Below are 130,504 nucleotides of genomic sequence, written 5' to 3' on the forward strand. Positions count from 1 at the left end.
GTAGTGCAGCATGGTAATGGAGACAGCACCTCCAAACCCCGCATCTGTAAGAAACCCACACCTGAGCAGATAGGACGTACAACCACTGAGAATGTCCTTTATCGTTACTGTCCCTGTTCAGCATGCAAGTTTACAAAGCCACTCCCATGCACAAGGGAAGATGAAAGCAGACAAGAGGGTACCATGACAGGAGACAACTGCTGGGAAATAATAGTGCTGTCAGCATCCAGCTGCTCACCTGTTTGTTTATGACAAGAATAATGCATGTGGAGCGAAAATAGCATGGCCAAAAAGAAATAGATTTGGAATAGCTGAAGAGAGAGAGACAGAGAAAAAACCTCTTGAAGAGAAATACCAATTCAGAGCTGAAAAAATTTAGAAACTGCAGCAGTGGAGGAGAAACAGCAGAACCTGAGGTAAAGTGGAAGAGTTCTCTTTTAATCACTACTTTGACATTTGATGGAACAGGGTGGTGCAGATTCTTAGGATCAAGCAACTGCAGGCTGGAGAGGCTCAGGCATGAAGCTCTTGGCTTTACCCCAGCAGAGCAGCACCAGCACCCAGAACACACCCAGCACAGGCCAGGGCTGGGGCAACTAAGGTAGGAAAACCTCTCAGAAAAACAGGGAAGGCAAAAGGCGCTTGTGAAAAGGTCCTCATTATGGCCAGACCCTGTCATCTGTAAAAACACAAGCAGGAGTTCAGGTGAGCCTAATGCAAACAACAAGCAAAGGTGCTCCTGCCATGGAGGTAAGATACCTGCCCACATGGGCTAAACCACCCCAGCTAGCGACTCCTTTTCCAGGCAGCTGCCAGCACAGCTCACTTCTCACATCTGCGTAATGTGGGTCTCTGCTTTCACACATTGACACAGAGGTAGGGCCAGATTTCCAGCTCCCTCCAACACAGGAATAAAGAGGGTGTCAAGATCTAGGACAGAACCTTTTCCAAAAAAACTCAGAGCTGCCTGTTTCAACACAGCTGAAGTGACTCCAGAGACACTCCGGGGACACGCTGCTTTCAAGGCAGCCTCCGTTCTTTCTGTGTGAAAACTAAGACAAGGCAGTGAGACTGAGAATCTTTTCCTGAGCCTAAAGAGTTAAAGTCCTCCACGTTAACTCATGTGCTCTCCTAGTTGCATAAATGGGGAAAACCTAGTAATTTGAGACAGAGAATGAAGTAAAACTCTCTCAGGCACCTCTACTAGGTACATAAATTTACTCTCTGAAAGCAACACATTGTTTTACAGCCATTTTCATTGGATCTGACTGAACCGGTTTCTTCCCCCCTTATTCCAACAGCAATACAGCAGCCACCCATCAGCCAGAACTCAGCCCGAAACCTCCAGCCACCACTGCTGCCACCTGAAGACAGTCGTGCTGGCATAGAAAGGGTAAGGAAAGGGGTTTCTTTCCCTGCTCCCTTCTCGGAGCTACTTAAGACAGCAAAAACTCTTTAAGTTATTTCTCTTTCAGCTAGTTGTGCTTGTTTCACACCCCTTCCCTAAGAGGAGGGAGGGAGGACACCCTACGTGTCTGGAGATGAAAGCTACAGCAGTGGTCTGATAACATCTTTTCATACAAAACATTCTCTGACGTACCTAATGCAGGTACAGGATATTATCTCCACAGTAGGATTTATTTAGGGATAACTAATATAAAGAGATATTAACCATTACATGCAGCCAGCCCAGAAAAAGCAATTCAGACTAAAAGAGCTAGGAAAGCTACATATCTGTATCTGCTTTTTTCTTAACAAGGCAAAACAACAAGGAGGAACACCCAGTTCTCAAGGCACACTCCTTGTCAGGTGCATTACGTATGCTGGCACAGTGTGGGAAGCCAAGTCTGGCGTCTGCCTGATAAAATTTAGGTTGCAAACTCAAATACACCTGCAGGTTAGTCACCTTGAGGTTTACTGCAACATGAACACGACTGGAGGAGATGTGAGCCAGAAAGCCCCCAGTGCTCCATCTGCTATTTGCATACCCTCTGCGCTTACTTTACATGTATAACAAGCTTTTGAACACAGGTCAGCCCCAGCTCTGCTCACAGTGATTTATTTTCTTGTCTCTGGTGATATGGAAATGGTAACACATATAGCTGTAGGAGGTGTCTTGTCAGGAAGATTAATATCAAGCCCAGCTTTATTTCAGGTCTTCAGAAGCAGGGCAGCAGTAGGTACCACCGCTATGAAATTCAGTGTGTTTTGGGCTCACACATGACAGAGCTCAGTGCTGGTGACTCGTACCTTGTCTCCTCTAACTCCAGCTGCAGTTATCAGTGGGTTGATACTGATAAGACTGAGTCATAAGTGCTGGCCACAGCACTGGATGGGTCTACTCTGGGCAGGATGAGACAGTCAGCCAGCCTGCTACACAAGCACTGCTGGGAATCACAGGAAGAGCAATAAAAAGCCCTGGACTTTTATACACACACAGTGCAAGAGGAAACTCAAAAAATTATCTGTAAGTCTCATAAGTGACAGATAGAAGAGGTTGTGGTGGGAGGCTGCACCCTTACCAAGCACAAGGTGCAGCTCTGGCACACTCCTTTCCCCCACAGACTGCTGCTACCCCCCGCCAACCGGGAGAGCTTTCAGTGCAGCTGTCAGTGGAGGGGCTGCTGCAGGGCTGCGGCTGAAACCGATGTTTCTCGGTGAGGGATGCCTCTCATCCCCAGCAAGTCAGGCTCTCCCTGCTCCTCGCCCTCCCAGAGGCTCCAGAGAGCTGACAGAGCCCCGGCGGGCACCCAGCTCTCCAGCTCTGTCCGCAAGATCCTCTGCCTACGGCTCCTGGCTGCAGGGACGGGAGAGGTGTGGGTTTACTCTCACTGCTGCCAAACTGGGGAGACCTGCTCACAGGCAGGGAAAGGCAGATCAGCCCCAGCTTCTAGCTGGTTTGTGCTCAGAAGTGCCTTGCAATCAGGAGGCAGCCAAAATGTAAGTTTTCCATAAAAAAAGAAAATCCTCAGGACCCTTCATTTGGCAGAGACAGTACTTCAAAATAGGCATATACATATATAATGTCTGTTTATGAAATCAGACAATAACACCATGGAAATTTGAGGGTGCATAAATAGGAAAGCAGACTATGAGAGAAGAAAATGCTGAACATTTGGAGGCATCAGCATTCCCCAAGTCAGCTTTGCCTCAAAGAAGAGTCAAGTTCTTTGCACCTAATCAGCAGAAAAGTATTTATCAATTAGCTGGTGTCGAAAGAACAGTAAAAAAAAAACCAAAACAACACAACTATTTGGAGACTGAAGGTCTGTAATTATTAGGAAGGATTGAGTTTTATTACATAGCTTGATTAATGATCACTATGAAAAGGAACTAAGCTGCAAACGTTATTGTGCAAGTAACTAGGTGGGGTTGGGATTACTTAAAGTTACTGATGAGCACCAATAATATGATAAAATTTAAGGAAAAAAAGCCAGAACACATCAGGGCCTTAATGTTTAGGTGGATTTCCTGATTTTATTCGTCCATGCCTTAGCCTCACCAGGGAGGAGATGGCAACTCTACAGGGTAGGATATTAAATCTAGATTTCCCTTTATAAATGAATAAAAGGACTGGGAAAATTGTCTAGGAGGAAGATGAGCTACTACAGGATTTGAAGCAACAAACCTTTCTCTTCTGTTTACTTAAAAAACAAGCTAGTTTGTTAGCTAGTTTGTATCACTGGAATCTTAGAAAGTTTCCCCTTGACATGCACAGATGAGGCACATTTTTACACTCTAGGTAAGATTTTTTTTTTCTTTATATCGATGTCAGTAGCAATACATTTTTAGCCTTGAGACCTCAGTACATGGAATGCCCCAAAATATCTGCTTTGTTGATGAAACAGAGGAATAATGGACTGTGAGCAAGAGAGTGCTGCCAGCAGTACTTTTCTTGCCCACATAATGTTCAAGCTTCCATGGCAGCACAACTGGTGAAGGGAAGGTATGTGCCTACCCACCACAAACACAGGACTATCCAGAATCAAAGGTTTGCCAGGAAGGATTCCTATTGGGAATCACAGCTCTGCTTTGGTTTTAGGAGTACAGGAAAAGCAACTGCTTTACTGCTGAAGTATTAAATAAAAGCCCACTAGTACCAACGTGGCTTCAGACGCTTGGCTCTGCCAGGAGTTCAGGAGATGCCCAACCCTATAAATACTTCTAATGTCTAACACCTCGAGTTGCTAGCAGTGGAAGTGTGCCAGCTTGGGGCCAGCAGAGCCCAGGAGCTGGGACACCAGCCTCACCTGTTTGCTGGGATCTTTTACTGGGGAGTTGCAGTAAACTGAGTGTAGATAGGGACACCAACTCCTTAACCTCTTCAATCAGCATTTTCCGAGTGCCTGTGCTCGGCTGAGACTATAAAGTCAGTTTGTTTGTCTCCAGTACATCCTGGGATAGTACATGAGACAGAAGCACACCTGCAGAGAGGCATACTGAACCGATGCATGTGTCTAACATTCCTCCTTGATTTACCAGGCCTCTCAGGGCAGCCAGCGTAGCACTCAGCTTCGCCACTAGCCTGTGGTATCAAAGTCCATGCCTCTAGGGACACAAGTAGAGCGGCACAGCCCCAGTGAAACATGATTCACAAAGGCTGGGCTCCTACCTCTCAGTTCCACCGATTGTGTTTTTTTTTTCTCCTGGGTTTTTTGTTTGGTGTTTTGTTGGTTTTTTCTCCCTGGCACTTACTAAGGATCCAGTTGAATGTTTCCCTTTTTCTAAGTTGGCTGTTGTGTACTTAATGAATACCAACTGGCTGTTAGGAATATAAGAAAAAGTTAACCTCTTTCTAATGGGATCACCTTTACCACACACATAACACGCCCATCTTTTACAGTGATAATTCAAAGCAAAGTTGCTGGTTGCTCAGAACCAGGAGGACACAGCCACCCACAGATATTGCTCTTAAACTTATAAAATCATCACTACAAAGACAAGAACCCTCTCCAAGCAACCACATTGCAAACAACACTTGTCATATCTGATGGCTTACTGATATGTTTCAAACACACGTAGCCAACAGTTTAACTGCCCAGACAAAGTCATCTTGAGTCATACTATGGTGCAGTGCAGCAGCTTTGTGTTACCACAGTTTGATGCCAGACAGACACAAACCAGCAGAGAGGTCTAAACAAACTCCTTCCCTGCTTCCCTACTGAATGACATCCCACTCTTCTTTTTCCCTTTGCATTTCTTCCCTCTCATATGGTATTTGCATATGTGCATTAAGAAGCAATATAATAGACATTCCTATTTGCAAATCTTTGTTCCTGCTCCTTTTTTCCTCCATTTAAGTGACTTGCCAGCCTTCTTTCTTCCCCTTCTCAGTACATGTCACAGCTCAATTAAGAAACTGTCTAAGGGAGCTTTCTATTCATGGGGATCCACTCTGAAGTTTTTGTTTCATCAGGAGAGGCACAGGATGGCTAAAGCATAGTAGGTACTGTATGCAAAACACAAGTTATGCATCTCAATTAATTAACTTTTATTTTCCTGCAGCAGTGCTGTCAATGCCTGCTAGGCATTCTTTCCTTTGTAAATGCCCTCACCTACTTTGTGTATAATTGCATTAGCATAGAAAAAAGGAAACAAAATAAATCAAACCTGAATTCCTATGCTACATCCTGTCTATAGATGCAAATAGTATTTGGGTAGACAGTGGCATTGATGTCATGAAAATCAGAGAAGAGGCTAAGTCAATTTGGCCTAAATAAGCCAAGGATTTAAATTTTGGTTTAAATAAGCTGAGGCTTAAATAAGGGAAGCAAAGGATACTGCTCCTCTTTGACAGCTTCTTAACTAGAAAAAAGAGCAGAAAGTTGCTCAGGACTGACTCAAAGCACACACCCATCAGCACTCCGGGATGCAAGAAGCAGTGTCACTACAGGAGAAAGCAAATTTCAGCAGCTCTAGTGTATTAGCACTTCTTCCCTGTGCGATGCACATGTCAGCAGCTCCACTGCACTAGCTTTTATTCCCCGTCTAACAGGGGAGATGGGTATTTTTGTCACACTAGCAATATTTCTTCACTTACAGTAAGACCTGCAGTCATCACCTGGCTGAGAAACAAAGCTACTGCTCTTGCAGTATATTCAAAGTTTAGCTTGTGCTCAAGTGCTGCAATGGAAAGCTTCTGCAAGTCAGTCTGCCGAGCTCGGGCAGCAAGGGATCTGAGCGGGGCAGCAGTCCCAGCAATCCCAGCTGAAACACGCCCTCCCAGCTTCCCAGTCCTCACAGCACCCTCAGCCAGGATCTTAAGGCGGGTCTGCTTATTTATCCAGAATTATGTTGTTTGAGGGGAAAAGCAGATGTAATCAGACCCACGTGTTCTAGCAAAAACCAAAAAGTCCTCTAAAACCCCAGAAACTGGGGGAGCATGGTAAGAATATGATGTTGGTGATGCCACACACAGAACCAGCTCAGCAAGTTTAAACAGAGGCACAATTATCACCTGATGGAGACCCCTGTGCAATACAAAGGTATACAGAGGAAACAGCATTTTTTCTGTCTGCAAATACACATCAGGCCATTTTAAGTGGCAGCTTGAGAAACATCTGAATGTCTGAGTTCCCTTGGTCAGGTAAGGGTTAAACCAGGGTGCTCTCTCCTTCCCTCCGGAGGGCTGGGGTAAAGCAGTTCTGCTATCACCCAGGTGAGGCTCTGCATAGGACACCCTGTGCGCAGGTTTCCATGCTCACCATCTGACCAGTGAGGCGACCAGCCAAGGGAACTGGCCAGTGCTGGGCCAGGCCACTGGGACCACAGCTTGTGAAACGCTGAGGGAAAGCAAACTGGAGAGCTGAAGGGACTCGTGGCGAGTTGGTTCTCTTACTTTGGTTGTAAAATAACGTAAGACCCCCACCCCACTCCAAAGCAAACCACCCTGACTTCTCAGCGTTGCACTGATAGAGCAGGCTGCTTCTGAAGCAGTCTGGACCTGCACTTCACTGGGGGTTTAAGCCCTGAAACAGCACTAGCACTGGTTCGGCAATGGAAACCCCTTCCTGGAAAGCGGTGGGTATACTGCTCACAATGTTAGCACCCACTGCCTCCCAGCCACTGCCCCTGGGTGCAGCTGGTGGCAGGGCCAGGGCCCCACCGAGGGGAGGTCAGGGCAGGGCCCCCGCGCTTACCATAGTCCATGAGGGACTCGCAGTTCCAGTTGGGGTCCTCCTGGCCCCGCGTGCAGCTCTCCCACAGCGACGCTTGATGAACATAGGGCTCCGACTCAGACTCCAGCCAGCCCCTGCCCGCCAGGGCGATGATGCCCATGATGATGGCCAGGCCCAGGAGCAGGGGCAGGAGCCACCTGCACCTCCAGCAGGCGAGGCCGCACACCACCATCCTGCCCGGCCGGCGGGGACACCCGGCGAGCCCGAGCGTCACGGGTGCGGCAGGCTGGGGTGCGGCGGGGACGCTCCGCCGGGACGGGGAACTGCGTGCGTGTCGGTCCGAGCGGGTTTTTAAGGTGCCGGGGCAGGCGGGAGTCCCACCCACATTCCTCTGACTAAGCCTGGCGGCCGCAACCGGTGGGGCCGGCGGAGCGGCGCGGCGCGGCGCGGGGGGAGCGCCGGGCTGGGCCCCGCTCCTCGCTCTGCCCCGGCGCCCTCCCTGCCCCGCGAACCGCCCGTCCCGTCACTCGTCCTCCTCCGACTCGGGCTTGCGTTTAACCCCTTACTGTCTGCCACCCTCGCAGCTCTGCACCCGCTCCTCCGTCGTGTCCCCGCCACCGCAAAACGTGTCCCCAGCAGAAGGTGGAGGTTCTCGCTGGGTTTCACAAGCCCTGCCCTCCGCCCGGGCGTCGGAGCTCTCCCTTCTCCGCTCTGTGCGCTAGGTAGGCAGACGGGTGTCACCCAGCGTCGGTGGTACTGACCGTGGTTGCCACTTCAGGTGCCAAAAGCTGGCAATCGGTTGCTCTGTGTGTGGCAGCGGTCAACTTCTTGTCCAGTTTCTGGACAATTTTAATGCAAGGGTGAAGAAGAAAGACAGGTGCTATTTGGGGGTGGGGATGTGACTTTATAATGAGGAAACCATCGCTTCTCTGGCGTCAGGCTCAGCATTTCACAAATGCTTGTTTCCTACAGGCCACCGAATGAGTGCGGGATGGCAGCTGTGCTCTGGCCTCCAACCAGGCTGTGCCAGGCACAGTGCAGGACTGGTACTCAGGACACACATCCATGTCTGGAAATGCACCCTTGAGAGGACCAAAATGAAGACTTCCCTGTCACATGGCATGCATCAACACCCAAAATTTTTCTCATGGGAGAAACACCTCTCCATGATAAGATCTAGACACATCCCATCATGTCATCCATCACATTGCTCAGCACCAATGCAAACTCTTCTCATATAAGCAGATAGGAGCCTGTCACAGGGCTAGGGGTGCGTGAGCTTTGGGCATGTAACTCACACGCGTTTGGTTGAGTCTTGGAGCAGCTTCAAGGCCTCAACAACGAGGTCAGTAGGAGAACAAATCTTCGACGCTAAAGAGCTGAAAAAGAATAGCATGTAGGGGAGGTTACATGGGTTTTATGGAGGATGGGGGTTGTATGAGTTTTTACTGGACTGCCTTCAATGGGATTTTGTCACAGCTGTGTCAAACATGATTAAACTGTGCCCAGTCAGTTCCTCAAAGGATACTCTGAGGAGGTGTCCCATGAGGAGGGATGGTGAACCTCATCTGTGTGCCAATTGCTGGCAAATTCCAAGGAATGGATTGTGATGCTGAAACCAGAACAATAAGATGAAACCACCATATGCAAGTTGCAAAAATCTCAGGCAGGTTACCTCCAGCCATGCAGAGTTTCACCAGACACCTCTTAACATCCTCTTCAAAGTTCCCACCAAAAGCAAGATGCTATATGTATCTAGAAAGTATGTACTCATTGATACAATCTGAGTGAAAAAAAAGGAGTATGAGAAGTATTAATTCTGTCAATAATAATGAAAGCATACAGTTTCTGTTGAAAACTACATTTAAAAGTTTATTTGCATATTTGTTGCATAGCATATGGCTTTTCAAAGAGTGCAGATGACAAGCTATAGCTATGAATTATGGGAACTTTTCTTAAAAACTGAAAAAAGGGTCTTTTTTAATTGATGCTTTTAAGAGTTTCCATTTTTTAATACTGTTGAGGAACTGCTTACTGCTTAACTGTCTCAAGGAGTTTTACTGGCAAGTACATATTGACTGGCAAAATAATGAAGGGCTGGTTTTAAGATCTAATCTGGTTTTAAATTACGTATCTGGAAAAATTAATGGCCTGAATACTCCTGCATAGTAAGTTGTATTGTGACGACGTACCAATTTACTATTTACTAATCTATACACATATTCACATACACACATTCATACACTTTTATACACAAATACTTTTTGTTCATGACTCCTATCCATCAGTTCTCGTCTGTGTTTCCTTCCAACACCAATCCAAAATGTATCTAGCTTCTTATTATTGTTGAAGACTTAATTATTTTTTAAGATACAACCAAATCATCAATACCAGACTACAATCAAAATAATCTTCCTCCCTCATTCCTCACCATCAGTGCTCAAGTCACCTCAGAAGGAGACACAGAAGGTATTTTCTTCAGCACAGAAAGGGAGAGCTGTTGGAAGAGAAGGGAGGTTAAATTTCATCCATTTTGAGAGAAATAAGAGTAGGAACGCACCACTCGGAGAAGTCAGAAGCTAGAGTTCCCCCCAATTCAGACAAGCATGTAGAGCTGGCTGACATTTTTAGTGCTTGAATTATTTGCTTTCCCAAAGCTGTGCCTGCATGTGGAGTGTCTCAGCGCCGGGGCGCTGGGTTGGCTGGGGGAAGCATGACAAGGAGCACCAAGGGTAGCTCAGCCCTGCTCTGCCACATCACTCCTGAACCCCTCCAAGCCCACCTCGGGCATTAGCAGTGCTTGTGGCCCACCCTGCTGCTCCCAGTGACCCCACTAAGAGAGAAATGCCATCTTCTCCTTTGTTTTTAAACAACTGGGAAATGTAGTTGAAGTTAAAAGGTAATATACCAAAGATTTCACTCTGCATGACCAAGGGGCAGCAGCACTGTCCATGAAGTTACCTGCCTTTAGCCCTTATGTTACTTGGATTTAGTAGTGAGGAAATCTAGCAAACTAACAAACCAGTGTCTCCTGCAGCAAAATAGGCAGCTGCAGCAGCATATGTAGTTTTCCTCACCTCTGGGCTGCATAGCCCTCATCTTCACAGAGGCCAGATGGTAGGAATCAGCTCTGTGTGTACCAAAAACATGTAGTGCAATGATCACGCGGAAGAGATGCCCTAATATGTAACAAAATAAACCAGAAGTTTGCTGAACTTAACAGTCAAAACTGCCCAAACCTACCCAGGTGTCCTGGACTGAGCTGCCCTGTCATAAGTACATTATCTTCTGCTGTGAACATGGCTACAAGTTCTCCAGTTATTCTCAAAATCTGGACCCTTTTCCCAAATTTTTCTTTACCATGGAAAAAAGGAATCATAAGCTTCTTTCACCAGCACTATCCTTACCTTTAAATATTTATTATATAAGTATTAAGATACTTCCATAATCTTTGGGGCTCTACAGCAACATTTTTTTCCAGCGTAACAAGGGATGTGCCCCTTAAGTAGATGGTGCTTTACATGGAGTAAATCATTTACCACTTCTGGCAATCATTAACCTATCTACCAGAGGAAAATCATGGGTGCTGAGTGAAGGTCAGGGATCAGCTCCAGATGAGGTGGTCATGGCTGGGCTCTCATGAGTATGGATTGAAATGAGTTGGTGGGAATCCTCAGGCTGGTTCTCAAGAGTTGATCTGTGGGAAGGGTGAGCGATGCTGGGGGGGGGAACATGGTGGGCAGCACAGTGCCAGGGACTCCCCTCTGACTTGCAGCAGGCAGCTGTGGGGCAGGACTGTGGGGGGGGTCCCCTGAGGTCTAGGGTTCCTCTCCTTTTTTCATTTAATCTGAATGCATTTTCTAGCCTGTTTACCTTTCAGCTAAAACCATTAGGAAAAAAAGCAATGCCTGCACACTGAATAGCTGTTGTAAATCCAATTATTTTATAATACATGGGTGTTGTCCTTCAACAGCGTCTTATGCTCACTTTCCTCCAAGTCCAAGTGCCCTAATTCTCCTTAATCTCTCTTCAGGCATCACAGCTATAATACCTAATTATCATCATCAAAACAAAGTAGTCATTCAACCCATAAAGCAGGATAGGCATGGGAGGTACTTGGTACATAACCTTCAACAACCACTTCATCAGTACTTCCAGATCAAACTCCAATTTCCTCACACGTGCTGAAAAACCGCCATTATCTGAATTTAAAAGAAAGCCATTTTTCTGACCAGCTCTTGTCAGTGGCCCTTGGTTGAACTCAGCTGACGGTAGACTTGTCTGGGGCTGGCACAGCTGAAATAATCTGGCTCTGTGCAATTGCTGTGCTGTTGAGCTTGCTTCAAAAGCCTTGTGAAAAATACTAGGACAACAGAGTGGCCCGCAGAGGTGTGACTAACTCTTTCTCATTCCAGATGGAGACACCTTATGTGACTCCATCAGCCTGAGATGACCTAAAATCTCAGGAAATAAAAGGATGGCAAAGAGCCCTCCTCCTCCTGTGCACACTGTGCCTATGATTGCCAAACGGGCAGTCAGCAAGGTGCGCATGAGCTCACTACCTCAGCAACTCCCGTTTTCAACACTTGGGCTGTGCAGAGGCCTCTGTACTGTTCATCTGGATGAAATCCTGTCTCTGTTAAAGGAAATGGCAGAATCATTGGTGGGTGGGATTTTACCCCAGAGCTCTCTAGACACCTCAGGCTCGCTTAGATCATGCCCACACAAGATCCAGGGTCTTCACACAATTAAGGGTTTGTTGTTGCACCTTCGCCTTCTTTATCTTATCCTCTTGTTTGCATTTGCGAAGTGTAAGAAAGGAAAGGATCAAATAAAGAGCTGTGCCATCTTTGACCTCCATATTAACCCCAGGTTGGCCCGCAAGTCCTTTTCCAAAGCTTGCAAACCGACCATCCTCATCCACGATGTCCCAGAGCGGTAACAAAGCACCGGCGGTTGCCTAGCTAACACCAAAACTGTTCCTGCAGGAGTGGGACTGGTGTGACACGGGGACATTACTTCCTAGACTTGCTGGTGTTCCTTGAACCACACCTCCAAGAAGACCCGAGGCACGGTGTCTACTTGGGCGGGAGGGTTTGGGGGATTTCGCTGGGTTGGCAGTTTTGATGCTGCCTCTGCTCAGAGGTGCAGGGAAGGTTTACTTACTCCTGCGGAGCAGCGTGCTTGTATTCATTCCGAATGGTGCACTCGGAGGACGTGTGTTGGAAAACACCATACCTACGCAACACCAGACACACAGCTGGAAACGCCAGCACTGTAACTCTGATCTACGGGGAGGCTGCTAGCTTTTCACGCCCTGCTGATGGCCTACGGGTGTGCCGTACAAAAGGCGGCTGGAGCGCGACCCGAGGTTTTCCCCGCGATAGCACCGTTTTAATTTAGAAGAGCGTGAGACGCAGGCCCCCCACTCGCCCCTGGCCGCTCAGCCGGCAGGCAGCCTGCCGGCACCGGGCCGCGCCGCGGCCTTCCGGGACCAGCGGCGGCCGGGCGGGGAGCCATCGGCTGCGGCCGCGAGGCGGGGCCGGGCGGGTGGCAGGCCCTCACCGCCAGGGGGCAGGACACGCCGCCAAAGAGGCTGGGTCCGTGGCCGGGAGGTGCCTCCCGCCACCATCACTCGGCGGGGTGCCGCGGGCGCGCCGGGAGGCTTGGCCGGGCTCGATGGGGCCCTTTCATGGGCGCCACGGCTCTCCGTGTTCCTTCTCCTCTGGCAACGAGGAATTTAGGTGCTTAACCGCACCCTGAAGCTGCAGGCAGGGAACACTAAGTGGAATTCCTCTCACACAGCTGTTTTAGACTGCGGCTGAAGTGTCTCCCTGCCTGCTGACGGAGAGTCATCCAATCTGTGGGGTCATCACCTGTCCTCGCACCCCGCTGCTGAGGTGTGCAAGCTAATGCCTTTGTGCCTTCCAGCCGGGGCCTGGCACTGCCTTCCATTTGTGGCTTTGAGTTCACTGGGGGAGCCAGAAGCTGCTGCCCTGCTGTCTGTTTGTAGCAGTGCGATTGTTTTTGCGTATCTCTCTCTCTACACACACACACACATGCACACATTTTTACTCCGTATCCTTGAGGAAAGAGTCAAATCTAGAAAGAGTTTTTCATTCTCTTAAAACAGAGGAAGTTCTGCACCAATATGCAGAAGAACTTCCCAGTGAGCCTGGTGAGGTTGTGGAGTCTCCTTCCCTGGAGATATTCAAGACCCGTCTGGACACCTATCTGAGTGATATGTCCTAGGGAGCTGCTTTGGCAGGGGGGTTGGACCCGATGATCTCTAGAGGTCCCTTCCAAACCCTACAAGTCTGTGATCCACACATCTTTAGGAAAAGATAGTTGGCTTGATAGATTGACAGCAGCTTTCCTTTCCACTGAAAGCCGCGTTTCCTTGTCTTAATCTGTATTTGCTGTCTCATTTCCTTCTTCCTGGTTGTACATTTTTACCCTAGCATAAACAGCCCTTGTAAAATGATGTGTTGGTTCCCGGTGGCGGCATTGGGAGCTTTTGGGATAAGTTTAATCTCCACGTGCATGTCCAGAAGCAGACAGGCTACATCTCATTGCACAGCTCCATATTAAAGACCCTACTTAGTTTTCATAAATGACTCACCCAATAGCTCCGTCCACTGAGGCCTGATTTCCATGAGACAGTCTGGTCTTTAAACACACACTTGAATGAGGGATCACACCACCGAATTAGCAGTGGACGCGACACTGGATTCACGCAGCATGCATGAACGTCATTACTTTGAGTCATTATTTTCAGGGGCAGATGGGGGGTGCTGCTTCTTATGCAACCTCTACCAAGCCTTGTTATAGCAGGAAGCTGTCTCTGTGTTCCTCCCTGGCAATGACCCACTTTTCTCTATTATTATGAAAAGCAATAGTTATAAATAGTTATGAATAGTTATAATGCTGATTCTTCTCTCCCATAGTGTTGGACAGATAGGAGAAATTTCATCTATTTGTCCTGCTGCAAAAGACTCACCTTCTTCAAATCAGCTTGATCACACTTAAAGGTTTGGCTTCCCCTTGCAGAAACAGTACTGTACCTCTGATTTTATAAGCATGTCTTTCTTGATCACCTTGCTCTGATAGACTAAGGTCTTTGCAGAAGAAAGGATCTGTAAATGCCTACAAAAAAAATGGGAGAAAAAGTAATTTTAAAACTACACACAGATTAACACAACCTCGCATGACCGAGAGTAAATGTTGGGAGAAGTAGGAAAGGATTGGGAGATGGAGGAGGGAGAACGGGGAAACACTGTGCTTGGGGGGAGAAATTTCCATTTTGGCAAGGGTGCTGCAGGGAAGTGTTGCTTCGGCTCATGAAGTGTGATGATATCTACTTGTTCTTCTCAAGTGTTGGTGAGCTTCTTCTGTAAATACTTTTGGGCTTTGAAGTAGTAAACAGTGAGATGGAAGCATCGTATTCATGTAGAAAAGAGTGGAGATGAGGGATTTAGTTTAAATGCTGTCACTGATAACAAGTAAGCACTGAAGATATGTGCTTACATAGAAAGAGAGGAATGATAGGCAGGGGAAAAATATCCTCATCTTTTTGCTCCTCTCTTTTCAGTTTACACATCATACAGTAGATAGCAATTAAATTGAAATATAACCTGTGGTATAGCATGATCAGTCGGAAAAGTGAGACCACGAGAGACTACAACTGATCACACAATAACAGATGGGGTAATAAAACCTGGGACAATAAGGAATATTTGCGGAACAAATGAAAGATCAACTTCCCTTCTGTTGCAGAAGCAAGAAAATAGGCAAGTGTTAAAGAACAATCTAAAAGGCAAATTGATGAGGGAAAGAACATATGGCAAAGATGGAAACTGTTAAATACACACAGAGGAAAATGTATGCTTTTAAACCGTCTTTACAGCACGCCTGTTTCTAGCCTTTGCATGCTTTTTTTTGCTACCATTTGTGAAGAAATAATTCCTTGGATCTCAGTAGTAAAAACATGAAGGAACTAGGTACAAAATACAGGTTCAGCAAAAGTTTAAAGAAAAGCACAGTAGGCAGAGGAAAGAGAAAACGGGACTTGGTCACAGTTGATCTCAGTAAAAATGCTATCAAGAGGTTTTTTTTCCCCCCCACATACTGCTGTAAAGGCAATTGTGCCATGTTTAGAAAGCAAATGCAATTGGAAATGGAATGGGCATCAGGTCTGTCTGAGCACTGACATGATGCTTTTCAGTGTAGTATCCAACAGCAACTCCTAGTGTATCCCATAATCCATTCTTCTGGGGAAGGAAAAAACCCAAATAGGCATGAGAAACATCAGTAACTACTCAAATACTGGAATCTCCTGCAACTATTCAGTCATTTTGCACACTGTGCTGCAGGACTGGAGGAGCCCAGTGGGTGACACATGGTGCCTGTGAAGGGATCCAGCCAACAAGGACAGTTTCTGGCACAGCCAGAGCTCGCTTGCTCTCCGTGGGACACGCAGGACCTCATATGTCTGACACCTCAGCAGCCCCAAATGGTCTTCATCTTCTGCGTGAGGCAGATGTGCAGATCAGGGCTCGCTGCCATCCTTAGCACGGCGTGTTCAGAGCAGCCTGGATGTGGTCAGCAGTCCTCATCCAGCAGTGACCACTCCAGGGCCCATCCGTGAAAAGTTCACTGTAGGCTCAGCACCGAGCAATCAAGCTCCTAACCCGGGCAGGAAGGCTGCCTTCAAGCAATTCCTGAACCGTGGATTTCAGCGGTGGCATCAGGCCCTGTGGCTCCCTTGCTCTGTGCCCAGCTCTGAGGTAGGAAGGTCCCACAAAGTGCACCGGGAGTGTCCTATATTAAAAGAAAGATCTGCCAGTTGCAGGGGTGACAGAGGGTGACAGGGTTGTGGCTCACTCATGGGCACCGTGCACTTGTGTAGCGGGATAAGCAGCAGAGACGTATAAACCTTCCCTGGGCCCCATTGCAGGATCTAGCCTTGTGCAATTCTTTGCAAGGTCAAAAGTATGGATGAACAGAATTGAGGTCAAATCCCTGGATTTAGAAGTAACACCTTTTTTCCCCCTCTATTTTTATGTTTGTTCTAAACAAGTAGTTATTTTTCTTTATGCTGCAATTCCCCTTTCTTATGGTAGCATGAAAAAGATGAAACATAAGAAAATGAAATGGAGAAGTCTCTTCCTGTCCCTATCTACAGCCCCATTTGAATACATCACAGTAAATCTTGTAATTCATGGTAACATGAGGCAGAGAACATGGAGACAACAGCAACGCTGATGCTCATCATTTGGGCTGTGCTGCAGAGCAGTGAGAGCTGTATTCTCAGCAGAGCTTTTTCTGGGTTATGACTCACGCAGAGCCCTGCTTTTCTGCTCCTCTCCCACCTGCTCTGACAAACAAGAGAGTCACAGCTAAATAAATACATTAACAGCTATTGTTATCAACCAGAATTCAATAAAGAAATTTGATACACTGCTACATCTTCTGCATGCAGGTGCCTCTGGATCCTGAATCCAACATCACACCTGTGCCTTGTCCCCTCCCACTCCGAAGCCTCAGTCAAAGCTCTCTCGTTGCTGGACGCCTTCTCATTTATGGTCATTTACCTAGAGCAGTAGGCCAGCAAAGAAGAGAGGCTTCTGAGGACTCTGCAGCTGGGAAAAAGCAGGTGAAGAAGCTGGGAGGAAGAGATGAAAAGGCGAGAAGATGCAAGCAGTAGGGTAACGGAGAAGCAAGTCTGGGAAGTCAGTGAGAGTTTGTGGACAGCATCTCTGTCACCCTGTTTAATATCTTTCCAAAGGTGTAGGTAGGGTTTGGGGTTTATTTGTAAGGGTTTGTTTTCTTTCTTTTTTAAGGGTCGGCATGTTTGTATGTCTCAGCACAGTTAAAGGAAACCAGGTGGAAGTTACAGGAGTGAGCCAGAGTTTATCAGAGGTTGGTGGAGAGCCCTCTTCACGCTACGCACAGTAACAAAGCTGAGCCTACAAAGCTTTCAGAAGCTGAACTTGTCAGCCCAGCAGTCTTTCACAGTCTGGGTAACTTTGACGAAGTGAATTAACACAGGGGGCATTCAGAAATCCAGATGAGAGAGGGTATGTGCTCAGTAGACTATTTTGCTTATGCTTTCTTTCATTGTTTTGCCAGCTTAATGAAAGGACAAAATCTTGATGTAATGGTAAACTCTTGACTACCTGAAACCAGGGTAAACTCTTGACTACCTTTATAAAGCTCACAAAAAAAATTTACCTCACTGTCACAACCAGAATTTAAAGGGTAAAAATAATATTAGGATATATATATAAAAATAATATTAGGATACAGTCAGGATGCACCGCCAAGTTCCCTTCTATGAAGATACTTTTATTTGGAACCTATTAAAAAGTTGGTATAAATTCATTCTTTTGTCTGAACTGGCATAAGCACCTCAAAACGTAGGAACAGCTTTCCGGTTCCTTAAGTGTTAGGCTTTGGGCTCACCTTTCTGAAACAATTAGCAGGTTCCTCTCCTCCAGCTATTTTACCTTACTTTTTTTCTTTTTTTTTCTTTAAAGTGGTTGGGAAGAGATATTTTTTTTGTGTGTTAATACTCCAACAGTAAAGCTCTTCTCTGAGTCTGGTTTTATTTTGTGGACATCTGAAACATTTGGGATCAGATTACATACTGACAAGTAGGACAATGGCATCGCCATAATGAGCTGGAGGCTAATTTATAGGCTTTGCAGATGTGAATGCATTAGCATGCAAATCATGAGCAGCCCCTGCCTATAAATAAAAGAATTTACCTTGCCAAGAGATGGCTGTCCCAAAAATATAATGAGTATTATAAATTATAGGCAGGTGTCAGATTTCAGCTTCCTTTGTATTCTTGTTTGTGCTTCTCTAAAGGAGCATTTAAAGATGAAATGTATAACACAATGCATGGCATAGGCAGTTCTAATCTTTCCTTCCCCATGCTATTATTACCTTTTGCCAACTGCCACTCCTTCATTTGTTAGAGAGAGCGCTATTCAGACTTGTCAGCAACTTTGAATAATATGTTACTACATGGTAGTGCTCTGCAAATGAATGATGAACCGTGGTGAATGCACTGAACTGTGTCTCAGGTGAAGTTTTCTGCTCACATAGCTCTGCCTCAGACACTGTGAGGGGCTTTGGGCAAATGGTTTAAGCAGTCCATGCCATCATTTCTTTAGCTAAGAAATAAGCAAAATTAAAGTTTGCTTTACCTGTGTTTTCTGATTGTAGAATCATAGAATTGCAGATATTTTTTGGTTGGAAAAGACTTTTAATATCAAGTCCAACCATTAACCTAGCACTGCCAAGTCTACCATTAAACCATGTCCCTCAGCACCACATCTAAAGGTCTTTTAAATACCTCCAGGGATGGTGACTCAACTGCTTCCCTGGGCAGCCTGTTCCAATGACTGACAACCGTTTTGGTGAAGATATTTTTCCTAATAACCAATCTAAACATTCCCTGGTGCAACTTGAGGCCATTTCCTCTTGTCCTATCGCTTGTTACTTGGGAGAAGAGACCAATCCCCAACTGGCTGCAACCTCCTTTCCCATAAGGGTAGAGACAGCCCTTTTCTTCAGGCTAAACAACCCCAGTTCCCACAGCTGCTCCTCACAGGACTTGTGCTTCAGACCCTTCACCAGCTTTGTTGCCCTTCTTTGGACACGCTCCAGCACCTCAATGTCCTTCTTGTAGTGAGGGTCCCAAAACTAACACAGTACTCGAGGTGTGGCCTCACCAGCACCAAGTGCAGGGGGACAGTCACTTCCCTAGTCCTGCTGGCCACGCTGTTCCTGACACAGGCCAGGATGCTCTTGGCCACCTGGGCACACTGCTGGCTCATGTTTAGCTTGCTGTCAACTGACAGCCTCAGGTCCTATTTCTGCCAGGCAGCTTTCCAGCCTCTCTTCCCCAAGCCTGTAGTGTTGCCTGGGATTGTTGTGAACCAAGTGCAGGACCAGATAGTGTTTTGGGGTAAAACCCGTCTTCCCTGTCTATCTGTAAAGTGTGGTATATGTTGGCATGCAGTGGACATTCCTGGTAACAGAAAGAACAGCAGGAAGAGCTTCTGAAGTTACAATTTCAGAATTACAACTTTAGGAATTAGCTCGAATCCTGTGGGAGCAATCTAAGGTGGGGGGGGGGGGGGGGGGAGGGGCGGGGGGTGTGTGTGTTTGTTTTTTCTTTAGGAACCTGATGAAAAGAACTTGATGAGACTGCATTTACTGATGTGATTGACGTTATCAAACCATGGGCACATACAGTGCTGATGTCTCTATGCCTTTGCCAGTTACCTTCCACTTGCTGCACCCTAGAATACCTTGTAATGACAGAAGAGCAGAAGCAGCAGGACTCAGGAAATCCTACAAGTTTTGTCAAAACACATTGCCTTATGGAGAAGAGAACACAAAAAGTATCTCCTTCTTTCCCTAAAGGAGAAGGTCTGCAGTGAGCTCAGAGACAACTACAGAACTATTATCTTTTGCTCTTTTGCTGCTCATAGAGCTACTCATTTCTTCCTAATGTCCTTGGGTTTGTTTTTTTTTTAGGTTCATTCCAGTGAAAGGAAAATCCTTCTGAAAGTGAAATAGGCCTGCTGGAGAGAAGGCTTGCTGACAGCTTTGCTTGTTTTATGGACACGTTACATCAAGCTAAGCATTTGCCATCTGCTCTGCCCCCAATTGTAAATGGAAAAAAACCACCCAACAGGAACCCAACCAAACCAAAGGAACAAATCATGAGAGCGTCAAGGAGATAAAAATGATTTAAGTGACTGTATATGCTCCACCAACAATAGTGCAGCTTGCACTGAAGATGTTCTTCCTCATGATCCAGACACAAATCACAAGGAAAACAGTTCACACATGACACAATAAATTTCCTGCTGGGATGGAGTTTTCTTGAAGCAAACCTGACTCTATAAGAGGGTTCAACTGTACAAATACGAAATTTTGTGAACTTTACAGTAAAGTTATATATTTTTATATTGTTTGCAGCTCAGGCAGTAAGGCACAATGGGGTGTGAATATTTTAAGGGATAATGCCCATGGTGGAGGAAAGCATGAGGCAGTAAATGGCTTTTGTAGGTAACTGAACACCACAGCAAGGCTGGGAGATATCTGAGAAGCGTACAAAGCATTTGTTGAAAATAGGTCCTGGTGCCACATTCAACAAGGGAGAAGTTAAACAAACACAAATGTGCAGATTGTGGGTTTCTGTCCATGAGAGAATTTGGGAAATCTATGCAGCTGGTTTCCTAGAGAACAACCACCAGAAAGCATTGAAGTGAAGGGATTAATGGGGAAAATAATTGGGGGGGGAGGAGGGGGCAGAGTGAAGAGATTCAGCACACGCAGGTGTCAATAAAGATCTGTCATCCCTGGGAAGCTTACACTGGGCACTCAGTGACAAATCCTCCCATCCACATGCAGCTTGTTACATGGTATTCTTGCTGCATTGTTAAGCACAAAGACAAAAGACAACAACCATACATACAACACATCACTGTAATGCCCATTTAAGGCTTTTCTCTTAAGAAATTAAATTATAATATCTAATGTGTTGTATTCACCTGTGGAGTGCAAATTCCTGTAGAACTGGATTAATTGAGAGCATAATGGGGAAAGATCATTAATGAAAACATTAACCAGCAGTATATCTATTCTTTGAATTTCTCCTTAAGTTAATTAAGTTAATAAACTTTAATTAGCATCCAGACATTTGATTTTCTATTCGGATTATGAAACTAGAGACTCTAAATTCTGGTATGTACATATAGATATGCTCCAGCATAAAAAATACAGACCTACCGGTTCTGCTGGCGTAACCCTACTGAACTGTCTTCTGTGGCATTGAAGGACCTGTGTCAGCTCACAAATACCTACCGTGGGTAACCTCTGTTGCCAGCAACAGCCTTTGAGAATGAAGGCAGAGAACACAGGACCTGCTGCTGCCCTCCTCAGAGGGTACAGGGCATACACGTACACTGCATGATGTATGGGAGGCGTGTTGACTTGTATTATTGGGAAGGATTGCAGTAGCTACAGGACTTGCTTCCACTTCTGAAGGGGAACCCTGCAACAGGGACTGAGCCTTGCTGCAGGAAGGGGTTTCTTCATTCAGTGGCCAGTAACAGTAAATTTGTTTACAACACTTTGTGTATGGCTAAACAGAAACAAATGAAACTTCAGAGTTTAATTAGAAAAAAAACCCAACCAAACAACAAAGCAACAATGATTTATATTTCATATACTTTGTATATACATATCATTAGGCAACATGACTAAATGCTCTTATCCTGATACCTGCACTGCTATTCATTAATGAGTCAATGATGCTGCACCGTAAAGATCAGTTTACCCTTGACATGAGCAGCTATTGGGCTAATTTGTTCCCAAGTGAAGAAATTATTCAAGTTAAGCTCCTGGTATTTAAGAAGATAAGGTTTTCATCTTCCACACAGATCAAGCTCAACATGAGCTGGCAGTTTGCGCTAGCAGCCCAGAAGGCCAATTGTGTCCTGGGCTGCATCAAGAACAGTGTGACCAGCAGGTCGACGGAGGTGATTCTGCCCCTTTACTCTGCTCTGGTGAGACCTCAATTGGAGTACTGTGTCCAGCTTTGGAGCCCTCAACACAAGAAGGACATGGACCTGTTGGAGCTAGTCCAGAGGAGGGCCACAAAAATGATCAAAGGGCTGGAGCACATCTCCTATGAAGATAAGCTGAGAGAGTTGGACTTGTTCAGCCTGGAGAAGAGAAGGCTCTGAGGAGACCTAATTGCAGCGTACCAATACTTAAAGGGGTCCTACAGGAAAGTGGAGAGGGACTGTTCATCAGGGAGTGTAGTGATAGCACAAGGGGAAATGGCTTTAAGCTGAAAGAGGGCAGGTTTAGGTTAGACGTTAGGAAGAAATTCTTTATTATGAGGTTAGTGAGCCCCTGGCACAGGTTAGCCAGAGAGGTTGTGGAAGCCCCATTCCTGATGGCATTTAAGGCCAGGCTGGATGGAGCTTTGGGCAACCTGGTCTAGTGAGGGTGTCCCTGCCCATGGCAAAAATGTTGGAACTAGATGATCTTTGAGGTCCCTTCCAACCCAAAGCATTCTATGATTAGAAAAGTCACAGTAAATGAAATTAAATATATCCTCATTACTAGTGACATGTGACTACATGAAATAAATATTGTGTCTGTAATATATATGTAATTTATGAAGTTGGCTAGCATTATAGGTGGGACTACCCAAAGGTTACCTGGCAGCTGCCACAGTACAATCTCATTTTCACTCACTTTGCCAAATATGAACTGCGGCTGAAATCTTCCATCTGGATGGGGCCAGGGGTGATTGCTTTCCATTTTGATCAGATTAGTGTCACTATTTCTGCACAAAAGAGAGAAGATAGTATTTTGCCAATGTTAATACAACCTTTCCTTGAGAAAATGTACTGTCCTTGTTTGTTGTCATGAAGAATTAAAATGTGTGAGTGGCTTATACATCAGGGTTATGCTTTTTGCTACATTGTTGAAAACCTGCCAAATCTGTCCAAATTTCAGAAAATCAGCCTACACATGGTGTTCAGTAAGGTCACTAGTTTTTATCATCTAAAATCTCAAGAGAATTCCACCCTAGTTACATGCTAATACTCTTCAAGGTAAGGGACTAAAGCTGAGCTTTCTCACATTTGCAAACCTGCAGGTGGTCATTAGCATGTGACTGAGGAGCTGAGAGCAAACAGACTTGCTTATCTTGTACCATAATGGTGTCTGTGTGATTTAGCAGTGCCCAACCTAGACATAAACTGGTTACTTGTGTCCTAAACTGTGAGTACTGCAGTAACAGATAGCTCAAGCCAAGTTTCTCTAAGGTAATTCAGACTAGAACTGTCCCACATAGAGGAATATGTTGTCTAACTCTAAAGATATACAAAGAGATAGAGGCCATAGAGGAGCTAGGTCAGAACTGGGCACAGTGAACAAGGAGGCTGGGACTGTGAAGGCATGAAGCTGGATACGGATCTGGAGTTTATCACAACGGACAAGCTGCACCTCCATGAACTTTTAATAGTTCTGCTTTTGTGAGTGCATTCTAACTAAACATGAGAATACACAGACAGTTCTGTTGGATGCAATTGCAGCAGTATGATGTGAAGGAGGAGAGTTGCCTAAGTCCAATCATGTACCACTGAAATCAGTGAGGCTCCCAGTGGTACTGAAAGCAAGGCTGCTGCTAGCTATGTTTAAGATCAACCCAAAAAACTCTGCCTTCTTAGTATCCTCTGTCACCAGGGCACCCACCTCATTCATCAGAGGGCCTACATTGCCTCTAGTGTTAGTTTTGTCTGCAGTGTATTTGAAGAAGCCCTTTCTGTTGTTCTTGACCTCTCCTGCAAGATTTCACTCCAATGAGGCCTTAGCTTTCCTAGCTGCCTCCCTATATGTTCTGACAACAGTCTTATATACCTCCCAAGTGGCCACCCCCTCCTTTCATGATCTATAGACTCTCCTCTTCCACTTGAGTATGCCCAGCAGTTCCCTGTTTAACCATGCAGATCTCCTGGCTCCCTTTCTTGATTTCCTACCTGTTGGGATGCTCTGATCTTGAGCTTGGAAGGTGTGGTCCTTGAATATAAACCAACTGTCTTGGGCCTCTTTTCCTTCTAGTACCCTGTCTCATGGGATTTCCCCTAGCAATTGCTTGAAAAGGCCAAAGTTGGCCTTGCTGATGTCCAGGGTTGTGATCCTGATTGGTATTTCCATCTGGAGGCTACTGAAAACCAAACACAGATCTCTCCAATGCCATTCATTGAAATCCCTTTTCAAGTACACGTTGGGTAATGCTCCATCTTTTGGCTAGATTTTCCATTTTATGTAAAAGCCTACAAGGCTGTGTGTGCACATGCCTATTGCTGCAATAAGAGATTTTGTGTGGTTCAATATCCATTTAGCACTAGATTTTCAGATCATGGCTTAGAGGCAATTACTGTCTACTCTTAGCAAGTTGGAAGCTGAATGCTATATCACCTCTGATTATATCTCCAGAAAGTATATACCAATAACAACCTGAGCATTGATTTCACATTGATTAATATTAGCAGTGAAATATAAAAGGGCATCACTCAACGTGCAAGTTCATCAGTCAGTTTACAGCAAACTGCTGTCTTGAAGAACATCCCAAGAAAAACCTCCAAGCATGTGACCGTACCACAGGTCTACTCACAGGTCAACTTTACTGTTCATTTGCAATTTAAGCATCAAATCCAGAAACTTGGTTCTGTGCCCAGTGAGATTTCAGAGATGTATAAGTAATTGATAGCCTCCTAATTCATGTCGGAAGTATTGAACACACACTACCTCTGAGACCACGAGAAGTAGTGTCTGCAGGGATGAAAGTATATGGAGCATAACATATCCCTACATCCTTTGGAACAGCTTTTGGAGTCCAGGGCTTACCTTCCCTGAAATAAGCTCCTATTTATTATTATGCAGAAAAAAGCACACTAAATAGGAACCAAACTATGTTATGGAGCTGACTCACTCTCTTAATTCAGATAATTTTATCTTTTAAATCTTCTAAGTTGTTCTTTAAAGTTAGCAAAGCAAGTACCATTGACTAACAGAGCCAAACCCCATCTCAGAGAATTCAGGGGCAGCTAGAAGAAAAGGGAGAATTTTTCACATGTTTAGTCTTTATATATGAATATTATATGAAGGCATAAAAAGAAGGTTCTGACACAAATTTTGCCACTATTGCATTGTAAAACTGACAACATTCCCCTGAAACCAGAGAATTAATTTCAGATTGATCTGCAAATCAACATGATTAAATAAACTTCTATTTTACCTGTCCCTCTGTGCTTCTCTTTACTGTGCACTGTACTTAACAAATTTAGGGATCTGTCACAGAGAAGCCATACATAAAAATTTGAAATAGTGGCATGAAAATCTACCTATTTTACAAAGCACACATTATGTTGAAGGCTTACACAATTTCAGCTTTTCTAAGAGTATTTCTAGTACTTCAACCAATATATTTACATGCTTAACACCAAACAGAGTATGCAAATCACAATCCATCTCCTGGCTGGCAGAGATGTATGTAGTTAGGTCTTATCGACCTTCCTTCACTTTGCTTCATGAGCATCTACAATAGCTGTAGATGCCATGATGTCCTTGTTGAGAGACATCTTTTTATCAGTCAAAGGCCACAACAGATTTCAAAGCAATTTATGGCCTTAAATATGTATAATGCATTTGTAACTTTGTGTGACCTACATTTCATACAGCTATATGACAAGTTATCAGTTCAGTCTTTTTCTACACACAGCTTCAGACAGTTTGGTTCTGCCCATTTTTCATATTCCAAATATAAGATGGCCAGATGGTACAATCCTGACTTTTGCATTCAAGCCTTTGAATGTACTGCTGTTACACTCTTAAACTCTCTTTCCATAGATTAACATTATGGGAACCCCCTGGATTACAGGGAGAAAAGTGGAACAAAAGGAGTCCTCTGAAGTTCAGCTGTCTGGCCAACTTGGAACTCTTCTGATATTATGCTTAACTTCAGATACTTGCAATTCCCTTGAAGTCTTTTCAGTAGAGTCTAAAGAAAGAGAGCTTTTCTGTTTCAAAACCGAATGCTGCCTTTCCCCATTTATTTACTCTTCTTTCCAAACTCTCATATTTCAGGGTAGAGCAGAACTGGAAATGGTACAGAAAAGGGCAATCAGCATGGCCAAAGATCATATATGAAGATTAAATGTAGACTGGAATAAAAACAGCTAAGAGAGGACACACTCAAGGCAGAAGGAATCATGAATGGGGGGCGGGGGGAAGGTGAATATGAAAAGCTTATGCAGTGTTTCTCACAGTACAAGAGCTAGGTAGCCTCAAAACCCTAAGAAAAAAGCTAAAACTGCACAAAAAGGTATCTTTTTTTGTCTGTGTGCCACTCATCTGCAGAACTTGTTGCCAGAGGATGGCTGTGAAAATCAAAAGAACTAAAAAGTTGAAAAGGAGTAAATTACATTCACAGAAGAAAAATCTTTATGCATTCTGTAATATCTGGCAGATACAAACACTTTCAGGAAGTGCCTAATCTACAAATTAATAGAAACTGTGTGAGTTTACCAGGGGAAGGGGCACTATACTCTTTTTACCTTAAGAATCCCTGACTAACTTCTTTTCAGGAGGCTAAAAAGGACCTTGATGTGACCCAAAATAGCTGTTCTGTGTTCCTGATACCCTCTTTGATTGCCTTTGCAGTTCCAGGGCAGATGATAAGATTATGGCAGATTGGAGCAGTTAAGGGGATTTTTGCTTTTCCCCTGTCTTTGCAGAAAGTATGTCTCAGCAGGGCCAAGAGTCTTGCCTCTTATTTCTATCCTGCCATGGATCTCAAGACTTTACAGAATAATTCATGCAAAGTTATGTTGAACAGACAGTGCTGAATATATGCTAGCTTTCCCCACAGCTCCTGCTTCAGAGGGCCTTTTTCTCCTTAACTGCCTAATCCCTGTGCGCAGCAGTGCCTGCTGTTGCTGCGCTTTGCAGTGCTTCGCCTTTGTTAAGCAAGGTCATGCTGGGGAGGGTGCAGAAAGCAGCACCTGCTCAGGAAAGACTTCACTGAGCACTCAGCTATCTTCTGGTAACTCACGGTGTGATCAGGCAGTGACAGATGCCACCCCATCATCAGGGATGTGGTTACAGTCTAGACAGCCAAAGCTGAAAACAAACCCTGACAAGAGTCTCACTTGTCTGAGTCTCGCTGCCCTCTGGGAGAGGGAAGGAGGGCACCCTTCTCTAGTATCAGGGGCGTCTTGGTTTGGGCAAGGCCAGCATTAACCCCCCCAAGCAGCTGGCAAGGTGAGCCGAGATGGCCAAGGGTGTTTCGACACCATGTTACATCTTGCCCCCCATAAAAGGGGCTGGTCAGGGGGGGATGTCCATGTGGCTCCAGGAATAGGTGTTGGGTTGGTAGTGCTTTGTGTTACCTCTCTGTGTGCATTGTGTGATGGGTCCTGTTGTTGTTCCCCTCTCCTCGTGCTGTCCCAGCAAACTGCCCTTATCCCACCCTGCTGTTCCCCTTTCTCTGCTGGTGTCTCCTCCCTGTCCTGCTGGGGGATAAAGGGGGGAGTGAGTGGTGCTGGGGGCTCAGCTGTGAGTGAACCACATGCTGAGGTGTCACAAAGGTGCTAGTGAGTCCATGTCCCAGCTACAGTCCCCTTTCCTTCAAGTTTTTGAGCAATTTTCCCTACATAAGGGAACACAGGTACAGAGGAAAACTGAGCCTAAGCTTCTTTTGTGAGTCTGGTTAGATCAGTCATGGGGATGCTTCTGGGGAAAGAGTAATTCTGAAAAATCTGACTAAGCATCACTGGTGAGCCATGAATCCAGGTAGTTTTCTGGTCACTAGGGTGTATTTCTTATCATTTTGTAATTAAAGTTCTCAGGGACACAGCCCATCTCTTTGGTCCACATTGTCCAGCATCTGCAGACTACAATGAGATCCTGCCCAAGGATATTGTTAAAATGGCTAAAACACAGGTAATACATGATAACGACTAATAGCAAATATATGTGATTATCTCACAGTCTACCATGCCTTTGCTTCATGCTTTTCCGTACTTTCCATGCTTTAGGATCTCAAAGACTAGTGACAGGACAGGTTATATGCATGGACAGTATGGCTACATGGGCCCAAAGGGTGGTGGTGAATGGAACCAAATCCAGCTGGAGGCCAGTCACAAGTGGCGTCCCCCAGGGCTCAGTCCTGGGTCCAGTCTTGTTCAACATCTTTATCAATGGCTTCGATGGAGGGATTGAATGCTCCCTCAGTAAGTTTGCAGATGACACTAAACTAGGAGGAAGTGTTGATCTGCCTGAGGGTAGGGAGGCTCTTCAGAGGGATCTGAACAGACTGGACCGATGGGCTGAGGCCAACGGGATGAAGTGGCCAAGTGTAGAGTGCTGCACATGGGACATAACAACCCCATGCAGCGCTACAGGCTTGGGGAAGACTGGCTGGTGAGGTGTCAGGAAGAGAAGGACCTGGGGGTGTTGGTTGACAGCAGGCTGAATATGAGCCAGCAGTGTGCTCGGGGGGCCAAGAAGGCCAATGGCATCTTGGCTTGTATCAAACACAGTGTGGGCAGTAGGTCTAGGGAGGTAATTGTGCCCCTGTACTCGGCATTGGTGAGGTCACACCTTGAGTACTGTGTCCAGTTCTGGGCTCCCCACCATAAAAAGGACATTGAGGTCCTCGAGCAAGTGCAGAGAAGGGCAACCAGGCTGGTGAAGGGGCTGGAGGGCAAATCATATGAGGAACGGCTGAGGGAGCTGGGGATGTTTAGCTTGGAGAAGAGGAGTCTAAGGGGAGTCCTTATCACCACCTACAACTACTTGAAGGGAGGTTGTAGAGAGGTGGGCAATGATCTCTTCAGCCAGGTGAGAGAAGATAGAACAAGGGGAAGTGGCATGAAGCTGTGCCAGGGAAGGTTTAGATTGGATATTAGAAAAAACTTTTTTACTGAAAGAGTTGTCAGGGCCTGGAACAGGCTGCCCAGGGAGGTGGTTGAGTCACCTTCCCTGGAAGTGTTCAAAAAAAGAGTTGATGAGGTACTTAGGGATATGGTTTAGCATAGGATGGGAATGGTTGGACTTGATGATCTTCAAAGGTCTCTTCCAACCTTGCGATTCTGTGATTCTGTATAGTAAGACATTTCAATTAGCACCACATTGTCTTCCTTGGCTACTGGAAGGAGCAGAGTCATGGAGATTGCTGAGGGTAAGCATGTGCTGTTCCTTAACTCTGCTTACTAGCCTTGATGGGGAATTGTACTAATATAACTTTTACTCTAGATATCTTGAGTAGCTTGACTTTGCCTACTTACTTCTTAGCTGTGTCCAGAGTCATAGATATATCCTGGGACACAATCTGCATTCACATAACATAAGGTCAGTAACACTGCCAGTTAAGGGTCCTAAAACTACCCTGCCACTACGATTTAGTGATAGATAACCACTGCATCTTGGACATACCAAATCTGCAAGGGATCCTTCTGACTTACAGTTGGACAAGGTTTGAGCTGCACCAGGGATCATCAGACCTAAGTCCTGTGTAGCTCCTACTACTATAGAAGACAGTAGACAGCCAAAACATGTCAAGGCTGTAAGAGTGGCCACAGAAGCTTAGCTGTCTCACTATGGCAGAAGACAGGAAGTTTCTCCTTCATCAACCCTATTCCCTACATAGACTTCCAGATCTTGTGACATTCTAGGCCACCTGCCTTGAAGAGGAGCCCAAAGCACAAGATTAAATATTACCACCTCCCTGTGCAAAGCACAGGTAGTGACTGACTTCCAGCAGAACATGATTGCTGCATATTTATGTGCTTACAACAGACAAAGATTGATGGTGTCCTGCTCCTCTGGAGATAGAGGCCCATACATGAAAACTGTCAGCACGCTGACTCACAGTACTCTGGCATACATTTGCTCAGGAAGACTCATCATGACTTGTTTGGTTTTCCATCTGCAGACCTTAAGATAATCAAGACAGCCTGGATGTGACCTTTGTTTCTCACTGAGCTGACAAGAAAAAGTGTTTAGCAGCACAGAATCCATTTTGCTTGAAGACATTGGACTGAGAATGAAACACAAATGCAAATCTTGTTTTGGTGACATCAGCATCTATGTAGCTCTGGTGATTTTAACTGCAAAGGGTTTCCTGTAGAGACCACAGAAATTAATTAGTGAGTTGATGATGCAAATAGCTAGAAAATCTAAAATTAAACATGAATTCAGCTTCATCAGTGGCTTCCTGAAAATAAGCAGTTATTTACTATGAATAGACATGTATTTATCTTTTAGTGTTCCACTGCTCTAGATAAACTCTGGCACTTCATTTCTACATTAAAAATACCTCAAACACCATCACAGTCCTTTTTGGGTTTTTTGCCCCAGGAAAAAAAAAAATGAGAGACTTGAAAAGACAGAAATGAACCCCCATCTTAATTTCCACTAAGCACATTACAGGATAAAGAGAAAGGACATAGGTGGGGAACAATTCGTCATCACTTCCATTTGAGCCCTGACTTACAGCATCATGGTTCACTAACAACCCTGTCCTCTAGCTATTACCAATTTTTCATTCCAAGGAAGGTAGTGGGGCATGATTGGGACAAGAAACTTTGGGAAACTACTTCCAGCTTCTTAGAGATCAGTTTATACTCTGGAATGTGAAGCTTAATGGTCTTTGTTAGAGCTTTTTAAAAATCTTTAGTATTGTTGCTCTAGGCATTACCTATCCCTTTCTAGACCTTTCTGGCATCATTGTAAATCCTTTTCTTCAGACATGAGTTTTACACTCTGGCCTTAAAATACAACTATGGATTATGCATTCATTATACTTCTGAACACAAGCAGGATCAGCCCTTGTAAGTATTTGGATAAGGGACAGCCCTTGAAAGCTCAATATCCTATGGGAAATGCTATGGCTGATTCACCAGGTGCCAATATTCTGTCTGGTAATTCACAATTGGTACTCTTCCAATTAGCAGTAGGAAACATAACCGCTAATACTGCCAGCTGCTACCTGGACTGCCTTTCTTATCTGTTGTATTTTTCTTTTCCTAGCCTGTTTATTTGCTTGTATCTTTTAAGAGATATTCTGCAACAAGACAACAGCATTAAAACACTCAATTGACTGATGCGGTTGCAAAAAGGGCAAGTAGTATACCTCAGATATATGGCAAGGGAATATCAGGTTGAAGAAGGCAGGACATTTGCCGGGTAGAAAGCACACAGAGCAATGTCGGAACTAGTGGAATGGCTGTTCTCCCTCCCACGGGCTGATTTCTCAGGGAGCAGGCAGGTTGAGTCATGACCTTCTGCACCTGCCACCTGGGGAGCAATGGATACACAGATCCTTCAGGGTCACAGCCATTTATTTGTTCTCACTGGTTTCAGAGTATGACCAGCACCTGCACAATGCTGGTTGGTGTGCAGCTCTGGCTCCAGTGTGGCTCCACAGGAGCCTGCAGGAGAAAGGGGCTGCCGGGTGGCAGGGCTGCAGGCAGAAGCAGCGCACAGATAGCATAGCTAGCAATAGGAATCCAGCCCTGCGGGCCCTGGCCATGCCCGGCGGTGGAGCGGCCGGACGGGCTCAGGATCAGGACCCTGCCTCAGCCTTGCAAAGCCCAGCTCTGGATGTGAGCACGCCGCCTGGCCCCGCAAGCCCACCATCTGGAACCGCTGAGCCTCAACCGCATACAGACATCAAACCCACCCTCCCGCTTTCTGGGGGCAAGCAGCCAGAAGTCGCCGGCGCCCGCAGCCCGCCGGCCAGGCCGCCGGTCGCCATGGCAACCGGCCAGGCCGCAGCCTGCCCACGCCGTGTTCCTCCCCCGAGGGCGGCTACCGCCGCGGGGGCCGGCTCCGGCGGTACTATTCCCCGCTGCGCTTCCCGGGCCCTCTACGGTCTGCAGCAGTTGCCGCCGCTGCTTCTCCCCTCGTCACCCCCCCGGCGCCGAGAAGGGGCTCCCGGAGCGCGGGAGGGCCGCAGCCGCCGGGCTGAGCCCGCGGCGGGCGGGGCCAGGCTCGGCCCCAGCCCGGCTGCGCCACCGGGGCCTGCCCGGGGTGGGAGATGAGGAGGAGGGACTCCGCAGCGGCAACAACTGACGTGTCCTCGCCATGGAGCTCGCCGTGATTCATCAGCGGCGGCGGGGCGGCAGCAGGGTGCCGCGCACCGTCCCCGCGTAGGCACGGCCGCGGCGGGGGCAGCCCCGATACCGTTCTGCCGCCCGCACCGTCCTCTTCCTCCTCGCCGCCCGCTCTTCTGCCCCCGCGGTTCCGTGAGGATCCTGGTGGAGGCAAGATGGAAGAAATCCTGAGAAAGCTGCAGAAGGAGGCGTCGGGGAGCAAGCACAGGGCCATCAAGGAGAGCTGCACCTGGGCCATCGGTAAGGAGGGAGGGGTAGCGGCGCTGGGCTAGCTGACCCCGTCGCGGCTGGACTGCCTATGGGGGAGCGGGGCGGGCACGGCTCGGCAATGCCCGTAGCGGTGCGGGGCAGCAGCCTCCGACGGGGAGGTTTGGTAGCGGCGGGGGTAGGAGAGACCTCAGCAAACTTGTTCCGCGCTGGCCACTGAGTCTCCAGCCGGTGGGGAGCGACCGGAGCGCCTCAGGCGGTTCAAAATGCTTGGGGGCTGCGGGCAGTGGCACAGGCTGGCGGTCCCGGAGAGCATCCGTGTCCCCGTCATCCCTGCCTCCTGCGTCTGCTTCTTGGGTCTTGCGAGGCAGGTGCGGGTAGCAGTAGCGATCAGGTTTTGTGTACGTTGGGGAATGTGGTGTTTTCTCAAAGCACCCCCCCCAGTCATCGTAAAAAACCTCTAGCGAGGTTTTCCCTGCTGGTTTGTGTTTGGACGTTATTTTAAAAGCCGGATTTATCTTGGAGTGGATTCCATGAGCTCTTTTATCTTTGCTGTATAATGGAAATAATGATCAATAAAATCAGTTATTCCTTTAAGGGAATATAAGCTTAGGTACGTCTCAGCATCCACCCGTTTTGTCTGTGACTTGAAGTGCTTTTGACACTATCTGGTGCACTGATCATCAAGACCCTTAACTTGCATCAGCATAACTCTGATGCTTAAAATTGCTTAGGTTTTTTTTCATTTTTCATCCATACAGCAATCTGTGGGACTGGACTCGCTAATTTCTTTTGATGCAATCTGTTGCTGCCTTATTACCGGCCTTTCAGTATGATGTTCCATGGGTTGCTTCATTTGTTGTGCATTACCCTTGCACAGCAGCCATGCTAATACTCTCTGTACTGTTCCAGTTTTAATATATGTGCTGCCAAAGTGCTGGTATGTGGAAGGGAGTTTACTGAGAAAAAGATGGTTAGAGCTAGATGAGGTCCCTTCCAACCCAAAGCATTCTATGATTCTTTGGCACTTGGTGACTTCTTGTTGGCACCCTGTGCCCTGATAGATATGTGCAAGTCTTTTGAGACTTGGAGCAGCAGTGATTGTTTTTTCAGCTGGTGTAGGTATTGGCTCAGAGATTGTAGCCAGATGTATTGCTATAGTTGAACTCAAGAGTTTCTTTCAAAAGCCCTATTCCTTTGGTTATGCAGAAACCTTGGACTCTCCTGATGCTGCTATCAAGATACCTCCATATCAGCTAAGGTAAGAGCATTTAAATGTTTAATCCTGCACAGCCGTATTTGTGAAATTTGAATTAGAAGTGAGATGCATTCAGCCCTCTGTCTATGTGATTTCTTTAGTTTGTAGCTGTACGTATCTAGATCGGTAGTAGAGGATAGTTTGTTGGTGAGCTGTGAATGAAATGCATTAAAATGAGCATGTATAATGGTGATACTTGGTTAGAAGGGAGGGCTCTCTTATGGTATAAAGAATTTTCCTTCTAAATTACAACCTTTAGTGTAAGTGATAATGCTTCTCAGTGTGTTTGTTTCTTTTAGGTCTAGATTAGGTTTTGTTTACTGAAAATAAATATTTTAGAAGTTGAAAGGTTATATCAACATACAGCAAGGATACTGGGTAGGAGATAAAATAATACAGTTTCTGTGTCTCCTCCTTCCTTTAGCCTGCTAGATTATCTTGAATAAGCCTTCACCATTCTTCCTGCCTCTTTTTGTACACCTATAAAATGAGGGAGGTAACACTACCCTCATTTGTAGAACCATTTAAGATGTCATTTTGGAAACTGTGATTGCTATGGAGAAAGTAAATAGGCAGAATTATTACGGTCCCTTCCAACAGAACTGTTAGGAAGCATCCAAACAAACTATCAAGTCCACTGTTCAAAACAGGAGGATGCTTTCACACATTTTATAGTCAAGATGTGAAATGCTTAGGCTTGCCTTATTAGAGAATGTAATGGATGCTAAAAGTTTGCATGGGTTAAAAAAAGCACCTCACCAGATCCCTGGAAGGAACTGACTGAAGTCTATCAGATGCAAAGGTACCCCTTCTTATTCAGAAGTACTACAGTCAGAGACCATTGTGTTTATAAGAGAGTAAGTAGAAGTGTTGCTATAAATTTGGCCTGTCCTGTAGTCCTCCTAAATATCCACTATTTGCTGCTGACAGTGGTGAGGCTTTTTTTACAGTATAACTTCCCTGGATGTATTTTTATCACCTTGTTATTCCCTGCTGCTCCTTTCAGATATGCTTGGTTGAGCTTAGTGCAAGGGAAGTCAGAGGTTGAAGAACTAGTTATTCCAGACAAGTCACCAAATGGGGAAGGAATAGGAGCAGTTCCTTTGCTGCCCTAAAATCCTGTCAGCTGCAGTCCAGAAGGGGCCTCAAGTCAATGGGGACTGGCTGGAGCGCGCATCTGATGTGACTGACCCATGCCAGACACATGGATTTCCGAGGCAGGTTGGGCATCAGAGAACAGCTGGATGAGTAATTCCCAGAAGCTCCGTTAGAATTGGATTATGTTTTATTTGGCGCTGTGATTGGAGAAAATTTGGCTCATCTCATTTATCACCCTTCATCTTCAATACAGTATATGGTCTCTCTGTTTTTAAGTACTGTTCTCATTCCCTACAAATTTGTTAGCCTTACCACATTTCTTCCTTTTTTTTTTTCCAATTGCCTACTACCTCTTTACAGATATGCTTGCCTTTTTCTCTTCTTCCTCCAGTGCTCTTAATGTTATATTTAGTTGGGGGTTTTTTTCCACTGTAAATCCTAATCTTTTCAGGTAAAGCTGTTAGTTTGTAGGTATAGCTATGACGAAGTAAGCTCTTGACATTTGACTTGTCGGTAACAATGCACTCAACATTACTAGGTATTTTACAAAATAAAGGGTGCACTAGAGAATTTGAATAAAAGCTTTGGTTGTGGGGTCCTTGGTGTGATTCTGCCACATGACCTCAGATGGTGTGAGGGGTGTTGCTGTCACCAGTACTCTGAGCTTACTCTGCAGCCTGCTAACAAGCTACTGCCAGACTCAAGATCATCATTCTGGGCCATGTTTTAGGCTGGGGGTTTCCTGCATGATGTGCAAATTAGATGTTCATCTTTCTTTGGTGTTTGGTAATGAACAGCACTATGGTAGCTTGGTTCCTAACACTGTAAAAGAATAGCCGTGAAAACAGAGCAAGGGCAATGACCAGAAATACAGCCAAGATGGGTGCAGCATGGAGAATCCTCCTGCTTTCATCTTGATCAGGTACAGATAACATCATCTGCTGTAACACAGGTCAGCTCCTGGCTTTGAATCTGCCTTTCAACCTTTCTGCTGTGAGATTTTTGGGTGTGGTAGTGGGACATGGAAATATGGTCTAGCATATTTGGTGATACTAGAGTTAGAGTGAAGGTATGTGTCATCTTTCTACCAAGTCACCCTAGTCTTCAGGTGACTTGGTAGAAAGATTCAGGTCTTCAATCTGTAGTGGTAACATACTGAAAGTGTTAAAGGCAGTGTGCCAAATTGTTCAGGAGAAAAATATATGTCTATGAAGTTTCTTCCAAGAGCAGCAGCTGAATGAGTATTTTGAGTAGTGCATGGCAGGGAAGATGTTCCAGCTTGTTTAGTAGGAATGTTTGATGTGTCCTTAAGAGTATGGTGAATACAAGGGGAGTGTGACAGCACTTCTCTACAATATGTTTGAGGAACTTAATGATCTAGGGCACACCTGTACTGGATGAGAATGGTGGGCTAGTGATTAGTGTTCTGCCATGTGCAGTTGAGAGAGATAGTGGCTTGCTTTCAGAAACAGTGAACCTAGTAAGCACCCAGTCAGTACTGTTTCTCCACAAACCAGCATCTGGCTTCCACTAGCAAGTTGTGCTGGTGTTACTGCTGTTTAAGAGGGTGACCATGCTTTTATTTAAGTCCTTATTTTCCTTGTGGAAGAATGAAGCCTGCTCACAAGAAGGAGATATAAAAGTACATACTCCTTTTTTCCCTCCTTAGAAGTAAAAGGCCATTTGCTGGTCTTGAAACCACAGTTCTAGATGAGTTGAGGTTCTTCATAATGTTTTCTTTTAGGACAGTGATCCTAGTGTGAGAACAGGGAGAGCAAGTTGTGTGTCTGTATTTCCTCAGACTGTGACTAGTTGAGTTCAGGGATTTTTACAGGTGTTTTATCAGCTACATTCTTATCTCCATCTTACTGTTGGGTTAGGTTATTTCTATGTTTTGGCATGCTCCTGACCTATCCATAGCTTTCACTCTTGGGTTGGACTTCTGTTACCAGATACCAGGCAGGCTGCATGGTAGTTTGCTGCAGTTAAGGGCTTCAGCTGTAATATTTGTATGGAAACTGTTTCCAGCATTTGTCTGGTAGCTGCCTGGATAGCATGTGCCTGCTGTGTTTGGGACCACCTGGGGTACTTTTGCCCAAAGGGAGTGCAGTGACTGGACATTCAGCCTAGGATGTTATTCTTTAATTAGCTTGATAGAGATATGTTGGGTATGTCTTCAGGGAGCTAAATGAGACTATTTTGCTGTTCAACTTCCTTTGGTGTTAATTGGACATATGAATCCAAATCCCAGTTAATGACCTTGCACATTAATTCTAGCGAGGGACATTATTTAAACATCTCACTTTCTAAAGAAATACAAATCCCAACAAATACTGACTTCCCCACAGAGTCCTGTCATCTCTGCCTTGAGATAAGAATATGTCTGTACTTTTTCAGTACTTTAACTTATGATCAGACTATTGACTGAGGGTGTGGAATAGTAAAGAAGATTAACGTGAACTGGGGTGGAAATGACCTTAAGTCAGTTCAAGCTTTTGCCATCTACACCCTGTAAATTCTTGAGAGTCATGTTACCCACTGGTGACTGGTCTGTTGTTTCCTGCCTAGTATGATGTTTGTCTTTGAACGTATGTTGTGAAGATTAGATATGTACTATGTGTTTGAGGGGAGACTGAGGGGATGACTTATAAATAATGAATTAGATAAAAGGAATTGATTTCCTGGTGTTTTAATTGGTGAATTGATCACGTGGAAAGTAGCTTAAGAGAGCTTTATGTTGTCTGCCAGCAAACAATTGTTTGCTACTAAGTTGGGCTGCATTCACTTCTACGTTTTCAAGATGACAAATTCAGACCTAAGGGTAACCACCTCCAGTGAGCAAGTCTCTCTTCTTGGCTGATTCCTGGGCAGTTTCTCCACTGTGATTTTTAGAGGCTGAAATATGATCTATAAAAGGTAACTGAACAGGCACAAGAAAATGAGCCTTGAAAGAGAATGTTTGGTCAGGGTAGTAGTACTCATGAGGATTATACACATACCAGAGAATAAAATGAGAGGCTAGACAGTGCTTGAGAGTCACATAGTGCTTTGAAAAAGCTTGGTTATACTAGAGTGCTTCATGCAATGAAGTCATGTCTTAGAGACTATATAAAACTAAGTGGGTTTCTGTAAGCATGGACTTGGTGTTGTATAGGGGAGGTTGGTTTGGACTTTTGAGGAAGTCTGTGGCTTGGTGGGTAGTTTAGCTGTGGTGTTTTGGTGTTTCTGTCCTTACTGAAACCTGGAAACCTATATAGAGAATTTCTTATTGCATCCCTGTCATTCTTCATTAGGATTTTATTATCATTATCCTAAAGAGTCTTTCTTGTGGGTCTTGGATATTTCCTGTGATTTCCAGATCTTTTTACTATCCTGTTACTACTTCTAACCAGAAAAATGGCAAAAACCCATTTTTGCCCGTGTATCAATGTAGTAGATGCACCTCTGCAGGCTTGAATTTGAGCTGCTGTGTGGTGCTTGTGTGTCTGTTGTCTCTTTACTCTGAGAGGTGGGACTGAGAGCAGAGAACGCGTAGGCAGGACTCTCAGTAGTATAAATTTCTTTTCATGCCAGCTTAAAGTTTCCCCCATGGGACTTTAAAGTAATGACCATAAGACGTCTTGATGAGTGAAGAGTTCTGGCATAGTAACTGTGTAATTTGCATTCCTTCTTCAAAGGAGAAACTAGAAAGGTTTTCCAAACACTTACTTCACTGTATCTATACCTAAAAGTTGCAGAAGGTAAAGAAATCAAATGAAGGTACAGGCTCAAGCCTTCAGGCACCAATTCTGGATGCCTAGTTGGAGAGAGAGAGGTCTTCGAAACACTTGGCACCTCTGAGAGCCAAGTCCTGTTTGTGTTGGTGCAGTTCTTACGTTAGTTATTGCAAAGGTTGTGTCCCTCTGTTATTTCACATTGTCCTTTCAAAAATAGCTAGTATTTCTGGGGATTAGAGCTGGAAAGTCAGAAGTCAGTGGTGAGCAGGGTCCTCTGTAATAACCAGCTTATGTCTAGTTCTGTCCCCCAGTTTGTGTCCCAGTGCTATTCATCTTAGTGCTGTTTTTTGAGGGCAATTTGTGAACTTTGGGAATGCAGTGCAAGGAAAAGCAGTCAGGAACAGAAGTTTTAAACTTACTGAACTCTGAAATATCTGTCCTCCTTGCAGGTCTGTTTTGGGTTTGGGTTGTTTTTTTTTTCCTATAGTCATGTGAATTTGTGAATGAAATTGGTAGTTCTACCCTGCCATTTATTTTTGCATCTCTGGCTTTGCATCTGACTTACTGCTTGAAGTAGGTGCAGCTTACAAGCTCTTAAATAAAACATGCTCACATATTTTAGCTTGCACATGCTCAATATATAATGGTGTGGTGTGATCATCACCAAACATTCCATGCCATGTAGACTTCCAGTCCACTTAGTTCTGCAGGTAATTCATCCAATAATCCTGAGGCTTCAGGTGCATTTTGGCTTCTTCATTGTGAAGAACTATTTCTGATTTGATTGTTCTTCTCCCACCTACTTGATTTTTGTTTATGATTTGTTAGTTTCTTTATACTGTGAAAGTGTGGATAGGGCAGTGTTTTTAGCATACCTCTCTGTTTTCCTCTGTTTTAAAAATAAGAAACTCTGCTCCCTGCTTTTTCTAACACAGCCACCTAGCTTTAAGTGCTCCTGTGCTTTTTCCTCTTGAACCTGACTGCTGGATATGTGACTCATGCTGCTCAACCATTACACAGTTGCTGTCTGGCATTCAGCAAGTGGATGATGAGTTCTCTGGCAGGCATCTGGCCAAGAAGAGATTCTAGTGGCAGTGTGGACTGCTGAGCTGCATCTCCCGTGTTGGCAGTTTACAGGCTGGATCCAGATTTTTGGGGGCATTTATGTAGCCCATTTGGTGTTTTCAATTGTGTATATGCTCTGGTCTTGTTTTAAAATGTTGTTTTCCTAGTTGTATTGTTGAGGGGTGGGTGAGGGGAGGAAATTAATCTTTAGAAAGGCAGTGTGGCACTATGATAGAGTATTTGGATTGATCTGAATGCTTAATCTGGGATAGCTAACTGGCCTTATTTCTTGTCTGATGGGCAGGTATTTTTGTATCAGCAGAACTTTGCATCTGCTCTGGGACCCCAAAAGACAGCAATATTGGAGAGGAAAGGGGTGTATAGGGCCAATTTCCATCATGCATGTCTGAACTCTTGCTGTCAAGACAAGATTCTAAGTGTTGGAAGGCCTAGATCTAGATCTGAGCTGCATCAAAACCAGCTTGACCAACAGGTCAAGGGAGCTGATTCTGTCCCTCTGCTCTGGTGAGACCCCACCTGGAGTACTGCACTCAGCTCTGGGGTCCCCAGTACAAGAAAGAGTTGGAGATGTTGGAGCTAGTCCAGAGGAGGACCACAAAGATGACCAGAGGGCTGGAGCACCTCTCCAATGAAGACAGACTGAGAGAGCTGGGCTTGTTCAGCCTGGAGAAGAGAAGGCTTCAGGGAGACCTTATAGAAGCCTTCTAGTACCTAAAGGGGGGCTACAGGAAAGACAGAGAGGGACTGTTCATCAGGGAGTGTAGTGATAGGACAAGGGGCAATGGCTTTAAGCTGAAGGAGGGAGGGTTTAGGTTAGACGTTAGGAAGAAATTCTTTATTATGAGGTTAGTGAGGCCCTGGCACAGGCTGCCCAGAGCAGCTGTGGCTGCCCCCTCCCTGGCAGTGTCCAAGGCCAGGTTGGATGGGGCTTTGGGCAACCTGGTCCTGGCCCATGGCAGGAGATTGGGACTAGATGGGCTTTGAGGTCCTTTCCAACTCAAACCAGTCTGTGATTCTGTGATTCGATTGCTTTTAGTGCTTGCAGAAGAAAGGGAGAACCTTGGGAGGCTGTTGGTTATTGCCATACAGAATGAAATATTGTTGGGCAGGGGAACCAGGAGATGGAAGAAAAGTGGTGCCGAGACTCAGAGGACTGTTTTTCTGCTGAATGAGGCTTGACTCTGCTGTGGTCTTTGTGTGATACTGTGCAAGTCATGACTTTTCTTTGTTTTGAAAATTAAGGAGAGAGTGGGAATAATAAAGGCTGTTTCTCCCAGTTCTTCTATTTATAATCCATGAAAAGTTACATGGGTGCAGAAAGTTACACTACTTCTGTTTATCTTGAGTGTTTGGTGTCTTAAGAATTTAAATATGCTAAGGTAGAGCGAGTATAAAATAGCATAATGCATTGCAAATGTGGGGATATTATTAACAACTGTCCCTTATGTCTGTCAAGATTTAGCATTGCATCACTGTGAAAGTTGAGTGGAATTGCAGGTTGCAGCATTAGCCTTCAAAATGTAACCAGTAATGATCAGAAATATACCTCATCCTCCCATTTCTTCATCAAACTGCTTTGTAACTCTAGGCCACCCAGCTGTAATGGAGAAAATAAGGTCACTTGCGTGATGTCTGTGCTGTAGTACCTCTGTGTCTCTCTTCTGTCCCCTCATCCTACCCTATCCCAACATTGTAAAACTTCTGATAATGGAAGTTTAATTCTCGTAAGATGCATTATTTGTTGTTTTCAGTGTGCTGAAATTTTGAAACAGAAATGTTTTCACTGGCAAAATCCTGGCCTTCCAGGGTTTTTTAATGTAGGGCAGAGAGACTTCATGGAACGGCTCGATAAGCTTTCAAAACTGCAGGTGGAGGACGTCCAACGTGTGGCCCGCCTCAGGTCAGGAGCTGTACACTAGGGATGGATACTCAGCTCCTTACCTCATCTTCATGCTGTGCTTCAAATTATAATGAGTAAAATCACCTAAAGGATACTGATTGCTTTAAAATTAAGACCTTGTGTGGTTTAGATGTGTCATCAAATTCCTTGAGAGCAGAGTTAGTAAGTGGCTGTCATACCTTGCACACAAAGGGAAAAATCTACTGGGGTGGATGGTCTAGGGAGAGCGATGATAACATACCACACAGAGGTTACACTGCAGCTTTGGAGGCAGGAAGCAGCCTGATTATTATTTTGGCCTTTTCCACTTTAATATTGTGCAGAATCTTTTGTTGTCACTCTTCTTTACTCTCAAAACGGTACACGGTGTGCTCGTGTGTTTTTATGTTCTGTTTCAGTTTCTTCCTGACAACACTATCAGGCTCCTATCTAGGAACTTTGTGTTGACATCAAGATGTTATTAACAAATATAGCAAGGAAGCAAATGACCGTAGAAGTCTCTCCAGCTGAGTGACTGTGCTGAGCTATTTAATTATGACTCTATGAATTCTGTGGTCTGGGCTGTGTTAGGCTGAATAGAAGATTAAATTGTTCATGTTTGCCTTTCCCATGAGTAGAGCTGTACTTCTGCTCCTATGGCAAATCCATTTTGCTTGGAAAGTGTGTAAATAACAAAAGTTAGAAATGCCACTGCGTCACTTCTTTTATACCAAGCAGTGTTAAATTGCAGTCTCATTCAACATTTCAGGTTGAAAAATTGCTAAGGTTCTAGCTGACAAGCTGTATGAAGTTACATGTAGGCATCATTCCTCACTTCCTTATGTCATTAAGTGTCCTCTGGTAAGCAAGTCATATGATTACTCTAGAGGCAGGTTCATTTTAGTGTTGGGTGAAGTGATTACTTTGTGTGTTGACTTGAAAATCAAAAGAAGGGGAGAAATCTGTGAAGTATTTATGGAGTAAGGAATCGCTGTGCTGGAGGGAAGACCCAGAGGGAACTCCAGAAGAGATCTGATGTCAGCAGGTGAGGTGAGAAATAATTAGATATGGAAGTTAAACCTCAAGTCATATGAAAAGAAGTCTTTTTGTTGTAACTGGACAAAAAGTGAACAGTTTTGTACTGTGTGGGAAGAAAAAGATTTTTTTTTTTTTTTAAAGCTTCAAGTGGTGAGAGAGAAAAATGAAAATCATAGAATCAGAATAGTCTGGGTTGGAAGGGACTGTTAAAGGTCATGTAGTCCAACCCCCCTGTGGTGAGCAGAGACATCTTCAGTTAGATCAGATTGCTCAGAGTGCCTTCCAACCTGACCTGGGTTTCAGCCAGAAATTATAAGGTTATTAGTAAAGGTGGAACCTCACATGGTTATGTGAGGTGAATCTCTTGACATGAGAAACATGCACTCAGGTGTCTCTGTGCTTGCAGTAACTGAGGTAAATCCTGCCCCTGCTGAAGCACATCAGGATACATACCCACATAGTTCAACAGCAGTCTCCCAGCTGTTCCTTTTTCAGGACCTGTAATCTGCAACATTGACTGATGGGAGTTTTGTTGTTGTTGAAAAGGAGGTTTCTAATGGGAAGGCTTCAGATTGTCTTTTATCTCATTGCTCTAAGAGGTCTCTTAAATACAGTAACAAACCTGTATTTGCATAGAGACACAAATTTTGTGCTGGAGGGGTCTGTTGAAGCCAGTCTGGTGTAACTTAGTTACGGACTGCTTTGGGTTGGAAGCGGACCTCAAAGCCCATCTAGTTCCAACCCCCTGCCATGGGCAGGAACACCTTTCACTAGACGAAGTTGCCCAAAGCCTCATCCAGCCTGGCCTGACTTAAACCTGGAAGCTTCCTGCACTGTGGAGTCATGAGAACTTGCCCTACATTTGCATGCTGCAAGCCCCAAACTTATGTCTGAGTGCAACTGTAATATTCTTCGTAAGTGGGACAGTCATATTTCTGCTGTAGATAAAATTAATAATTTCTCTAGAATGTGAGCAAGGACTTAAAAATCTCCTTTCTTCTTGAAGAGCTGTTGCTTGAAAAATCCTGTTCCTCATCCAGGATTTAAGTACTTCCATTATGAATCATAAAGTTGGTGGTGGAATCTTTTATCAACGTTGTCTCTGCTAACACAGGAAAGGAAGAGTTATGGATATTTCTGGGTTTATATGTATATACACACACTGCTTGAGTTTATTTTACAAATTAAATCATCCCCTTTCGTGTAACAACAGCATTTGCTTCTGTTTGGTTTATTTAAGGGTAACAGCTGGGAGTACCTCCAGAATTTTGAGAATTTGTCTTTACCCTTTTTTTTTCTCGTGGTGGGCCAACTTTTCTGCTTGAATAAGTGAGACTAATGGAGTTGCACGCTGTGATATTTTGTTTTAAGCATCCAGAACTGAGAAGCTATTCTGAACTGTCAGTGTTACTCTGACTGAAAAATGTCAAACTATGACTGTTATCCTACCTAACAGTGTATCAGAAAATGGCAACAGCCCTGAATCAAATCCTTATCTGTTCTTCGGGCTGTGAATTATGCTGTGGAATACAAATTACATGCTGATAAGGCCCCCAAGGTTTTGACTTTTGCTTCTGCTGTGTAATTTTCAGGGGGAAGATAATACAGAGAGAAGTCTTATTTTTAATCTTTCTTTATTTTTAATCCTGTTTCTGAAAATTAACATGGTTATCAGTATTTGCATGAAGTGAAATAACTGTTACAGTGGTTGCAGGTTCTTCATTAATAGTGCTCCCTTCCCTAAGTTAGTGTCATGGAGGTGAAGGTGGGCCACAAGAAAGAGTTCTAGGCAGTAACAAGGATTTCAGATTAGACCACTTCCTTTCTTCACTCACTTTTCATCCTGAGTGTGAATTAACGTGGCATTATTCTCCTCTTGCTGAAGACTTTTTCCACTACAATGAGGACAGAAAGATTTTTATGATCTCTTGCAACACTAATCTGTCTTGCTCTGACCTTTTTGGCAGTCTGTTTTGACTGGCTTGTCATAGCATCCCTTGTGACAGACCTTCAGGGGAAGAGGTAGGTTGTTGAGCCATGAGAAACTTGGACGACCAGGAAGGTCATTGTAACCCAGCGTGCTGAATATAAAGGCTACTTACGTTCTCGTGACTCATTCTACACTCACGGAGCGGGCTAGCTCAGGAAGGACAACTGTGCTCCTGGAGGTACTGGTCCTGGGTTACACACTTAGTTCTGTCTCTGACCTTTTTGCTTGATCTGGGGAAGGTCACTTGGGATTAAATCCAAATACCGTGGAGGTCTGGTGACAGAACTCCAGGCAGCCTCAGTAGGAACATGACTGAATCTTTATCCTTGGTACTCTCTGCTTACTCTGTTGTACAGGTAACAAGGTCCACACTTAACAAGTACTGTTTTCACTAATGGATTAACTGTTCATGCAAATGGCTGCTGGTTTCTAGAGACCTTAGACATTTTAAAATTTATTTTTTTTAAATAATTGCTCTTCTGGGTCAGGACAAGTTGGTGATTGGCATGCTTTCTTTTGAATGGAGGGGGCTGCCATCATGTTATATTCATTTGTTCAGTATTTCTGTGTTATGCCAGATTTTAATAGAAACACTGTGATTAGAAAAGCTGTTCATCTCTCAGCAATTACTTTCTGTGCTGTGAAATTATTCTTCCCATTCATAAAAGTGTTTTGAAGTACCTTAACGTGCACCAGCTTATTCTGAGGAATCTACCTGTGCAGAATGTCTTACACTTGCAGCACTACAAAATCTGAGTGAATTCTCACTTGAGAGTATAGATCTGCAGAGAGTGGAGCAAGCAGTGATAGTGCCATAGTGTGGGACTGCTCAGGGTCGGATTATAAAATGGTTGTAGGGTCTAAAGGAGACTTCAGTCCCTTTCTTCATTGCACTCTGAAACCAAGTTCTGTTATGTGTTCTCCTGTGCAGCCTTTCTGAATGCAGTTCTTCAGTAGTAGACCTTAATTGTGCTAATTTACATCATCCTCTCTCATTCTGCCCAAGGATTGTCTGCCATGTTCTCCTGTGTTCTCATGCTAACACAGTGCATTTAAATGGCAGGTTGAACTGAAGTGTGGAAGATGCTCAAGCTAATCAAACATTGTGAGGTATCTCTGCAGGTATCTTATAACTATTGCATGGAAATGCTAAAGATTTAACTGACTGAGTGTGTAACAAGAACAGGAAATGACACAATGGCAATTAATTTTCTTCAAGAATGTATTGGGAGCACAGGCTGCAGCAACCTTAATTAGATTTTCAGTTAAACATTTTTAGCAAGGATGGGAAGTTCAGCTAATTGAATCTGTTCTAATTTCCATCCTCCTGTTTGTCATTTTGGGAGATATCTCAAGAAACAGCTCTCATTGTTCTCTGCTCATTGCAGTATGTGATGACAGATGGTAGGCAACATGCTGATGTGCAGGGTAGCTACACATAAGCCATAGGAGCTCCCACCTGTCTTTATTACAATGAAACTGAACTGGATCTAGTCCAGTGACTTAAGAGTGCCGCCTTCTTCCCCTCTCCTCACTATTTCCATCCACTTTAATGTGAGAATAAGTTTGTTATGTACTAATAATGCCCAGAATGTTTATATACTGTGCAGTGAACTGTATAAAGTCTAAAATAAATGTAGTGTTCTGCCTTCTGAAGAGGTGCAGGACTAAATAATTGTCAGGTTTTGGCATCCCTGCAGTTAGTGCTATACATTACTGTGGTTTTTCTGTTGGTTTTTTTTTTTTTTCTGTGTGTTTGGCTGATTGAGGACCAATTAAGGCTCAGGTACCTTGTTTTGGCACATGTTGATCTACTAATTTCAAATGTGACTTCTTCCCCCAGAGGGTGGTAGTGTCAACCTCTTTTAAAGGAGCATGCCAAAGTCACAGTGTAAAAGCTTGCACTTAAGAGCTGCTTTGTGGGTTAGAGATGTGTTGTTGTGGCACACAGCTAGAATGTCCTATCACAATTTTCCCACATGCTACCTATATGTTCCCAGCTCCAGGCAAAGCTGGATAAAGATACATAGGTGGTAGCCAGCTCTGTACTGGCTAGAGGAGCAGATGCTTGGGTAATCTCTAAGGAACTATTTCCTGTATGTTCAGGAATTCAAGCTGTTTTGGATGCTGAACTCGCAGGTTTTCAGAGTTCTTCTAGTTAAGCTGATGCCAGAAAGGAGCTTCTGAGAATATTGGGCTTTCTGCCTGCCTCAGAATATCCTAAATGAAACAAATGGTTGGCTTTTAGTTAGAAACCTATTTTAAGATACCCGCATAGTCTGCTTCAAATTCTTTAGAAATTGGCATAATTCATGTTTCTTTCAAAAAGCTTTTTGTGTTGTGTCCTGGTTCTGGCGAGGAGAGAGTTACCTGTCCCAACCAGTCAGCACAGGTGAGCTGAGCTGGCCAAGGGTGTCTCCACTCCTCATGATGTCACACCCCCAAAAAGGAGCTGGTCAGGAAGGGACAGGTCCGTGACACTCTGGGATGGACTGAGTGCTGGCAGAGTGTCTGGTTGGTCATCAGGTTGGTGAAGTGCTTTTTGTTATCTCCATTTGTCTATTGTGTGACAGGTCCTGTTGTTGTTCCCCTCTACCAGTGTTGTCCCTGCAAACTGCCCTGACCCCACCCCGAGGGTGCTGTCTTTGGTGTCTCCTCTCCATCCTGCCAGGGAAAGGAGTGGAGAGCCAGTGGTGCTGGGTGCTCAGCTGCCAGCTGGGGCTGAAGCACGGTATGCTATGCCATGCCAAAGGGCCTCTTACAAATTCCCCTAACCTGTGGAGAAGGTACAAAATGTGAGAAGAAATGCAGATTCTCAAGAGGTCTTTGTGAGTACAGAATCTTGCTAGATTGCTTAACTGGGCCATGCTTGTGACTCTCAAGCCCTTAATTTATCATTTAAGAAATGGGTTGCATTTCAAAGAGCAAATAGCAGACCTGTGCCCCTTGGGTTAGCTTGTGATTTGTGCTTTTTTGAGAAAGATGGGGAGATAGGAGTACCAACTGAATGCAACCTGGATAGCATAGCATTGACTTTTCAGAGTGGACATTCAGTCCCATCTGCAAGCAGGATCCACTGAAGGAGTTACAAGCCAGGTTTCTCAAAGATGAGAATGTCAGTGTTTGTTAAGCTCCATTTAATTATTTTTTTAAAAAGTTCAGGTTGTAGACTGCCCATTTTAGGGGGAAGTTGGTAGGTTATGGGCAAACTGTGGCAGAGCATGGCTTTAGGTAGATTTGACAGTATGTCTGAAACTGCAGTAATCACTGTTGCTCTAACCCAGGCCTTCTTTTTAATTATGAAGGGTTGTTTTCTGAGAGGAGCAGAATGTGCACACTAGTCTACTGCATGTGCTTAATTTGTGTCAGAATTTGAACCTTTGCATTGTAGGAGAGTTAGTCAGTACTTTAATTTTTATATACTTTTGGGTGAATAAACTATTTATCAGTGAGTCAACTGAAACTAAGTGGGTTCAGGTCAAAGGCAGCTCAAAGGATCAAAAGGGGGAGAACTTTTTTTGTTATCTTTAGAAATTGGACATCTTTGAGGCTGCTCTGAAAAGACATGGGGTTTGAGTGTGTGTTTGAATGCATTGAGTCGTGACAAAGAAGAATACTTCAAATGGAGCAAGTCAAGGCTTTTGGCTTCCAATTGGGGAAGAAAAGACTCAACAAGTTGGTTTTTTTTCTTCTTACCTTGCACACTCTTGTCTCCATGGGGAGGAAATGAATGCAGTTCCGAAAGGGCTCCTTGGGGCACAGTGCAAACAGTCGCAGAAGCAAGACTCTTAAGGGCTGGCTGGCACAGAATCGTTTCCCATAAGCAACTATGTCTATACAGATGCAAAAGCAGACTCTGTATGTACAGATAAGTGCCTTTTATGATTCATGATGTAATGAAGTGTTGTGAACCTTCAGGGAGACTGCAGTTGGACATGGACCGAGTATCTCTCATGACAAATGAGTTTCCTGCCAACTAGCAGGATTGGATTAAAGGGCTTGTGTTTAGTAGTTGTTCCTCAGATGCTGCAGTGCCTTTCTGATAAGAAGCAAGGAGTAAAGAGAGGTGTCACAGCTCCAGGCACTGTTTTGTTTGGTCTTCAAATAAATTAATAAAAAAATAAACAGAAAAAGCCCCAGTATCTAAGCACTGAGTCAAAAGCATCTAAAATACTGTCCTAATTAGTGATTTATTTTAATATTTTAAAAAACAGTGGTGTTCTGTAATGAAAGTAAAGCTTAGTCATAGTACTAGCACGTTGTAATTCAGGTGTAAAACAGACTTAATGTTCATTTGCTTTTGTCTACGCAGTTTATAGTGGGAGGGAGCCAACACGATATAGCACAGTGTTCTATAGAGGAGGCTGTAGACTTAAAGTTGATTAATCACAGATATGGTTACCATATTTCTAGCAACCTGAATATTAAACAGAAGGTGACTGAAGTGTAATGCTTATCATACTGAGCTGAAGGATCACTAGTGATCTGTGGGTTCCTTCTTTATGCTTATATATTCACAGATACTCACAGATGGCTAACAGTTGTGAAATATTTTGTGAAATTTCAATTAAAAGGCCATTCTTAACAGTATATGAAAAAATATGCCAGCTTTCTTTAGAGGGTAAAAGTGCTTCACAGATTTTTGAAATTCTCCTTGATGCAAGTGTTATCTTACTGAAAATGATACAGCCCTTCTGGAATGTTACTCCTTTGAATACCAATTTTAGTTCCATTTAGTTCTATTGTTCCCTCTCACTTTTTCTCTTCCCCCCCCCCCCCTTTTTTTTTTTCTTTTCATTTTCTTCAGGGAGAAGTGTCTCCTTCCTCTCCAACTGGCTCTGGAATCGAAGAGCGTGAAGCTGGCCCAACAGGCTCTAGCAGGGATGCAGGTATGGCTTCAATGCAGGAGTGTATTAGAGCACAGGTAAAGAAATCTAGACTTTTCTTTTGAAAGATGCTACAGAAAGTATCTATCCTCAGGTGGACCTAACACCATGTTTCTACTACAGTGTTCATAAGTTAAGATTCAATTAAGGGCTGGTGATTCTGTAGAAGCTAAAAATGAAAAACGTTTGGCAGATAGGTGAGGGTTCCTAGTTTTCAGTGTTGAAATAGAGATGTGCTCTTCCTTCTGTGGCCCTGTGCTACTCTCAGTAAGCCTTGCCACATCTAAATGTCTTTAGAAACGCGGCTGAGTCAAGTTTTTGTATTTTCTTTGATCAGAAAAGAGGATTGCAGTGCTTGAAAGATGGAGAGGTTAATAAAGGATCTGGGAGCTGCATTCAGTATGTGTGGGCACCTTTCAGGGTATTCTGTACATTGACAACAGTAGGAGTAAAACGTGATTTGGAAGTTTATGAAATTGCAAAAGAAAACAGCAGTGCAGCACAAGGAACAAGATGACTCTGGCTTGACAGTATAAAAACTAAAGCAGTTTATTTTTCTTTTAATTGGACAAATGAGTATATATCAGGAAATAGTTATCACTAGGGGAATGTTAGCTGTGGAATGACTGGTACATGACCGGGATGTAAAATGCATGCCACCATTTTCCAAAAAGAAATTTCTCCCTCAAAGGGCAAACATGAAGTTCTCCTGGGAGTATAAGGATGTAAGTGGATTGTTCAGATTCACTTAATTCAACATCTGAGGTGTCAGGCATTTGGTTAGAGAGTGCCCCATATTGGGGTACAATATGGTTGTAGGAGGCTCTAGCTAAGGAAAAAAGGTACTTTCTGAAGGGTTGCTGTAATTACTGGGCTCTGCCAGAAGACATGTTACCTTCTGACAGTGCAGTGCTCTGGTCCCACTCTGAGGTCCTGTGTTCTGCCTTTCAGATATACAAAAAGTGGCAGGGGGTTGCTTTTAAAGTGAAAGCAACAGCAGGCTAGTGGAACTTAAACATATGTCTGTTCTTGTACCTGTGCAGATATGCCTGCTAGAAAGACATCGTAGAGTGATGAACAACCAGGAATAGTGGAGGAATTATGAATGACCTGCTGTGTACTGTAGTATAACTTCCTTGGGAACACTCAGTGAAGAGGAGGAAAATTTATCTTTTTGCTCTTCTAATTTGCTGAACCTACTGGAATTGCAAAATTGTGGATTTGCAGCATGGTACCTTCTCTAGAAGCCTAAAAAAGTAATCCAGGCAAATATACAGTCCTTCATCTGCCTTCATGATATGTGAAAAGCAAAGGACTGAAAAGCAAATGACACAAGTGATACTATCGAGACAGGTTAAAAAATAGGATAAAGGACAAAACTGAGTTGAAGTACATCTTGAATTCACCAAAAGTACGTCATGGGCTCAAAGGATGATGGAGGTTAGCAGGGACTTCTGGAAGTTATCTCTTCCAACCCCCTTACTCAAGCAGAATAGAATCATAGAATCTCCTGAGTTGGAAGGGACCCCACAAGGATCATCTAGTCCAACTCCTGGCTCCACACAGGGCCAGCCATGCATAACAGTTACTTAAGAAGACAAATGCCTTACCTCTGAATGTGTGTTGTTCCCGTTCCCACAATTTCCTCCTTCTTTCCACAGCTTTTGTTGATGAACGTGTTGTTACATGGTATGGAAATTCCCTTTGGTCAGTTTGGGGGGCAGTGGGTCGACTGTTCCAACCTCTGGATAGCTGACGCTATCTCCTGCTGTGTGCAGGGTGTCTGTATCCTGTTTGAGGCCAGGATACTAGCCTGAATGGGTTTGCTGTTGTCTTTGAGAGTGGGGGGCTCGAAAGGGTTCCACCCTCTCCCTGCTTTTAAAATGTAGAGTGCTTTTTCTGAGGGCATTATTTGGAATGGTTTGTGATACCAATAACTAGTGATGTCTGCTTGCTTCTGGATGCTAGAGTAGTGGCATGGGGTAAGATGATACCAGAATGGCAGCTGATTCAGATGTTAACTGTCCCTTCATCTTGGCATTGATTGCCCATTTTTGCTGTACTTTAGTATTTTATATAATTAGATCCATTTGAAATTTGTAAATGAAGACGTAGCCACCATAGTACCAAATGCTAATAGGTTTAGGTGTAGTACTTTGCAGGAGGATTGGGCAGAGGCAGGTTTGTCTCAACCTCTACGTTGCTGTTTTTCTCCCTGCAGAAGCTGCTGTCTGATGAGAGGTTTGTATCCGTGGAAACAGACTCGGATGAGAAACAGTTGCTTAATCAGATGCTGAATGCTGTCAAAGTCACTCCTTCGCTCAACGAAGACCTGCAGGTTGAAGTGATGAAGGTTAGTGTTTCACACACGTCAGTGCTTACAACAGAGACTGCATAACTGAATGCTGGGGTTAGCAAACAAATTAGCTGTTGCCTTGGAAATCTTCATCTCAGGACAGTATTTTATTTGCTCCTTCCTGCTGGCAGATGTCAGTTGTTTTAATTTCTGCTTGGTTTGTGTTTCCCTGGGTTAAATAGGAGATAGTTTATATTAACAGTCAGTGCACTGGTAATCCTGTCCTTAGCAAACCGAAACAGGACATTCGATTCACTCTATGGGAGTTCATAGATAAAAAGCTTGTAGATTTGGAAGTCTGTCTGGTGTTGAGCTTTAGTGTTCATGAAGTAGGCTGTGCAGGTTTGCAGTTTTGAATTGTGTGTGGGTAGGTGCTTTCTAGTTTGTTATCTTTATGTTCTCTTTGTAAAGTGCTCGTGATGGAGCACAATTTGTCTAGGGACCAAAATGTCCCTGTATTAGTGCATAAGGGAAACTGTTTTGTGTACTCAGTGAAAACTTCCATTTCTACAAATGCTTTAGCATGTTGGGATCCCTGTTACTGCAGAAATACGGGTGGGTTCTGCACCTTCACAGCTTGATGGCATTAGGATACACTGTACACCAGTGTCCACTAGGGCCTTGTACTCCTGAGGGCATGATGTGCCAGGGCATTGAATCCACACAGTCCAGTAAACCCATTTGTCCTTTTTCCCCACCTGATTGGAAGCAGGGCCCCTCTAATCCTGCTTACTGCATTAGCTACCTTCAAGAGGATCATAAATGCAATCAGATCTTCTGCTTGGTTTGGGAGACTGCCCACTGGAAATGGGAGCAGCGCTTTTCCTGGAAGAGGCCCCTCTTATGATTGTTTTGCCTTGCAACTCGTACTTGTGCCTGTAGGGTCTGGGTAGGTTTTCCATCCCACTTCCTCCTATCCCCTCTGTAGTCACACAGGTTAAAACCTGTCTCTTGATCAGAGGAATGCTTACTTCTAATAGCTGAGATACATGTCTGTTCAGGTGGGGAGTAGGACAAATTCTCTTCAAGTTTCTGGGCCTTCCAGGACAATTTCTCCACAGTTGAGATGAAGAAGAGACTTTCTTCACATCACTGAAGTCAGCCAGCCACTTCATCCTCTGTTGCTGCCTCTTCACCTTCCCAGGGTATAGTGTATGGCAATGGCACGCACTGTACAAGCTTCCACCACGTGGGTTGGCTACATTGGGCTTCATCAGCATCTGTGGTTAATTGTGTGTTGTCCAGTTCATAATAAACCATCTCCCACACAGCAAATTCCCTCAGGTGCTGGATACCTCTGTCCTTGTGTGGTTCACTTGCTTGGGTGATGTAAAACATCTTAGCTGAAGGCATACCTTTCCCTCACACTTGAGAGAAGTCACCTCCAGAGGCTGAGGGCGTGTGTCTTCTTCCCAGTCGCCTTGCACATGCACATTCCTCTAGACGGGGGTCGCTTGGCTTCCCTACCCTGTAATTCCAGGCTACTGACCCTGTTATCCCAGCATCAGAGCAGCTAGGTAACAATGTGCTCACCTGGAAGGTGGCTGAATTATTTTCTTGTATGTTGCAGCTCATTCAGGGACAGAGATCAGGCGATTATTTCAGTTCTGCCTCTTCCCCCTGTTCTCATTGTGGTCCAGCTTCATTGTCATCACTTACTAAGTGAACTAAGTTTTTTTCGTATATTTCTTCTGTACAGGGGCAACTGATGCCAGCACATGTTGGTTTTGTGGTTCAGACTCAAGGCCTGTCACTGAGGTTGAGGTAGTTGTAGTGCCTGTCGCTTTGTTTTCCCACTCTTCCCCCTGTAGTGCTGCCTGCTATCAGTATTTTGTAGACAGTGGCCCAGGCCCAGCATAGTTCGTTGAGTTGTGCAGAGGAACACAGGGTTCTGTAGTTATTTGGAAGTGAAGTTCATGAATTTCCAAGCCACTGGAGATGAAATGATCTCTAGATACCCGCGATACTCTCCTGCATGCTGTGCCACCCATAATCATTCAGCCTTGGGGCAGATCCTCTGGGTGGTATTCTTAAAACAACTTTTTGTAACCCTAAGCAAGACCTGGAACACATTCTTGAGACCTAGCAAAGGTATTCAAAATTCTCAAAAGCTGCTCTAACCAGCCTGAAAGAAAAGGGGAGGTGAAAGAGCAGGACAAAGTATATCCCCCCCATCTTCCCTATGGATTGGTTGTGATTATTAAGAAATTCCAAGAGTTGTGGTCAGGCATGACAGTAATGCCATATAAGAGTACTGGCTTAATCTCACCACTAGGGATGTTATATCACAAGTTGATATTACACAGTACAGCAAAATGAGAATCCTGACCCTTCTCCCAGAGATGATAAACAGCACCACAGGGAATACATACAGCAAGTAAGGGTTTACATACTACAGCCTTGCGAACAGACAAAACACCATTGTGACCAGTAACTATTTACCTCATATAATAAGTGCATATAACAACTTTGTTTTAAGACATCTGGTCAGATCTATCATTATCTCAACCCTTTGTGCTGCTTGTTGGGCACCAAAAAGGACTGTTTTGTTGTTTAGCTCCAGCCAGCAGCTGACCACCATGTGGCTGCTTGCTTACTCCTTCCCTGCAGTGGGATGGGGAGGAGAGTAGAAGAAAAAGGTGGCTTGGGGTAAGGACAGTTTACTGGGACAGCAAAGGAAGAGGAAAATAACAACAGTACTTAGAATGTCCAAAGTGGGCGAGGCACAGTGTAATTTGCTGACCCTGGGAGCCTGATTCCCAGTCCGTTCTGAGCAGGGACGTCTCCTTCCCTGCCCCTTTTTATACTGAGCATGGCATGATATGGTCTGTGTTGCGGGTTTGTGTGGCAAGGGTGGTGGGCAGGCAGGCTTCAGGGGTGGCTTCTGCAAGAAGCAGCTAGAAGCTTTTCCTAGGCCTGGTGGAGTAAATACTGTCTGGGCACAAGGACAGATCTGCCACTGACTGAGGCAGTCAGTGATGGTTGTAGTGCCTCTGTGATAACATATTTCAGAGGGAAAAAAACCTGCAAGCAGACAATTTTTTGCCACCAGAGAAGGAAGTGAGAAGACATAAGAAAATGCAGACAAGAAGTTCAATGAAGAAGGCAGGAGGAGGTACTCCAGGTGCCAGAAGAGAGATTCCCCCGCAGCCTGTGGAAAAGACCATGGTGAAGCAGGTTGTCCCCTTGCAGCCCATGGAGGACCTCATGTTGGAGCAGGGGAAGAGTGTGAGGAATCAAAGAAGGACCAGCAGAGACAACTTGTGATGAACTCACTGAAACCTCCATTTCCCATCTCACCCTATGGCATTTGGGGGAGTGGTGGGGGGAAAGAGAGAGAAATCATGAATAAAATTGAGCCTGGGAAGAAGGGAGGGATAGGGGAAGGTGTTTTAAGATTTGGTTTTATTTCTTATTATCCTACTCTTTTTTTTTTTTTTTTCTTTTTTTATTGGGTACTCTGCGGGGGGTTGGGTGTGGTAATAAATTATATACCTTTTATTCCGTGTTGAGTCTGTTTTGCTCATGACACTGATTGTGGAATGATCTCTCCCTATCCTTATCTTGACTCTTAAGCCTCACAATATATATTTTGTTCCTCGTCCAGCTGAAAAGGGGGATGAGAGAGCAGCTTTGGTGGTCAACTGGCCTCCAGCCGGAGTCAAACCACCACAATATGGAATATCCCTTTGGCCAGTTTGGGTCAGCTTTCCTGGCTGTATCCCCTGCCAGCAGCTTGTGAAAATTAACTCTATCCCAGCTGAATTCTTCCCAGAGGTGGGAAGAATTTTGTTGTGTGTTGTGGGGCCATATTAAAATTGAGTGAAATGTAAGGGTGTATCTTGTGTTGAAGAATAGGGCCATCTTGTTCTTAAGCACTAGACTAACAAGCAGATGGTTTGGGTGTGGAGGGGGAGCATCCTAACTTGATGCTTTTAAATTCTGGCTTCAGATGTTTTAAAAATGGCTGAAGTACTACTTCTTCCTGCAATTAGACCTTTACTTGCAGGAATGCATGTAGTAGTGGCAAAAGCAATGACAGATAATGTCAGATCAGCAGTGCAGAAGGAGACTAATGTATAGCTAAGCCCCTGGTTTGTGGTCTCTTTCCATGTCAATGCGTATGTGGTTTTTACTTTCTCTCTGATTTTTTGGTGATTTTTCCTCTCCTGGAAAAGAGGCTTCCAGGAAGAATTGGAATTCAGCTTTGATCGTAACTGTGGCATTGAAGCAGGTGAAACCAAATATGAAGGAAGTGGGTAGGGTGCAGAGACTTCAAAGCAGCAATGGCTTTTTTGTTTTTTTTATTATTCTTTCTTCTCACTAATATTGCTGTGACTTTCCTTTTTAAGTTGACAGTGATCTTAATAATGCAGTATATCTTTCTCTGATAGCATCATTCACAAATAACACATAGAAGTTTCATGTGTAATTGCAAATTAGTAGCTGAGACCTCACCCAGAAATAAGTTCTCCAGATAAACCAAATAGGTTGTAATATAATGAGTACTGGTAGTAAACAAGTAGCTTTTCAAAAGAAAGGCGTTTGGTTGATCGTTTAAAATTTCCCTTTCTCCTGCCACCTTTTGTGTTATTCAGTCACAGACAAAGCTGTGTCGTGTAATCCGGTGTGTGTCAGTTCAGTCTCTGCCCAAATTTTCCAAGAAATTAGCAAGATAGAAATTTTCAAACAAGAATGAGAATACTGAAGAAATCTTGATTTTTCTGATTTGATGTCTTTTAAAATATTTGGTCTTTATTTCACTATTGCAATTAATGCTGTCATGATATGGAATCAGAGAAACAAAAATTTCATATGCATATGGTTTCTATGAAATATGCTTAAAAATAAGTGTTTTCATATGCTTGCAAGCTTTGTTTCTTATTACTCCTGAGAAGAGTTCACACAGCATTTATGGCTACTTGTGGGGTTTTTTTTAAAAAGATTGGAGGATTGTCTAGAATCAAAAAATATTTTTCTAAAGTGGCTTGAGAGGGAGAAAAGACTCTTCTAATTCCCATTATTTACCTATTATCCGTGGAGAACAACTATTTCATTTACTGCGTACTGGTGGGCAAAGTTTTCATGGCTTTCCTTTGTAGGCTTTCAGTGACGAGTCAGGCAAAAGTCCTTTTAATCTGAATAAGGTTTAATGAACTCTTGCTAAATTTGCTGTGTTAAAACATCTTTTCTTTTTCTCTTCACTGGTCCATTAATGCTGCATTTGGGAACTCTCCAGGAATAATAGCAGCCAGATCTTTTTGTTTCTTTGGTTTTCATTTTGGATATTTTTAGAACTGGATTCTGATGTAGAGTTCTGTGGTAAAACATAGTTTGTGTAAGGGCAGGCAGAATGGAGCAAATAGCTCTGCCTCTGAAATACTGTCTGTAGATGGTGTGTTTGTAATTATTCTTTCCAAGATTGCTGCCACAATGTTTTAAAGATGCAAAGTGATTCTTCAGGTACTAAGAGCCATCTCCTGGTCTTTTAACATTTTTAAAGTAACTAAATTAACGGATAGGGCCCCAGTTATGGTGTCAAATTACTGAGCACTTGAAGGTTGCTACTGAAGATCTACAAGGAGTAATAGAAAGTTTGGGGACAATTTTTTGACTGTTCTTAGTTTTTCAACAGTCATAGTTGATCTCTTGTTTAGGTTTTGCTGAACCATGTTGTTACAGGTTCAGAGAGATAGTCCCAGTCTAATGCAAATACTAGAATAAGCTGGATTTTGCTTGAGCAGCTGAGCAAAACATATTGCTGACTTTTTCAGAAAACTTGGCAGGAAATTTGTTGCCATTGAAGACGCCGCCTGAATTTTCCTTTTTCTAAGACATGGAGGTTTTTGATGGGGAGATAGTTAGTTTTTCTCTTTGGCCCTCCATGACTGAGAAGAAATTATATTATGTATTTGAAAAGTAGTTCTAAACTGTTTGATCAGAAATGTGGATAGAGAACAACCATAAAATCCCAGCCATCCTACATGATTATTTCCTGTGCCTTTTTCTTGGGTACTGGTGTATGAGCTGATTACTGTAATAAACTCTCACAAGTAAATACATCTTCCCATTGTTTTAAGGTTAATATTTACAAAGTGTATCTTTCCACGTACAACTTGGTTATGCTCAATAGAATATTATTTGCAACTGTTCTGCTTTGTCTTCAACTGTAAAATTAAATGGAGAAGGAAGCTGAAATGAAACAACTTGGATTTAAAGGTTTATGTAAGCAATTTTATTCTCTGTGCTGCCTCTTTGTGGCAAGGCACGTACAACAGTTTTGATATAGGAGTTAAGAGTGATTTCACTGCCCATTAAAAGTAAGGCTTCATTGGAGCAACAGGAAAAATGTAACTGGTAAATGGAGATGGAGAACAGAGATTGTCATCACCAGAATGATAAACAGCAATCCAACTGGTGATGCTTGCTGTCCAGAGAAGGGCAACCAGGCTGGTGAAGGGACTGGAGGGTAAATCATACGAGGAACAGCTGAGGGAGCTGGGGATGTTTAGCCTGGAGAAGAAGAGGCTGAGGGGAGACCTTATCACAATTACCTGAAGAGAGGTTGTAGAGAGGTGGGCGATGGTGCCTTCAGACAGGTGATAGGACAAGGGGGAATGGCACAAAGCTGTACCAGGGCAGGTTCAGATCAGATGTTAGGAAAAATTTTTTGGAACAGGCTGCTCAGGGAGGGGGTTGAGTCACTATCCCTGGATGTGTTTAAAAAAAGGGTAGATCAGGTACTTAGGAATATGGGTTAGCATAGGACAGGAACAGTTGGTCTTGATGATCTTAAAGGTCTTTTCCAACCTTGTGATTCTAACTAATATATAGTTCTTGAATAACATATTTTTTCCCGACAATGTATTTTATTCATGGCATTATTGCAAACAATTTGCATCATCACTCACAATACAAATTGCAGAGAAGTCTCTGAGCAGAGGACTGTGTTTCAAATTAAGTAAAAAATAAACCCCGTTATTCGTACTTTAATTGCATACTTTAATCCAGAAGTAGTTTTAAAAATACATTAATAAGAAATAAAAAAATGCTGAAAATTTGTAGAAGAAAGTTTACCTGAATGTGTTTGTTAGTTCTTGTAACAGTGGTGCCTGATGTGAGCTGTCATAAGCAATAACTGGGTTTTGTCCAGTTCATAATCCAGAGATGTGTTAGCAGTCTGCACTGTCCAAGAGGAGAGTCTGTAAAAAGACTTGCATGATGTCATGCAAATAAGATTCTTTGCTAAGTAATCAGTCCTGCCCAGGAATGCTAGGTAGAGTTCTTAGCATTTCTTCTGCTTAGCCTTTTTGGGAGTTAAATTGTTGTAATGTAGGCCAACGAAAAATCGAGACTCTCTTGGGTTTACTTTTCTCTCGTTGTTCTTTCCTGGTTAATTTTTAAAGTCACTTTTGTTGTGTGCTGAGTCATAAGCAACCAGGTTAATTCCAATGGACTGTGTGACCTACCTTGCATGTTTCAAGATAAGCTCACCCTTCCCCAAATTCATTAGAACTATGTTAAATGCCTAGTACTCATCATTAAGATTGTGATTAAGTAACTCCCTTGGTTCTTGGGTGTCTGGCCATTGTAGCAGAAACCGCTGTCTTGAATTAAATACCTGGGCTTTCTCCTTAATGAGTATAAAACAATGAGAATGGTAATGGCCTGGATATGGCCAGATGGCTACTGGATGGGAGCTGCCTAAACCAGTATCTCAACAATCCAGCCTCCTTCCAGGATCTGTGGCCCTTCTCAGTACTGTGCTTGAATTCATAGCCCTGAACAACCTCTCTGGGTCTGGGCAGTTGTGTGGCTTTAAATCTCTGAGCAGAGGATTGGTCCTGTCTCTTCAAAGGTTTGCAGGATAGAGAAGTAGGCTTAGCTTCTTCCCTGGAAAAGTTCTAATGCAAAGATTTAAACTTTCTCAGTATTCCCTCAGCAGAGAGGTTACGAAGGTGGTTTTGGATGGACAACATGCTCATTCTGGCATATTGGAACTGCCCCACTTGGTGAGGAATAATCAAAATTGTTGGGGTCAGGCACAAAAAGCAGTAATTGGAAGAGTGCCCTATCTTGAGGCTGAGGAATTGCAGGAAGGCAGGATTCCTGTCATCCTTCCTCTGCGGTTGTGCCTTTTGCAGTCATGGATGGATGCTTGGCAGAAGTGTTCCTTACTCCAGGTTAACTCTCTTTAGTGGGTTTTTTCCAGGTTTCCAGATGTATGACCATTCTGTGAGGAGAAAAAGAAGCCTGCGATATGCTGTGACCACATACTGTGTTACAGTACACATGCTTAGGAGTGGAATTAATAGTACACAGATTTTGCTGTTCATGTAAGGGTTTTTTTTGTTATTTAGGAGTTCTTGTGGCATTCCTTTTTTTTGTAACGCTGCAGATCTTTGAGAAGTGTAGAAATGTAAGTAGTGTTGGAGTTTTATCAGTACTCTGTGCTGTGCAGCATATGCAAGCAGTGAGAATTGGATCATATCTGCAGCTTTTCCAGTGCCAGTGTGGAAAGTAGCAAGTCCCTAGCTCCAGAAAGTGTAATGTAACACTTGTCTGGTGTGGAAGTACAAGTTCTTGGAGACTTTCTTCAGTCTTAGACACATACGAAGAGCCTGGAGATTGCTTAACCATTAAGAAAGTGAATTGGAGAGACAGGGGATCACAAAACCGAATCATAGAGACCCTTTAATTTTCATATCATCCAATTTAATCTTTTCCCCTGCTGCTGGACGTTACTTACTGGAGGTGACAGTGCCAAGTTCTGCTAGCCAAGTGGGACACATAATAGTGGCGTGGAAAGGTCACTTGCCATAGCTTTTACATGCAGTTATACATGTAATCCAAATGAGCCACAGCTTAGACCATCTCTGTTTAGGAGCTTCCCGTGTTAACTCTGTAGCTGTTAATGCCTTTTGGTCCTGGGGGCAGCTGAGGAGAAAATGTTCCAATAACCTGTTTCTGATGCTGCCAGACAGCTCCTGGGGGGCCACTTCCCTGGAGCTCTTTGTGTGTATCTCCTGTGAGAGAAAAAAATATAGTAATTTTTAATTACCATAATTAATTAATTAAATATTGATGCTGCAATCACAAAATCAGTTTATCTGGCTCTTTAGTATCTGCTGAATTCAGGTCAGGAGACAGGATAAAATCCTCTGGCAGGCCAGACAGCTTGAGAGGTGCTGCTAGTTAGGTCGTCTTCGGGTTATTTTCTTGTGGATTAATCTAGTGACTTGCAACAGTAGTCTTAAATGAGCTGTTGTAAAGTACATTGCCACACAGAAAGTTCCCCTGGTGTCGTTTCAGTGGGATTTTGCATGTGTCTGAGGGCAAGGGAGGTGTCTTCCCTCTCCCCTGTGCAAAAATTCCCTTGGTGTCCAGAATAGATGTCAACCTTTTCCTTGAGAGCTCTGGATTTCCTTCAACCCCTGTGTTGACATCCTTTCTGATTGGTTTGGTACTGGATGCGTGTAGCTTCATTTTTACCTGAAAACTGAGCTCAGAGGGGAGGGCTTGCAGCTGAGGAGCAGGGGTTTGATGTATTTCTTTTCTTTGCCCAAGTAACTCTTACAGCAATAGGTGTAATTTGCTGAGTGGTTGAACAAACTAATCTGCTGCAGAAAGAAAAGATTCCACACGTGTCAAGAAAAGTACTCAAATACCTGTCATGCATGCACACAGTTTGCATTAGTAATTAGGAATGAGTGGGCATTAATTTCCGTTCTTATCTGGCTTTTCCCCTCTTCTATAACTTATTTATTATACTGTCTTCCATCCCCAGCCCTTGCCCCCTTTAAACCAGCATTGTTTGTACCATGGATTTTTTTTAATTAATTACTTGTGCTTATTAATTCTGTGATTCTGTGATTAGTATGTAATATGATTGCCTTAAAATTATATGATTGCCTTAAAAATACTTTTTAAGTAGATCAGTGATTTTTAGTTTGTGTTTATTTTAAAGATGCTTTCTTTCCTTTCCTTTGTATCATTTTCTTTTGGGTTTTACTACTTTCCTAGTTTTGTTATTTTTATGGGGATGGTGTATCATTTCTCTGCATTTTTGTTTCTTTGCCTCATACATAATTCTACCCCCACCTATTTTAGGGGAGTTTCCAAGCACTCTGAGGAGACCGAATAGCACTTTTTTTTCATGGCTGATCTACTTGAATCTCTCATTTTTCTTAAATGAAAAAAGGAGTATTAGACATATAATTAAAAAAAAAAAAACTCTTTAAACTTCTTGTTGGTATTTTCCAGTTCTGTATTTCTCCTTTTTCAGTTTTTTTTTGCTTGGTTGTATATCTTCTGACTTGAAAGCAATATAGTATACCTAAATAGCCTGTAACTTGTGAAGTGGGAAATGCCATTTAGGCCGTGCTAGTCAGCCTTTATTTTTTTTAATCTTCCCTGACTGTGAGTGTTATAATTTTCAAGATAAAAGCTCCAGTCAGACCTGTTAATAATACCTGATCAATATCTATTAAGCAATTGCTTAGATCATTTCTTTCCCTTCTATAACTGTACAACATAAGCAGAAGTTTCACTCGGCTTCATGCCACCATGAGCAGTGTTCATCAGTAGTTCCATTTGAGTCCAGTGAACTAAGGGGCATGGTGTTCTGGGACCGTTCAGCATGTTACTGCTGGTAGTGTGTGAGGCTCTTCTATAGCAGATACAGCCCTTTTGTTTGAACCCCTGGTGCATTCACAGTGCCCCAGTTGCTGATGATAGCAATGGGTTTACCCATTCTCGGAAGGCACTGTGTCCCTTCTCTCTGTAATTGAAGTCTGCTGGTTTGTACAGTATGCAATGTGACACAATGTACATGAGCTCATCAATGCACCTCGTTTCTCTTGCCCTTGTTTTCCTTCAAAGCCAAGGAATGCAACATGAACAGGTTACTAGTTATTCTGGCAAATAGGAGAACACCTGTTTTGCATAAATACTGGATGGCTGCTTAAAATGTTAAATTACTGAATGAGATAAAAGGTTGTCTGTCCTGCCTCGTTTTCTGGCTGGGATTTTCCTCCTGGCGGGAACGCTTTGAGAATCATTCAAGCATATATTGCACCCAAGTTTACAGTGTGCAAGGAAAGTAAGTTGGGAAGGGCTTCCTTTGTGAGTCCCACAAAGGGGTTAGAGGTGGCTGCAGATTTTGGCACACTGAGTGGCGAGATGCATCACAACTGGGAGAAACATGAACGTTCAGAGGGTTTTGCCAATGAGGCTTTTGAGTGCTGGAACAGAAAAAGGATAGTGATAGTGTATGGATGTTGGACTTGGCACATAAATGCAGCAAAATGCTGAAGCATCCACAGGTGATGGCAGATTACAGTTGTTTTTAAGTTTTATACCTTGTACCTTTTCCCTCTTTCTCTGTCTTGGGGGTTACTACTTGCTTTCTCACACACCTTGTTTATTTGATGTGACTTCCCCATAAGCTCTTCAATGTGAGAACTGCATTTTACTACAAATATTTGCTAAGCATTTGAGGAACTTGAGGCTAGCAACACTTAGAAGTCTTAAAACATAAAAATGTTCCCACTTATTCCTTCTTTGAGACCTCTCCTAAAATATGATATAGAGATTGTAGTGTCAGTTTAACAACATGGCAGTTCAAATCCTCTACATTTTCTGTCAATTTACCTTCATTATATCATCAGAAGCACCTTTTTTCTGTTGTTTTGGGAGATCTTTTGTTTCTACTTATTGTGAAAGCTATCCATGTGTACACTCTTATATTACAGTTAGTACCCTGTGCCTCCAGGGAGTAGGAATTGTATTTCTTGTTCTGTGATAGTCAAAGCTTCAGCAGTCGCTAAAATGAATACATTCATTATGGATAAACTATTTGTGGAAACATGATCTCATCCAGGCATCTGCAAGATAATGCAAGCCAATTAAAACATCCTGGAGGTCGTGTGACTTTGACACTATTTCTAGGGTCATATAAATTCTATTCAAAAGAAAATATTCTTGTAGTTTAGAATCCATACCAATTAAGATCTCATCACAGTAACACACAGTAAAAGATGATTTTCAGTTTTGTACTGATGGTGTTACTTGTAATTTTGTTTCTACTTCCACTACCAGTGGCAGTGAAACCAAAATGTCATTGCACAAGAAAACCTAGTTTCTTCTTTAATTTTTCTTAAATACAGACCAGGTGTCATGGGTAGTTAGGCAGCCTATGAGATACACCGTCTGGAGCCTCAAGTGTTTCTAGTGGATCAGAATGATGATGTATGTGTTTGGTTTTAATCCCATTTTTCATCCAGTAATCTCAGAGAGAAGCCTGCTGTCTTCCTGTTTGTTCCACATAAATGGGAAGACACTCAAGTTGAGTGTCTGGAGCATCGCCAAGCCTGTAAATGAGCCCTGCAGTGGTGCTGATGGAAATCATAGCTGAGAGCAATCTTGTGCCTTGGTCAGAGACCATCTTTCAGATCTCGCAAATGATTTGTGAGGGATGACAGTAGCGAGTGGAGTAAGCCTAGAATATGCTGGTTGATAACTCCTTATGCTCCTGTGACTTGATCGCATCCGATCATATGCCCTTTCTCTAGCTATTAGATTCCCAATTCCCAGATCTCATTTATACAAAGAGTAGCAGTGAAAACTCAGCAGTGTTTTTGCTGTAATTCTCTGTTGCTTCATTGCAAGGTCTTGCTCATCCCTTCCTTACTGTGCTTGATGCCTGATTTTTGTCATTCATTCAAGAAGATTATTGGCACCTGAGATGAAAAAAATTATGCATATAATTGCTAAATTTTCATGGTTCAGCTCTATAAAGGTAGGAAAAAATTAAAAAAGAAAAAAAGAAAAAGATAAAATCGATTTCAAAGAGCAAGGGCTTATAAGAATGCCTAAAGTGGTGTGTACTTCCATGTATTGGAGATTATGGCTTCCAGTTTTTGATCTGTGGAAAGTGTTGGGTATTAACAAACTGTACAAAGCCAAAATGGTGCAAGAAAGAAGAAAGTCACTTGAGCAAATAAAGGGAAAATCAGAACACACAAACTGCTGAGTAAGATTAGACATGGGCCTGGCTGTCCACCTTGGCTCTTAGCACGGTAAGCAGACATTTATCAGTGGGAGGTGACACATGTCTGACTCTGGGTTTATGAACTGTGTGCTATACCTGTGTTTTACACAGCAGTGTATGGAGGGTACAAATCACAGGTTTGTCTTAAATGAGGAATATATCTTTTAGCCAGCTGCTGAGTTCTCACAATGGTTAGAAATGTCGATACAGGTTCAGGGTCATTAACAGCTAGAAGGTGAGGCCCGAGAGCTGGCTATGAGGCTGGCCTGAAGTCACTTACTGCCAAACAAGTTTGGTTTTGAAGTTTTAAATTCTGCAAATATGGACCTAACAGCAGATGGAAATAACAGACCTCATAACTTATGTACTCACTGAACAACTAAGATTATCAAGAGATTTTATAAATGACCACTTACTTGTCTGTTTTGTAGGATTTGCCCTATGGACAAGAAAAAAAGATACCATTGTTCCTTGTCACTGGCACTTATCCATGTCCTACCAAATGCAGCAGTTTGCAGAGAGATTTCCAGGGTTCCCATTAAGAAATATGAAGTACAGCATTCTTAATCATTTATAATTAGAAACAGATTTACTTCTCTGGCAAGTTCAAGTCCTTTATAGCTTGTACCTCTCCTCGTCATAATGAGGTAGGCTGCATAACACTTTTAAGATGAGAAAATACATTTTGCCCATTTTACAGAAAAGGGAAACTATGAAGGAGAAACTTGGCGCAGAAACTTTGCTTTTCTCTAAAGATAAATGCTGAATATCTGAAAAAGAAATTCTAGTCCAGGACCTATTGTACTTCAGAAGAGTCATATGTCCTTTTCTGTTCTCATTACCTCTACTGTTTTTACCATGCTCCTCAGCTTTTATTTATGAAGGACTGAAATTCAAAACAAGATAACGTATATAGTCTAATGTAAAATTGCTATTATGTAATGAGTTCCATGGAACACTTCTTATAGTTAAACCATCATCTGTAAGAATACGATTGAGCTTCTGACTGGTGTTTTATTTACAAAACAAAGAAGCAAAGAAAAAAATCCCAGCCTTAGAGTAAAGTATGTCATCCTGTAGTGAAATACAGTTTTTCTGCTGAGAAATACATTTGTAAAGGTGCAGTGCATTTCAGTGCACAGAAGCTTTTCAGACTGACTCTTAAAATGCAAAGATTGTTAATTTACGTTCTTATCCAGAAAATAGCACCCTCATCCATGGACAGGCTCGTCAGTCTGTACATTAAAGAGCAGGTAGCTAATGTTCAATGCTTCTATTGTAGAGAGAAGTTATATTCCCCTATAGTTATTGAATGACTGCTTTCCAGCAATGGATTTTTCCCCCTCCCTGGTGTAAAGTAAGTGCAGACAGGAGTATTCTCCCAAGCAGAGACTCATTAGTAATGATGGGTGTCCAGTGGCTCCAGCATACTAAGTAATGCTTTATTAAAGATGTCTGCTGCTTGTAACCTGCAGATCAGCATTTTTTTGTTCTTTATGAAGGCGTTAAGATGGTTCTAAGGGTTGTCACTACCTAGAGAGAAGGTACAGCTTGCACATGAGAGTTGATCTAGTTTCCTGCTTCAAGTTCTTATATTACAATTTTTTGCTGTTCTACTATAATGTGGAAACTGCATAACACAGTACAAGGTCAGAAAACTGATGCTTTACAGGAACTAGAGAGCAGTAGTCTTGCCAAACATGCATCTCTTTGCCTCCTCTTTTTGTTTAACTTGCAAGCTCTGATCAGACATACTGCGGCAAAGTCATTTGCTTGGTTTGCATTGTAAACTAATGAGATTACCCCAGGGTGTTGTGCATTAGTAGCTGTCACAGAACCTACCCATTAAATAAAAACCTAGTGCCACGGAAAAGCATGTAATAAGTAAGAGAAATGGGTCACAGCCAGTAACTTATCTGATGCCCCAAATTTCCTTGTGAAGCAGAGAACAGTATTTCTGAGGAGCTGAGAAGCTGTAGGGACTGATATGTTAGTGTTAATGTGAATGATATTTGCTGGTACACTTACCCCAAGATACTCATGCTATTTCAGACCAAGCAAAGCATAAATTCTGGCTCTCAGGTAATTTTATGCTTTGAAGGAGAGAGGACAGTAGCTCAGATTCTCTCAGTGTTGAGGGAGGGAGGGATGAAACAGGACATCTCCAGGAACTAAAGACATCTCACCACACTGCCCTACTCACCGACCATACTATCCCCAGTAGATCACATGACATTCCCACTCCTCTTCAAAATAAGGTGTTGGATGGGGCTTTTAGTTATTTGAATTCAAGACAGTATTAGCCTTCCCTCATGAATACTGTTTTAGCTGTTCGTTATCAATTGACTATAATACACTTAATGGAAATATCCCAGGCTGAGAAATCCTTGTGTCAAGCAGTAATTAATCACTTGTTTCACATAATACATATTTCTGTCACCTAAGTAATTACTTGTATTGCATGCAATTTTTCCTTCCTCCTTTGTTATACTAATAGGAATGAATGGAAGAACTGATTATAAATCATGCAAAGTTTGTGGTTAAAATATGAATGGATTCTGGCTATTGAGTCCAAGGCCAGAACTGATCCACTGGATGGTCTTTCTTTCCATGGTTGGATGTAGAAGACCAATAAATAATCCATTGAGCTGTACCTTTGGGACCAACAGTTGCAACCTCTCGGGAGGAAGCAACTTCTTTGTGCCATCTCTTTATCCCAGTAACATGTGGAGCTCAGAAGCATCTGCTGTCTACTCTAGAAATGGGAGGAGCTGTGGCTAAAAGTATGTGCGTGGGGAAGGGAGGCAGTAACAGATGAAAGTTAACTTTTTCTTGCCTCTCTTTTGATTCAAGGTCTTGCTCTGTATAACATATACCTCCACATTTGAGCTGAATGGGAGTTCAGTGTTGAAGATTGCTGAGGTAAGTGACTCTATTGTACTACTGCTTGTGTATCTTAATGGTACCTAGAGCGTGTCTTCCATACATACCCTGAAACTGAACTAGTCCAAATCACAATTAACATCTTAAGGACTGGTATTACCTTATGTCTAGTGTGAAGTAATAGTTCTGCAACTATTGATGGGCTTGCATGGGAAGGTGCTTTTGGAAACTGACTGATAACTGTGTATTACAGCATCTTGCATATTTACTGCTCCTCATAGTTACTTTAGTTACTTTAGCTTTTTGCAGTAGAAAAATTTCCTTGAGTTCTTTATAACATAGCACTGTTCTGGTTCCTTACCTGGCCCAAGTGTAAAACTAATGAAGCTTCCTTAAGAGAGGTGTGTAGGCCATAACATGCCATGTTAGCACGAGTGTCACGATGTGTCTTGTTGCCCTTGTGCATATCTTCTTCCTAATACATTCACACAAAAGATTTACAACACCTCTAAATAACGTGGTATTGTCCTGGCACTGTCAGTCACTATTCTCTCTTTTTTCCATTATATTTTAGTCTGAATTAAATTGTAAAGAATCTTTGGCTTAGAAAAACATATCTGCAGGCCTATTCGGCGAGCCTCTGTAGATGGGTGATATTTTTAGTACAGTGTGTAGGTTGGTCAGGTCAGAGAAGATGCACAGGAACACTTAATCTTCCTGCGCAGCGCACACCGTGTGTACAGAATGTATTATAACATTGTACTGTCAACAGGGTATGGGGAGCGCTCATGTCCGTGGAACAGTGTAAAGGTTATTTACATGTCCTACACTGCAAGCATAGGTAGACATTTAGAGATGTCTTCGTTCTCATGTTTTAGGATTTTGGGTGGTTTTGGGGTGGATTTTCACAAAAAAGAAAAATCCCACCTGAAAATAGCTCACTTTACCTGGTATTTTCTAAGTTTAGGAATAAGATTGGCTTTGCATTGTCTTGTCAGAAGCTAAGACTGGGATTGTAGGGATAAAAAGGAACCAAAGATAACAGCTACTGGTTTGTCATAAATAGGCTTTGAAAGGCAGGGATACAACAGAAATGGTGTGTATATAACATACAGGATAAAAAACCCCAACAACTAGTAATCATTCCAGATGTCCTTCACAGCTTAGACTTTGTTTCCTCTTACACTATGTGAGACCATAAGGTATGGCTGATTTTGGAAGTCTTTGTAAGCCCCACCTGTAGATGCTGCAGCAAGGATGCACTCAATTGGTAATTTCAGCAAGCCACAGCTTTTAAAGTTCTACTAAACCCTCTTTACATCAGTGTCACAAACTGAGGAAAGTACAGATAGTTTCTCTGCCGTTTTTCTCAGCACACTTTCTAAAGTACAAGGCAAAAGCTGATAAATTCAGCATAATACATTTCTCTGCTGTAGGTAAAGAGCTCTAGTTTAGATAAAATTCTTGCTGGGAAAAGTATTTAATGGCTCTAAACCCTTCAGTTTTCAGTCTTCAAGAGCACTGTCTATGACTGGGTGAAAATGGTCAGTCAAGCTCTGTGTGCTATAAGCTGTAAGAAAAATACTTTCTGTTCTCTCTGTAAATTAGGGTAACAGAGCTGTTACTCACTTAAACATCCTGAAAAATGGCCATTTTCTTTCAAAGATAACCTTTGCTGTTCTTGGTAATTGCATTTACTTGTAATTCCCAGAAGGCTAGCCTAGCTCTTAAAAGCCTTTTGCTGGTATCGTGGCGCAAATTAACACAATGATAGTTTGTCCTTTTTCTGTTAAAGTGAACAGGAAGTGATGCAGGCTAATGAGGTGTGCCAGCAAAGCAAACAGAACTTAAGTACCCATAGCTGTAAGACAGAGCACGTGTGTTTCTATTTGGAGTGTTTAGAGTTACAGCTATTTTACCCACACTCCTTAAGAAGATATTCCCTCTGAGAATACCCCAGCCTTTCTAATTAGCAAGTCCCACCAGGCACATACATGTTTCCTCAGGTTCCTCCTGACCAGGATTTAGGTAAGGCAAAGACTTTAACTGCAGGACTATATATGCCTTTGTCTGAATTCTGCAAAGTATGAGCAGTAGGGAGCAGAAAATTATTTCTGAACTCAACATTTGCTAAGCTTTGGCATTTTTTGTTCTGACTTGCTCTATGGGAGAGGTGGCAGAGAGGAGCTTTCTTCTTCAGCACCCCTGCTAATTGGCATTTCTTTCCAATCCTGTCCCTTAGCTTTCCCAGCCTGCCCTCTGTAGCAAAGTGGAGCTACTGCAGAATGGAAAAGGCTGCTGCCTGCATTACTGGTAGAACTCTTTGAGGACCTTCTCTGGCTAAGAAGGCTACAATCTGTCAGTTTTGTGCAGTCTGATCATTCTGAATTGATGTGTACAAAATAATAGCACCTGAAATCTTCCAGTATATAACCAGCTTCAAATTAAGGAAGCAGCCAATATGAAGAGTAGTACATTTTGTGGCTTAAGTATTACGAATATTGAAAACAGACTAAATCTTACAGCATGCACCTTCCCATGCTTGCCTAGACCCCTTCAAGAAAGTTTTGTTCGTGGTGTTGCTTGTTGTTATGTGTGTATTTGTTACTCCCACCTACCTTTTGGAGGTTTGTTTTGTTTGACTCTGTTGTGTTTCACTGGCTAACCCTCCTGTGTTTTGCTCTTAGTTGTGTTTTGCATGCCATAGAGCCGGAAGTCCCCGAATGCATGAAATGATCAAAATGTCCATTGCACACCTCCTCGGGGCCCTGAGCTCTCACATTTTTACTGGTGCTTCTTCATCAATGGCTTTTCAAAAGGTATCTTGCCCAGCCATTTTAGAACACAGGCCTTCCATAGGATCGGCGCTCACGTGGACAGTGCTGTTGCTCATTAGCTGGCATGGGGAGGGAAGAGAAGGAGATATCAACCATGCTCTTTCCAGAAAGTCAGCCTTCCTCTGAGAATGGTATTTCATCAATTAATTCAGGTACTCCAGAAAAAGACTTACAACTCTAGAGAATGATCTCAGCAGCACTGGAATGGTTTGGCCTCTGCAAAGGGGTGTACCTTTTGACCTCTGGAGTTCAGGTGATCTGTGAATGTCAGGCAGAGTTGATCCGGGCCCTCTCTTAACTTACAAGATTATCTTCATCACTGACTGATTGTTCTCAAGCTAAATAAAATCCCTTAGCTATTTGGGGGGGGATCTCAAAATCTTGAAAAAGAGCAAAACGATTGAGATATGCTGTCAACTCGGTCTTTGATACCATGGAAATGCATACAGCTGTAACCTGTTCTAGTGTATTGTCAAAGGAGATAATGAGTCTCAGTTTATTTGCGTTGTGTGTTGAGCATGCCATAACAAGCAATACACACAGACTTGAAAAGCTCTGCAATGCCATCTCTCAGAGGAGTTGTGAAATAAGGGAAAATAAAGCAAGAGCCATAATTAAGTAGCTTCCATGTGTGATGTCTTGGATCACCCAGTTGAGATATAGTTTGTATCCAAGAAACTCAGTCATGCTTTCTTGTACTTGTGGCATTACTGAACTGCTGAGGTGTGAGGTTGCCCAAAGTGAGGAGGTCTCAAGTGTCTTAGGAACATACCTGTATTGTTTTCCACTCCACTCTAGCAAATGCAGAAGTGTGCCACCAACATATTAATCTTAAACTTTATAGCCTTGAGACCACAGCCTTTCTTAGTCAATGGAGTAGCTTGTTTTCATTTCAGTATAAGTTAGAAACAATGAAAGTTTTGTCCATGTGCATATGTTAATACTGATGAGCCTATGTAATCAGATCCCTTTAATTTTTCCCTCTTAAAAGCTCATCCTCATTAGCAAACTATAAAAATAGCTTTGCATCACATAATATCCTTCTTATTTAAAAATGTACACCACATGCATTTATGTATGCTCATGCATATCACATACTATATATTTTTTAAAAAAATCACAGCTAGTTTAATGCATGTTCACAATGGTTCTCACTAGCTGAGTATCTGAACCATAGCGTGACAGCAGAATAAAAACATAAAACCACAAAGACTGAAAAGGCTGCAAACCATCTTTTTGTTTGGTTGTTTTTTGGTTTATGGTCATTGTTAGTGCTGAAGTTCAAGGTGTGCCAAAGGACCAAAACTGCTTCTTCAGATCACAGTCTGAGAAGATAGTATTGTACAGTTGTGTTGCAAACACTCTCAGCTCCATCAACTGTTATCCCCAGAGGAGTTACTGTGTGGTAGTTACAGTGGTTACTACAGTTACAGCAGCTCTTACAGAGACCCAACACACCTCCCACAGAAAATCTGATCAAGGATAGAAGCTGTGTTTTGCAGTGTGCTGTCCTCAGGATCCTAGCTGCATGATGGTTTGGCAACTATTTGTATAACATCGCCTGGGGACAAAAGTCAAGCACAACTCTGGTCACAACAGAGCGCCAAAAACCTGTGAGCAGCACGGTATGAGCAGCTAGGAACTGGATTGGTGAATCAGTGCTCTTTCATTGCTACCTGTGGCTCCTGTGGGATCACGGAGCTGAGGAGCCCTTGGTTATTAAAATTGTTTGTGGTGTTTATGGTGCAACACTACTGTGTTCTCTGTATTAGGAAGGGCCTGCAAAGGCTTTCAGATGTGCTGCAGTATATAATTAATTGTAGAAGAAGTGGCAAATACCCATACAACAGAAGCAACAACTTTGAATAATTGGACAATATTTACCTTGCAGATACAGACTTGGGAGGGTGATAGTTACATATAAGTATCTAGAAATGAACAATCAAAGCAGCATTTAAGGAATTATCTACAGAGCAAGGCAAGTGCCAAACTCACTTGGATTTGATAGAAGGGGAATGCTTTGCCAATTTTGCCTTACCATTCCTGCAGCTGTGAGACTAACAGGTGAATTGCATGGTGCTTCGAGATGCTACTTACTCAGCTTTCCATATTGCTGGAAACTTCTAGTGTGCTAATACAGCGGTATGGGCTAGTAAGGCAGGCTGACTATCTGCATGCAAGAGACCTTGGTATCCTCCTAAAATGTGTTACTGGTAAGTTACAGTTCATATCTATGTACTGCTATCTTGTTTCCTCATCAGGTTTGCATTGAGACATATGTATCTAGCTGTCACCAGCGGAGCATTAACACCGCTGTGCGGGCAACCCTCAGCCAAATGTTGAGTGACTTGACTTTACAGTTACGACAAAAGCAGGAAAATATGGTGAGCCTTCTGGCATCAGCAAATGGTTCCACGTCGATGGCTGCTTACCTTTTTGTTTCTCTGAATGCAGTGTATTGTACTGGCTTGTTGTGCCTTACGGCTTTTATTTGGTGCTTACACAGTTAATCCTGTTTAACAGCTTTTTTGGGCTCTGACTGCGCCTGCCTCAGAGCAGTCTGTCAGAAACAGCTCTCTCCTTGTCAGCTCTACTTTGCTGATTATTTTTCTTTCCCCCTTCCATTAAACGAAAGAGGCTTTGTTCTCATGTCAGGCTGCCTTGGCTTTTTCCATGCTTTCTTTTGTTTGCTTGTTTTCCTAAGTTCATTGAAATCCTTTTGCCAAAGTTTTTTGCATGACAAATATTTACATAAAACAAATTTTCAACTAAGGAAAGTGTAATTGAGGCTTTTCTTCTGTTTTTTTTTTCAAAAGATAATTTAAGTTTACAAAATTCTTTGCTTGGTTGTTCACAAAAAAACAAAACAAAAAACCCCCCACCTTTATTACATTATTAAAATCCTTGAGAGCTGTTTGGATGAAATCCCAGCACATTGTCAGCAAAACTGTAAATGTTCTGGGCACATGCAATATTTCATTGGCTTCTTACATTCATTCATGCTGCTTTAGATTTATGATCATATTATCATAACAGTACTATTATCAAAAAAGTACTATCTGTAAAAGTCAGTTTCTGTTTATTTGTAGTTGTACAGATTATTTTCTTTACATCTGTTTTGGGTTAAATGAACAATTCTATTTTGGATTATTAGACTAGATGAGCAACAGCAGAACAGAATTAATTCATTTACTTAAACTTATCTTCTGTCTGTGCTAAGTAGGTTCATTTTACCAGCCAAAACATTTACCAAAAAACCCAACAAACCAACAACCAAAACCCAACCAAACCAATTCCAAAGCAGTAGTTTTGACATTTCAGTTTGGATCTGAAAGTTGATCTTCTCTTTTTAGCGGGGGAGTAGGTGAAAGTAGGAAGCTGCATTTACTTCCTGGCAGTTTGTTGGTGGTGCTTGACAGGAGAATTTGGCTTGACCCCTTTGTGCACTGACAGGAAGGATCCTGTACCGCAGCTGAACCGAATGACATAAGAGGTCGTTTCCATTTACTGACGCCCTTAATTGTATTGACACTACAATGATAATGATGACAGTGTGATAAACTCTCTAATACTCAATTGATTTTGGTTTCGAATCACTTTGAGAAATCTAGACTATGCTTTCCTCTCAATTATTTTCAATGTGGCTTACATGCTGGTTCTACTGAGTTTTTCTGAGGTGTGGGAAATCCCTTAAGGATTACAAATCCTAGTTCAGCTCATTGAGATGTGAATTCCTTAAATCTAAATGAGTGCTAATACAGATCTTAAAGAATTTTTGAAAATGTTAGCGAAAGCTTCACTTAAAAAAACTGTAACAGAGGAAAAAACCCCAAACTGTTAGAGGACATAGATTGTTGTGCTGTTGAAGTATTGCTTTTACAGGGTTTTCCTTCCGTTTCCACTGATTACACCACCTTTGTCTTTCCTCAACAGACAATTGAAAACCATGACTCCTTGCAGAAATTCAAGACTCAAGGTATTTGTAGAACTTTTTTAGCGACTCCTTCCAATCCAGCTTTTGTATTCTTCACTTTCTTTACATCAGCACAGTACTGTTTGATGTGACAAGAATTGCTTCTTATCGGGATTTCTTACCTTCTGTATAGCCTGATATTACCTGTGGTAGGAGCTAAAACAGCCTTGTTAGTTCCTGGTGTTTTCAGTTGTGTCTTCATTTAGACCATGGTGATAACTTCTGTAATTAAGGCGTTTCAGTGCTCTGGAGAAAGTTTTAATGAGTGGCTTTACTTCCTAAATTGAAACAAATTCATGGAGTAGGACATGGAGACTGGAAGTGTTGGAGTTACTGTATTTCAGGGCAGAGATGCAGTTTCTATAGTGGCAGCTTTTGAAAGTGCATCACTAGCAAAGATGTGTTCACACTGACCAAATGATTATTTTACAAGATAATTCTTTCTACTTCTATTCTGGGTTAAGTTCACCATCTTCTCTTATAGGTAAAAATAATTCCTGCTTTTGATATTCCTGGTGAACTTCTGCAGGAGAGATTGTATGGATGGAGACCAAAATCTTTCAAGTGCACAAGTGTCCCTTTTTAAGATAAAGATCTGATCAGACATCAGAAGCTGTGTAGCTGAGAGAAACTACAGGGAGAGATACAGAAATGTTAGCTGTAGAAGTCTTGGAGTCAGTAGTTTTTAAAATTAATTATTTATATACTTATTTTATTATCTGAATTAGATTTCAGTTAATGTTCTGTAAATGCATGCAAGCAATCAATGCACTCTCCAGATTTAATATAACTGCTTTTTCATAGTGTGAAGCTACACTTTCCTGTCTAGGGCTTTTCCTACTGCAGCTTCTCCATGAATTTTGGCAGTGCTGTACATTGTTTAGACGCTTCATCCAACTCTGAAAGTATATGCAGTGAATTGAGGTTGTAATCCAGCTGCACATATGTAATGCATGTGATCTTTGTCCTTTTTGGAGGTACTTCAGCTGAGTCTCTTTGTGATGATGTTGTATCTGTCCTCACTGTGCTCTGTGAGAAGCTCCAGGCTGTCATAAAGTGAGTTATTTCAGTTTATAATTTGAATTTCTTACCTGGAGATTGAGTGTGTCACCGATACGTGATTGCACTGTTGTAGTTCTAGGATTATGGAGCAAAGCTGTGCTTAAATGAAGTGTTTATTAGAGGAAGTATTGTTCATGATGCATTAATTTAATTATTACTTGAGATGAGAAGCTAATTTGCCTTGACTGTGCACTGTTGAGCTTTAAAGAGCTTCCAATAAATCCAATCTATAAGTAACTCCTCTACAGCAGCAAAACAGTTGTCAAAGGAGATGTTTTCTTTTTGAGCTTGAAAGCAACTATTGTGGAGAGAATTATTACAAAAAGACATGGAAAAACATAATAGGAACATTTAATATGCAGAATTAATTAATATGCCCTTCTTAGAAAGGCAGCATTTATCCAATTGGAATAATTTGCATTACCAAAGCATTCCTTAAATTTAGGAATATCATATTCTCTACCTACTTTGAAATCCACGAGCCTGACTTTCAAACTGCAGTTGTTATGGGCAGTAGTAGGGTGTTACACAGCGTTGAAATACTGGAGTCCCTTGTTGGCCAGTACTGTAGCAGTAAATACTTACTCATGAGTTAAAAATTACTTCCCGTGGCATTCTTGCATTGCTTGACTAATGATCTATTAGGAAATTGGCAAAAAAAGCCTTAAGTATTAGAGAGGTGACAAACCAAGCAAAAGCAATGTAAACATTATACAGCAGTTATTTAAAAAATAGAAATACAGCAAGCTGGAAACACTTTGAAAGATTTGAAGGAAGAACAAGTTCTTGCTTGATGACATGGTTTCTGTGTCAGTAAAATAAGATGTAACTTGCTATTACTGCCAATTGCAAGCCCGCTGAATGGTAGTGAAAAAGCTAATCTGAAACTATTTTAAATGTGTCATGTCCCTTCCATTGGACTGTTTGCCTCAAAGTAGCCCGTGATGAAATCAGGGATATGGGAGAAATACAAAACAAGGAGACATTGGTACTTCCTTGTATATACTCTGCCATCTTCAGGAAGGTGCCAAAGCCAAAGATAGCACAGGCATCTTTGTGTGCAGTTCTTCTAGAGACTTTCCTCCCATGAATCGTTCTAACAAACAAGATTTGAATGGGAAGATCACCTTATTTAGCATTGTTTTATCAGGGCAGCTTTTGGGAAAACAAAAGCATGTTTGTGAATCTTCTAAAGGAATGTTTTGTGGTGGTTTTTTAATTGTGTGCATACTAGTTATAAAATATCAAAACTACCTGAAAGAATCTCTGAAAATCACTGGAAGTCTTTAAAAAAATTACCTGAAATCCCAGATCCCCATAAAACTCTCCTGAATTAAAACAGATTGAAAAGGAAACAGGAAAATAAATTCAATTAGGGTGGGGATGGCTTGTTAAAGAACTAATTCCATGAATGAAAAGCTGTTACTTCTTTCAAGGCCGATTTTGGTGTCTCCTTCAAAAGACTTTGTTGGCAGCAACTTAACTTTCTAACCTTCCAACCAGTGAAGTGAGGTTTTAGTATGTTGTACTGCCTGTTCTAATTTCTTAGCCTGAAGATTAATTCTCTGCAGAGCTATGAGTGACAAGGAAGAGTTCAGGGAGGTGATTTTTTTTTTCTCAGGACCACTGGTGACTCTGGAGATTGTGGCAGCAGCAGTATGAACACAACAGCTATGCTGAGGTGTGCAGGAGAACAATATTAATTTCTTACCTGCAGGAAACCAGTTTGGTAGTGAGAGATGTAAGAGCAGTCAAGAGCACAGGGATGCCCAGTGCACACCCATGCAAGTGTCAACTGTAGGATGTTGATGATAGATACATTATAAGAAAAGCTGTCAGAAAAGAAGAGAATTGTATATGGAATGTGTGCACCCTTACAGAGATGTGTGGACTGATGTGAGGAAAATGGTATTGCCTCTAAGATACAGATATATAAAACCAGCTGGCAATTTTAAACCCTTTAGCACAGAGTTAGAAATCTAGCTCTGAGCCTCAGGATTCACTATTTTCTGTGTGGCATATGAAACAGCTACTGTTCTACTTGGATGAAAATTCACCTGCAGGAACAAAAGGAATTCAGGCAGTGAGCAGGCATTTCTCATTCCTTAATTTCAGTTAGGATAAATCCATTCTTTATAGCTTCCTTTACCTACTGTCATATATCCGAACATACATACCTCCAGCTTTCACCTTGGACCAAAAAAGAATGATTAAACCCTAGACTTTTTAGGAATGAAAACCAGAATGTGAGTAGAGTTGGCATGGACAGCTGCTTTTATAATGCAGACCTCAGCTTTGCTTGTCTCCTGAATCCAGCAGCTAATCCTGAGAGTAGGTACAAACACATTTTACAGTACAAGTGTATCAATTCCAGGGGTCCGTGGGGTCTTTCACATTCTTTTTCAGGAAGCTCATTTTGTGTTTATGGTTTTGACAGAGCAACTGGCAAGGCCTTGAAAGGTAACCAGGTCATCATGTGACTTTCTGCCTGTAGACTGACTTTTCACCATTGTGGCTGTCACCAAAGAAAGAGAAAAACTACCCATAAGAGAGCAGCCTAAATGCCCTTCAGATTGCCGGAAGAAAACTATGCAATAGTCCAAAGTCTTCTGGTTGTCTCCTTTTCCTCTGTTTAAGGGTTTCTTCCTCTTCAAGATTTAGATTGAATTTGAATAATTATTTCTATTTTCTTCTTTTTTTTCACATAGATTTTTTTTTAATTCCTCAATCTGAAATTTGATGAGTTAAATCTTTTTTCTTTCTATTTTCTATTAGTTAAATAAGTAGCAGATCACTGCTTGTGATCAGTACAAAATACATGGGATGATAAAGGTGATCACACTGTTGTAAATCCATAAGAAGAAGCAAAATAAATCACTGATGTAAATTGGGGTATAATTTTCAAGTAAACTTATGTAGTTACCTTAGACAATTAAATAATCTTTGTTTTGATGTGACATGAATGGCATCTTTGTTCTTTGCCAGTGACAATCGACAACTTCAGCTTCTTTACTTGGAATGCATCCTCTCCATGTTAAACAGCTCCTCTCCCAGCATGCACCAGCACAAAGGATTCACTGACCTAATATGGTGAGTACATAATGCAAATATTCAGTTTGTAAGTATAAAAGGACCTTCTTCTCCAGCCATGCGAACAATCCTGTAATAAACCTCCAGATGTGAGCAGAACTTGCTGTTGATCTGCTTTCGGTTCATTCTGTGCATCGTATGAGATTGGTTAGAACCTCATGCTCAACTGGCACATTAAAATCCCTGCAGTGAATTATTACTATAATGAAGTCTAATGTACTTAGCCAGAACAGAAAATCTCTCAGGCTTCCTGCAGTGGTTTGGGTTTGTGTGTGGCATTAAACGCACAAATAATCTGCTTACTGTAAGACAGTGCTGTAGAGATTCTTACTTATTTGACACAGCAATACTGGAAAATAAGCAAAATTAATGTCAGGTGGTGTGCTGGTGACTGGAAATGTTTATGACACGTGTTGTATAAGGGCTGAGGCTATATGGTCTTCGTGGTGCTTCGCTGTATCAGCAAATCATCTTTTTAATACATGTCACCAGAAAGTCTCAACATCTTTAGTGTTCATACATACCTCTAAATTGTTTAATAGCATCACCTCAGAGCCATTGAAATAATAATTTTTCCTCTCTTTGTTTGCAATAGTGGGTTTTTTTAATAGCATTCGAATAATGGAGTCATAGTAATAAAGCAAGAATGTAACTAATACACAGTCCATGCCCATCCTGCAACTTTGGCAGGCAGTTGTGCTAAGAGATATGTCACTGATAACAGTAATTATGTTTCTTGTGCTTTTACCCTGTAATTTCTGAAATGGAAGGGGTTTGACTTGTGCCCGATTCTAAGGATGCAGCATGCAGAAGCACCCATAACTTCCCATGGTGTCCCAGGAAAATCAGTGGCTCCAGCCTGGGAAGTCACTCAGCAGGGATCCCATACTGAGGCTTCTGGGGGTTCTAATGTAGGAGCAGAGTTCTCTCTTTCATGGGAAACCCATTGCAGAAGTTTCCATCCTTGAATTTCACCCAATCCTTTGTTTATGCTTTGTTGCAGATGAAGGTGTTTGACACAGTTACGATTTAGACAGTTCAGAATTTATTAATAGTATAAAGTAAATGAAGGTTAAATTTTAGCAGTACTTAATGATTGACTAATTTTAAAAATTTGCAAATAATTTAGTAAAATTGATTGTGATCAAAACAGCGACTTAGCTACCGATCCAGACATGACAAGATTCACATTAAAATGCAATAAGGTATCTTAAATCAAAGTGCATATATATTTTAAAAAAACCCACCATAAAAGACACAAGTATGCACAGAGAAATATTTGGACCCAGTGATACAGGCCACCCACACTCGTAAAGGCAAATGTGGGCATTTACACACAGATATAAATAGGGAGATGGATGAAAGAAGCTGTCCTATGTGCATCCTATAAGCAAGGTCACTGAGATGTTCTTTGTTAAAAGAAGACACTTCCTGTTTTATTTTAAATGTATGTAATTTTGATGATCCAGTTTACACAGTGAATGTACAGGTGATTGTGACTGTGTATCAGGAGGGTAAGCCATCAGGGGCAGGACTTCTTAACCTCCATTGCTGACAAGGACTAGGCATCCTCCAGCTACATACTTTAGATGAAGTGGAAGCAAACACTGGGAAGACATGAAATAGTTTAAACTGCAAACATAATTTTGACTATATAACAGTCTAAATACATGGTAATCCATTAGCTGTCTAGTGAAGTTGTAAATCAAACTGATAGCTGTCTTTGTTCTTTAAGGAGCTGTTGCCTACGTGCACACAACTCTCTCTGGCTAGCACTTTGTAGTCAGTCCTCAACAGAAGATAAAGAAGGGGGCAGACAGACAAGATGTAGTTCTGTGTTGTTCTGACAGTCGTAGTTTTGATACAGAAGCACTTTGATGGGACTAAGATGTGTGGGGAATATGTTGCTCTTGCATCCTGTGATCACACCTGCTTCAAGGTTGGCATGTTTCTTAAGCAATGAGTTGATATGTTTTGAAGTGTACTTGACTGGAGAAAGAAATGGAATAAGCAGACTCAAATTAATTATCTGGTGTCTGATAAAAAACTGTTTTCCTTTCTGTGAATTGAGGAAGCCAAACTATTGTAGCAAGCACTTTAAGAGAAGCAATGAAACTGCTTCTGGACTGCATAAAAATCTTGAGAAAATAGGATTTACTGAGGATGTGTTACTCTTTATGCTGAATTGTTGCTTGCCACTGGGTGCTTGCTGTAGCCTCCAGCTGAACCTCTGAGGCATTTGGGTGAAAATCAGGTTTGGGACTGCATTTTCTTGCAGCACTTGGCTTTTTAAATTAGGGTCTGGCAGACTGAATTAAAATGTCAAGTATGTGAGTGCAAGCCTGATACAACAGCTAACACAACAAAGTGTTGTTTTTGTTGGTTTTGGCTCTGGTTCCACAGAACAGTCACCTGCTGGTGTGTGATCATTTCACTTGAGTGTTGACACAGAAAGACGGTTGAAGGAAGGACTGTGTTTTACTGTGTGTGTACTGGCATATGAGGAGTTAAAAATGTGAACTGGCTGACTGTGGAGTGCTTTAATTATGTTCTCAAAAGCCATCAAAACAGGCTCACAACTAAGGGTGCTGTTAAAATACATGCATGTGCGGTTCAGTGATGGAACATCAGGCCTTCTAGTTAACATAGATTGGGTTTTGGTTTTGTCAGGTTTTTTTTAAAGCTCCCAGGTTGGACTAAAGAAGAACTATTTGGCAGTAGAAACCCAGAATTTCTAACCTGTGATAGGTAGCAGCCAATGACAGAGGCAGGCATGTTATCCTGTTAAGGGCGACGCTGTGCAGCAACAGGAACCTGCAAAATTAGTACCATGTTTATAAAGCACCCAGAAGTATTTCCATATGTACTAGTGTGTTGACGCTCAGGAGGTGGAAAAAGCCTGGTGTAATTTGTTATCCTATCTAACCACTGCCGTGGACTGTTCATTAAAACGAGAGCGTGTATCTCGTTTAACCGTGGGTTATTTTCAGTCTGTTTCTGTGAGATTATTTTTTTCCAGTTACCATCTGCTGCTTTTCTTGTTCTCTCAGGAAGCAACTGTGTCCAGCCCTAGTAGTAATCCTGGGAAATCCAATCCACGACAAAACTATCACCTCTGCTCACAGCAGCATCTGCCTTGAGGCTGATTCACCTTCCTCGGGTATCTCTGATCATGGCCGGGGTTCAGGTTGTTCTTCCACAGCACCTGCCCTTAGCGGGCCTGTCGCACGGACCATATATTATATTGCAGCAGAGCTGGTTCGACTGGTGGGGTCAGTGGAATCCATGAAGCCTGTGCTGCAGTCACTCTATCACCGGATATTGCTTTACCCACCACCTCAGCACCGAGTGGAAGCCATCAAAATTATGAAGGAGGTAAGATAATCATATGAGCAGATCCAGGCTTGTAAAGCAAAATGTTTATTTACCAGTTAATGTTGCTGATATGTGCATACCTGTCCATTCCATACCTTAGCACTAGGGATGTTGAAATTGCCCTTTCTGAGCACTGCTGTTACATCAAAGCCACTCTTACAACTTTGGAAAACTAAAAATATTTGTAGTGGCTATATTTGTCTTCATAATGCAAGCTGCTATGGCAACTCCATCAGCATTCATGCTGTAGTTCTGCATGGAACAGATCTTAGCATTGAATCATGACTGCTCTTTTGGGTGAGATACAGTATAGTGATCCAGTTCTCAGTTTCTCTGGCATCTTTCCTCCCTCTCTGCTCTTGCTAGAACGATGCATTCATCCCCACAGTGTAGTATTCCAGGCATTAAGGTGAGTATATGCCTTGGTTATGGGCCAGGTTTTTGAAATACAGTTTCCTTTAGCTTTATTAGAATAGCCACAAGGAAGCTGCCAGTGTCTTAAGTGGCAATGTCAAGACTACTACGTTCTGGCTTCTTGCCCAGTGCCTCTGACAGCACTAGAACTGGAGCACTGGGAGACTGAGCAGCAGCTGAAATCATGACCTGGCTTTCTTCTCATGTTGTGAAATACAAGGCAACTTTCTGTAGTCACTGGTCTGTCTTAGAGGATTTTTTTTCTAACTTACGTTTCCCTAGGCTATTCTGTGTCTGAAGAATATTCCTCCTGAGAAATCAGGTTGCTGTCTGAACTGGCAGTCACTCTGGCACTTGTTTTCCTCTAATTTTAAACAACAGCAAGATGACAAGTGGAGTTTTAGGAAAGCTCAGTCGAATGTTGTTTCCTGCAGGACATATATGTTGCCTCTTTCTGCCTGTTAATGCAGGCTTGTTTGTAAAACTGTTTCCTGATGGGCATTAACAATAAACTACCCAGCAGGTAGAGTCAGGAGGAATCACCTTGCCTATCTTTTCATAACTAATTTTCTAACTGGGTGACCTATGAGAAAGGCCCCCTTTTGTATATAATATAATGTAAGATATTTGCTCTATATTTAGGCATACAGATTGTCTTGAGTTCAGTATCAGTTGAAACATATTCAGTCAAAAATGTAAATCATTGGAGAACATTCTGTATGGGATTCTTGTCAAATATTGTGCTCTTCTCTAACTGCTTTTCTGTCTCTAAAGAGGAAAGTTAGCTTTAATATGTAAAACATCAGTGTACTGTTTTCCCTTGCTATGAGAAATTACAGTACTGCTATGTCAGGCTCCAGAGCTTGATATACATATGAGTCATTTATTGTATTTAAATAATGCTTAGATAATCCTGTAGTAACTTCTGTTTCCTTTCCTTTCAGATACTTGGCAGTCCTCGGCGGCTTTGTGATTTGGCAGGGCCCTGCTCTTCTGAGTCAGAATCTAGAAAGAGGTCAATTTCTAAAAGGAAGTCCCATCTGGATCTTCTCAAGCTGTACGTTTTCTCTACTTTAGCTTCTTCTCTTTTAAACCTGTTTTTGTGGTTTCACACCCCAGCCAAGAGCTGAACACCACGCAGCCGCTCTCTCTAAGAGGGTGTAGGGAGAGGAATTGTGGGGGCAGGGGGAGAAGGGAGGGAAAAGAAAACAAAAAACCCCTCAAACCTTGTGGGCTGGGATAAGGATAGTTAGTGGGACAGCTGAGAAAGGGGAGAGATAACAATAACAGAGCTTTATAGCAAAATACACATAACTGGTGATACACAATGCTGTTTCTCACCAGGCCCTACAGCTCAGACCTGTCCCAAAACCAGACCATCCCCAATGACATGTGTCCTGGAGCCATGCGCTCCTACCCCCACCTGCTCCCCTTTATGCTGAGCATGACATGACTGGTATGGAGTACTCCCTTTGGCCAGTTCAAGTCACCTGTCCTGGCTGTGTCCCCTCCCAGCTCCCTGGGCACCACCGACCCTTTTGTTAGCAGGGCAGTATGAACAACTGAAAAGTCCTTGACTGCTCAGCAACAACTGACACATCGGTGTGTTACCAGCAGTGCTCTCATCCAGCTCCCAAACAGGGCACTGCACCTGCTGCTAGAAAGAAAATTAACTCTGTTCCAGGTGAACCCAGGACGCTCGTGCACATAGGACACTTTAAACAGTGGTATCTTCAGAAGCATCCCCAAATACAAGTCAGGGTATCTCCCTGGTTAAATAAGCCGTGAAAATGGAAGATGGGTGAAAGCTCTTTACTGGTTTGTTGTCAGTTTGGGCCTGTTGGTAAAGGCATAGATAACTACCTTCTGCAGCCTGCCCAGATACTCAAATATGTTGGTTTACAGCTGGAAATTTTTGAGTCTGGGTCCTTAATCTTGCAATGAAATAACTGTGCTTATTTAGAGGTATATTTCCAAAATGAAGTCAAAGGAGATAGTAAAAAATTTAAACATTGTCAGATGGAGAAAGGGGGATTCTCAGTTCTTATAAATATCTTACCTTGTAGATAAGATAATTTTCAGGACACAGATGGCTTTGAATTTAGCTTCAGTTGGGTGTTGAGGGTTTTTTTTCAATGTGTTTGTCTGTAAGGGAAAACATGCTGTGCATGGGCATGTCCACAAGGGAGAATTACTAATTTCTTCCAATACTAGTTATCTTCCCCAGCAGTAGTCTTACAGGGTAATTTCACTTTTTTTGTGTTTGTGGAGGGATGGTGTTGGATGAGAGTGACGTGCTCATTATACGTGCCGCATCACTTAAACTCTGTTTTAATTGCAGTATCATGGATGGGATGACAGAAGCATGCATCAAAGGTGGTATTGAAGCATGTTACGCTTCAGTGTCCTGCGTCTTTGCCCTGCTTGGAGCATTAGATGAGCTGAGCCAAGGGAGGGGTCTTAGTGAAGAGCAAATCCAGCTGCTGCTCCGGCGCTTGGAAGAATTGAAGGATGGGACTGAGACAAGCAGGGACTCCATGGAGATAAATGATGCCGACTTTAGGTGGCAGAGGCGCATCCTGTCCTCAGAAAATCCTGCTTGGGAATCAGGAAATGAAAAGAGTCCTGACATTAGCATTAGTGTTACCACAGACACTGGTCAGACCACTTTGGAAGGGGATATGGGACAGACAACGCCAGAGGAAAATCCAGAAAGTCAAAAAAACTCACTGCCATCTCCAGCTGGGCATGAAAGCAAGGAGATTCACTACAGAGAACCGGAGTCAGAAACAATCGACCAGCCAGATGTTGTTCAGAGAAGCCACACCATAGTCTATCCAGATATAACTAACTTCTTATCAGTTGATTGCAAGACTCGGTCCTATGGATCCAGATACAGTGAAAGTAATTTCAGTGTAGATGACCAGGACCTTTCCAGGACTGAGTTTGATTCCTGTGATCAGTATTCCATGGCAGCAGAGAAGGACTCAGGCAGGTCAGATGTCTCGGATATAGGCTCTGACAATTGTTCCCTGGCTGATGAGGAGCAGACACCACGGGATTGCCCAGGTCACAGGTCCTTACGTACTGCTGCTCTTTCTCTGAAATTGCTGAAAAACCAAGAGGCAGACCAGCACAGTGCACGGCTGTTTATCCAGTCACTTGAAGCTCTTCTACCTCGGCTTATCGCTCTTCCCAGCATAGAAGAGGTGGATGGAGCACTGCAGAGCTTCTCTTCAACCTTCTGCTCAGGTTTGCGAGCAAATATTTGCTGTCTAACCAGCATGCACATTGTGTTAGCACTGTACACAGATTCTCTTGTAGGGTTTCATCTTCAGAGAACACAACCAGAATAAGGAGGTTTGTCCTTTACAAAGCACATTCCTCCACAACAGCACACTTCATTTAGGGCAAACTGAATGTGCAGGCACAGATTCAGGGGAGGCCAATCCATTGACTAAACAAGCTTTGGATTGCATTAATAGAGAAATTGAATTTTCTATAGTAAAATACCTCTTCATGGGTTTGTGAAGCTCTGTTGAGAATGTTTGCACATATTTGCATTAAAGAGAGGTTGGGGTTGCCTCTTTGCATGAAAGGGCTGTGGAGAGAGCCATCACCGATTTTGAAAGAGATTGAATTAGCTTAGTACATTGCTGCATTACTATTAGTAAGGCCAGCCTTGCAAAGAAGGTGGTAAAATTACCACAGCAGTAAACACTCCAAAGGATAAGAAAAGAGGAGCAACTCTCTTCTTCCTTTCTCTTTAGTTTTTCTTATATGTTGTTGTCTATCATGAGAGGAAATGCAAAGCTCAAAGCCCAGACCAAGTGAAAAAATAGTTAAAAATTTTACCTTTTAAGAGATTGAATGCCTACAGTTCTTTCAGGGTTTGAACCTTTAGGATCTTGACTTGATCAAACAAAAAAATGCCATGCAAAGGCTAGTTTGTTCTGTTACTAGCACATTTAAAATATACATAAATAAATAAATAAATATTTTAGAAGGGTTTCTTTTTCATGACAGTGGCCAATGTGGAAATGTTTGTTAAAATATATTTATCTGTTTCTTTAACTCACCACAATTGCCTTTCCTATTGCTCTTCTCCTAATCATTGCTTCATTCATTTGTGCTCTGTCACACACATTAAACTCATAGAGTCAGAAGGGATGCCTCCCATCATCGTACAGCATAATTTAGATCTTAACCTGGTGAACAAGCTGACATTCCTGATACCTTGTATAAATGGAGCCCAAGTAAGGCTTAATTCAGGAAAATGGTTGTTGTGGTTTAACCTGTATGACAACTAAAACAGCCACACAGCCGTTCACTTACTCCTGTGCTCCCTCTGGGGTGTGGGAGACAGTTGAAAATTTAAAACCCCCCAAACTTGTGGGTTGAGATAAAGACAGTTTAATAGGACAGAAAAGGAAGATAGTAATAAGATCAACAATAATAATAACAACAAAACAAGCAACAAACAGCACAATTTCATACCACCTGAAGCTGATGCTCAGCAAGACCTGAGCTGCCCTGCCTCCTGGCCCATCCTTCAGCTTTATACATGTCATATGGTATGGCATATCCCTTTGGCCAGTTTGGGTCAGCTGGTTCCCCTCCCAACTTCTTAAGCACCACCAGCTTTTTTGTTGGCAGGACAGTATGAGAAGCTGAAAAGTCCTTGACTGCTTGGCGATTACTAAAACATCTGTGTGTTATCAGCACTGCTTTCATCCAACTCCCAAACATGGCACTGCACCAGATGCTAGAAAGACACTTAACTCTGTCCCTGCTAAAACCAGGACAATGGTAGGTAAAGATCTTAAGAAACATTGGCCATGCTGTATCGCAGAAAGGAGATATCTTTAAGGGGACATTAGTTACATTCCTAATTGATGTTCTCAAAAACATCTTTTCTGTCACAAGGGATTTATTTTTCCTGGAAAAACATGATCATGAGGTTGTGCCCAAAGACCAGGATTAGAAGTCTAGATCAAACTTTGGTGCACCCCTGTTCCCTCATGCATGAACGAATATACCACTTCTTTTCCTGTTTGTCTGTCAGATCCCTTGAGAACATTTGAAAGCATTGGGAGAGGCAGACCTAGCAGACTTCTGGATTTGAAGGCTAAATGCAGCTTTTGTTGTCATTCAGTATGTCTTACACAGCAAGAAAGATGGAAGAATATCACTCAATTTCTGCATTAAGACCATGATTTCTGGTTTGTACATCTCTCTTTAGAAAGATACTTAGTCTTGGACTTAGACTGTTGGTTGAGAAAGACTTTCCACTTTCTGAAGAAAGCCATCCCCATGGCCATCTGTACTTAAAAATACACACCATGTTTCCAGTCTGATTTGTTGTAGTATAGTTAGAGAATGTCACTCATTAAGGAAACACAGAAAAACATAGTAGCAAGTTACTGTATTCACATAGTTTGGAATACTACGTGAGTAGTTTTCACAGAGCTGTGTATGTTGTAACTTTATGCTCTCACAGGATCTGTGCAGTTCTTGTTTCGGTTGGACATCTGGAATAAGACTTAATCCATCTGAAACAATCCCTTAATTTGTACCTCAGATCTTAAGCAAAAGTCCGTCTGTCCTCCTGAGGTGAGGACTTGCGTACCTGTGTAGGTGAGAGGTGTGAGTTTGAGGACCTGGGGGGAGAGAGACTTCCTAATAGGAACTTCCTTGGAGACCTTCCTAGACACCAGTCTGTCTCTATAAGTTCTTAGTTCAGGACTCCTTTGTTAGTACCAACAATTCAAGGCACAAATTAGCTGGTGAAGTTAGAGTAACTGGCCCTACATCCATTCACGTACAATTCCTGAAGAACACATCAGGAAATTTGAGTATTGGTTAAGATTCAAGAACAGAGACAGGTGCCGTTCTGAGACCAACTGGTACTGAAGCAGCATTCTTACATTTCTGAGACACCACATTTAACAGCTTTGTTTTGGTTTTAATTTTTTCTTGTGCTCAAAGTGGGAAAGATACGTTAGTACCAGTTAGTAGTCTTTCTACAGGCTAGGACCTTAAATGGTATTGAAAAGCAAATGAAAGAAGTAGGAGTATGAGGCACTGGCATGGGAGTATAGGCATGGAAAAAGTGAAGTCAGTGAAGCAGAATTCTAGTGAATGGAAGTCAGTTAGTTAAAAGTCTTCCTGACTGAGAGTTTTCATCTTTCCTCAGAAAGTTCTTCCTTGTTGCTAGATAAAACCAATGCCAAGAAGTTCCTTGGCGACACTGAAGCGTGGTGTCTGTCTTAACAACTACTGAATTATCTAACAATTCTCAACATTATCTTGACTTGCACAAAACATTACATTTGTGTGTTTTTCAGGACCTCCATTTACCTGACCAATTTAAATGAGCTGTTGTCTCTGTTAAGACAGTGTACTAACCTAATTTTTTACTATTGTTGGTAGATTTTTATAATTAAAATTGATGCTCAGTATTCTCTTAATTCTGATGTAGCCAGTCTCATGAACTGCAGTGTCAAGGCATTAATTCTAAAAATCGTGTGCCAGTGTATGAATAACAGCAAATGTTTCTAGCACATCTTTTCAGTTTTGATTTCATAGCTTTTAGCATCAAGACTTTTATGTTGTTAAGCATCATTGCAAGTTTGTCCATCAGCTAGTCTGCTTTTGAGATTTCAGCATCTCTCAAATGCAGTTATTTTTCCACATTTTAGAAGAAATTAGGGACCATATTTTTGTCACTTTTGGATACTCAAATACATACCCACTATTTAGCAGCCACTTTTACATGTAGTTATACACCTTCCTTTTTGATTGTAGTTTTGTATAGGAGATTGCACGTTTTAAAAAATATTTGAGTGCAAAATAATGTGGGCTTTTTATTTTCTTTTACATACTTCTCTGCCTTGAAGTTTTTATCACTCCAGCCGATTCTAGTCCCCATGCTACATATTTAAGAAAGATAAGGCATCAAATCAATATATTCTAGCTACATCAATGTCATGATCCTCCATCCAACAAAGCGTTAGGATGCATGTTTGCCTTCAGTGATGAAGGAGTCACCAGAGTTACTCACAGGCTACTTTCGAGCATGTGGCTGCAGTTTTGGTACTAGGTAAAGATTCTCTGATAACTCTCACCATGAGAGATCTACCCCAACACACGGCAGTCCGTGTGGGTACAGTGTCTGGCCAGCCCTATCACTCCTCTTCCACAAAGGTTGCTCCCTTGAACAGCTATTCATTTTTTAGACCCACCCTGGAACAGTTACTCTCTTTCTAAATCCGCCCTCAAACAGTTACTCACCTTATCCACGCCCCCAAAGTGACGACAGTGGAAAGTCCGAGAAGGCAGCAGCACAGAGCTTTCAAACCCTCACGAGGCAAGAAAAACATTTGCTTCTTTTCTGTGTGTGGATTTTTTAATTATTATTATTATTTTTTTATTGTTAATGGTTTGTGGTATTTTGTCTAAGAAGAGGCTTGAGCTTTATGGTGGGAGGAATATATTCACAGTAAACCACTGCAGCAGTTAACAAATGACACAGCTTTGCTTCATCATGTAACTGACCTTGGAAGCTGGTTTTTTTTTTTGTTTCATTTCAAATGTTCCTCTGGGATAAAGCTTACTCCTTAATTTTCCCTAATTTCATAGCACAGTTGATGTGAAAACCATGAAATATTGTGGGTCAATGGGGGATGTCCTGATATTTCTGTTTCTCTCATGGCTGAAACTACAGATCATGGGGATTCAATTAGGTATTGCTCATATTTGATTTATACTTTTCTACCAGTAGATCAGCTAACTGAGTGGAAAATGTATGTGCTGTCCATCCTACCTGAGAAGAAGGGATTGTGTCACAGGGCATGGTTGTAGAATATCATTTCATACAAAAAGTGTTTTCAGGAGTACTGAGCACTTATAGGTGACATGGGTCTGACAGAGCTGCAGAGTGCTCAGCTATCCAGAAAGCAGGTAACTGACCAGGGCTTGGAGTTGTAACCAAGGTCCAGCCAGCTTGGCCCCAGCTATTTATCCACATACCTCTAGTCCATGGAGAGAATGCTAATTACAGCCTGATCCTGCAAGGTGCCAAGCACTCCAGTCCCCATCCAGCAACACGCTTAGCCAGGTCAGATTTACTGGTGGGTTCAAAGGGCTGTCACCCTCATTGGCACCGTTTGGTGCAAATATGCTCAGTTAAGTAGGCAGGTTTTGCCTCTGCCCCCTCCTACCTCACCTTTCCAGTTAGCATTGCAGATGTATCCTGCACTTTGCTCTGTACCTGGCAGGCATCCCAATGAATGCTGGTGCTCCTTGTGTTTTTTAAATTGAGGGTGCTGCTTTTCTGGACTGTGACTGGAGTGTTCAGTTTGCCTTGCAGCACTACATTTCAGATGGACTACTTATTTTTCTATTCCCTATTCTCGTAGTGTAATTTCTACTGATGGTTCATTAACTATTCTAGCAATCTGTTGCTGCTGAAACACTAGGGCTAGCTTCTGATTTATTTTCTTTTTCCAGGCAAAATTTGTGTAAAATGTGAGAGCTCACATGGTGTTTTTGTTAGGTATGATGCACTCACCAGGATTTGAGGGAAACCTAAATTTCAGCTTCCAGACTCTGATGAATGCAGACAGTCTCTACATGGTCTCACATTACACTCTGCTGCTCAACCTAAAATTGGCCAACTCAGATTACTACAGGAAGAAGCCTGCCCAAGCCCCTGTGTTGCTGGTGAGTTGGGGAATATGGGGAAACTGTTAAAAAAGAAAATTTGCCTTGCTTCCTTTCACATAAAACATCCCACATGTAAAGCCTTCAGGCTGCTTGCTAAGTGGAGAAATAATAATTGCAAATGAAGTGTTCTCCAAGCTGCTTATGAATCTTACATGATAAATGTCATGCATCTGAATTACACAGCTTCTCTGTAATTTGGAGAGGAATGAATCCTGCTTACTGATTATCATTAAAGTAGCAGTCATTTTGATGGATACTCTATCTTCAGATCTTCATTAGCATCTTGTGATGCAGCAGGTATTGTTCATGCACTTTATCGAGTGGCATACCTTCATTTTGCAGCTACTTTTGAGCATAGTGACAGTTTTCTCACTTAACACTCGATTTGTATTTATGCAGATGAAGACATGAAAGAGTGAAAAATAATTAGGCTTTAATAGTATGAACTGATTATTTTAGTTGCACTTGGGATTCCTCAGGTTCTTTGGATTTTCAAAAATTGTTTTCAAGGCTGCAGGAGTTACAAAAGATGAATCTATGTTTTTCAACTGATTTGCCCAGGACAAGTCATTTTAGAGTTTTCCTAAACATAAAATATCAGTGATGTATGGAGCAAAAAAAGAGAAAACAAAAAAAATCTGTTAAAATGCACATTTACTGCTGAGTTTCCCATGTAAAAGAAGTTACATTCTAGAAGACCTCAAAAACAAGTGGGTTTCACCATCATCATCTATTTTAGTATGTTCTCCAGCAGCTGGGAGAGCAAATGTGTGACTCAGACCTTCCCTAGGGGCAGCCTGGTGCACAAGCCTGAGCCTCACCCTGAGTATTGTTGAAAATAGTTCAGATATCAAATTGGACCCCAGTTCAGCTGTGGTGACTCTTCGGTGCAGAAGGGCCTGATTGCTGCACAGGCAGCACTAGGTGCCACAACTTCTTTTTATTGGAATTGAGAACTTATACCTACCTTGTGGAAATAGTGAGAGAAATAGTGAGTATGTCCCATTGTCACTGTGCAAGCACTGTCATTATAATTTGCATCTTGCATGAACTGCAGTAAGACAAGGGAAGTCTCCTTGTTCGTGTCGCTCTCCAGCGTAGAGACACATCACAATCCTCAATTCATTGTTATTTTTGCATAACTTATTTCTAATCTTGCCTTCCTTTACACTCAGGTGTAGATAGATCTAGGAGCTGAGGCTCATGCTGTAGGTCTTACTGTTGTCTTACATCTGGCTTCTATGGTTCTCTGCAGAAGGAGTTCATGAAGCAGGTCCAGTCCAGTGGAGTGTTGATGGTATTTTCCCAGGCCTGGGTTGAAGAACTGTACCACCAGGTACTAGAAAGGAACATGCTGGGGGAAGCTGGATACTGGGGAAGCCCTGAAGAGCACAGCCTTCCACTTATCACCATGCTGACCGGTCAGTAACATGTTATGGTAGTAAGCATTAACTTCCACAGGTGTGTCTAAACCAAGCTGCTTACAGAAGAGCATGTCATCATGCAGCATGTGGCTCACAAAACTGCCAGTAGAGGAGGACTCAGACTTAACCAGGGCAGGTACTGAATCAGACAGAAAGTTTTTGAAGCATGGGTTTAAAACCAGACTGTTCCTGGGAGACAGAGCATAGGTTTATTCACTGAACCAAAACTTCTCTTCAGTCAACTTCAGTTCTGGTAGGCTTGCTGCCTGTGAATGATAAGCGTTAAGGCTGCTGTTTTCCAGATGTCATAGCAAAGCCATTTCAAAGTGCCTGTGGTGTGCTACCAATAAAAATGCTGGCATCTGATCCTGGAAGCCTTCCACTGATCAGAGTCCCCTTGGTTCAGATTTGTGCTATGCCAGGAATATGCCAAATGGCACTAGAAAGAAGCTGGAAGCCTGGAGCACCTCTAACAAATGCTTATAAACAGACCTTAGCTTCCTTTGAAGGGAAAAAATAATCTAAGGGTATCATCTGAAAGGCAGCAGGATGTCTGCAGTATTGTATTGATATAAAATGCACTGTCTGCTTGAAGGTGTATACTGTATGATTACAAAGTGGTCATTAAAACAGTATATGCAGGGAGAACATTGGCTTCAGCTGAGCCATTAAGTGGTAATCAAAGGGCACTGCTCTGAAAGGTTTTGCTGATTTTATTGAGCTCAGTGTTGCTTTTAGCTATTGAGCTGATAGAAACACTTTGGAGTGGAGAAGAGACAGACAGACGGATTGGGGCTGCTAGAAAGGAAATAAACCTGATCTCCTTAACAGCAAACACTCTGTGGTAAGCTGGTCTTGTGTTGGAGAAAGGGTTGTATTTCTTCTGTTGAGATTTGAACCTACATAGGGCTAGTAAAAGTGACATTTAGTACATAGGATCCCAGTGCATCTTCAGGATGCAGACTGTGGTCTGGGAATATCTAGATACTGGATTTAGCAATATGTGAAAGGTTATACTCAGAAACATTGGGGTCTAAGGGTGTGGGAAATTCTGAACTGTAGGAAGTACCATGAAATCTTTGGTGAGTGTTCTGTTGACTGTGTAACTTGGTGGAGGGGGATGTTGCTTTTGAGAGCAGTATATATCCCTTCTTCAAGAAAATGTTGCTTGTTCTGGACAAAACAGAAGATGCCACAGCTCATGTTTATGCTAAGGCTTCAGAAGGCTGCCAGAAAAGTGCAAACTAAGAAGCATACCTGAGAAGTCAGGAGCACTAGTGCTTATTTGAACAAAGAGACAGTAGGATATGCTTTCCCCCATATGTGTGTCAAATAGTAATCTGTTGGTTTTTAATGTTCTGGCAGACATTGATGGCTTGGGAAGCAGTGCAATTGGTGGCCAATTGATGGCATCTGCTTCAGCTCAATCTCCTCTTTCCCAAAACCGGAAGACAGATGATGCTATTGTTGCAGGTATAAAGACTGTATTATAAGCACAAGTGTATCTACTAGCAGTGGGTTGTTATATACTGTAACCACATTTAGATAACTTGGGTTTTAGAACCACAATCGAGTTGTTCCCTCAAGGGAACACCAGGGGTTGGGGGAAGTATGTCAGTACTTCTTACACATGAATTGGTAGTCCAGCATGCAGAAGACAAAATGTGACTTGCTTTTTTATCACTGATAATAAAGCTGCTGTTGTGTCACTTTGCAGTAGTACTAGTAAAGCATTTCTCACACCAGGAGTTGCTTTTGCCCGATACCTTTTAATCGGCTGTTGGAAGAACTTGATTGACACTTTGTCCACACCACTGACTGGCCGCATGGCAGGCAGCTCCAAGGGGCTGGCCTTCATCTTGGGAGCAGAAGGAGCCAAGGAGCAGAACCAAAAGGAGAAGGACTCCATCTGTGTGAGCCTGGATGGACTGAGGAGGGCAGCCCGGCTGAGCTGTGCTCTAGGTACTGCTGCATGTGGGATGTCATGGCAAAGTCATAAAATAAGATGATAACTTTCCTTGAAGGAATGTGGGAGAGAGAAAAGCAGCATCCTGTGCCAGTCTTGGGTAGGAACCTGAAGTGTGGGACTTCCCATAGGGCCTACCTTCCCTACAACATTGACATATTCAGCCAACTTTCATTGATACAGCCTGTTGTTGAGATTGCATGGAACTAGGGAGGAAGTGCTGGTTAAACAATAACTGTATTGTTGCTTTACAGGAGTTGCTGCTAACTGTGCATCTGCTCTTGCTCAAATGGCAGCTGCCTCCTGTGTCCAAGAAGAGAAAGAGGAAAGAGAAATCCAAGAGCCCAGTGATACTATAGCTCAAGGTAGCTGTAATTAAATTACCTGCCTTACCTCATAGTGCCTGCTAAGGTGCAGCTTAGTACTTTGCTACACACAGAAGGAAGACAGAGGGGAATGCCACTACTCTGCACCACTCACTTGTAGGCATATGGGATGTGTGTCTAGACACTTCAATACATGTCCTGCTGTCCTGGATTCTTACGTCACACTAATTACATTTTAGATGGAACTGAAATCAGTGGAACTACAGATAAGCCAGCAGCATTTTCCAAATGTGCTGTTTTTATCCTTGTGATAGGAGTACAACCAGAGGGTATCAGAGAAACACTTTGGGGTTTTTAATGTGTTGGGTGGTAATATAAGCTGAGTGTGCATTCCTCTCCCTGTCTTATGTATAGATCCTTGGTAGTCTTTTCAATATTTAAAACTGTTTCTGAATCATTTTAAATGAAGCTGGAATTAAAAAGTCATCTATGTGTAACACAAAAAATTCTGCATTTCTGTTCCACTACTTCAAACCCAGTGGAGGTCAGCGAAGTCAGTTGCCATCTCCAGTGACTGGAGAAGCTCATAAAATGGGTCTGACAATATCTGATTTGTAATGGCAAGAAGCCCACAACAAAGCACAGTGTTGCACAAATGACCCTGCATAGCACTTAAATTTGGTGTCTCAGTAAAGAAAACAAACCTGAATAGGCCTGAGCACAAGCTAGTTTTTGACCATTCTCCTGGATATAGCTGGTACTTGTAGTTCAGCTCAGGATCAGTTTTACAAGAGTATCCATTAACGAAAGTTCTTTGGTGAAACTTTGTATGGAAATAGATGTAAAATCTGCAACCCTTTTTTTTTTCCCATGGCAGAGGAGATTTTGATAAAAATGAATAACCAGACAGCCAGCTCCAGAGAGAAACATGTAATATCACTGGCAATCTGCATCTGTTCTGTGGGCAACAAGATGGGAATTTGGAGGTGGAGAGCGTCAATCTGGCGTTGATTTTTTTTTTATGCCTATAAGATCAGTCAAAAATAATTTTAATGTTAAAATGATTTCTAAAATCCATGTTCCTTTATAGCTTTCAAACTGCATACCTTTGCTATCACCCTATATACAAACCAGTGTTTGGAAGGTGGAGAAGCTAATTTGTTTGGTTGTTTTTATTTCTTTTCCACACTGCAGTGAAACAGAAAGTGGAGCAGAAACTTGAGCAGATGGGGAAAGTGCAGGGAGTCTGCCTTCACACTGCTCATGTCTTGTGTATGGATGCAGTCCTTAATGTGGGCCTGGAGATGGGAAGCCACAACCAGGACTGTTGGCCTCATGTGTTCAGGTATTTACCAGCTATCCCAAAAGCAACAGAATTTATACCATGGTGACTAAGAGTAATGGACTGAGAAAAAGGCCCTTACATGCTCTGTGAGTGTTCTGTATAAACAGTGTCAGAGTGAATTAACTGCCAATACCTATAAGAGAAAAGACAGTGCTGTTTTCCACCAGTATTCAGAGATAAAATCAACACTTGGAAACTTTGAAGTTGCCAGAAGACTGCGGCAGACCCAGGAACTCAAATGGGCTTTTCAGGCACTTCCACTAAACTATCTGCTGTCTATGGATAGAGGAAGGCAGGGGATGTAAGAAGACAGGGTATCTATATGTAGTCTGAGACTTGGAGATCATGTTTATGGTTTAAGGAGAGCACCTGTGCATCATGTCTGGTTCAGATGCAGAAATCAGTGCCTGTAAGTTAGCAGTGGGTTTCCGTGTAAGCTGGCTTCTCACAGCCCCAGTGCTGGGCGATTTGAACTTGCACTACCCTTCTTGCCTCTGCAGTACAGACCTGAGTGTTTCTTCAGTGAGCCTGATGATTAGTGGGGGAAGGGGTCATTGGTTTTATTCATCTTTTGCTTCTCCCATTCATTCTCAGGGTGTGTGAGTACATCGGCACACTGGAGCACACCCACTTCAGCGATGGTGCTCCCCAGCCCTCCCTTACCATCACCCAGGCACAGCAGGCACCTGGAGGGCTGCATCCGGACTCTGAGCCTGGGGAGTCTCCCCAGGCACTGACCCCTGAACAGGAGGCCACCCTCAGCAGCAATCCTGTCATTCAGCCGGTTTCTATCCAGGAACTCATCAAGGAGAGCAGTAAGGGCAGAGCTTTTGACTTACGTGGAGGCAGCCTGCTGTGTGGGACCAGTGCTGCCAAGGCTGTTCTCACGCTCTCCACGCAAGCTGACAGGTAAAAGCAGCACTGTCAGGAACCAGAGCCTCTGTTCCCAAAACAGGGCCAAAATGAACCTTTCTGTGATGTGGTGGAGTCTGATTGTCGTCTGTCACAGCCACTTGCTTCAGTTGAGTTTCATGAGAGAGTTGCATGTGTGTCCCAACCAGCAGTTCCTAAAAGACATTGTTTTCTTACATCTCTACACTCCCCGCCCTGCAGGGACTGGCCTGAGTATGTCTCTGCTCAACAGTGAACATGCCAAGTAAATCAAATGCATCCTGAGAGTGGTTGATTTATTCCTTGCATGTAAATTAATGTTGGGTTCATTAAAGCAGACAAAATAAGTGGGTGTCTTGTCCTGACAGAAAGGGACTGAGTGACAAGACCGGTGTCAGAAAGCAGCCGCTTCTGTCAGGACTGTGCGGACATCTGGTCAGTCTGTCCCGGTGTGTCTGGGGGAGGAAAGGCCACCCAGAAAGGTCACAGAATGGGTAGATCACGTGTTCCTACAACATGGTCTGCAGACTGATAGGTCATAGACTTTTTTGATATTTCTAGTCTTTTTTCAGCAGCCCAGGGGAGAGTTGGAGGTTTACTGGATGTGCATTGTTGTAATGTTGTTTTTCCCACAGCTGACACTTTGCATTCTTGATCTCTGTCCATAGCAGTGTGTTATTTGTAAATGCAGGGGCAAAAGTAATTCATACTGATGTTGCTTGTAGGAGTTTGTTGGTGGAAAGTACCTTTTATTCAGGAGGCTCACAATACAGCTTGGTTCCAAGGATTAAATAGCAGCAGTACTGTAATTTCAGTGATGTAGGTTTGATTTCTGCACTGCTGCTTCAGTACAGAAGTTATGAGGACTCAGTCCCTAGTTTATTAGAACCATAGAAAGCTTTTCATGAAAAGCAACATCAGAAAATCATATTTGTGTCAACTTATGTGAAATTTCACTGTGATCTCTGTGGAGCCCACCTCCTGTGCAAGCATAAATTTACTGCTTTTAAGGGTACAGATTTTAACTCTTAGGAGCTCATTGCAATTGAAAATAACTTGTTTTTCATGTAAGAGTTTGTAACTTCAGATGGGGAAACCTAGTGTAACTCTAAAGTCAGTGAAGCTGTGATGATCTGTGTTGTGAGGACCAGGCATTTATCTTTTTTATTATTATTTATGTATTTATTTATTTTGATTACTGGTTCATTCATTCACTGCTCACAGTGTTAAGATACAGTAATGAGAAAGCATCAACTCCTTGAAAAAGTTATTTTTGGTTTAGTACCACAGTTGAATCTTGGAAAAGTTCTGGCCAGTCCTACAGCACTCTGCTTTCCACCCACCAGTTAATTAAGGTGCTGGATCAGAATCTTTCTGTAGCACGCTGTAAATGAAGAAGTGCTCAATAACCCAGTGTGTCACTGCAGGCAGGCAACACGTAGCAGCCATGTACAGATAAGGGTTTTCTCTTACATGCACATTTAAGTCTGCAACTCATGAATTTTTCAATTAGATTCTGTTCTTTTACTCACAGGCTCTTTGAAGATGCTGCTGACAAGTTAAACTTGATGGCACTGGCAGGCTTCCTTTACCAGCTCAAGAAGGCTTCTCAGGCCCAGCTTTTCCATTCTGTCACAGACACAGTTGATTACTCACTAGCAATGCCAGGTAAATTGCCCAGAGGTCCCTTACAGAGTTCTGTGTTTCATGTACAATGGTATTGCTTACAGGACTTGCTTTGTAATCTCACGTTTTTTCCAATTGACATTGCATGGGATAAATAGAACAAAGTATTTAACCTAATAAGATCTCTCTCTAGAAGCAATTCAAAGTCGTTAGAAAAGGTTGAGCTTTTTTTTTTTTCTTTGGATGAGGACCACATCCACACCTGCTATGAAACAAATCAGAGCACATTAATTTCATTCTTGGATTTTGGGGCTGTTAATTATCCACAGATGTTTAATCACAGCTTCATTGTGGAGCCTGATCCAATAAGGAAACTTGGGTAAATGTCAACCTAAGGCAGTGATTTAGGTTAGACATTTGACAGTGGAATAACCTCAGAAGTGTTCAGAAAATGGGAGACAGCAAGCAAAGCACACAACTGAAGAATCTTCAGTAAAGCAGTGGGGTTTGTTTTTCCTGCTCATCCCCAGCAGGGTGGAGCATATACCCTACAGTACAAAGCTTGTAAATTGTTGTTTGCATCACTGTCTCAAATAGAATAGGACTGGAACCAAAGGAAGATATTTCACTTAGATTTGTACTGTTACATTACTCATACAGGCTTTGTTCTGTCCTGTGACAGGCCTGGATTTTATCAGGTATGTGTCTCCAACTTAATTGGTCTCCCCTCTCCCTAAAGCACTACCTGTCATTTTCTCAGTGTGCCACTTCCAGTTGTTTCTTTTTTGCTGCTACTTGTCTCCAGGCCTCAGCATTCATCACTTCAGTTTTAATAAACAGTGATCTTCTCATCATGTATCTAGTAGTCAATCAACAATATTTAGTAGTAACAAAACTGAAATTAGGATAGAGCAATGAATTGCAGTTTTAGTATTAAAAGTTGTAGGCCCCCCGTGATGTCTTTCACTGAAGATAAAAGCATCAGCATGTTTTAAGTGAAGAGAGAGGGAAGTGTCTTTCAAACTGTTGTAAGAGCAATGGAAGATGTATCCTTTTCAGGGGGGAATAACAAGTATTACTGCCTGGGGATAGGAAAGTATTTTCTCACATCCTCTGCTTGTATCCCTTACTTGATAAGCAATAGAGGAGGAGAAACCAAAACTAAATAATTTGCAGTTTATATTCTTTCCTGTAGATGTCACCAAAGACTTTTGCAATAACTATTTTGGGTCTTAAACTCCTTGCTTGACCTCTGTGCACTACTTCTCCAAGCCTTAGTCTTTAAAATGTTTGCCAAAATAATTATCACTCAAATCAAAATAAGCTATGTTTACTAAGTGCTTCTTAAAACTTGAGTCCAGCATCTGTTCTTTTACCAACACAGGCACAGGCTGTGGTTTACATTGATCATTTTTTTCCTATTTTTTTCCCCTTCCACTACACTCCCCTCTGCTCAAACTCCTGACTTAATACTAATAACTTTCAATTCCAATTTAGACCTCTAAAGATGGAGGAGCTGCTGTGGCTTAGCTTTCATTTATTTTTTTCTACTTTCTTGCAGGTGAAGTAAAATCTACCCAGGACAGAAGAAGTGCACTTCACCTGTTCCGACTTGGTGACGCCATGCTCAGAATTGTCAGGAGTAAATCTCGCCCGTTGCTCCACCTGATGCGCTGCTGGAGCCTGGTGGCACCTCACCTTGTCGAGGTAGGAGTCAGGGAGAAAATGGGAATGCATGCAAGAGATGGCAAATCTGAAAAGGCTGGAGAAGGCTTGGTACCTCAGTCAAAACCAGAACCAGTAACTTTACATCCAGATTCACTTTTATTTAATTTTTTAATAGGTCTTCCAAAAGATATGAGAACCTTCTCACTTCAAGTTCCTTAAACGGCCAAGTAAAAAGTGACATTTGGGCATGCAGAGATAGATATGGTGAATATATGCAGGAACTACCTTTCTTAAGGGAAGGTTGGTCACGTGGTAGAAAGATGACGTTTCACATGAGTTCTGTTCTGTGGGTTTGTTGTTTAATTTATTTATTTTTACCTCTGTGCTTTTTGAACTCTCAGCAAACCTTCATGCATCTGTGGGATTCCAAGCAGCTCAGGCTCTCATCTGTTTCCATGGCAGTTCTCTCCCATTTTCATTGCAGTAGGGTCCCTAGTCACGTTAGTAGTGAAGCCTTTTTTTTAGGGTTCAGCAGCATGAAGGCTTGCGTCCCTTAAAAGCATTTCAGTAAAAGCAGTTTTTTTGCTCATTCAGACTAATACTCTTCCTTTCCCTGTAGGCTGCCTGTCATAAGGAGAGACACGTGTCTCGGAAGGCTGTGTCCTTCATCCATGACATCCTCACTGAAGTGCTGACAGACTGGAATGAGCCTTCTCATTTCCACTTTAATGAGGCACTTTTCCGCCCCTTTGAGCGTATCATGCAGCTAGAGCTGTGTGATGAGGATGTCCAAGACCAGGTAAGTCAGCCCTGATCGGGTTGTCAGTGTCTGACCTGCCATGCCTATAGGAAGGATGGTCTCCAGAGTGTACTTGGTCCACTTGAGAGTGTTTCCCAAATTCCCTTCAAATCATCTTCAGGGAATCAGGAGGGCCCTGCCTAACTAAGCCAGTGCTGTGGTAGAGCACAGAGGCAGTACACTTGGCTTTAAAGCAATTAAATGAAACTTTTCTATTGTCTAAAAAAATACAAAAAAATATCAGTCTAAACTGATATAGTGAAATCTAAGAACGTGTTTAGAGCCGTCCTCATTCCTTCTGAAGGTCCATCTATGTATCGGCTTGGGTTTTGGTTTTATTTTTTTAACTTCTCTTACATTATTTCCAGGTGGTCACCTCTATAGGAGAGTTGGTGGAAATGTGTTCTACCCAGATCCAGTCAGGATGGAGACCCCTGTTCAGTGCCCTGGAAACAGTGCACAGCAGCAACAAGTCAGAGGTTAAAGAGTACCTTGTAGGGGAATACTCTATGGGTAAGGACTTCAGTGCACTGTTACGTATGTGCTTTTATTTCCCTGTCTGATTCCTCAGGGACACAATAGCTAACTTAATGTATTTAATTGCTCTGCCTGATCACTGGCACTTAGCAGTAGTGCTCCAATACTCCAGGACTGTGCCGAAGTATCTGGTTTATTAGTTTGGGTGGAAGAGAAAGCAGAGGCATTGTTCTCACTTTTTCTCTTCTAGATTCTGGCAGATGAGTAGAATAAGAAAGATTCCAAACTTGAATATTTCTGAGCAAAGCAGTAGTGCAGGAGTACTGAGCTTGGCTGGGCCCTTGTCACTGTCCTGCCAGCTAAAGGAAAGATGACTGTATACAATCACCACGTCTCATGTGGCCTGTCTTGCTGTGTGAAACCTATTGCTCTGACACATCAGGGTTAGTGTGATAATCTAGGCAAGTGCTCTTCCAGGCATTTAATCACAAGGCTTCAAATTGCTGGCACTGTTACAAACCATGTTTGCTGTAAGACTGATTCTACATCCCTCCCAGAGATGTTTGCATGTGTGGAAACTGGGTAGTAGGGGAAAATCACTTTCATCTGTTCTTTTACCCATTCAAAGATAATTTCAAATGTTACAAGTCAGGTCCAAGGGTTTTTCCACATGACTGCTGTCATCTTGGCAGTTATCAAGAACCAAACCAGAAACCTCCACCAAGCAGAAGTGTTTGCTGCTGAGGTGAGTTCAAGAGCTCAAACCTGCTCTTACTGTTTGGGCAGGCGTAAGCTAATATTTTCCATGGCTAAGACGAAGGAAGGTGTCCTTATTGCTTCCTGGGAAGGGCTATATGAGCTGCCTCAAGAGCAAGAGAAGGTTGTGAGATAATTTCTACCTCTGCCCAGGGTAGGGGAGATTCTCCAGATTCAGTTAGAACTGTTGGAAAATCACGTTTATAGGGGATGAGTTCTCATCTTGTTGTTTCCACAGGAAAACGCCAGGCTCCGGTGTTTGATGTCTTTGAAGCATTTCTAAATACAGACAGCATCCAGGTCTTTGCCAACGCCGCCACCAGTTATATTATGTGCCTTATGAAGTTTGTCAAAGGACTGGGTAAATATTTTTATCTTCCCTTTATCCTATTAGGTCATGCTATGTCAAACTTGACCCTGCAGAAGAGGGTAATTCAGTTATGTAATACTTAGTGTGGTAGGGAAGAGAGAGGCAGTGAGAAAATTGAGTCCAAAGTGCTTTAAAAAAATAAAATAACACACCATTATTTCAGAAACATTTTTAATGCTGTCACTTCTTCAAGTTGTTATAGCAGCAAAGATGCATGTCACTATTGCATGTCTGCTTCACTAGATCATAATTTGCATCAGGACTTGCTTATATTAATTTAATAATTAAAAAACCAACCAAACAATCAACAGATTACTGCAGAAACAGCCTGGCATTGTTCAGAGCCAGCATGGATTGTCTGCAACAGAACAGGGTATGTTTTATATCCGGTGTTGAAAGACACATGGCTCCTTTCTACCCTTGCCTATCTCAGCAGCAGCAGTTTGGCATATACAGTGCTGAAAACACGCCAGACCTTCAGTGAGATCATGAGCATTGCAGCTAACACTCTGTCCTCAGAATTAGTTGTTTAGTGGTTGTTACTGAGGGGAGCAGGGACCAGGAGTGTCAAGGTGACCTTGCAGAGCAATTTGTGGTGCTTCATCAAGCTTCGGAACGAAGGCAAATGGTCTTGGGTCATTCTGCTCCTGTTTTCATGTTCCCTGAGTTGCCTTAATCATTAGAATGACACTTTTCACTGAACTGTGGCGATGATTTAATTTTTTTCGTTATGTAAGTTGAAAAATTTCTGAGTGAAAAAATGGAGATTTTTTTAAAATATGTGATTGAGTTCACAAAGGTCTGTAAGTGACTGCCTTTGATTTAAATGAAGCACCTTACTGTAGCAGATATAGTCTTTAATGTTACTCTCATCTTGCTAAGCTATTTCACCATCGATTTCAACAGGGATAGAATTCAGCTTGTGATGACAGAACAGAATTGTAATTATTACTACAAAAAAGAAACAGATTCCCGTTTCCAGTACCAGTACAGGGAACTTATGTTTCTTCTGCACAACCTGAAAAGCCCTCTTGTATTTCTTCAGGTTTCTTACTTTTGTGAGATACTTTGTGGTTACGTGTCAAAAAACAAGATCCTTTTCTTTGTATTAAAGGTAGTGGGACTATGGGCTAGTTCAGTGCTGAGCAGTGCAAATATACTGCCATTTATGTGCACTTTAACATAAAGCTAAATGATCCTAAATATCACTGGCTGACTAGGCTGATCTCTGTAGTAGACAACTTTAAAATACAGTATGGAAGGAATAGTTAAGGACATGCAAAAAGAAAATAGATGCAGGGAAAGGAGAATAAAGTAGGATTTAATAAAATAATTTGGTATTTATTTTGTGGGTTTTATGAGAGGAATAGGTTTTAAGGCAGTAAAATATTAATGTATATAGACTTTTAGTAATGCTTCAGATTTGGCACTGACTGGGATGCATGTGGCTAAAGTGGAGAAATGGCTGAGCCAAGTAATCTAGGGTGGTCAGAACTTTTGCTGGGAGGAGAGGAAAACAGATTGTGCAGACAGGGCAAATGCTGGAGTGAATTGAGTTATCCAGGGAGGAGCTCTGCAACAGGATGCCTTGGAACTGATCTGATTATTTAATACACTTACTGAAGCTACCTAAAAGTGGGAGTCTGCTGATGCCACAGAATAATACCTGTGATACTGAGACTCCAGAGTTTGAGGGTATCATACAGCTGAAACTGTGAGACCTTCATACCTGAATTAGGCAGCAAAATGGTGTATTTAAGGTGTAAATAAACTTAAAGGAAGAACTTCAGGTAGAAGAATTTTCCAAGGCTCTGGGGTGCAAATGCATAGGAAAAAAAAAGAGTATATTAATTGAGCAAAGGGTGAATACAAGCAAGTAGTTCATACACCTGTGGAAAAAAGTAAAGTGGAGTCAGTATGACAGAGGACTATAAGATGTGATTATAAGAACTCCTAAAAGCTGTACTAAGGAGTTATTAAATAGGCATGTATGTATTAAAGCATTTATTCATATAAAACTCCATATATAAACTATGACCAGTTTTACTGTATAGTTTGTTTGTGAATCATCTGGCTGTCGTCTCGTAAGATCAAACAGAGAGGATGTTTTCTGGATTATATTCAGATATTAGGGCACAACTGAGTAAAAAAGGAAAACTAATGCTATGTTTCTCCTCTATTGCCCTTCCCAATGTTGCCTTTCCCATCCCAAGGGGAAGTAGATTGTAAGGAGATGGGTGACTGTGTGCCAGGATCAGGATCTGCATCTACAGACTTGTGCCTTCCCGCGCTTGATTACCTCAGGAGATGTTCTCAGGTATGATGAACAGTCTTACACAGGTACTAACATGGCCTAGGAAACGTCCTGACCTCCTGGCTTTGTGTCAGTGGTTAGATGGTTTGCGTGAACACAACAGAATCAGTGGTAAGCCTGTCAGTAATAACCTATACTGCCCAGTGGAGAGTGGCCATCTGAAGGAATTTCATCCCTTACAGGCCAGCTAACAGTGGGGAAACCGAGCAGATAGAAACACTTAGACCTGAGGAGCATGTGGGAAAATGTGAATGTTCAAAACCTAGTAGTAACATACCCCAAACTACATTCATTCTTATGTAAAACAGTTACTGTAAGCAGTGCTAGGAATGGAGGAGGGAAAAAAATAACCAAACACCCTGAGAATTCTCAGATCTTAAGAACAACAGGTCACACCTTCTAAAACACAGCAGCAGCTTATCTGTACCATGAAAACATACGTGAAGCTCCAGGCAAATCTTTAACAATTAGAACGCTGTCATGTATGCTGTAATCTCCTTGCATACAGCACAGATTGCTATCCAGGGTTATTAAGACTTTTTTTGTCCTATTTTATAACGTTGTTTGTATTTCTATGGGACCTGAAGGTACTTTTTGTTGGACCCAGGCCATTTTTTTTTTTCCTGGGTAAAATACAAATGTGTAACAAAGGATGTTACCATTGCTGAAAGGTTGTCTTATCTAAATTGAGAGATAAAGTGTGGGTTCAGTACACAGAGTGAGAGGAGAAGGAAAAAATAAGGCAGCTCAGAATAATGAACAGCAGACATCAAATTGTACTTGCTATCTTGTTCACCAAAGAAAAATCTGAGAATATCTATGTGTATATCTAGTGCATGTTCTGTCTTTATACTGTGTGCATCACATCACTCTTCCCCATCCTTACAAACCCCAGTGAGGCAGAAATATTTTCTCCTTTTTAAAAGAAGCAGCCATTTTCTATCTTGTTGTACCCTTTAACTTGCCAATAGAAGAAGAATAGGAATTAAATCCTGTCTGTATGTTGCAACTATATGGTTTACATGAGAAAGGCCTGGTAAAATACTGGTAGCACCCCAGCAATAGCACAACTCTGCGGAGTTTGCATTTGTTGTGTAATGGACAACTCAGGCAATGAAGCTCTGAAGTAAACCTGTACAGGTCATTTTATTGGTATTTACTTAGTCCTTCAGAGCTCTGAAATATTCTGTGTACTCCAAAATACTCTGGAGCTTCTTCATTCATAGGTGCCATCAGCAAGAAGTAACATTTGTCTTTAACAAATGAGGAAGGGAGCACACTCCCTTCCCCAAAATATAAATTGCTTTTCTCCCTCTCTTCACACTGTGTGCTCCCCACCTCCCACCCGACCCCTTACTTGTCAGTGAGTAGAAGACTTGGGGCCTCTGGCTGTGGTTTTCATTTACACTGTTGCTGGGTGAACAAGACAGATGCTGACATTATGCTGCTTTCATGGCTTTTCCTTTAGTTTACCTGCCTTGTTGTGGTAGCTTTTCCAAGTTTTCCCATATATGTTTATCTTTTCTTCTTTTTTTCTTTCTCTCCTACTTCCTCCCAGTTGTTAGCCAAAATCTATAAAATGCCCTTGAAACCCATCTTCCTCAGTGGCCGGCTGGTGAACTTGCCCCGAAGACTGCAGGAACAGTCAGCCAGCAGTGAGGATGGGATTGAGTGCATCCTTTCTGACTTTGACGACGACACTGGTAAGTGCATTGAGAGCAGTAAATGTGGAATTAGTCAATTGCTTCTTCCACCTGTCACTGTAAATTTTGCCAACTGATGAATTCTAAAAGAAGGGTAAAATCTTCATAGTTTATTTTCTCCCTGGTGGTTACGCACATATGTGTGCGCACACAGAGATTGGAATTTCAGGTGACATCACCTTCTTTATGTTAAAAGATACATCTCATCCATGAGAAAAAATACAACCCCTCTCTTGGGTTGAGATAACAAGATATTAATTATCCTGATATTCATAATGCAGCCAGTATATATTTCTGAGAGCTAACACAAAAATACTTTCTAGACCACAGTTGAAGTAAAGGAGTGAAAACCTTTTAAGGTTGGTATTAGCAGCCCTGCCTTTACAGAAAAAAAATATCAGTGTTGAGTTAGAGTTTAGAAAGATAAACAATACTTCTTTGAATATCTTTCCAAATTTATGTCTTGTGGTCTGTTGAACTAATTAGTGTATTTCTAAAGTTCATAAAAAGCACTATGACCTCCAGGAAAACAAGCCGTGTTTGTCTCCTGATTATTTATGTGGCATATATGAGTTGTGGATTAATCAGGTGTTTGATGAACTAGATCTGTGTGGAGCCAAGCGATAGAGGAATGCAGCCTTGCTGCTTTGGGACACATGACAGCCCTTTGAAGCAGTACAGTCACTTTTGAAAATCTGACCTACTGAGTTGTTCCAACCTGGCTGCCTCTGTGAAGAGCCAGACCCAACCAGGCAGAAGGCAGGCTGACTCTGATGCATTTCATTCCCATGTCTCACTGGAATGACTCCTGGTACCTACTTCTACCTAGGCTCTCCCACCACATGGATTGTCCTGCTCCAATGCTACCCTGGATAAAGGAGAGAAAAGCTACTCTCAGAAAAAAACAAGGCACAAGTCCTAGGGTGGTTGTTTTTTTTTTTTTAAAAAAAAAAGAACAACTTTTTCTTCTTTCTATGTTTGTGGAGGTTTTTTCTCTCCGGAAATTTTAGGATCTTCACCTGCAGTGTGGGAGAGACCCAAGTCACAGAAGTCTCACTTTGAGTCAGGCTTGGGACTTGACCTGGGCTCTCTCCACCTGCAGCAAAGAAAACTTCTGATCTGATTCTTGTCTGAGCAAGTGCTGAAACTACCACCCAAGTTTTATTTAGCTGGTAACATTATTAGAACATTGCTAGGCAAACTGACTTTACAAAGACAGAGCTTCACCCGGCACTCTAGTGCTGAAAGTCAGCACAAAATGGGGCAAAATGTGTTAGCCACTTTTGCCATATGGTGATGTGGTGCATTTGATTGCATGCCAAAGTCTTCAAGAGGGTGTTTCTAAAAGACTCTGTTCCCCTAGATTTGAAGATACCTGGATTTTGTGCTGAGTGTTTTATGCCGTATCCTTATCTAGATAACATCCTTAAAGTCTATGTGACACCAAACAATGTCACCATACATACTGCCCTGTGAAAGTGGTGTGAATAAATAAATGATCAGCTCAGTTACTTAATGATTTCACCATGTTTTCCTTGATTCTCAGGAAGACTCTTGCAGTCAGCAAACTCAGTGCATTTTAAACAAAATTCCCTTACAGCCTTTTTTGTTGCTTTTGGAACATAATCAGCCAACAGGCATCATGCAGACACAGATTACATCAGCATGGCTACCAGTGGCAGAGAAGAAGGGCTTGTTAGTGAACCAAGGTAAAATCCATTTTAGCCTAATAAACCTGTAGCATTTTAAGGAGACTTAAGCATAACACTGTACATTGCAGGAGCATTGTGAATGTAATATGCAAGTTCCTTCTAGTCATTGATAATATGGGGAACTAGCAAGTACTTTAATGGCCTGTGAAAAATTCAAAGGCAGCAATTCCTAACTGTCTTCAAAATTGTGTTGAAAACTATTATACCCCATAATGTTTTAGGGGTATGTGTTTTCTAATGTACATATGAACTCACAGTACTACCTGTATCTGAACTGCCATTCTGTATCCTAACTGTCCAGGTCTGCTATATCCACATTTAATACTCTATTTGCAACCTTTTACATCTAAAGAAGACATGTGAGGCAGCCTGATGATACTTCATGAGGCGTTATTGCTGGTCAGTTCTGGGTACCAAGTAGAGACAGTTAAATTATAGTTATTCATCTTAGGATGCTTACTTAAAAGTGTAACTAAAAGGAAAGAAAATAGGACCATAATTTAAAAAAAATGATACTGCCTACAACAGTGCAGTGAACATGCAAGAACTCATGATCTTTAATTTTTTATCCTCCTTTACTTCCTGAGGGTAAGTTTCACCTGTGGTCAATGCAGTATGTCACTTAAGGCTTTTAATTTTTGTTTCTTTACTTGCAGGCCTTATCAATGTCTGGATTATTCTGCTGGAAGAATTGACAACAGCCATATCCAACTGTCCCCGCCAGCACCAGCCTCCAACTTTGGATCTGCTCTTTGAATTGCTGAGGGATGTTGCCAAGACACCTGGTAATGAAAGTGCTTAATAAAATGTGAGCTAGTAGAGCCCTGACCCAAACTTTTTAGAACCCTAAACCACTTCTGTAAAGTGTGTTGCTCGTGCTAGAGCAGCACAGAGACATATGTTCTCAAGTAGAAGGGGGTTTTCTGAGAACATGCTCTGTTGTTCCAGTTAGTTCACTGTTCTACACTGACAAAAGGTATCATCTTGTAAGAGTTTGCTGAACATACTCTTACATTTATTGCACAGATAAAGAGGCACAGTACTCTGTTGGTGTCCTATCCACAGAAAGCATTTGTCTGATGTCTAGGAAATAAAATCTAAAAGTATATAGTCCTGTAGACTTCCCAGAAAAGACAGCAGGTAAGCAGTTGGCTAAATGTTTTTATACTACCTCACAGCTAGGTCCAAGACTGCTTACCCCTCTTATCCCACCAAAATATTTCAAGAACCTGGTTTCTGTAGCACCACCCTGGCCTCAAGCTTGGAACAATGTAGCAAATTTACTTTGTATGTAAGTTTCGTAAGCAAAAATATACAACCATCATTGTGTTTATTTCAAGGCCCAGGATTTGGCATTTATGCTGTTGTACATCTTCTTCTTCCCACGATGTCTCTTTGGCTCCATCGCAGCCATGGTGACCATTCTTACTGGGATGTGGCATCTGCTAATTTCAAGCATGCCATTGGCCTTTCCTGTGAACTTGTAGTGGAGCACATTCAAAATTTCATCCACTCAGGTATGTCACTGCAGTGTCAGATCCGCTGACCGACATCAGGGGATTGTTACTGAATAGCTACCTGGGGAGATGCTTTCATTGCTTTTTATTATCCAAGCATAAAGTAAGAGGAAGAGGGTTGAAAAATTCTGTTTGGGGTTGTTTGTGAGGTTTTTTTCTTTCTTTATAGAGTACAGAATTATGGAAAAAAAAATACCTTATAAGGGACATAGGGAAGTTATTTAGTCCAGCCTCCACTTGGAGCAAGGCTATCTTCAAAATAGCCATCACAGTCTACATTATGCTTTCCAAAAGAAGATACTAAGACTTTGACTATGAAGAACTACAATATCCAGAAAAGGATCTAACAATTTCTCTAGTACCACTTAAAGCCAGAGGTTTTATATTGTTAATGTCAAAAAGGCTGTTCTTACTTGTTTGATATGATGCATATTTCTCTAACTCCAGTGATAGCTTTATTTGGGTTTGCAAAAAGTCTCTGAATAGCAGTAAGCATAGCAAGATTGTTTATTTCTAATAATAATGAAAAGACAATGATGTTAAAACTGTCTTTTTCTTATAGATATTGGTTATGAAAATATGATCAATACTATGCTGAAAGATCTTTTCAAGCTGCTCGTAGCTTGCGTAGCAGAACCAACAGAAATTATTTCCAGAGTTGGCTGCTCTTGTATCAGGTAACACAGTCTATTCACCCTATTAGCATATTAAATAAAAACAACCCAAAACCAGAGTCTTTATAGAATCATAGAATGGTTTGGGTTGGAAAGGACCTTAAAGACCATCTAGTTCCAACCCTCTTTATGCTTTTGAAGAACTTGTGGACTGATTAAATTGGCTAACATCTCAAAAGAAGTCTACAATATATATCTATCCCTTGTTAATCCAGTAATAAATTTTAGTCTTACTAACCCTTTCTTGCTGTTTTCTGTCTGCTTCAGAACCTGTAATTTTAGGCATGGCTATGTGTACCATTCCCATAAAAACCACTGTACGTCACTTATATGCAGTTAGTCAATAATTAACCCTTAGGAAAAACAATCAAAGGACTTTCTGTTGGAATTCACAGGTCTTTAGATGTAATTAATACCTTTCATGGTCTTCAGGCTGTTACAGTCATCATCAAAATAAGTCCTACATTATATACTTACACAATGTACGGTTCTTGTCCTGGCAAAATGACAACTTAAAGAGGAAAAGCAAACTGGGGGGAGTCAAAACTAGAGTGTAATTACAAAAACAGGTCAGGGTAACAACTGAGAAGATTGGATATCATTAGCTAGCTACTGTGAGTAGGCCATTTGTTCTGTTTCCAGCCTTCTCCCATTACAAGTAAGAATTGTCTGGTTCCTTCTTGAACATGGTAATGTTTTCCTGTGTCCTTGCAGGTATGTGTTAGTGACAGCAGGACCTGTTTTTACTGAAGAGATGTGGAGGCTTGCGTGTTGTGCCTTGCAGGATGCGTTCTCTGCCACTCTGGAGCCAGTGAAGGTAAACTGCCTTTTTGCTGACAGTCAAAATTAATCACACTAGTTATAGACTCTCTAAATTTTGACAGGTAACTTTTTCAGAAAATCTTTTGAGTACAGAGCCAAGAAGTGTAAGAATTATGTGGCAGCTTTTTTATTTTGTCAGTTCACTTACCATCAAAGTTGTTGGATCAGCAGCAGAGAACAAAACAAGTATTTTCTAAACTTTTGTCACTAATAGTCCAGGCTTATTTTAAATTGCCCTGCCAGTATGAAATCAGAAGAGTTTAATAGGTAAAACCTTACCTTTCCATCTGTTTCTTCCTCTGGATTAGCTAAAACTAGGCAGAAGACAAAGGTGCTTACTGGGTCCTACAACTGCATGCTACATATAGGCTATTTCTCAACTCACTGCCTTTCCTGTAACAAAAACATCCTCATCACAGGCCAGACTACATAACAAGTTGCAAGTCTTTGCATCAAATACATCAGGTGCTAAATAAGTAGGTGACCAGCTGCTGGTAATGGTGCAGAGCACTTGGAGTTTTGTGTTACACACAAACGGGCTGGACAGCGCTGCAGTCACGGGCTCCAGGTAACACCCAGTGACAGTCTGATGTTGTGTCTCTCTGTAGAACCTGTTGGGCTATTTCCACAGCGGTTCTGAAAGCTTCAGTGGAGATGCCTGTGAAGTGAAGGTGGCAGCCCCCTCCCTCTCGCCAAGTGCTGAAGCTGAATACTGGAGAATCAGAGCCATGGCACAGCAGGTACTGACTGATGTTTTGGGGGAAGTCAGAGAACCTTTCAATCTTTCCCACCGCCTTCCCTATCACCAAACTAGTGTTTCTTTGTCCAACAGTAGTATTGCAAAAAAGTAAAACCCCAAACTGCCCCCCTCTAAGTATGAATTAAGAATACCTAGGGTGTGGGAAGCTGCGTAGATACCTGAAGAGAACTGACAGCTGAGCCTGTTGTGTAATGTATCTTTAAAAAAGGCAACCCTAGCATACATCAGTGGAAATGTTTCTGATAGTGAAAAGGAAACTATAGTGGCACTGTGAATTCTCATCTCAAATGTCCTATACATTTTTAATTACTCTGTTAAAGAATGATTTCCAAGGGCCGCAAATGCACTAAAATAGGGACTGTGATATGAAACTAGAAAACCAAGATTTGTTCAACCTGTCAAAGCAAGAGTTTGAAGGAGAATGCAGATTTTTTTTCTCTATAAGTACTTGAGTATAGAATTTCAGAGGAGAAAAAGAGTTACCGAGAACTAAAAGATAAAGCTGACATTTAACAAATGATGGGAAATTCACCACTAACTCCTAATCAGCAGAGCAAACTTTGAGACAGCCTTCTCAGCGTCCCTTTGACTACAATGGAGATTGTTCATTTTCTGAAATGATTATATGAAACAAGTTCCTTGAAATACATTGGACTGAACTTAATCACCTGCAGGGTACTATAAAACTGTAAATGCTGTATGACAGTTTCAGTGTGGGAGAGCAGCTGGATTAAAAGAGACAACAGAGCTTCATGTCAGTTTTTGACTTGATAAATCGGAACCCTGATGCTGCTGGAAAATCTAGGACATGCCATCCAGGATTTCTGGCCACAAATAATATGGCAGTGTCAGACGTTATTTCAATAAGAAAAATGTTTCAAATTAAGTTTTAAATATGCAGGACTCAAGAAAGCAGGGAGTGTGGCATTCATACATTTTGTGCAGACACTATTGACAGCACTCCCTGAGTCCTTAGTGGTGATTTAACACAAGTACTAAGCTGCAAAATAGAACTACAACAACTGAGAGCTGTTTCCCCATTTCCCACCCAAAGTATTGCATGGCTGAAAATAACCCTTCCAACAACCAACCTTTCTAGGTACAACGGGCTAACTCTGCAAACAGGTCCTTGTCTGACCTATACATGATATTTTCTGACAGTAGTATACAGATAGGAGAAGGCTTGTTTTGGTGTTTGACGTTGCACCTTATACATGTTAATAAAAAAAAAAAAGATGTTGGGTCTTTGCCCTGTGCTCTGCTGGGTGTTTGTCTGGAGGCAGCACATGGCTCTGAGGCTCCTTTACCAAAGCAGCGTGCTCCAGGGTAGGTCTGCCTGGGCAGATAGATAGCTTGTAAAATAAATCATTATAACAGATTTTCACAATGCAGGGAATCCTTATCTCAGGCCCCCGAAGGACCCAGTGCAAGTGCTAAACTGATTGTTTTATGTAACTTGTTGTTTTCTAGGTCTTCATGCTGGAGACTCAGTGCTCCCCAAAGACACCCAGCAACAAGGAAGGGTTTGAACATGCCCAGTCATGTGTGCTCATCATTGACCTGCCACCAGATAAGAAACCAAATGGGCATACCCAGAGAAGGTAAAATATCTTCTCAGGAAAATACTGTGTCATCAAGAGCAAGATAAAATCATTGTCAGGCTGGCAGAGATGTAAACAGAGCCTGGCAAACCATTCCTCTCCATAGGTCTCATCAAAAAAACCCTAAATACACCGATCAAACAAAAATTAGGTTATATGACACAGGAGATAATAACTTACCACTATCTGCTCTCCAAATGTTCCCATGATCATACACTGGTGAGCAGGCACGTGCAAGAGCTATTACAGTTATAGGCAAACCTGTTTCAGGGTCTATAATATGGCCCTTAGAAAGCTAAATAAGGAAAACGTTTCTAATAGGTAGTAAAAATTGGTAGGTTACAAATACCTGAAGGATACATGAGGTCACACAAAACCTTCAAGTAGAGGAAATGCAGATTAAATTAAGTAAAGAATTCTCATAGGAAATACTAGGAAAATCTTTCCAATATTGAGGGTTCTTTTAAGAAGTAGAGTTAAAAGTATCAGTTTGAAGAAAGCTTTGGAAATACCGTTATGTTTGTAATGAAATAATGTCTGCTTTTCTAATGTTCTTCTGGAATTATAGAATCATTTTAAATTCAGTACTAGTGGATTAAAAAGGTAGAAAAGCATAAACTGGGGCAGTATAACTTGAAGCAACCATATACAAAACTGCAAAACTGTTAACACATTGAGGTAGAGACCATTGGTTTTGCTTGGCACTTTATTTTTGTGGAACTCCTTCTGTATGTTGCTGCCTCAGAAACTCAGGCGTTTGCATGACAGGCACATCCTGTCAAAGAATATTTCTTTCTGCTTGTGCTCAGTTGTTTAAACAACTGCCACCAACATCAACAAGGCTAAGAATTAGAATTCTGCATTCAGGGTTTGTGTTTGTGTTGCAAGCTATGTAATACCTGGCATGAAGTTATCTGTTACTAGATACCAAACCTGCTCCTCTGCTACTTCAGGCCTTCTCATTTAAAACTAAACTATTGCTTGCCACAAGGAGCCAGAATGTGATGTTTCTCCTTTGAATGGACAGGAAGAAAAAACATGCAAGATGTCTCTGTTCTTACACAGCTGTACAGAAGTTTTCTCCCAACAGCGGGTGCTCTGTTGCCTCACCTTCAGAGAGCAGGGCCCTGCACAGAGACAAAGGTTGAGAACACAGTCTAAACTCTTCCTCTGTGGTGGGAAAATACCTGCTTTAGCCAAAGGTTTGCAGATCACTCTTTTTGCTACCATGAATGCAAAGCAAAAGGCTGGAGTACTCCCCTCTCATGGCACAAAAGGCCATGCAATCTAACGGGCTGTGTTCATAAACGTAGCGTGGGTCTTGCTTGTCTTTAAACAAGTAAGTTAAGCTTGCAATTAATCCAAACTCTGAATGCTCTTTCACTGTGCTTTGTCTAAACAACTTCAAAAAGTGTGTATGCCAACAGGCAAATGTTACCCCAGCTGTGCTCCTTTTTCACCAAAACAGGGCTCTAAAGTTGACTGTGCCACTGTTTTGACATGATTTGCTAAAGCAGCGCAGTAACGTGCCAGGCTTGCATGCGACTAACTGTGGCCTCTCAAAAGTTTTACTTTAACCTTAAAGTGGGGTTTCTCTTCTCCCTTTTTGCTTTTGTTTCCTTAATGCTGCATCGTTTCACAGGAAGCTGGGGTAAGGGAGCTTTTCTTCTTCCTAAAAAGTAATAATATATTTCAGTTTGAAACTTTGGGCAGAACAAGGAAATACTATCCTTAACCAGCTTTGGCATTGCGTGTTTTCACCTGTAGTTCTGAACAAGTTTCTTTTGGAATTGAGCAGTACTTTAAACTGTCCTTGTAAATTGCCTTTTTGGCTATTACAGAGAAAGCAGATCTCCTTCCTTCTGATCTCACTTTTGGAACAGGATTTGTCTCTTCAAATCAATGCAAGCACTCATTTAACTTTATACATGCTCTTAAGAGCTTTTTTTGAGTCAGCCCCTAATGATTTTTACAGCAGAAAGCTACTTCCCCATAAAGAGCTCCAATGTATGTATTAATCATCAAGATTTTAGCTCTGTCAGGTAGTAAGTCTACTAAATCTTACTGATGTATCAGCAATGACAGCTGTGTCACGGTAAGCAAACTGACAAACTGACATGGGTGAATTAACCTGAGACACACAGATTTCTCTGACTTTTTTTAAATGTTGCATACTCATACCTGAGTTTTGATACGATTTCTTAAAAAAAAAAACCCAAAACTTTTTGTATTTTGAAAACACTTTTGAAAGTTGTTTAATAAGAGTAGAACAATTTTTTGCAACAACAACAAAAAATTCAAGTTCTGCATTTCATGTAACATGAAGATTTATGTTGACTTAGACCTAAAACTTCAGTATTGCAAGCAAACTGGAAAATCTCTTCCTCAGTTGATAGCAGTGCTAATTAAAATGTGGCCCATCATAGTTCCCTAAATCATACTGAGTATTACTATGAGTGCCAGAGCATCAGTTCCATTTAAAATGTCACTGCTGTAATCTTATGCAAAGACTTTTTTTTTAAATGCCTGAAGATAGGTTTCAAAGTTTGCAATTTTAAACCCACGAGATGCCAAACACCACCCTTTGTTCCTAGCCTCCCTTTCCTGTAAGCCTCTCAATGTTACTTACTGGTGCATGACCCAAGAAATTGGGGAATTTGCCATTCCTGGGTTCCCTGTGCAAATTGAAATCAGTGAGATCTAGAGCAACTCACAGGAGCACAGCTAAGAATCACTCAGTACTGTATGTGAGAAACAAGGTTAGGAATAGATACTTCCACGCTGGGCTCTGAGAGCTCAAGTTGAAGTCTTCAGAGCAAAGGATGATAGGTGCTTTCAGCCAGACTTAAGCTGCTCTGCATGCTCCATTGCACTGCTGATGTTTCTGTAGATGGGATTTTTGGGGCTTAGTTGGTTGGTTGGCTCTTTGGGGTTTATTTTTAAGAAATTCCTGGCATGAGTGGAAATGGAAACGAAGTACTAAACTAGTTTTAGCCTCGATTTGCCATGTCACTCATAGGTTGGGTGGAATGCTGGTGGATATTAAGGATATTTTGGCTTGACCAAAGTCTAGCAATCAAAATAGAAAATATGGTCAGGGACCGATGGCAGAAATGCTGCATAAATTGTGTGTTAACGAATTCCTCAGTTATAGCAAGTTGAAATACTAAAGTAATTGTAGCTGTCGTGACATTGAAACACAGAATACTCAATCCCTCAGTGTTAGATGCCTCTGGAGAAAGGGACAAAAATTATAGTAGAGCTTTGTTTTAATACCACAAGTGCCATCAGTGTGCTTGCTGTGGACAATTATTTTTCATAACCACTGTAAGTGGATATGTCTTCCCTTCTAGGAAAGTATTTGAAAGAATAGCTGAAAGACCATTCTAAACAACTTTATCTTTCTCCAGTTTTTTGTAACAAGGCTGTGAAAATCTGGCCTTTCATTTGCATCTTTTGTCTTAGCTTCTAAAATGTGAAGTATTCCTGTACCTTCTAGTAAAAGAACAATGCACTGTTTTAATCTATTTTTCTCCTTTCCACGCTTGGTTTACCAAGTATTCCTTTCAGGACGATAGTGGTGAGCTTGCTGTCCCACCAAGTGCTGCTCCAAAATTTATATGACATCTTACTGGAAGAGTTTGTGAAAGGCCCTTCTAACTTGGAGGAGAAAATGACAGTACAAGTACCAGAAAACAAGTTGGCTGGTTTTCTCAGGTACATCTCCATGCAAAACCTGGCTGTCATCTTTGACTTACTACTGGACTCCTACAGAACAGCCAGAGAGTTTGACACCAGACCTGGGTTGAAGTGCTTGCTGAAAAAAGTGTCAGGCATTAGTGGAGCTGCCAACTTGTATCGCCAGTCAGCAATGAGCTTCAACATCTACTTCCATGCTTTGGTTTGTGCCATCCTGACTAACCAGGAGAACATCACTGCTGAGCAAGTGAAGAAGATCCTCTTTGAAGATGATGAGAGAAGCACAGACTCATCACAGCAGTGTTCTTCAGAAGATGAAGACATTTTTGAAGAAACTGCCCAGGTCAGTCCCCCACGAGGGAAGGAGAAGAGACAGTGGAGGGCTCGAATACCATCTCTGAGTGTGCAGCCTGTCAGCAATGCGGACTGGGGGTGGCTAATCAAGCGGCTCCACAAGCTCTGTATGGAGCTGTGCAACAACTATATCCAGATGCACCTGGACCTGGAGAATAACGTAGAGGAGCCTCCGGTGTTCAAAGGAGACTCTTTCTTCATTTTACCATCCTTTCATTCAGAAACCTCCACCCCATCAACCGGAGGGCAATCTGGGAAGGACACACCATCAGAAGATGACCGGAGTCAAATTAGGGACCCACTGGGAGACAGCCTGACACCACGAGGAGGGAGTGGAGAAATATTGCTGCTACCCCCACCCTTAAGTCCTAAACCAGAGAAAAAAGAGCAGAGCAGGAAAAAAGAATGGTGGGAGAGTGCTGGCAACAAGATCTACACCATAGCCACTGACAAAACTATCTCCAAGCTCATGACAGAATACAAGAAAAGAAAGCAGCAACAGGCCATGACATCTTTCACCAAAGAGGTCAAAGTGGAAAAAAAAGGAGACCTCCTGGGTTCAAGAGGGCCAGACTCTCCCATCCTCCAACGGCCACAACATCTTATAGATCAAGGCCAAATGAGGCATTCATTTAGTGCTGGTCCAGAGATCCTGAGGCAAGAGAAGAGACCACGCTCGGGATCTACAGTCAGCTCCCTGAATATATCTGTTAGGGATGCTGAGGCCCAGATACAGGTAGGACATTCTTGTAAAATGCTAATAATAATAGCAATAATTAAAAAGATACCTATAAATATTTTTCTATTGCTTTTATTATAATTATTGTAATATCTACATTAAATGTCTTAATTACATAAAGAAGTCATCGTGATGAGCAACTGACACTGTTAAAACCTGGTTCTGGCCTATCAAAAGCAAAGTCAGTCTTCAGGAGAGCATTACCAGGCACATTTGCAGCACAGCTTTCTAGAGTGCTTCTGTGACTGGGGCCAGAGCTGCACTTAGTGCTGAGAAGTAACCACTGACAATGCACTCGTCGTTTACTGCTGAGGGCTCTAACACACTTGAGGCTTTTGGGAACATCATGCTGCTTGTCACAATGCTTTTGTACTTCAGAAAGATTTTTTTCTTAATTGCACAGCAGAAATAGCAGGTTCCATTGCTAAACAGAAAGTTGCTATTTGCGTGTCTGAGTAAATCAGTGAAAGCATCAAGCTTCAAAGTCTTTGTTCACTGTGGGGTGAAGTAAAAGGGGATGAAGGGTGAGCATGATGCCTGCAATACAAAGTCAAACTGTGACTTAGAATACTGAATGTGAATTGGGAAGACACAGGAAACATTAAATGATTGTCACTATTCAGTCCTCTTCATGAGGCTGCAACCACCATGCATCTTATTTTCTGCTCATCTATTTAGAAAGGTCTTCTAAAGCATCTTCTTTTCCACCCGATTTACCTGTAGGCATGGACCAACATGGTGCTGACAGTTCTCAACCAGATTCAGGCCCTGCCAGACCAAACTTTCACTGCTCTGCAGCCAGCTGTGTTCCCCTGCATCAGCCAGCTGACTTGCCATGTGACAGATATCCGTGTCCGCCAGGCAGTTCGGGAATGGCTGGGAAGAGTGGGCCGAGTCTACGACATCATCGTTTAAACCTAGCTGTGCTCTGTTGCAAAGGGGAGAAGATATCCAAGGTATACAGCAAAAAAAGTATTTGGGGTTCATTAATTGCCTGTTTGTTGGTGATAAATTAAGAAACAATGAGCTTGTCGATGTATGTCCTCTATCCACTTGAGACTGTGTCCCTCCCTCACACTTGCAAAGGCAGCAAACCATGAGTGTGTCCAGGGGGGTCTGGATTGACCCCAGAATCTGAAAACTAGAAAATCAAGCTCATACCTAAATGGGTGGTACATTTCAGTAGCCTTCACTATAATTCAGATTTGTAATGGTGGGAACCATGTGAAACTGCAGCAGAACTTCCACACTTGCAATTTTCTGTGAACACAAGCAGTCATCTGGGTGTCAAGCTGGGCCAGTAAGCCTATGTAAGTTTAAAAAAATAAATAAATAAAAGTCAGGGAAAAGGTGGGGCTCTGGGGCAGGTAGAAAGGTAACACTTGGTTAGGGTAACTATTTTCCCTTCTGAAATTAGCATGAGAGAGGAAAGCCAAATAAAGATTATTGTAGCAACTGCCTCACTCTCTAGAGAAAGTGAAAATTTATTTTGCTGTGAGAAGAGCCTTTGAAGTCTGGTCACATTTGGGGTAGCTAATAAGGTTTAAAACTGGTGAACTGGTGAACCAAGAAGCACAGACTATTCATCCTTTCATCGCTCGTGGGGAGTATTGCTTGAGGAGAAATGGCACTGTCAACCTGCCCTCTCTACAGCACTACCCTTGCTGCCTCTTCAGCTGTGCCTACAGCTGATCCTTTTGTTTTGCTGCTTCTGGTGATGCTGGGGTGGAAGGACCACCACAGAGCAAATACCACCATGGCCAGCACCTAGCATTCAGCTCAACAGTGGTGATGAAAGTTCCAGTTTAAGCAACACTGCAGGTAAATTAGCTTATGCTTCTACTGGAAACTTCTGTTTGCTTATATAGAGCTGCTGTAGCCAGGAACAACCACATCACCTATGTTAAACTTAGCCTGTCACTCCACATTGAGCTCCATCAGGACAGAAGATAGTCTGAAAGGAAAGTCTCTCTTCCTTCTCTCCCATTTCTTGTCTGCTCCTGTAAATGGAAGGGGACAGATCCTCATGGAGGTACACCCCCTCTGTGCAGCAGTCCCATAGGGACTGCTCCAATTCCCTGATACTATTAAGGGGGAGGAGAAGGGGAAGACTTGTCAAGTACTTAAGTGATGCTGTTCACACTAGACACAGCAAAAGGTTATGTCACAGCCCCCGGAACAGTCCATCTTATATTCCCATGCTACATAATTTGTTGACTGGAAGTTGAAATAATTTGTTGAAAGTAAATTGATTTTAATCCTAGGTGACCCCTTAGTGATGTTCTCCCAAGGCTTTTAAAACATGCACACCAACTAAATATACAGCTTCAGTCCCTGCTCCAAAGCACCCTCAAAATTGCATCTTTTTTGTCAGGGCTGGATTTTACACAGCTGACTGCTTTTAGCATCTTAAACCTAGAAAAACAGCCATCACTCATGCTGATGTGTTTACAAAGACTCTGCTGCTGTCCCTCTGTTGCCCCCTTCCCATTTCTCACGGGCTAGACTTGTGTGGGGTGTATTTGTCCCAGAACTTCGTGTCATGTCAGTCACACTGCTTCCCTTTCTTTCAAAACTTTCCTTTGCTAAACTATTCCAAGGACTTAAAAATCCTCAAAAACAACACGTTCTTACCACCTACATTGACTTTATAAAAAAGGAATTTAACACTTTTAACAACTGTCAATTTCCCCCCAGTAGTTTTATTATTTCCTTAGGGCCAGGTGGGATTAGCCCTTGCTATATGCAGGGTAGTGGCACAGGTTGATTTCTGTTGCCATGTCTTTCTTACACGTCTTTAAGTAGAGTAAAAGGGTGGTTATATTTTTGTAAAAGTTTTTATTTGGCATCTATACAGAACTGCTTTTAAAGCAGTATATTAATTAGGCAACAACAGAAATCAGAATAATAAGCCTCATGCAAAACCCTCCACTCTGCTGTTTTCATGATCCATACATTGAACAGATTGCTGGACTCATCTAAAACTAAAGGAAATCCCTAAATTATGTTGGAGAAGTAAAATTGGGGAATCACTCAGGACTCCAGAAGAAGGCCTAGTATCTAGGAAACACTGTGGTTGTGTGTTGTGGTTGCAATACAAAATTCCTTCTGCAAAACATGAAGAACAGCTCTAGGAGTGACATCGCCACTGCCCCCTCAAGCCCATGACCACAGCACTGCCACCATCTTGACCCAAAATATCATTTCAACATTTTGCACTACAATTACCATACTAGAAACAAGTAGGAGTAAATTGTCCCTAAGTGCCCATTGTCACCCTCAGTGCCTCTGCTCATCAACACCCCTCCTTATGTAAGAGGTCACAAGTAGCTTTTAGTAGTTCCAGAAATGTAAGAAAGGACTGGGATGGGGTGAAGGAATCACTGAAGCAGCACGATTCACATCAGCAAAGTTTAGTATGAGCTACACTTCTTTTTCCTTCTCTGTAAAATGGTAAGCAGGTGAGGAGAGCAGCCCATGGCGGCTTCAGGAACCATTAATCGGAGATGCAGAAGTTTTATGATGCACCCCCAAAGTAGAAATAAATTAAGTATGGAGCTGGTTCATCAGATTCTCAGCTAGTTTAGCCATAGACATCGGCAAGTGCAAAGAAGTACAGCTCATGTGAAGTCACCAGTTCATAGACCTGTGCGGTCTCTTCCATGGCCAGATTCAAAATAGCCCTTGTATCCACATGTGTAAGCCTCCATCACAGAACCCATTTATGTCCTTACTTAAAGCCTCATAACATAACACATGAACTAACAAACAGCAGCATAGTGCTGGTTGTACTGTTGAACCAGAACATTTGAGCCTTGAAAAAAGTCTGTATTATAGCCTGAGCCTGCTCTTTGCTCTGGTTAATGACAACATTCTGCTCTTTCCTCTTTTTTTTTTTTTGTATAGGAGTTGTGCTTGGTTTTTATGGAACTGGCCAGTTACTTTTAAAAATGACTGCCCAGTAGTTTTCATTTAACTGAACTGCTTAAAAAAAAAATCCCACCCAAAACCAAAACAAAACCCAAAATAAAAGGCCATTTGACATCCTTCTCAGGTATCAGAGCAGTGTCTGTCCTGCCTTTGCTTAGTCCCCACCACCCTCCTTGGGGCCACCACAGCAATCAAAGGCAAAGACGATTTCTTGTCTTCAAGATGTTATGGTACAGATTTAGTACTCTCCCAGGAATAAACACTCACTTGAGAATAACTGACTTAATTCAGCATCTAGAAAGAATTATTGGGGAAAGACTTACACAGACCTGGTCAAAACATTCCTTCTTAAAGTCCCAAGCACAGGCAGCACAGCCTTTGCCTGATCACTGGTTAAAAAAAAATCACGTTCTCTGGACTGTAGCTGGCTCATGTCAAGGCAGAGCAAAGTTTACACCAGTGATTTGTAAGGTACTTTTGTCTTTCAATTTGAGCTTCAAGTTTTGTTTCAAACCTAAACCTTATTGTGAAATTCACTCACAAACCCTCACCCACCAAAGATACAACCCCCACCTTTAAACACCTGCTCCAGCCCTTGATACAGAACCATCTCAGTGTTGGTTATCTATCTCCCCTGCAGAGCTGGGCGCAGCACCGGTGAGAAAACAAGTCCAGCTCCCCGTACCTCTCTCCACAGCTTATGCTCCCCCACCAAAGTGCTTAAGCTGTTGGAATCCACACCAGTTACCTACCTGGGTGTCTTTACACTCAGGACTCGTCCCTCCAGCCATCCTCCTCATTTACAGGCTCACAAGGTCTCAGAAAGGAAAAGGCATGTACAGGTCCTGATGTCACCCTCTCTGCTGCTGTTCTCTGCACACCTCCTGCTTGAGAAATCTACAAGCACCAGCACAGAGTCCCACACATCCCAAACACTCGAACCCTGTCCACTTACAACATGTAGGAGGCTGGCCACAGGAAGCCAAAATAATTTATTTCTTCCTTGCCCTTCTGTGTAGAAGCTTATTCAGAAGTTGAACCTCTGGTTTGACTATTCTCACTTTTAGCAATCCATTCTAGAAATGCCATTACTCAGTGATAAAGAGTTTTTAGTTCACACCTTCCCATTCCCCACCCCCCACCCCCAAAATAATAATTTTAAAAAGTGCTTTCTTCCCTTACCCTTACTCTGAATGTAGTCACTTCTGGGAAGATCTGTGTACAATGCCAATCGTGGCACATGAAACAACATACAGTTGAGCTTTTGCCATTTTTGATCATTCCACAATTGAGGAAGTGACACAACACCATCAGTTGAAAAAAATAAATATTTTAAAGTTTTTCTTCTTTTTAGTATAAAAAGGACCAAGTTACCATAGCTCAGAAGCACAAATGTTGGATTTTATGCAATGTCGATAGCAGTATCTGGCAGCTAGAGCTCCTTCTCCACTGAACCTCCCTTTTTGAGTAGAGCTTCTGTAGGGATACAGGCGTCAGGGTCGCTTAGCAGCCCTCACCAGCAACCGACCTGGGACCCCAGGAAGTTGCACAGCTGTAAGGAAGAAGTCATAGCTCCTCGTTCTGTTGTTTCCACTAGCCCCCCTCAGAAGAGTAACTGTAAGTGACAGTAACTGTATAATATCGTACTAAACAAGCAGCTTTGGCCAAATGGGGGGCTGGCTATTTTAAAAGGAGAAAAGAAAAGCACTTGGCATGAGTGTGCATCGGTCTTTTCACTTAGTGCTCAGAGGTGTCCAAGCTAAGAACTAAAAGCAGAGGGAAAAAGAAATGCCCTAATTCTGTGAATATTGGTGGAGCTACACTGTATGATCCTGTATTAAAGCAGTAATGAGCTCGCCTGCGGGACCAGATCCCTCAAATCCTCATTAATTTTGGCAAATTTGCAAGTTGAGGTTTGCATAGTCTCCACTGCCACATTGAACCAGTGAACTGAGCTTATGGAGGGCATTTTTTGTTAAGAAACATGGCAACAGCATCTATTTCAATTCTTTTACCCCACCATCCCGCTTTTCAAAACGTAGTTATGTACTTCCATAATTTCATCTGAACACCATGGAGCAGCAGGACCCTATTCCCTATCCATGCGTTGGCTCGTCGGGCTGCAGGGAAGGGCCACGCTTCCACCAGAAGCCAGCTGGACCGGGAGAGCTGAGATAGCGGGAGAGGCACAGGCACATGGGTTGAAACAAGGGACGAGTATCACCCCCGCAAGCAGGCTGTGGCTCCTGAGCCCCCAGCTCTGAAGGGGAAAGAGGGATTCGAGACCAAAAGGAGAGCAGCTGGGCAGTGGTGACAGAGCCCTGTACTGTATGCTGTTTGCAGGAGCAAGAGATTGAGAAGTATGCAATGACAGCAGTGAGCATCTTTCTGTTCCACTCGCTTTCTCTTCTCTCCCCGGCCCCATTTTGTCATTATTTGTGAGACTGCAAGCATGCTTCCATGGCCCTTCAACCAGAACTGGAAACAGAAAGCAAGCCAAAGGGAGTGGACACTCGATTTTGCCAAAGATCTAATCCTTTCCTGTTCAAAAACAAAATAGCAGATTTTATTTCTATGGTGATGGCTGCCATAGGAAGAATTTTACCACAACACATGATTCCCAGGACTTCATCTCTAGCTGTATATTCAGGAGGAGCCACTAATACTTTTTAAGAGACTGTGAATTGCCTTGTCAAGCAAGTGCTTATGTTGGGTTGACCTTCTACTGACTTCATACCTAGCTCCAGTCCCCTGCTTTCATCCATGCTTCCTCCCTCTCTCTACCTTTCTGCTCTTCTTTAAACACACCTTCCCGTGTCCACTGCGTCCTGTTGTGCTGCTAGCTTTGTTTGGTCCTTGGGTGTCCAGTGGTCGGGCAGTCACTGTCAGCTGGCTTGCAAATTGTATTTTGTGTACATTTTATTCTGACTGAATTCTGAAATGGAAATATTTTAAAACAAAAATTATAAACTATTTATGTTGCTTGTGTTGTAGAATAAAGAAGCAAACGGAAATAAATTATGCTTTGGGTTTTGTCTGAAGAAGGTTATTTTACGGTTACTGGTGAGACAAAGGGGCAGAACTGGGAACAGGCCTGAATTACCTGGTACATACCAGCAGGAACATCTGTTTTCAGAGGTGACTCGGGGCATCTAAACCACCTTGAACTGCTGGGGTTTTTCAGTGGGAGACAAGGTCTAAATGTTTTAATCAACACCTACACCGCTCCAAGCCAGAGTTTGGGCTGGCAGGGGTGGAGAAGGCTGAAGCTACTGAGACAGCTAACGGCATAAGTAGACACTGCAGAATTGTGAGGCATCTAAGCAGGTGAAGCATTTCTCCCTCCATTAAAATGGGGAAAATATTCCTGTCTTTGGTTTCGTTAGATGGAGTTACAAATAAAATAAAGAAATAAATGACACCCCCCCCCCCCCCCAAAAAAAAAAAAAAACACAGCAGAAAAATCAACAACTCCAAACCACTTACACAACTTTGGAAACTGTCATAAACCTTAGGGATTGAACTCTACAAATCCCATCACACTTCACTGCCAGTGAAATCCAGACAGACCCTATCTTGCCACCACACCAGCGTGACAGCCGCTGCTTATAAACACCTCCAGGGACAAGCAGCCATCACAGGACAGGGTTCTTCAGAGCACTAGTTCACAGCCAAACTTTAGCTGTGTTTTTCAAGCTAGGAATACCCTCAATCACACTCAGTGTGGCTACCACTCAAGAAGTGTTCCCTATCTACAGGTGCATGCAAACAGCATGGATGCAGCAACATTTCATCCCTCTCAAATGCTCAGCAAGGGCTCTCCCCTATCGCCTAAATGCCTCTTTTGATTAAAGGTGGATGAACAATTGCTTCTGCTGGAGATAAACCTTTAACTTAATGGAAATGTTTCAGGAAAACAGTAAACACCTTCACAGCAGCCACACACACTTCCATAGGCCACCAGAATTTAGGTGCAGAAGAAGAAACCCAGACCAGAATTGTCCTGGGGCTCCCTGGAAGCAGGAATGTTACAGCAACCAGACACAGCAGCATGCAGTAGCCCTCTGTGTGCACCCAGGGGTGCGAGCGTTCCAAACAGCCTCCAGAGTACAGCGCAGGCAGCACTCCCACCTGGCCTCCCGAGGATCTCTGGGCATGGGGTCCCGTGCACTGAAATAATGCAAGGCCTGGCCTCCAATGGCTGCTACACAACAGCCTCATCAGTGGGCATCTCTAGGGCAGATTACACAACAGCTAACGAGGTTGTGATGCTGTAATAATCTTAAGGCACTTCCAGCAAAACAAAGTGTGTTAAATCCCAACAGTTGTGTCTAATTCCTTTCTGGGAAACCACCTTCTGCCGCTCCACACATCTTATTTCCATCCCACTAGAAAGACTTTCATTTCCTCCTGGGCAGCATTCCTCAATGCCAGACAGCCACTGGGTGAACACAAGAAGTGCTGTTCTGCTATTCCCTCATGCCTTACACATACAAACCCTGCTGCCTTCTCAATGGTGGGGGTCAGACTGGCATGGTGTCTGCTCCCACTGGTGTGGGAGGAGGAAGTTCACACACACTGGAGGTAGTGAACTTTCTTTGTAGCTACATGAAAGACGCTTGGGCTTCCTCCCTTGTTGAAGAACAAAGGGTTAAGAATATTTGCCAAAGAAAACAGTTGTCATCAGATATTTAGAACAAAAGAGAAAATTAAAAGCCAAAACAAAACCCCAAAAAAGTCCAACCCCCAGCCACACCATTAGAGCTCAAGTGTTGCCTCCCCTTCAGGGTCAGCACTGAGTTCATACACCAGCTTCCAGAACAGGGGGCGTGGGAAGGGCCATGGGCTTGTACTGCATTGCTCTGTTGACAAAATTTAAGATTGGTTTTGGTTTTGTTAACTGGCCAGCAATAAAAACCTGCCACAGAAGTTCTAACTAAACATATTTATCAGAAGAAAGTGATCACGGTTCAGTTTTGAAAGGCTGACTTTTAGGTCCAAGAAGGTCAGCTCTCTTAACTCCCTCTAGAGCCCACCACAAGTCCAAACCCCAACAGGCTGAGGGGAGCAACACCATGCATTCTCTCAACAGCTTTGTTAAGGCTCTTCCTTCCTTTCCAAGTGCCAAAGCTACATCTTTAGGCACCAAGTTACCTTCATCTCCCTCCATGATATACATTTATTTGTAACAAATAGGATTTCAGAACGGATGCTTTTTCACATTATAGGTTTACCACTGGCTACACTGTATTCATCTGTGGTCAACTAATAGTTCCTCTGATACCAAGCCAAAGAGTTATTATATATACCAAACCTAAGTGTTATTTTTTGACAGGGTGCCAAGAGAGTGCTCAGTGTCACCACGACCGTTTTACAGGCAGGTTCAGCAACTGAGCAAGTAAAACAATTGTCCTTGACCTCAAAAGAGCCCAAGGTATCAATCAACACCACGTGCTCTGGACTCTTGCTTGTCTCAGAACTGTAGACCTGTGGGATCACCTGACAAGAGGGAAAGAAAAAAAAAAAAAGCGCCAAAACCAAGAAGGTACCACCATGGTAATAGTGGGAGGGTGTTTTCAGCAATCCTGCTGGAAGCATGCCCTCTCCAGATGTTTCTTGATCCATGTTTTACAGAGGGAGAAACCTTTCTTTTGGCCCACTGAGTGAGCCTGTGACAGAAGTAGAAATAAGTAGAACCACCAGGCTTGGGTTCCGTCCTCTGAGGCATGTGAAACATGTGATGATCTTAAATTTCTGAGCTTTTGGCAAAGAAGCTAGGATCAGGATAAACCTCTTAACAACTAATATCACCATAAACGAGCACAAGTTGAACTCTTCATCCAAATGCCTGGCACAATGTCCTAGGACAGAGCACTCAGCCTCCTGGTTTCAAAATCCAACAGAATCCCTAATAAATCAAAACAATTTAGATATAAGCACAGGTCAGTTAGCTCCTAAGTCTCATATTTAAGGAAAACAAACAAGCAAACAAAACCCCATAGAACCCCAACCCAACACGTTGGTCAGGCTGCATGAGCAATTTTTCTGACTCCTGATAGAAATCCATGGTAGCAACTCTGGTTTGGCTTTTCTGTTTTGTTTCTGGAAGACACTCAGTCTATGGTGTATTTACTGGGAGATCTGTATCCACACAGTACAGCCAATACTTCTGGTTTGCCAGCTCTGAGGAAATATGCCCAAGCTTAATTATTTGTGTTTGCTGTGGTTAATGTGACCACTTCTGGGGAGGCCTCTCATCATCCGTATTCTCTACCACACTCAAACAAAATTACTCTGGATTAAAATAATTTGGAATACTTTCCTGGGTGGCATTTATCAATTATTTACTGTGGGTTTGAATGCTACATTACATTCCTGGCAGGCTGCTTTGTGCTTCAAATCAGGTTCTCCTTTATGCCAGTGATTATGGGGAGAGGAACAGATCAAAATAAAACCAGGTAAGATGTCATATTGAAATCTATCCCTGTAAGTCAGCATGCCCAGGAGGTCAGAAACAGACAAATCTTCAAGCTTGGGAAACAAGAATGTCAAACATAATGAGAAAGTGAAAAATTATTTTAAAAAATGTATTGCAGTAGCTCAGGTAAGGAGAAGGTGGTGACAAGGCCCTGGCTGGTTCAAAACGCTTACCTGGAAAAGCAATGGAGAACCTTCCCTTGAGAAAACACGGGAACTGGTTTCTGGGTAGAACGGCACTGGTGGCACCACAAGAGCAGGCACCCTGATAAAAATGGTTTTTTTAAAAGTCCCAGCTGAAGGGGTGATCAGCAGAGCAGATCTTACATCTCTCTTGCATACATCACCTTTTCTTTTAAAAGGATGCTAAATAATTAAATATCTCAATGCAGGCTCTTGTGACCAGCCCTGAGCCCAAGAGAATAAAGATTATTAGTTTGCAAAGCCAACCATGAAAAGAAAAAGAAAAAAATTGAAGGTTTAAATCTAGTTTGCTATTTTTTTTCTTACAAGATTTTAATCAAATCTCCTTTAGCATTCTTGCCCCCCCCCCCCCTTTCAGGGGAACAAGAGCAGTGAGAGGGATGGAACAGACACACGGTGGAAGAGTGTGCCATGGAGTGCTTTAGGCAGAGCTGTAGTGAGAGAGGGACAAGCAGGGTGGCCCCCACAAAGTGCCACTAGGGGATGGGGGGGGCTATAGAGTAAACTGTGCCATCCCAGACAACAGCACAGGTCTGCAACAACAGCTGAAGAAAAACAGGATGAGAAAGAAGAGCCTGGGGCAAGGCACAAGTGCCAAACTACATCACTTTTAGTGTCTCTCTTAGAGCCTGAGTCATGAAACCGAGCCAGGCTGGCTGGAAAAGCATCCCTTTCAAAGAGGCAGCACCCTGCACACGGCAAAAAACTATGTTTGCAGACAAAGTTAAAAAAACAAACCACAAAAACCCAAACCAAACCCCCAAAACCAAACCCCAGAACTGAAGAGCAACATCACAACACAAATGCCCCTAACCAGTGAGGTGTAGTGCTGCCCCTATGGCCTGGGCCCATTGCCCTGGCTCACCTGGGCAGGGCCCATTGCCCTGGTTCCTCCTGCCATAATACACCAAGTCACTTAACCTTGAGAGTCTGCTTTCCAGCACTGTGCCTGGAAACAGGGTGAGAGGGGCTGTGTCCCCGAACCCATTGCAGCAGAAAAATCACATCACTGCCTCAGCTGGTCTGGTCACACCTGATCCTGTCTGAATGCCACTGCCCCAAGTGAAATCTAACTGTTCTTTAAAATGAAAGCCCCACGAATAATCAGGCTGTGCCCAAGCTCTCTCCACTGTACAACTCTCTTCCCACCAAGCAGCGCTGGAGCTTTGCGCAGGAGCAACACTGCTCATGGCAGCACCAGTGCAGCCCACACAGGCTGGATTAGAATGGGGCAGCCTCTTCCCGTTCATTGCATGGGGGGGTGGGGGGGGTGGGGGGGGGGGGCGCTGCAGTGGTATTTTCCCGATACTCTCTGAAATGAAGATAAAGTCTCACGGATTTAGGATGTGATGGACTGTGCACACAGAAGAACTGTTCTGATCATCCAATCAACCTGCCCAGGTCCCAGAGCAGAATTTGCTTTACGTTTGGCTTCTGGTTCGCGTTTTGTCCCTCCTACTTGTGCAAACCCCCACCCTAACATCAGCATCCTGCGGGAGACACCGCCACATAACTCCACTCCCCCCAATATCAGCACATCATTCCTAAAGCTGCCCACACTGAACGACGGTTCCCAGCAGCCCC

General features: G+C 42.5%; 2 protein-coding genes across 2 annotated transcripts in view; one reads left to right on the forward strand and one right to left on the reverse strand.

Annotated features, from left to right (window-relative positions):
• Window positions 1-7,350, reverse strand: part of LOC311189965 (p53 apoptosis effector related to PMP-22-like) — a gene marked incomplete at its 5' end in the record, with an annotated part of 8,670 nt that extends 1,320 nt beyond the window's left edge. Inside the window, one exon of the mRNA XM_084261781.1 lies at window positions 7,140-7,350. Coding sequence (XP_084117907.1) covers window positions 7,140-7,350 — 211 coding nt within the window. The remainder of the gene's footprint in view (window positions 1-7,139) is intronic.
• Window positions 7,351-31,995: 24,645 nt separating this feature from the next.
• ARFGEF3 (ARFGEF family member 3) lies at window positions 31,996-119,224 on the forward strand (the record flags this gene model as incomplete). The annotated part of the gene is made up of 34 exons (XM_084260980.1): window positions 31,996-32,080; window positions 33,257-33,308; window positions 48,920-49,001; window positions 51,220-51,351; window positions 67,259-67,327; window positions 72,387-72,509; window positions 74,059-74,101; window positions 75,076-75,154; window positions 78,146-78,250; window positions 81,301-81,625; window positions 82,984-83,096; window positions 84,381-85,291; window positions 90,597-90,763; window positions 92,022-92,187; window positions 93,556-93,663; window positions 93,937-94,152; window positions 94,411-94,521; window positions 95,677-95,827; window positions 96,422-96,736; window positions 98,253-98,386; window positions 99,906-100,051; window positions 100,632-100,811; window positions 101,180-101,324; window positions 102,283-102,405; window positions 104,628-104,731; window positions 106,287-106,431; window positions 108,800-108,928; window positions 109,484-109,660; window positions 110,223-110,337; window positions 111,049-111,151; window positions 111,765-111,896; window positions 113,387-113,517; window positions 117,076-118,306; window positions 119,033-119,224. The coding sequence occupies 34 exons, from the start codon at window positions 31,996-31,998 to the stop codon at window positions 119,222-119,224; spliced, it is 6,540 nt and encodes a 2,179-aa protein (XP_084117106.1).
• Window positions 119,225-130,504: the final 11,280 nt, after the last annotated feature.

Source organism: Gallinula chloropus (assembly GCF_964237585.1).
Source record: "Gallinula chloropus genome assembly, chromosome: 3".
Lineage (NCBI taxonomy): Eukaryota > Metazoa > Chordata > Aves > Gruiformes > Rallidae > Gallinula > Gallinula chloropus.